This window comes from Sus scrofa, chromosome 17, assembly GCF_000003025.6.
Source record: "Sus scrofa isolate TJ Tabasco breed Duroc chromosome 17, Sscrofa11.1, whole genome shotgun sequence".
Taxonomy (NCBI): domain Eukaryota; kingdom Metazoa; phylum Chordata; class Mammalia; order Artiodactyla; family Suidae; genus Sus; species Sus scrofa.
The window spans coordinates 30,602,713-30,745,445 of NC_010459.5; the positions used below are offsets into that span (position 1 = coordinate 30,602,713).

The 142,733-nt window shown below is 52.0% G+C and overlaps 1 protein-coding gene and 1 long non-coding RNA gene across 7 annotated transcripts; one reads left to right on the plus strand and one right to left on the minus strand.

The window, feature by feature from the left end:
- SYNDIG1 (synapse differentiation inducing 1) lies at positions 18,910–106,675 on the plus strand. Of its 6 annotated transcripts, none has more exons than XM_005672760.3 (5): positions 18,910–19,125; positions 53,497–54,056; positions 71,460–71,540; positions 79,847–79,984; positions 105,451–106,675. In XM_005672760.3, the coding sequence occupies exons 2-5, from the start codon at positions 53,577–53,579 to the stop codon at positions 105,607–105,609; spliced, it is 858 nt and encodes a 285-aa protein (XP_005672817.2). In that variant the 5' UTR covers positions 18,910–19,125; positions 53,497–53,576; the 3' UTR covers positions 105,610–106,675. The 6 variants fall into 6 exon arrangements, with proteins under 6 accessions (XP_005672817.2, XP_020933339.1, XP_013840587.2 ...); XM_013985133.2 differs by lacking the exon at positions 18,910–19,125 and adding an exon at positions 19,330–19,584; XM_013985137.2 differs by lacking the exon at positions 18,910–19,125 and adding an exon at positions 19,761–19,874.
- LOC106506630 lies at positions 83,976–91,843 on the minus strand. Its single transcript, XR_001302063.2, has 2 exons — positions 88,942–91,843; positions 83,976–88,652 (listed from the first exon to the last, which is right to left on the minus strand). It is a non-coding gene; the product is annotated as an uncharacterized LOC106506630 (long non-coding RNA).

Below are 142,733 nucleotides of genomic sequence, written 5' to 3' on the forward strand. Positions count from 1 at the left end.
CTGGGAACCTCCATATGCTGCTGCCCTAAAAAGAAAAAAAAAAAAAAGAAAGGGAAGCTTGGGTGATATTGACCAAGAGGCAGAGAGGTCCGTGAGAGCTCATTCTGTGCTCATCATCTCCTTTAATCCCAGAAACACAGTGACTGTCACGTCCATTTGACTGCCCACAGAGCAGGGACACAGAGGGTTCAGTCTCTCTCCCTGTCCCATGGAGTCAATAACAGTCATGGGTTTTCTCTATCTGGTGAGCAAGTCAACCACTAGAAAGTCCAGTCTCCCAGCGATGGCGCACTGGTCTAGATTTGGTCTCAAGAGAAAAATGGTAAAGTCAACAAGATGAAATACAAACAAACGCCAATACATCAATGAAAAGCAAGGCCAGAGGATCCAGCCCTTGCTGCCTCCTCCTCCATGGGGCATGTCTGCTCACATGACAGCTCACGTGACAGGATCGGCCACAAGGAGGAGGCCGATGCTGGAGGCACAAACATAGCTTCGCAGAGAAGGGCAGGCAGATGGTGGGGGTCACTTAGTGTTGCTGATGGAAAAGCTTAACGTTAATGCCTTCCGTGTTTATATACCAGCAGTTATATGCCAGAAACGTTTCTGTGTGTCTTCATTGAAATTGCCTTTACTATTTTTTTATTTTTTGGTTGCCCCTAGAGCACATGAAATTTCCTGAGCCAGGGATCAGACACAAGCCACAGCAGCAACCCGAGGGGCTGCAGTGACAATGCCCGATTCTTAACCCGCTAAGGAAGGACGAAGACCCCCTAAGGAAATGAGGAAACTCCACATTAATTTTTTGTTGGACAGATGTTCTATCCTTAGCAGCTGTGAGCCTGCCCTGGTGATGCAGGACCAGGGGTGTGGTCCTCGAGGGGCTCCAGATGCCCCTGACCTCACAGCCTCCTTCCAGCTGTTGGAGGGTCACGATGGAGGGTCCCCATGGATAGGCCAGACCCGACAGAAGGTTGGCTGTAGCACTGTGGTGGCAGGAACGAGGGGACTTAGAGCTGACATCTTGAGAGTCAGGGAGAGTCCGCTTCTGTTACCTGACTCTCAGCCAACCCAGGGCCTGAGTGTCCGTCCTAGGAGACAGAATCATGAGGGGTTGGGCTGGATCCCCGGATCCTCTCCTCCCTGCTCGCATCTGCTTCTTTGATCCTGTGGAACCACAGGGGACCCCAGGAGGAGGGGTGGAAGGTCATGACCTTGCTGCATAAACACTTATTTTTTTGCTTTATTCTTAACCCTCCCTTTTTTAGGGTCTCATCTAGGTGCAGCATATGGAAGTTCCCAGGGCTAGGGGTCGACTCGGAGCTACAGCTGCCCGCCTACACCACAGCCACAGCAACGCGAGATCCGAGCTAAGTCTGCAACCTACACCAGAGCTCACAGCAACGCCAGATCCTTGACCCACTGAGCGAGGCCAGGAATCGAACCCAAGTCCTCATGGATACTAGTTGGGTTCATACTGCTGAGCCACCACAGGAATTCCTTATCTTTTTTTTTCTTGCTAAATGTATGAATTAAACAAATCAGTGGAGTTCCTGTCATGGCTCAGTGGAAACAAATCTGACTAGTATCCATAAGGATGTAGGTTGATCCCTGGCCTCGCTCAGTGGGTTAAGGATCCAGCGTTGCTGAGAGCTGTGGTGTAGGCTGGCAGCTGTAACTCTGATTTGACACCTAGCCTGGGAACTTCCACATGCCACAAGTGGGGCCCTAAAAAAAAAAAAAAAAAAAAAAAAAAAAATTCGGCAAAAAGCCATGACCTGTCCCCTTTACCATCCCTCCATCCTGAAGTGACTCTGACTTCCATCCACGTGACTGGTGTCTAGGAACCTAATATAAATTGAGTTATTGACTGTCCTTTTTTTCACTCAGTCTGTCTCTCCTATTAATGCTGCCATCACAGGGCGGGTAGTTTACTTTGTTGTTGTTGTTGTGTAGGAGTCTGTGCAGGCTGCACCCTGGATCTTTCCCGTTTTACCTGTGATCACCGGGCTGTGACCCCAGAGGCCTCCCTGGGGAGTGTGTCTGGAAGCTGCCCCAGCGGGCGGCGGCGGGGGGTGCAGTGCTTTGCCAAGGGAGCTCTGACAAGCTACAGCCCAGCGGAAATCTCTGAAAAGCAGAGTGTGCCCGTGAGCCTCTCTCAGTGGGGGATCTTCTGACCGCCTCCATCTGGTCACTGCAGAAGGGCCTCAGTCCTCTGGAGCCATTCCTCCAGCAGACCCTCTGCAGCCACCATCCCAGCAGGGACAGGGAGCTGAGCTGCAGCACTCTGGACGGTCCCTGCCAGCAGGTGGCGCTGCCCAGGAGGTAAGAAGTGCAGAGGGTCACATTCCCTCCCCACATCCCTCCCTCTGGGAGAGCACCTTGGGAGTGTGATAGGGATGCAGTAAGCAAAGGTAATTGTAAAAGTCCCAACAAGGGACCACAGATAAAGAGGGAAACCTAGGGGACTTTGGAGATCACCGTAGGTTAATAATTGCTCAAGAAAGCCTTCAGCACGAGGCAGGCTTGCTGGACTAGAGAAGCAGAGATGTTGGGTGGGGGATAGGATGAGGCCTGCATTCAGATTCCAATCAAGAGCAGGAGTTTGAGGACCACCCTCTTGCTGATTTGAATACACACCTTACTGGATACCAAGGAGGAGCTATTGCTCCCAGAAAGGAAGAGGTCGGCTTTTCCAACCCCAACTCCCCTTGGATGATAAAAGTGTAGCCCACTGATCCTGGGGGCAGAGCCTCCTTACCTGCCCACTTGCATCTCTCCCAAGCGTCCTATCCTAATAAGTCTATTTCTTGCCTATCACTTTGTCTCTCGCTGAATTCCTTCTGTGCAGAGACATGAAGACCCTGAACCTCAGTGAGACCAGACACAGGGTGAGTGATTCTAATTGAAAACCGTGGGTTCAAGTCCCAGTCGGGGTTTAGGCTGGGTTTGAGTCCCAGCACGTGCGTTCACGACCCAGTTTGTGTTCTAGGCTCAGGCCATTAGTGCTGTCAGTTTCAGGTGGACGCCCCAGAGCAGATGACCCTGAGATGTGTGCTCCACACGGACTCCCGTGTCCCCAAAGAAAGCAGCTCCAGCTGCCCATCCACCTTTCTGGGTAACACTTCTATCTGCCAGGTCCCCCACCATCTCACGTCCACTCTACCCCAGGGGGCTTCTTGGGACCCTCGACCAACGGATCTGTTTGCAACTAAACCTTGCCTTGAGGTCTACAGTAGATGAAGCCAAGGAAAGGGCTTCAGACATGGGTGTGGGTGTGGGAGGGGACAGCAGTCAGGGACAGGAACTCTTGGGCCACCTCCCTCCTTTGTGTTATAACAAGGACAGAAAATCTTAGTAGAAACTCTGATAATAGACCGAAGTGTGTGTGTGTATCTGTGTGTGTCTCTGTGTCTCTGTGCAAGTGTGTGCTGAAAACCATTTTTTCCCACGTGTGCCAGACCCACTTGTCATCTGCTCAATTTCAGATAAGCAAGGCTCTTGCCTTTTCCAAGGTGAGGCAGCTTTAGGTTGACTCGAGTTTGGTTGCCTAGAGATTATCGTGCTGATACACTGACTGGTTTTCTTATTCCTAAAGGAACTTGTTCTGCGGCTCTTTTTGTAAAGCACCCCGAGCATCTACCTCTTCCAGTGTTTCCACTTTGCTTTTCAAGGGAGCCTAAGCCTTCGCCCTATGGTAGCTGTGGTCTTTGCTGTCTGTGTCCAATGCATGTGAAGCACAGACTTTTCTTGCTCCTACCTTCTGTTGCAACATGTATATAACATTTACAGAAAGGGGGAAAAAAGTAATATTCCCGCTCCTTAAAACAAGGAAGTCCGAAAGCTGCTGGAAAATAATGCAGATGAGCATTTCAATCACTTTCCAGTGGGAAAGGATTTCTTGCGTGTCAACAAGAACAGATGACAATATACAAAATAGATAAGTAACAAGGACCCACAGTACAGCACAGGGAGCTCTACTCAATATGCTGCAATAATCTCTGTGGGAAAAGAATCTGAAAAGGAACAGATATATGTTTATGTAGAACTGATTCACTTTGCCCTACACCTGAAACACAGCCTTGTGAGTCAACTATGCTCCAATAAAATCATTACCAATAAAAACAGCAGTAAAGGAGGAGTGCCGAGTCAGACAATTCCATTAGAAGTCTGTTCATCAAAAACCAGCATTAGAAGTTCCCTTGTGGCTTAGCCATAACGAGCCTGACTAGGATCCATGAGGTTGTGGGTTCAATTCCTGGCCTTGCTCAGGGGTTAAGGATCTGCTTAATCTCATCTGCCATGAGCTCATAGATGCCACTCGGATCCTGAATTGCTGTGGCTGTAGTATAGGCTGGCAGCTGCAGCTCTGATTCGACCCCTAGCCTGGGAACTTCCGTATGTGCCCTCGGTGTGGCCCTAAGAAGAAAAACCAGCATTAAGTGGGGCCACCCAGCTTGTCAGCTGCTGACAAATGTCACCCCTGAGCTCCGGGTGCCACAAAGCTTCATGGCTCCCCCTGCAGCAAAGTTGTCATGAGATTCCTCGTGGAACGTGCCGGAAGGTCCCTGAGAGGCTGGCTTATAAGCATCAATCACCGTAAGTGACCCAAGTGTCCAAAAAGAAGGAGCACAGTGCATGGAGTGTATGTGTAATAATTAGACAACACAATGAAACATGCACGCAGGGAAAGGCAGTGTGGCTGAACAGGGTTAATGTGATGTTCTGGGGAAAATAAAACTACGAGTATCAACCCAATTTAATTCAAAGGTACAAAGACAAAAGAACTGTAAACGTGTTAAATGTGGCTCTACCTGGTTATTGGAATTTTATTTATTTATTTATTTTGCCTTTTTGCCTTTTCTAGGGCCGCTCCCTCGGCATATGGAGGTTCCCAGGCTAGGGGTCCAATTGGAGCTGTAGCTGCCAGCGTACGCCAGAGCCACAGCAACTCGGGATCCAAGCCATGTGTGCAACCTACACCACAGCTCACGGTGATGCTAGATCCTTAACCCACTGAACGAGGCCAGGGATCGAACTCGCAACCTCATCCTTCTTTTGGATTCATTAACCACTGAGCCACGAGGGGAACTCCTGGTTATTGGAATTCTCAGTGAACTTATGTCCTCATAATTTTCCATGTTTCTAGACAAAATTTAAGTGAATATGCATTGTTTTTATATCAGAAAGAGAAAAACATTGTTATAAGATCATAGGTCTCCTCCCCCTCCCTCTTCTCTCCTCCTCCCCCTCCCCCCCTTCCCCTCCTTCTCCTTACAGGCCCAGACCTCAGCATAGGACCTCCAGGCCTTGGTGGCCACTCCATAAGGAAGAGACACAGGACCCCTTCATGCAGCACTAGAAGCAGGTGCTGACAGCTTGGCAGAAACACAGGAACTGCAGGGACACACCTGCACATTCACACACACTCACACTTACATACCACTCCAATGCCCTGCCCTGGCCGCTACCCCCACCACCTGCCTGCTCCTGGATCCTCTCAGCCACTGTTCTGTCTGCTGTTCCAGATCCTCTGCCAGCCTCATTCAGATTTACCTTGAAAAAAGTCCAACGTGTAACCCACTTTCCAAGGGCAGGTCTAGGAGGGAACAGTTGCTGTTATGTAGGGCGAGCCCAGGGGCTCTCGGGAGATGCCCTGGTTTCCGGGTCTCTGCTTACCCTGCAGGAGGCTCCAGCCCACCCCCACCCCCAGAACAACACCCTCACCCCCTGCAAGGCACTCCAGCCCCGCTCCTGCCTGGCACCACGGCCCATGTAGGCCACAGGGACCCAGCGAGGCCCTCAGAGCCCACCTCACACATCTTGGCTGTGAGGATGGCACAGCCCCAGCTCCGCCACGGCCACCGCCTTCCAACCTCCTGTGCAGCCCCCCTCACCTCCATCTAGGACCTCATCTGTGCTCTGTCTTCATTCTTAACTGAGAGGACAACGGGTGCCAATGCATCTACGCCCATCAGGACCCCAGGCTCCAATCTGGTTCCGAACTCTGCCTGCCTTCTCAGATGAGTGGCTGCCTCCCTGACGTCACACCTGGATGGGGCCAGGCCCCTGGGACTCGACGGGGGTCTGTGCTCACGCAGTCCACACAGCCCAGAGAGAAAGGAAGCATGGGGTGGCCACCATGAACCAAGGAGTCCTTCCCGATGGACCTTGTGTCCTCCCACCTCCAGTTCCCCCACCCCCTCCTTCTGTCTTAGTCACCGTCACCACCAGTAGCATCCCTTTTCCTACAATCTGTTCTCAGAGCAGCAGCCCGTGCCGTCGTCTTAGAGCGATCAGACAAGGGACAGTCCGGTGGATCCCCACCTACCCACGCCCTGCCGAGGTCACCACTGGACATGGAGTGGCAGACTCCTCTGCATGGCTGGCGGGGCTCCAGGGGCGGCCTCACTCCCTTCCCAGGTGTGTCCTGGGCCCTGTCCTGCTGGCCCAACACCGTCCAGCTGCCCTGACCTGCTTTCTGTCCTTCAAATAGTCGGAGCTCATGGCTGACCTAGAGTCTGCCCTCAAGCCCTTTCTTCCATCTGCCTTCTCACGGCTGCTCCTTTTTTCTTTTTCTTTTTTTCCCAGTCTATTTTTTTAGGGCCACACTCGTGGCATATAGAAGTTCCCAGGCTAGGAGTTGAATTGGAGCTGCAGCTGCTGGCCTATGCCACAGCCGTGGCAATGCTGGATCTGAGCTGCATCTCGAACTACACCAAGCTCATGGCAACACCAGATCCTTAATCCACTGAGTGAGGCCAGGGATCAAACCCAAATCCTCATGTATACTAATCGGGTTCGTTCCTGCTGAGCCACGATGGGAACTCCATGGTTGCTCCTTCGAAAAAGGGTCTCAGCCCTTAGGTCACCTCCTCGAGTCTCTGATGGCCATTCAGCATAAGGTGGGTGCTGTCCCAGGCCAACTTCAGACATCTCCCTGTCATTACCTTCATCGTGGGGTTCCTCTCTGCCCCCAGTGGGATATAAGAACCTTGAGAACAGGGATCAAGCCAATTTTGTTTACCCTTTATCCCTGGTGCCCAGAAAGTCACCTGGCATAAGGCAGTCAATAAGTCCTTGCTAGATGAATGATTAAATAATTGAGTGACAACTGCTGACCTTATGTATCCATACTTCTGAACCCCGAGGCATACACAAATCAAATGTGAGCTTTAAAAATTGTGACCACTCAGGCCCCAGACCCAGAATTGCTGATTTCACTGTTCTGGGGAGGATTCACACATCAGCATTTGTGAAAACTACTGACGTGAATCAAATGTGGGCCCATCTGAGATCACTTTGCACTCAGGTTTCAGCCCTGGGTCCTGATGCTGTCGGCTCCTCAAATGACTCCTGGTAAGACCCCTGTGGGCAGGGTCCCAGAGGGAAGGTCAGCAGACTGGGCTCATGGTGGTGGGCCTGAGCTCAGGATGGCCAGCAGGTCTCAGAAAAGTGAAGAATTGTTGGAACTGGACAAAGTGGGTGACCAAGTCACCTTGGGGTTGGGGGGTGAAGCCAAGGGAGGGTCTCCAAGGAGCCCTGAGAGTAGAGTCTCTGTTGGGGCTGATCTTCAGTGACCAGGACCCCTGGGAACCAGCCACCTGGCTGTCATTTCATCTGCTGGTTTGTGTGCTTGGTCCCAGCACGGTGGAACATGGAAACAGGAACTCTTGCTGGTTGCAGTTCTCAAGGTTAATCAGAAGGAAGGCAAGTTTGAATCCACGCCAAAGGAACTCTCTTTGGGAAAGGATTGATGAAAATCCATGTTCATGAGGAAAGAAGGGATCAGAAGGAGGAAACACAGCAGCCTCACCGTCACCAGGGGAGCGGATCTGAAAGCTTCTTTGCCCCCCCTGAGTTAGCTACCAAATTTTTTTGTAACGTTAAATCATTGCGTGATGTATAATACAACTCAATCTATTAGGCACAGTTTAGTGAATCGATCCAATATTTTTGCAACAAGTGAGACATATTAAGAATATGAATGTATTAGTGAACCAAATGATGTAGTCTAAACAATGCAACATGCTGATGCTGCATGTCATTAGAAATTAAAATCAAGAGAGTTCCCGTCGTGGCTCAGTGGTTAACGAATCCGACTAGGAACCATGAGGTTGCAGGTTCGATCCCTGGCCTTGCTCAGTGGGTTAAGGATCCAGCGTTGCCGTGAGCTGTGGTGTAGGTTGCAGAGGTGGCTCAGATCCCAAGTTGCTGTGGCTCTGGCGTAGGCCGGTGGCTACAGCTCTGATTAGACCCCTATCCTGGGAACCTCCATATGCTGTGGGTGCAGCCCTAGAAAAGGCAAAAAAAAAAAAAAAAAAGAAAAAAGAAAAAAAAGTTAAAATCAGGAACCTGATTAGAAACCATCAGAAAAGTATGTTGATTTGGTTAAATATGCAGAAGGTGATGGCCAAGGAATACGGACACGCTGACATGTTTAGAACAGGGTTTCCCCAATGCAGAGCCAAAGCAGAGGGGAACCTGAGGCAGTGGCATCGCCGTGGGCATCACATGTGAGCATCAACACGGGCATTGCAATGGGTGTCACCGTGCCCATCACTGTGGGTATTGACTGTGAGCACTACTGTGGGTGTCACCTGTGGGCATCACCGTAAGCATCACTGCAGGTGTCATCTGTGGGCATCACCTGTGCTGTAGCCAGAGACATCAGCATGTGATGTCACCATTCAGAGGCTGGCTGGGAAGATTTGGGTAAATAACTTTTCCAAATCCAGCCACAACAATAGCTGACTAACTCCTCATGGAGTCTGGGCATCAAATCAAGCATCTTGATTACTCTCCATATTCATTCGTGATGTAACAAAACGGAATCTTCTTTCTGGGAAGAACTTTTGTATCATGAAAATATTTACATTGGTCACAGAGCTGGAAATAAAACGAAACGCTTTGGCAAGTATGCTTAATTCTCAAGTATTTTACACCAAATGTTTAATAAAATTGTTCTTGTGGGGAGACCATCCGTCTGACCTCAGGGTCCTAGAACAGCTGGCTGGGCCAGACACCACCCCATTCGTGGGTGAGGCTGTATGTAGTGGGGCTGTGCAGGGTGGAGACGTGGAGGGTGGGAACATGCATGGTGGGCATATGCATGGCAGGGACGTGCAGGGTGGGCATGTGCAGGGTGGGGTCGTGCATGGTGGGGCTGTGCAGGGTGGGGCTATGCACCAGAGCATCAAACAGTGTCCCTTCCTTGGACCCCAGTTCTCTCACTCTGCAGTATCTTCACAGCACATCCTCTTTTTGCTCTGGATGTTCTTGGTTCTGTCTCCCCACCCCCAGGCTTCTAGATTACGAGCCCGTGCCAGGCAGAAGCTGTGTTGGAACCATATCCTTTGCGGCATCTAAGGAAATACCTCACACTCCTTAAGTGGGTGAGGGAACTGCGTCTCCTGTTGCCCACTGACCTGGAGGAAGGATGGTTTCTGGGATTCAGAACCCACCTCCTCCAGTCAGAGTTCCATGACCGCTCAGGAGCTCCTGCTGGTCAAGGCCAAGGACTCAACCATCCCTTCAGAAGGATGGCCTGACTGGGGGCAAAGAAAGGAGACAGGGAAATATTGCAGAAAATAGCAGTGGTCCCGGCCAATTGAAATTCAACATATCCCCTGGGGATTCATTTTCTAAATGGCTTCTAATTTCCCTAAGTGTTTTGTCCTTTTCTCTCTTATATTCGGGCATCCAGTGAGCAGGCACTGGTGCCATAAATTCCTGACATTCCCTCTCTGGCAAAATCCACTAATTATAAAGCACTGCTTACTGCTGAGAACCAAGGGAAGAGTAAATTACTTCCTTGTGTTTTTACCATTGACCCCAGAGATGGCCGTCTCCTGTCCCTGCCGGGCCCAGGTCGTCCTCTTCCTGCCCTTTGCAGGCTGGTGCCAGACGCCACGCTCATCCCACAGCCCGTGAGGTGGGGGTCTGCCTCCTTTGCCCCAGGAATGGGCCTCCATCTCCCACTCCCGTGCCCCTTTGCAGAACACCAGCGTCCTCCTGATGTGGTCCCTCCCCTGTTCCCAGCCCCCGGCCACAGAAGGGGGTGTGTGCCAGACACGTTCCCAGGTGCCCTCAGGGCTGTGACCTGACAGGGCAGATACAAAGGACAGAAGGTTAAAGTGCATTGAATGCCAGCGGAAGGCTCCAGACCAAGCACCTTACATGAGTGATGCCATTTAATCCTCCCAACACGATGGGGAGACACTGTTCCTGCCCATTTTACAGTTCAGACCTGAGGCCTGGGGCGACTAAGTGCTGGCCAGGGCTTGTCTTTCTCTCTTTCACAGACACAGATGCAGGCACACAACCACACACACACATGCACACATGTGTACACACATGCACACACGGGCTTCTCAGGAAAAGCATTGCAGGTGTGGCTCTTTGCTCCCCACGTGCTTGGCGTGGAGGTGAGAATGCCTCCCTCACCATGGACACGGGAGGCACTGGACCGAACCTGAATCCTGCCCTTTCCCCTTCAGCAGCTCAGAAGGGAAGGGGCTGAGCTGAAGGGACCTGAGGTGACAACAGAGCAGAAATAGCCAGAGAGGAGACCCCAGGGGGAGACACACGAGAATGCACAGCCTCAGCACAAATGGCTGCTAGTTGGGGAGCACGGGCAGGCCGGCCACCCTGAGACCTGGGGACCCTCTCTGTGCTTTGCCATCCCTGCCTTGGGCTACGACTGGTGCAAGGATGTCCATCCATGAGACCACCCTGGGCACCGACCTGCAGCCTTCACCTGCACACTGTCCTGAGGCCAGCCCAGAAGGCGAGGGATACGCTCACAGCGGCCAGGCATCCTGGTTGCTTCTCCAGAATTCGCCTCTGTCTTTTGATTCTTAGGGGCAGGTGGTTTGCAAGAAAAAGACATGTTTCTGTTGAAAATTGTGTTTTCAGTGTCTTCAGTGAAGCAATAAAATGTATTTTTCTACCCGTTGACTCTTCTGGTGAACAAACGGAGTTTCTTGACCGGGCAAAACCCGTTATTGTTGGGTGCAGCCAATTTGAGTGCTGGATGGGAAGTGATGGGTGGCCTTCTGTGTCTGTTCAGAAGTGTTTCCAGACCAGCTCAGGGCCCGGTCAGTGGCCGCCACACCACCCAGGAGCTCCCGACCAAAGCCCCCAGCAATGAAAACACTCTATAAAAAGTTTTGAAATTATTGTTAAGGGTAATTTAAGTTTTTAAAATGCATTTGTGTAAGAAGGAAAAAAGCCATATAATGTAAATAATTCTAGGAAATAAGTAATTTTGCAGTGAGAACATCCCGCAGTTACCAAATTGTGTGCACTCTGTGCTCTGGTCTTTTCAGCTCTGACCATGGACAGCGCTTGGGAAGCTGCTGCTGAGACCATGCGCACACAGCTCGGAAAGTCAGAATAATTGCCCTTCCCCAGTGCACACAGCCCTTGCCTGCACAAGACTGCTGGGCCAGCAGGTGCAACAAGTAAGATGGATAAGGACAGGGCTCCAATAGGAAGCAGTGCGGCTCACGGAGACACAGGAGGGTGACTCCCTCCTTGAAGGGAGGACATGCCCCCATGCTGTGTCCTGGGTATGGGGACATCAGAGAGATGGGCCTGCCTGTGGGCAGATGTGGCTCAGCCCGTGTTGGCCAGACGAGGGGCAGGTGGAGACGCACGCCTGACCCAGAGCACAGAAAAAGCAATGGACACTTGAGGTGCTGCCCTGAACCATGGCACTGGGTCCAGAGAGGACGCTTTGTTTTGTGCTGCCAGCACAAAAGGTAGACATACCCTGGCGGCCTTGCTCAGCCTCTGCTGTGGGAGAAGACCCCCACCCTCCACCCTGGCTTCTGACATCTAGCAAATCACGTTTCAGGGACTCGGAGAAGGACCGGCTGCTGGGATGATGGCGAGCTGTGCTGATGTGTGTGTCAGTTGTCCAGAGAACACAGCCGGACACAGAGGACAGGTCCTGGCACCTGTCTGAGTGAGCTCCATTGCTTAAGAGGGAGGCATTCTTTTCTCAAAATATGAGTGGTAAACTGGGAATCACAAAAGTGAACTTGCTTACCTTTGTGTTTCTTTCCTCCAGTTCCACATGCTGCAAAATCACAGAAGTGCTTATTTTTGCTACAGAATTTTCTTCTTTTGCAGAAAAGAAGCACATGCAGCAAAAAAATATATTTTCTTGAGCCAAAACAAGTTTGTAGGCCTTTTAGAAAATGCCAGGAATCGTGCTAATAATTAATGACATGTTCAAATGCTTAGTTCTGCACTAGCAACGTTTTTCAAGGGTCCCAGGGCACCTCGGCTTCTCATTCTGCTAGAACCACACCAGCACAGGCAGTTCTTCTGTACAGGAAGTAAAACACCACCTTCTTCCATTTCAGTGAAGGAGGTGCCTTATTCACCTGTCTGGTTCGAAGGGGAGGTAAGAATCCATCTTTTGGGGCTAGTGTTTCGGAACACATACTCCAAATTCTAGCCTCACAATCCATCCTGATAGCAAGGTTTTTGTAAAGCAAAGTTTTTCCTAAGCATTTTTCTCCCCAGTAGTCCTGGAAACAATCATATTTTCCAACTTCCAGCCTAAATACATTTTCTTTTCTTTTCTGTTTTTTTGTTTATTTGTTTTTGTTTTTGTTTTGTCTTTTTGCTATTTCTTGGGCCACTCCCGCGGCATATGGAGGTTCCCAGGCTAGGGGTTGAATCAGAGCTGTAGCCACTGGCCTACGCCACAGCCAGAGCAACATGGGATCCGAGCCGCATCTGCAACCTACACCACAGCTCACAGCAACGCCGGATCCTTTAACCCACTGAGCAAGGCCAGGGATCAAACCAGCCACCTCATGGTTCCTAGTCGGATTCATTAACCACTGAGCCATGACGGGAACTCCCATTTTCTTCAATGATACTGCTTATTCTGATACTGTACTCCATCATGATAACAGATATGTGTCATGGATCATTAACTGGATGTTGGAAACTAGATAAAGTCAGGGGGACCACGGTGGGCCGGCCCCACCAGCGACACAGGAGGCCAGTGCTGGAGGCTCTGGTGCAAGAAGGTCGGGGTGTCACCTGACATCACCAGCAGCGACCAGGAGAATGTGAAGCCAAATCTGTGTTCAGGTCAAGTGAGGGTCCATGACAAAGAAATAAATTGTCAAAATCAGGAGAGGAAATCGGTGCAGGGTGGGAGACCCCCTGTGGAAAGGGTCCATGATATCTGCATGGAGATGGAAGGGGGGGGCTTAAACTTGATCTCTTTCTAGGTTGGTCTCTGGCTGCCTGGTGTGTGGGGGCTGTTTCCTGGAAAAGGTGCAGTACCTACTATGGCTGGACAGTTAACCAACCTGCCCCCTTCACTGACTCACGTGTGCCCTGCACCTGCCCCATATGTGTCCTGCGTGTGTCCCATGTGTGCCCCATGGTCTGAGACTCCCTGGGGTGTTTCTTGAGCTCTGGCTTTCAAGGCCGGGCCTGAGGGGAGCCAGAGCCCAGGGTTCCTGCTGTCCTAAGAGAAAAGAGGGCTGTCCCAGGACCAGTGAGATGAGGGAACATGCAGTGTGAATGTCGCAGCAAGGCCCACACATGTGGGGGGTGGCACAGGGAACCAGAGGGATAGAGGTGTCTGACACGGCCTGGCACGGCCTCTGCCTCCTTGCACTCAGACGAGAGAACACATCAGTCGCCCACTCCTGCAGCATCTGAAGGCCTCCCAGTGCCAGCTTTGTGTCAAGAATCTAGACTTTGCCACGCCTCTCGACTCCCTTGAACAAAGTACCCAGCAGCCCTGGCCGTCCTGCCTACTGTCTTAAAGAACAGTAACCTGCCGTCTCTGCGGTGACATGGAGCATGTCCTTGCCTGACACCACCAGGCAGCAGACAGTATAATCCTGCCATTAGACACGGGACAGTGGGCTCCCTAAGGGGGCACAGGGGACAGGAGGTATCCCAGCTTGCTGGGCCCTCCCCACGAGAGCAGGCAGCCCACCCCAATGCACCCCCCCATGAATGCTGGCTGCTCGCAGAGCTGGAGACCGGACGGATCAGAGCCCCACTCCTCGCTCAACCCCATGAGAACCCTGTGCCCAGCCCTCTGTCTCTTCATCCCTGGGGGTCACGCCTGCCCACCCCACCGAGCTCAGACCAAGATTCAGTGAGGCCCTGGATAAGAAGAGATCTTATCATCAGGAGCCACTGACTGCAAACAAGGCCCCGATCGCCTCCCACCCATGCATCCTGTCTCCATGCAGGCCATGGCCCCACAGGTCAGCAGGTGGAGGCTGTCCCCCACCTCCTGATCCTGGGCCCCTCAGGCTTTGGTCAAGGAGACCCCTGTTATGTGATGGGGCTTGGAAAGCCGCATGCACTGGGTCCACGGTGCTGGGCCCGGCGAAGAGCCCTGGGCCGGCCAGAGCCAAGGAAGGAAGACTTTGGTGAGCAGCTGCCAAGGATGCCTGAGGGAACCCACAGTGTTTAGAGGCTGCTTCCAATGTGCTAGCTTCCTGTCTTCCTTAATTTATTCCAAAGTGAGGTGAGGGATGCAAAGGCCAGACTCAGATTTGGAAGTCGGGAGCCCAGACTGGGCTTGACTCTCACTCAGCTGCCTGGGACCCTTCTTACCTGAGAATACAAGGGTGGCACCAGGCGGGCACCAGCAAACCCTTGGTGTGCCGGCGTTCTGCTGTGTCTTTCCGTGTTCTAAACTCACTGCAACACAGGGATCTCTCTCCCTTTACTTCTTTTTTTTTTTTTTCTTTTCCTTTTTAGGGCTGCACCTGCAGCATAGGGAAGCTCCCAGGCTTCAAATCAGAGCTGCAGCTGCTGGCCTACGCCACAGCCACAGCAATGCTGGATCTGAGCCGCATCTCTGACCCACACCACATCTCATGGCAACACCAGATCCTGGCCAGTCAGCCAGCCAGCCATCATCCATCCATCCTTCTATCCATCTACCCATCAATACACCCATCCATCCTCCTATCCCACTCACCCATCCATCTATCCACCCACCCACCTGCCCATCCATCAGTCCACCCAACCACCCACTCACCCATCCATCCATCCATCTTGACATCCAGCCATCCAACCAATGCTGATTAAGGATTCTTGATGTGTTGGGCTCAGCACTAGGATTCTTTCTTTTTTCTTTTTTTTTTTTTTTTTTGTCTTTTGCTATTTCTTGGGCCGCTCCCGCAGCATATGGAGATTCCCAGGCTAGGGGTCCAATTGGAGCTGTAGCCACCGGCCTACACCAGAGCCACAGCAACGTGGGATCTGAGCCACATCTGTGACCTACACCACAGCTCACGGCACTGCTGGATCCTTAACCCACTGAGCCAGGCCAGGGATCGAACCTGCATCCTCGTGGATACTAGTCAGGTTCTTAACCCGCTGAGCCATAATAGGAACTCCCTCTCTCTCTTTGCTTCTGATACCAACCCACATTTTCCCTAGAGCCTCACTAACCATGTCTGCATTGACCATCTGGGGGTCAAAGTCCACAAGATTCTACTCTGACAAAGCGTTACAGCTTTTCAATTCCTGGATGTCATCAACCAAGGCAAACAATTCAATAACAGACTTTGGGTGGGGGAGGGGGGGTGAGAAAAACCCTGGATTAATTACATGACTTTAAAATTGGGTATGTCACTCTCCATCACCACATCATCATGTAACAAGACTGAGCACCACATGCGTTTGAGCTAAAAGTGGTTTTGGAATGAGTCATGCATGGCCCCACAGGGCATGACACAAGCTCTGTCCAGGGTCTGGAGCCTTTCCGTTCAAGATGTGCTGAGGAATATTTCCCATCTGAAGACCTCCAATCTGTGCTTCCTCCTATCCGGTCACCCACCTCTGGGCACTAACAGCTTCTCCTGAAAGTGGTCCAGAAGCCTGACAGCTGGCTGTTGGCTGGGTGACAGTTCACAGCCCAGGAACTGGCTCCAGCAGCCTCTCTTAGCTCTCAAGTTCTGTTACCTCTCCTGAGGGAGAAGCACTGCCAAGGAGGTTACCTGATTCCCAGGAGGTTTCAGTGATGTCTACTGTGTCCCGCTGCTCAGGACACGACAGTCCCTCCTTTGCTTTCTTATTTTGATGCTACATTCCAGCATAATAGTTACGATGACATTCCAAGCAATAACCTGGGACCACACTTAAGAGGAAGCGCCCACACAGGCAGCTATAGACCAGCCAGCTGCCCTCACCCCAGGAGCCCAGGACAGCCTCCCAAAGCGTCCCCTCTTCTGGGGCAGGAGACACCACTCTTCTCTGATCCATGGCCCTGCAGGTTTCTTACACAATGAACAGTAACCCCCACTGGGACTGCAGAAACACTAAAAGATATGTGTGCATGTGTAGGGGTCAAGAAAAGACAGCATACATCTGGAAACCTCAAAGCTATGTGAGTAACATGGGAGAAATTAACAATAATAACAGTGCCACCACATCGTGCATGTTCCCCTTTTCTTTCAAAGTGCCCTCTATCTTCAGAGACATCTAATTTTACACACACACACACACCGAAACTCCTGTGGTCAATCACTGAGTATTTGTTCAGTACCTGGGATGTGCCCCAAAGCTGTATAAGAATAAAACATAGTCACCCAAGGCGCCACCATATTCGTTCCATGACAGAAGACCGGGTGAATGTTTAAATGCTGAATTGAGTGAGGCATGTAATGCAAACAAAGCCTTGGAAAACGTTAGGAGATGCGCGCGCACACACACCCCAATGCATCCAGGGTCCACATACATGTCTTCTGGGAGAGCCAGGGTATCGAGTTCCAAAGCATCAGCCTGGAACATTCAGCGCCGAGGACACGCCCCAGAGCCAGGGCACAGCAAAGGTACCTCCTCCCTTGTATTTCTGCAGCCCTCACCTTCGGAGGGAGTACTGCGCAGACCAAGTATTATGCTGCACCCACAGGTACCCGCCCACCATGTCAGGAAAGGTACAATTTAAAATGCAGGCTGGGGAGTTCCCACTGTGGCTCAGTGGTAACAAACCCGACTAGTATCCATGAAGTTGCGGGTGGATCCCTGGTCCCTGCTCCTCAGTGGGTTAAGGATCTGCATGGTCCTGAGCTGCCGTGTAGGTCCCAGACATGGCTCGGATCCCGCGTTGCTTTGGCTGTGGCTTAAGCCAGCAGCTGTAGCTCCAATTGGACCCCTAGCCTGGGAACTTCCATTAAAAAAATTTTTTTTTAAATAATAAAATGAAAGCTGGGCCCTGGGTGGGCAGAAAGTCCAGCCGTAGCCTAGGCTGGAGTTCTCCCTCTCAGAAAACAAAACTGGCCCCTAAGCCAAGACCTAGACAAGCACAACTGCACGGACAGGCTAGACCAGAGGCAGGCTGCTCCTGTCCTTTGGGGGCTGGGGAAACCGCAAGTGACCTTTTTCAGATATCCTCAGCTTCTTCATCTGATAAATGGAAAGACCCATTCTCTACCTCAAATGAGTTCATCTGCTCAGCGGAGTGGTTCAGATGAGAGCATGCTCTGAGCAGGAGAGGATCCAGGAACAGTGGCAAGTTTATGTTCTCAGCTGACATATCTTTCCATCTGAGCAGGCCCAGGAGGGCACAGCCTTAGCTCTGGGATCTGGAGGGAGAAACTGCCTGCGCTTTGCCCTGCTGCTAAGAGGGAGATGGGACCGTGCTCAGGTGGGTAAAGACAGAGCACAGGAGGTGCTCCTTCCAAGCCTCCACCCCCATGCCCCCTTCCAGGTGCACTGGGACCTGAGCTTCTCTCTGGGCTGCTGCCCACCCACAGGAGCCAGGACCACAGAGGGAACTTCAGGGAGCGCCTGCTGCTCTGGCACCACCTCCAACTCCAGCCTTCAGCAAACTCCACCCCGGGGCCTAGCAGAGGAAGAGGTGCCTCCTCAGGGGCCAGGGATGGGTGTGCAAGGGTGGGGGAGGGGGAGGGTCTGCACCAAGTAGGGTTATAACCGACCTTGACCCCTCGCCCCCGCCCCCGCCCCCCAGGTGCAGCCAGTGCCGGCCTGGCCGGGGCGCCTGGCACCTCTCTGCCTGGGACAGAAGTGGACTCACAGATTCTTTTCCTAAATTACTTTTGACTCCCTTTCTGGTACTTGTTTCTTAGTCAGTTCTTTATGAAATCCAAACTGAAAACACCCCTTCCCCAGCAGCCCTCAAGGTCTGAAATTTTAAAAAATAATAAATCTGGGAGGCGCCCTGCCTCGCTCCGCCCCGCTCCCCATTCTCCTCACCAGGATAATGCCCGCCCCCACCGCCCGCCGCCCACGTTTCCTCTTCATTCCGGCTGCCCAGGGCCAGCCCTGCGAGCAAAGCAGACCTGTTTGACGCTGGGCGGGGTCCAGCGTCTGGGCCCCCGCGCCTGGTTTCTCCTGGATGGTTGGCTGGTTAAGACTCAGGCCTATAAAGTAGGACCTTAGGAACCTCAAAAAACAAAACCAAAAAGAAAGAAAGAAAAAATAAAAATCCAAGAATTGGCGCCTGGGGAGGCCTTTAGGACCGAGGGAAGCCATCTCTTCTCCGATCCGGGAGGCAAATCCGCCCTCCTAGTCCCCAGCGGACGCCCCTTCCCCCAGCCTCTGTCACCCACATTCCCAAACACCAGCCCCGGGCCACCTGCCAGACGCGATCCCCAGCGGGGCCCGGCGGCCTGGGGCAAAGTTGGCGCCGCCTCAGCGCGGGGACGTTCCCTCCTCCTCCTCCTCGCTGCCATCCCAGAGCCCTCGGCCGCCGCCTCCCGCACGCGTGTCTCCAGGCTCGAGAGCCAAGCGGCGCGCCTGGGCGCCCCTCGCCCACCCGCCGGCCGGGCGCGCGCCGAGGAGCCTTCCCGCACCCTCCTCGCCCGAGAGCCCAGGGGGCCAGGCTCCACCCCGTCGCCGCTGCAAGGGAGCCCCAGCCGCCCCGGCCGGCGCCGCTGCCCCGCGCCCAGCGCTCCAGTAAGCGCGGGGCAGCCGCGGGCGCGGGCGGCCAGCGTAGGGCCGAGCGGCGCGGAGGTAGCAGAGGGGAGGGCCGGGCGGCGGGGGAGGGAGCCGGGAGCAGAGGCGGGCGCCGCACCTCCCCGCGCCCGCGCTCGCTCCCTCCAGAGACGAGCCGGCAGCCGCCTGGGCGCACCAGCGGGTCACCTTGTCCGGGAGGTAAGTCCCTGCCGCCCCGGCAGCGCGGGCAGCAGAGGGGCCGGCGGGGCGGGTGGCGAGCGGGCGGCGGCTCCCGCGCGGAGAAGCGTCCTGGCTCCGCCTCGGAGCGCGAAGACCGGCGGCGGCGCGGCGCCTGAGTGAGTCGGGGTGGCCCGGGCGGCGGGACCCGAGAGGCGTGGGGTCGCCAAGCGCCGGGGAGAGCGGAGCGGGCGGGTAAGATGCGGAGGAAGGGACCGGGTGCTGGCAGCCTGGGCTGCAGCTTGGCGCCTCGCCACTCCGGGCGCCCCGGACGCGCGGAGGGACGGCTTGGAGAAGTCGGAGGGAGCTGCTAAGACCGAGACCCGGGAGCGCGGCGGTGCGGCGCTGCCCGAGGGGCGGGGGTGGAGGAGCGCGGCAGGCATTGGCTCCGCGGGCCCGGGAGACCCCCTCGAGCGACCCAGAGGAGACCGGCTGGGGCTGGTAAGCAGAGCCACCGCGGAGCTGGGGACCGAGATGGACGGGAAAGGAAGCGGGCTTCTATTCGCCGTGCAGAGGGGGAAAAGGAAGGCGATGTTGAGAGCGCGCTGGGCATGGGGACTCCCTACCAGCGACCCGGCGGGGGCGGGGACTCCGGGAGCCCCTCGCGTCGGCGGGCTGTCTGGTCCCTGGCAGCTGAGACAGCCAGCCGCCCTGGGAGCCGCCAGCCACTGCGCGGAGAGGGACCGAGTGGATGCGCTTTCGGGTTCAAGTTCTGGTCTCGATTTCCCTCGGTGAGATCTCTGCCTCTTCTTGTGCCCTCTCCAAGGTGCGGGGAGAGGATTACGGGCAGAACTGGGCACTTTTCCTGGGGAAGGGCTTTGATCGCGATGCGTTTTCCGAAAGACTCCAGTGGAGTGGGCGCTTACAGCCTTGCTTTGAGGAGGCTGCCAGTGGGATCACTTGGCTTTTTTGAAGCAAGGCAGGAAGGGGTCCTCTGGTCGCCTTCCTTTCTTTGGGGGTCCCCTTGCACGCCCTGGCTTGGGCATCTAGCTCCCAGACTTCAGGTGCGCACAGCCCTTCTGCGGTGTCAGATGCCCTGGCGCCAGGCTCCTGGCTGGACTCATGTCTGCGCCTTCCCTGGCCACTTCCCGGTTCAGTGCAGCAGACACTGGCTGGGGGCTTGGCTGATTTAGGGGCTGGGGTAGGTGGCTCCGTTTTTCAATTCGAATCAGGCTCAGGCGGTGGGGTGAGCATGGGGTCGGTGTATCTGTGGCCCCCCTCCTACCAGCCAGCATGTTTGGTCAGAGCCCAAAGGGAGCGGCTGCTGCGCAGACCTGCAGCCTGTGGGGTGAGCCCATAACAAACCCTGGAGCCAGCCAACTTTCCTTGCTGAGGGGAGACTGCCAGGCCCCGGGGTATTGGTGCTGGCATGTGGGTCCCCTGGGCCTCAGGGGCCCATTCCCTAAATGCTCACCGCAGCCAGAGTGGGAAGTGGTGGTCTGATGCCCAGTCTGGCTAGGACAGGAAGTGGCTGGAACACATTTTCAGATGAATTATTGCCTTATTGCTGTGTGCCGGGTGGTTGTGGAGAATGTCTTTTTGGTGATCGGACCACAGGTACGGGCCTCTGAGACCTCTGAGGGTGAGCCCTCCGCAAACCCCCAACCCCAGGGGCAAATGTTGACTTGTCGCTGATCTGGTGCCCTCTCCCACCCTGCCCCCACCTACTGCATGAAAATGGAATTGTCATAAGCAAGAGGGCCTTGTTAAGTAAAAGGGAACCTGGGGGGATCTGTCTCTAAGTTTTTTATAGAGGAAAATGTCCGTGGTGCACCAAGGAGGGGAGAGCAATGCACTAACCCTGCAGTGTCCCCTCACCCGCCCTTCGCTCCCGTCCCAACCCCGCCCCGCAGTTTAGGGGACCGTGTCTGAGGAAGGACCTGGAAACCCTTCCCACTTCACTGCACCTCCACATGCAGCCCCTTGAATCTCCAGCTGATGACACTTCATTTCATCTTCATCTAACCAGCATCAGAAACAACTTTGAATGTTTGCCGTAGAAATAGGTGATATTAAAATAGAAATGAAGGTGCCCCTTGTCCGTTTGGGCGTAGAAAAGAAAACTACCAACGTTCCTTAAGGCATGAAGAAGGGAGTTCGAGCAGGAGAAATTCAGATCCTGAGAAGAGAGACATTTGAAACAATTACATTTGGCTAGTGCAGGGGATAAACGGATTCCACTTGAACCACAATGAGCAGAATATTTTTTTTCTGGTTTAAAAAAAAAAAGGAAAAAAACTTTTAAAACTCTATTCATCAATCCTAAGCAATTTATTTCTACCACACTTCGCATCAGCAGAAATTAAAAGCACTGCTCTGAATTGACTGCCCTTTCTCGTTAGCTCTAACGCATGTCTTCTCAAGATTATTACTGTTATTAGAGAATACAAAGCTATTTTCTTATGTAAGTTTTCTATGGGAGACGCTAGTGGGTGCTGTTCTGAGGTTCAAGCGAGGGCTGAATAGTTTATCTCTCAACTAGAGACGTTTGCCTGTCACCTGCCCCATGGAGACGCCCCCTGGAGACTGGGCTCACTCAGGTGGATTCCGAATGTGGGGATCGGTTGGCTGGAAAAGGTAGCCAGGGGCCGGCTTCCAGAGACCATGGAAGGGGGTCCCTGCCTCCCCATACCTCCCCACCTTCCCTAACAGAAAAGCCGTTCCTAAAAATTGTCCTCCACATGCTTGCAGGCTGCAGCCAAGCTTGTGAACCCCTTTGTAAGGTGCCTTTACAGAGGAACGTAGCTGACCTTTTGGGATGCGAGTAACCATCCTGCTGGCCAGCATCTTTATGTAAACCCAGCATAACCCTAGGCCCTCCTGTTGGCCTCTGAGGGCCCGGCGTGTTGGGGTTCCTCGTGGCCCAGTGGGCTGACACAGTGCTTTGACCTGGGCTTTGAACAGACTCGCATCAAGAGCAATATCCCTGGACTGAGTGGGTGAAGGTGCAAAGATGGATGGTGGGGTGTTGCTGTGTCAGCATCAGCACAGCCCTGGGCTAACGGGAGGCAGAGCGGCCTTGTCCTCTCGTGGGAAGTCACACAGGACTGGGGGAACAGGTGACATCAGAGCCCCAGCTTGGACACAGGATCACTGCACTGGAGGCCTTGTGCCAACATGACATAAACCAAAACACCGAAGGTGTTCAGGTATTACATAGGCAGAGCTTTGACGGTAGACTGACCCGGTTCCTGCCTGTGTCCCCAGAGCTGGAGTAACAGAGGTGGCAGTCAGTGGTTTAAACAAATGCGTTTTTTCCTTGCATTCTCCGTGCAAAGTACTCAGACATTTCAAATTACTCCTGAGAGTTTTTAAACGTGTCTTAAGGAGGAGCTGCTTTAATTCAGGCCCCAGGCTACTATTCAGTGCCCTCAGCGTGGCTTTGCTGGGGCTGAGGAGGGAGCAGGGAGTTGGAGGCACAGGTGGACTTTCCATGTGTCTGTAGCTGCCCCCACCCCCATGACACCTTCTGGAATTCTCCTGCAAAGACCAGCTCCCATCCCTGGACTCTGCTGCTCGCCTGGTAAATGGTCTAAGACCACTTAGCTCTTCTGAGATTCTGTTTCTTTTCCTCTATATTCTTTTTTTTTTTTTCTTTTTCCCGCCTTTTTAGGGCTGCACCTGCGGCATATGGAAGTTCCCAGGCTAGGGGTCACGTCGTGGCTACAGGTGCCGGCCTATACCACAGCCACAGCAACATGGGCTCCGAGCCACATCTACGACCTACACCACAGCTCATGGCAACACCAGATCCTTAACCCACTGATCGAGGCCGGGGCTCAAACCCACATCCTCTTGGATCCTAGTCGGGTTCATTAACCACTGAACCACGAAGGGAACGCCCTTCTCTGTATTCTTTCCTGGATTTGAAAAACAAAGTGTCATGGTTGTCACAGTTTTTTAAATGTGGATAGCTCTGGTTTAGGAGGACTTGGGCTCCGAGGCTCTCAGAGAACACAGAACAAGTCTGGGCCCTTCCTTGCACCCACATCCCACAGCTTCTCATTGGCAAGAGTCAGAATAAGGACGGTGTGTACACATCCACAGGGGTATGTCTTTATGTAGGGGCTGCTTGAGAGGTGTAGACACCCCTGCCAGGTGGGCTCAGAGGACACGCGTGGGAAAGGCTTAAGAAAGACATCTTGGACGAAACTAGATGGAGAGTCACGTCACGTCACTACAAAAGTTATGTGATGTGTGTTCTCAGGAAAAAACGTTTTAAAGCAGATTGTCAACAAAGCACCATTTATAACACATGGTGACTTAAGTTCGTTTCCATCAAAAGTGCAAATCATCGTAAACCATTTTATGGTGAAGAGCCTGTTAAATTGCATAAAATGAAATAAAAGCCTAAAGAAAAATAACAGCAAATAAGCACGAGGACCAAAGATAACTGCTAGAACTAAGAATAACAGAACCAAAGAACAATCTACGTGTGCCGAAAATAATAAAAATAAAAGCTGCTTCTGAAAGCATAGAGAAACCTGGGGGACGGCTCTGAGTCAAAAGAATTTATCCCGGAGTTCAGTGAACATTATTCTAGAGAGATAGGGGCTCTTGAGGTTCAAATCAGCATTCAGTGTAAAACATTTTGAGTTTTTAGTTTGCTTTTTAGGGCTGCATCCGAGACATACGGAAGTTCCCAGGCTAGAGGTCGAAACGGAGCTGTAGCTGCCGACCTACCCACAGCCACGCAACACAGGATCTGAACCTCATCTGCAACATACCCCACAGCTCATGGCAACACCGGATCCTTAACCCACTGAGCGAGGCCAGGGATCAAACCAGCATCCTCATGGATACGAATCGGATTCATTTTCACTGTGCCACAACGGGAACTCCCCATCATTGTCATTTTTAAACATAGGTCCTGATAATGCTGTAGTAACATTTAGGGGCTGTGACCCCGAGGGAGAGAGAATGTAGGTATTTAGTGATGGCAAGTTGCATCTTTCATGAAGGACCTGCTTAGGTCAAACTCATATTTTTTTGGTTGCACCCATGGCCTGTGGAAGTTTCCCAGGCCAGGGATCAAACCCATGCTACAGCAGTGTCCAGACTGCTGCAGTGACAACGCCAGATCCTTAACCCACTGAGCCACCAGGGAACTCCTAAATTCATATTTTTAAAAAGTGTTTCTTCTCAAACATGTGACCTCACTGGGTAACCTCCCTTCACCCATACCTCCCACCTGTTCCCTCCTTCCTTAAGCTTTTTTTCTGTTGGCAAACATTCATGTCCAAACAAAGCCAAAAAGCAGACATTCCAAACAATTAGAACTGCAGAAGTTTTATTCCATTACCTTAACTTTAAATCAAAGATACTCCTGAAGGAGAAAAATATCTGAACTCACATATGCCCAGGTTTCACCCCTGCTCAGGGAACCAAAGACTCGAACTTGTTACATAAGCGTACCTTTCTGCCACACGTACAATATACAGTTATATATATATATATAACTTATTCTCATAATCCTGGTCTTCAAACCTCGGTGCCAAGAGCTCTCGGCTGGTGCAAGGTGTTGAAATAAGAATGGTTTCCTTCTGCGACCCCAGGGGGGTTGAATCCTGGGACAGCACGGGGGTGGGCTGAGCTTTAGCATCAGAGGCCCCGGGGTGCCCAGCTCATCCTCCCAGGGATGGCTGCCAAGTCTTCTGTTGTTTGCAGGGTCTCTTGGTGCCTTTCAACAGAGGATAGGCATTTCTGTAGCCAACCTGAGCATGTAACATTTCAGCCTTGGTCTTTTCCAAGGGTTTCCAGGGGGGTGAGGGTGCTGTGTCCTGAGGAGCAGCAGGAAGAGTAAACCACCTGCTCTGGGTCTGAGACACCACTGAGCACAGGGGCCGGCCCACGCCCACGGCTCAGACAGTCGTGGATGTATTTGAAGAGCCGGGCGTCTGCTCTGGACAGTACTGTGTGCACAGAGGGTGGGGAGGCCTCTGCCCCGGGCACGTCCTCCTCCCCTGCCCAGCCTCGGACCATCCCGCCTCCACCTCTGCCTCCCACTCTTTCCCCTTCCCTAGTGCCCTCGGTACAAGCAGCTTCGAGCAGAGTCTCTGGGCAGATGGACGCACACGCACCCTGCCTCCCAGCTCTTCTTTCTACGCAGCACATCCGGCCGGAACACGCAGGCCCGTTCTCCCCGCTCCCTCACCGAGATGGATTTCTGTTAAAAGCCAGTCTTAAGTAAAGGGAAATAATCCTTTTTGTTATTGCTAAGCTCATCCTCTGCCTTTCACTCTAATCTTGGTATTTTTAAAGCCGTGGATCTAAGGGTCCCACCCAGCATGCAGGCGCCCGCTTCGCTGTTCCTTTTGCTCAGAATGAGGTCTCAGGGCGAGTCCCAGCTGCCTGTGGACTCGACGCCGCATCCTCCTGAGTGACTCAGGACGAGAGGGTCACTGATCTAACTGCGTCCCTGACTCTGTCCTCCCCACTGGTGCTGCTTGCTGGGTCCCCTGCACTGTTTTCCCGGCAGGGTTGCTAATCGGATGCCCTGGGTGCAGGTGCATTAGCTGTGAACAGGGACGCTGAGTGGCTTTGGGGACATCACGGTCTGTACTAAAATGTAGAGGAAAACGTGCTGCAGACTCAAATTGTGCAGGAAAGTGCACTTTCCTGAGGCTGAGCCTGAGCACTGATTGGCCACATCCCTTTCTAGGAAGAGCAGGTACAGACAGGGGCTTGGGTGCCAGACATGGGCTGCTTCCCAGATTCCCATCCCCTTTGTGCAACTGGGCATATGCAAGCACCCGGCTCCAGCATTCTGTCAGGAGTGGAAGCTTTCGAGGCTGCTCTGACCCCCTTTTTGTGCACCCCTTTGCCCCCCTACTCATATTTGTCCTCCAACCTGGAAGCCCCTCAGTGGGCACACGCTGCATCCCACTAGGGAGCTACTCTGCCTGGCTGCTCTGTGCGCCCAGGACTGTAGCCGCCCAGCTCCCAATGGTGCAAGCAGAGGGCTTCCTGGTGACATTGATGGGTGGCCCCTGGCCAACAGCCCATCTGGAGCTCTGGTGCTTGTGCTCCAGCTGTTCCAGGCCTCTGGGCTCCTGCTCAGGTGTCCAGTGGCCTTAAGCTAGTCCTTACCTCGTCTGACTTAGAGCCGCAGCTGCCTCCCACTGTAGGCTGGAGAATCACTTCCCCTTGGGAGGACCTGGTCTGTCTGCCATCGGCTCTACTGTTCTGCTCAGTGGGAGGGGCAGGAGGAAAGAGTACCTGAAAAGGTGCTCGAGTCATTGCTCATCAGGGAGGCTCAAACCAGAACCATAGTGAGACATCGCCTCACACCTGTCTGAATGGCCATCATCCAAGAGACAGCATATAGCAGGTGTCGGTGAGGGTGTGGAGTGAAGGGAACTTTCTTGCACCGCTTGCTGGTGGGAATGTAAATCGGTGCAGCCACTGTGGAGAAGAGTGTGGAGGTCCCTGAAAACATAAAAAATAGAACTGCCGTATGAGTTTATCCAAAGATGAAACTGAACTCAAAATATGCACCCCTGTATTCATTGCAGCATTATTTGCTATAGCCAAGACATGTGAGCAATGGATACATGGATAAAGAAGATGTGAGATATATATATATATATATATATATATACATATACACGATGGAATGCTATTCAGCCATAGAAAGAAGGAAATCCCAGAGTTCCCAGGTGGCACAGTGGGTTAAGGACCCACCATTGTCACTGCTGTGGCTTGGGTTGTTGCTATGGTGCAAGTTCCATCCCTGGCCCAGGAACTTCCCATGCCACAGGCACAGCCAAAAAAAAAAAAAGAAGAAGAAAATCCTGCCATTTGCAGCAACATGGATGGAACTTGAGGGCACTATACTAAGTGAAATACGTCAGAGAAAGATAAACACCACAGGATCTCGCTTATATGTAGAATCTGAAAAAACAAAAACAAAAACTCTGAGCTCAGAGATGCAGGGAAGAGGTGGGTGGTTGCCACAAGCCGGTGGGGAAATGGATGAAGGGGCTCCAAAGGTATAAATTCCCGTTACAAAATGAATGGCCTGGGGATGGATGTTCTGCCTATCAACACTGTCGTATGTGTTTGCAGGTTGTTACGAGAGCCCGTCTTTAACATTCTCGTCACAAGATAGATGGTGACACACGTGGGCCTCATTGTGGTGACCATTTCCCGGTATATACAAGCATTGAACCGTGTGTTGCTCACCTGAAAGTCATCTAATGTTATATGTCCGTTCTCCCTCAATAAAACAGAGACACAACCGTGGGGAGGGCTGTATGGCTGCCTCTTGTGCTCAGGAGAAGCCCGCCTCTGCACACGAGCTGTGGGTTGGGTACCAGATGGTCCAGAAGCCCGGAGCCCAGGGGACGAGGGGGAGGCCACCAGCTCTGGCATTCTCCCATCTGTAAAGGAAAGAAGCCTCCCGACCTCCTTCCTGGAGTTTCGAACATGCAAAGAAAGGATGAAGGAGGGAGAGAACCTGAGGAGGGAAGAGGGGAGGTTTGGTCATAAAAAACCACGAAGTCCCAGAGATCCGTTTCTCAGCAGTGTGAATACGCTTAACATTCCTGAACCGTTCACTTGAAAATAGTCCAGATGGTAAATTTTATGTTGTGTGTTTTTACCACAATTTTTTTTTTTTAAAAAAACCCTATATTGGAACTCTGAGGTTCTCATTATTAGCAAGTAATTGACAGAGACCTTTCTGATGTAGCCTCAGGAGTAAGGGCTCTGCTGACACATGCCATCCCATGTGTGAGTCATAGTCAAATTATTTCTCCAAAGTATATTCTAGAATGTGATGCTATCTTGGGCCCATAGTCAGAAACTGGGGCATAGATTATCAGCACCAATTTCGCACATTATGTGGGTGCCTTAGTTATTACATGAGTGAATTCTAGGTCTCGGGAATTTTGTTCAGTTCCATCATTCTCCCGTGTTCTCACTGAAGAGATAAAAGGGAAGGTGAGAAAAAAAATGGAGATGTTTCATGTCTTTGCGTGTCTAATAACGTCTCCAGATTTACAAGAGATCAGTGGCAAAGCTGATTTGGATCTAGCTTTCTTGCTTTTTCACGTCTTATCTTTTTCTTTGTGCATAAAGACCTCTTTAAACAACTGCGTGAGCACGTGGGTTAGGAATGGAAAACAGCAGCAACACATGACAGAGAACCAGGGGCACTGGAGCTGGACCCTGGGGTTGGCTTTCCTGTTGTGACACAAGCCTAGAGGCGGGAGGTGCTGACCTGGCAGCTCAGCGGAGTCTGGCCCGCATCTCTACCCCCTCCTGGCTCCCAGATGGCTGCTGCAGCCCCAGATATCACGTCTGAGACCAAGGCAAGATGTAGGGGTGGTGGACAGAGCCCCCGGGAGACTTTGCTCACAGCCATTTGGCCAGAACTGTGTCTGTGACCACTCTCTGTTATAAGACTGCCTGGGGAAAAGAGGGGGATTGAATTTCTCCAGTCTCAGGGGGAAGGTGGGCAGAGGTGATACCCTGGGGTGGGCTCCCCCCTCAGCCAGTGACTGCCTCCCACCTGCCAGTGAGAGGAGTGTCAGGTGGCCAGGTGTGGGGTGGGAAGACCAGGCCTGTGTACTTGTGAGCGCAAGAGGACACGGTGGCTTGCTGGTGACAAAGTGTGTAGTGTCTATGGGAGGATGGCAGGCAGGTGGGTATAAGAAGGTGGCGAAACCGTGGGCTTGAGCCGGGCGGCCAGGAGGAGGACACAGACTGAGGCTGAGCGGGGACGCTCAGCCTAAGTGACCACACGCCTCTCCTGGGGGCTGCTCAGTGCAGGCTCTGGTGCATCAGATCAGAGCAGGAGGCCCCGCCCCCCCGGACACTAGCTGCTGCTGTTTCTCCCTCTGTGTAGCCCAGGTCCAGGTGGTTCTCAAAGTCACTGCACAGGAGGTTCCCTGGGGGGCGTTGAAAATGGGTTTACACAGAGATAACGTGAAGAATACTAATGGAGTTTCAATAATATTAAAGGAGCAGCTGAATCAGTTTTGCTTTTTGAAACATCTTTTATAGCCACGTTCACCAAACTCTAATGCACGCAGAACACCTGGGGATTTGCAGCGGTGCGGATCCGGGCTCAGCAGGTCTGGGTGGGAGCCTGAGATCTGCATTTCTAACAGGTGACTGGTGGTGACGATGCCAAGGGTGCCATGTCACATGTTGAGCAGCCAGGTCGTAAAGAGCTAAGGTGATGATAGAGGCGCAGGAAAAAGGGGGATGGCACCCCTGGTCCCCGGAGCCCAGGGCAGAGCCCAGCTGCTGAGCAGGAGATGCGCATGTGGGCCTGGACGTAATTTAGAATGGGCTCATTCACCTGTGTAAACATGCACAGCCTGCATTTGCTTAAATGCATATGCATATGCCTAAAGTTTGTCTCATATAATTTTTTTTTTTGTCTTTTTAGGGCCACAGCCACGGCCTATGCAGGTTCCCAGGCTAGGGGTCTAATCAGAGCTGTGGCCTCCAGCCCACACCATAGCCACAGCAACGCCAGATCCACGGCGTGTCTAGGATCTACACCATAGTTCCTTGCAACACTGGATCCTTAACCCACTGCACAAGGCCAGGGATCAAACCTGCAACCCCATGGCTCCTAGTTGGATTTGCTTCCACTGTGCCACCATAGGAACTCCTTATGTAATATTTTTTTTAAAAAACAAATTCATAGTGTCCCTTTTATTTAAATATGTAGAGGCAAAAAAACAAGTGCTAGAGTAGGCGACTGCTATGCCTCTGGGTGTTTAGGGTGAGTGTTGCAAGGAGCTGTGTGTGGCCCAGGCTCTGAGGGCCGTCACGCTGTCCTGTGGTGTCCTGTGCTGCGCTCTCCCCACTTTGAGTCTGAGACCAATGCTATTATCGCAAAGAAAGTGATGGTACATCTTGCAAAGGGTCCAGCACACTTCTTGGTCTGCAGGGGAACTCAATGAACACATGAACACAGGCACACATATATAAACACACACAGTGTGCGTATGTACATGTGTGCCTGTGTGCACACGCATAAACCCACACGTGCTACCATCTCCTTCCTTCCTATTATCTTGCCCTGTGGGAGGTGCCGTAGTTTGTTTGCAAACATGGGCCACAGGTTCCTCTCATCTCCCCACAACCGCCCTTTGCATGGTGACACCCACCCCTCCTGTCAAGAGGACGAATCCATTTCTCTGCCCTTGGATGTGGCCTGGCCACCTGCCTGCCTTTGACCAACACAGTGAAGGCAAGGGATGTGCTAGTTCTGAGAAGCCCAGGATCCTTCTGGACCTTGCCCAGCAGCTGGTGAAGGAGCACAGGCGAGCACGTGGTGGCTGTCCACCAGCTGCCCATGAGGCTGTCCTGGGCTCTTCAGCCCCAGTGGAGCCCCAGTGACTGTGGCCTCATAAGTAATCCAGGAGAGACCAGCCAAGAACCCAGTAGCCCAGCTAAGCCCACCTGCTGACCCAGAGGATTGTGAGCACACAAAATAGTTGCTGTTTTAAGCTGTTAACTTTTGGGATGTCTGTTACGCAGCAAGTGATAACTGATACACGTGGCTAGAAAAAGCAGACTGGAGATATCCCTGAGTAAAAATATATGTTTGTACTAAATTCAGTACTGCAGCCCTTGAGCAAATGCCCGATGGACATTCAGCAGGCCATTGGCTCCCCTGCAGAGAGAAAGTGTAGGAGGTGACTTGTCCAGGCCCTTCAAGGGGACTGGACCGCATGGGAGCTGCTGTGTTCTCAGGGAAGCAGAACCTGGCATCCAGGCAGACAGCTCCTTCCCACTTACTCAAAGTGCCTTGGGGATTGACCTTCCTGTGTTCAGGTCAGCTCCGCATGTTCCTTTGTGACCTCATTGTGGCTCCACTGCCTGGGTTTTTTTGGGACAGGTGGATCAGACCGAGGAGCACTAGAGGAGCTGGTGATAATCTTCCAGGCTCCAGACCAGCCTTGGGGCTCCAGGACCAGCTGGGGAGGGACAGGCCAGGCATGTTCTGTGCTGGGACACATGGACGTGAGTGCAGGGAGCCTGCCCGGTGTGTGCACTGGCTCTGCTTATAGGGATAGATGCCACGCAGTGGGCCTTTGCTGAGAGCCTTGTATTCTGGGCTCGGGTCCTTATGGATGGACGGGCTGAGTGGGACCAGCTGAGTGTTATGCAGAACAGGCGTTAAATACAGAGGAAGACTCACCACCAGGATTCCCAAGTAGAAGCACTGCTCCTGGATGGGCTGGGGATGCGCAGACCCCGCCGGCTCTGGGATGCTGATCCCATGTAACAGGTGCAAAGCCTTTCTGTGTTAGTCACCGTCTCTCCTGCAGCGACTCAGCCCAAGTGGTCCTGGCAAGTCTGAGCTGCCTGTGGAGGCCAGGTCTCCTGTCCATGCCCTGACCTAGAACTGGATGTCCACCCTCTTAGAAGATGGTACTGTGGGCAGACAAGGTCATGTTGCTGCCCTGTTCCATCACATGTACACATGCACGTGCGAGCAGACATACACGCGCACAGGCACACACACACATATCAACATACACAGGTATGTCCACTCGCAGAGACAAGTCACCGATCAGAGTTGACTGCACTCTGAACAGTCAGCTCTGCTGCCATGAATGTCACTTCCAGATGCAGTTGCTCCTGGGGGCCAGGGGGTCATTGAGCAGAGAGCAGCCCTGGGGACACAGACACCCTCTCCCAGACTGTGTGAAGGAGATCTATCAGGTGTTTTTCTCCTCTCCAGGCAGCCAGTCTCTGATGTGTCTGAGCCCCTGGCTTGTCCAGCGGGATCTGAACTTGGCCCCTGGGTTTAGTCCAAGGCCCCTGTGCCCACAAATATGAGCAGAGGGTGGGAGTGCAGCCCAGAGCCTAGGAGCTCATGTCAGGCGAGGTCAGGATGAATCTGGAGCCCAGGCTTCGTGTAAGTGGATTCTTTTCCTTCTGCCCCTTTCATGGCCAGCACCCTGGGCCTCTCGCAGGCACATCCGCAGCCCGTGCAGATCATGCATCCCCCGGGCATCCTCCGCTTTCTTTCTTTCTTTCTTGGCCACCTTGTAGCACATGGAGTTCCAAGGCCAGGGATCAGATCCAAGTCACAGCTGCAACCTACACCATAGCTGTGACAACACCAGATCCTCCTCTGCTTTATTTCTGTTCCACTAGTCACCACTTGTCCCGTGGCTGCACGGAGAGGGACTCCCTGGCCATCTGGCCACCTACATGCCCCCAAGCAGCCCCGCTCTGCGGCACCTGCCCCTCTCCCACCATCAACCATCCAGAGACACCTCCATCCTGTGGGGACCTCCCTCCGCCCCCAGATCCTCTCAGCAAAGGGAAACCACACATCTTGCCAAGTGGGAGAAATTCCAGGTATTGATGCAGGCGAGGCTGGGCGTGGCTTCGAGTGGGATGGAGCCAGGGCGGAGATGGTCCTGCCAGGCTTACCACTGATACTGGGAGAAAAAACCTGCAGGTTTCCAGGAGGTGAAGTGCTTGGTCACATGACCAAGAAGCACCAAGTTGTCTTCACAAAAGTTAGGGAAATGCTCAATACTTTGCAGAAGTCATTCACTTTCCCATTGCTGTGAAGTCAGTTTTGTTGGAAGAATTAATTACACCGGCAAACCTGACCACACTTGATCATCTTAGCTCCGAGAGTCACACATTCATAATTATCTGTAAATCTCGTTCAAGGTTAAATGCACTCACTTCCTATTTCGGGTTCCTCTGGGGCATGAAGCCCACATGGGCATGTGCTACTGTGGAGGTTGGTTCCTGGCTTAAGTGGTTCTTTTGACTGGATTTTCCCCAAAATCAAATGTCACCTAGAAACAGTAATCTCTTATGTTAAAATAAGTTCCTATTTGGGGTTAGTAGATGCAAACTATTATACATAGGATGAATAAACAATAAGATCCTACTGTATAGCACAGCAAACCATATCTGATCTCCTAGATAGACCATGATGGAAAATAATATTAGCAAAAAAAGTCAAAAAAGTAATAAATGCCAACTTTGTTTTTTTTTAAATAAAATAAGCAGAAATGAATCCAACTAGGAATCATGAGGTTGCGGGTTTGGTCCCTAGTCTTGCTCAGTGGGTTAAGCATCCAGCGTTGCCATGAGCTGTGGTTTAAGGTCTCAGATGCGGCTTGGATCTGCTGTTGCTATGCCTCTGGTGTAGGCTGGCAGTACATCTCCGATGGGACCCCTAGCCCGGGAACCTCCATATGCCGCAGGTGCAGCCCTAAAAAGACAAAAGACAAAAATAAATAAAATAGAATAAAATAAAATAGAATAGAATAGATAGAATAAAATAAAATAAAATAAAATAAAATAAAATAAAATAAAATAAAATAAAATAAAATAAAATAAAATAAAAAGTTCTGGAGGTTTTCAGGCAGCCTTCACTAGCGTCCCCACTCACGGCTGCTGTTCTGACTTCCTCTGGTGCCTCTGCTGACCAGGACCAGGGCTGGCACTCCTTTCTGGTCCCCGCTGAGTCTGAGGTCCTGAATGAGGTGGAGCCAGGGCTGCATGGCTAAGGTGCCATGTCCACTCACTACCGGACCAGGTAGGAGCAGGCTGAGCAGGTGATGCGGCCCTTCTCACCCCTACAGTGGCTGGTCTGAAGTGAATCCTTAACAAGCAGGTTCAGGCAAATGCTCAGGTGTGAAGTGAACGTGGACTTGAATCCAGTGTCTGGAAAAGCGTGGGCTGCAGCCTCCCAGAAAGACCGTTTCTCCATCCAGGGAAGGCTGAGCGTTTTGATGGGCCAGGCAGGCAGTTTAGACAGTGGAGGAAGTAGGCTTTTGAGATAGGCGGCCAGGCCGCTGGAACAATCTGCGTGGCCACCCCGGATGTCTTCGGGAGGGAGACGACTTCCGGGCTGAGATCCGGAGGAAGGAAGGGTCCGTGGTGCTGAGACTGGGCAGAGGGTGCAGGCACAGCGGCGGAGGCTGGAGGGACGCCCACAGCAGGCGGTGCCCGGCAGGACGCGGGCCTGGGCCGGGCTCTGTGCTTTCCGCCCCTGTCTGGAGTCAAGCGCTGTGTACACCCATCATTTACAGGACGTCACGTCCAGGGCAGCGTCCAAGCCCAGGCCCTTCAAGGTGTCCTGCTTCAGACCCTGCATCCTCCTCTGGCTTCCTGAGGCCAGTTGAGCACAGCTTTGAAAATGCTGATGGGATCAGCATGACTCCCCAGGAAGCACACAGGACACAGGATGTGGGGTTCCACCCCAAGGGAAGATCCATTCCCACAAAGCAGAACAAATCTCAATAGCGATCTGTGCTACTGACCACAGGGACCTGGACTCTGGACCCTGGGGGGCGTTTTCTAATTAGCGAGGGAAATTGAAAGAGGAAGCAGATGGCTTACCAACTCTACCATAAACACTAAAAAAATGAAAAGAATGAGGCTTCCTCAAGCTAGAAAGCATCTGGAATAATTTGACGCTTTTAGAAAAAGAAATATATTTATTTGTCTACTGATCTAGGTACATAATACATTTGCATATTTCATGTATTTAAGTAGATTATGCATTTTATTTTATACTTTATCTTGTAGTATATATGCTTTGCTTTCCATATACTTTTATAGATAGTTTATTAAAACTCTTGAAAAGTATTATTTTTTTGGTTACACCTGCAACATGCAGAAGGTCAGGGCCAGGGATCAAACCCTTGCCACAGCAGTGACAATGCCAGATCTTTAACCCACTGAGCCACCAGGGAACTCTGAAAATTGTTCTTTAACTGTGCCATGGGGTGAGTGTTTGTGTCCCCCTAAATTCCTGTGGCGAAGCTCCAACCTGGAAAATGACAGTATTTGGTGGCGGGGGGACTTTGGGAGAGTGAGTGTTTGAGGGTGGCTTTGGGAGGGTTAGGGTTAGATGAGGTTGAGGGTGGGGCCAGGAGGGTGCCTTCCTCTCTCCTCTGCCAGCACCGGGGTAGAGGGGCCATTGCAAACAAGGGTGAGACCCTCACCAGAAACCCACCACACTTTACCTCCATCTCAGAGTCCAGCCTCCGAACTGCAAGGGGATAAATGCCTTTTGTTCCAGCTGCCCTGTCTGTGGTGCTTTGAGCAGCTCAGTGCACTTTGCATCACCCTGGGCACCAGCCCTCGGTGACAGCTAAAAAGTCATTGACACCATTGAACACCAGCTGGTGAAGATCCCCTCCCATTGGCCAGATTCCATTTGCCAGCCTTCAGTTTGTTTCAGACCCTGAGCCAGGCTGTGCTCAGCCAGGCCGGGTCTGTTTCTGACGGGAAGCTGCACAGAACAGAGGTTGGGCTTTGCACCGACTGGCTGTCGGACCATCAGACTCTACCCCTGTGCCTCAGTCCCCTCTCCTGAAAAGGACAGTAACAACGATCGCTTTACAGGATGGTTGGGACGGATCACCTCATCTCTGTGCTGTCACCCATCGCTCTGGCTGCACCCATGGAGGTAAACAAGACATCCACTCATGGGCTCCTCCAGGAGTCCAGGGTGCAGGTGCCTCTGCGCCCTGACCTCTGTGAGCCCAGCTCCTTCAGCGAACACCTGCAACCCCTTACTTGCTGCTCTTGTCCGGCAGCAGAGGCCCCCTCAGCCCACAGCAGGGCCACCTCCGAGGGCCAGCGGGGGATGGGGTTAGTATCCGAGGCCCCTCGGGTAAGACAACTCTGCCTGCAGGTTCCACACGGGACAGGGCTCAGCCCCTGTAGCAGGTGATACAAGTGAGGTGACGGGAGAAGATTAGGGATAAAAGAACCAGGAGAGGGGTCAGGGCCCCCAGTCCAGTCTTGGTGTCCAGAGCTGGCTGTGAGCTCACAGCGGCAGCGCAGAGGGAGTCACCGGCAGCACGGTGACTCACGCTGGCCAGATGCTAAAAATAGCTCAGGAGAGGCATCTATTTCTGCTCCTGAGATGAGAAGTTCTCCTGGAAGCAACACTTCATGGCGAGGCCCAGCGCCTCCCAAACACCCTGGAGAAGAGGCTTCGGGCGCTGTCTCTGCAAGTGGGGGTGGTGAGGTGTGAAGGCTTCCTCTTGGTCCTGCACCTCCGCCGCCCCCCACCTGCCTCACATGACCTCTCACCCGAATCTGGGTGGCATTCAGGGGGCCAGATGTCACACCTTGGGGTTTGTTTTCTGGTGGCTCTGCAGTATCATTACCAAAATTTGAGTCCAGTGGTCCTGGGTGACTCCACCTGTATTGCTGTGTCACCACTGGCCTCTCTGGCTGGCAGCACTCGGCACCTTCTGGCACCTTCCTAAGGAGACCGGATCTGGACCTCAGAGTGAGGCAGACTGGGCCTCCTAGGAGGGGGCGAGGCAGGCCAACCCTGCACACTCACAGGAGCTTGTCAGGCATCTGTGGATGGTGACTTGTCAGTAGAGCTTCTGGGTTTCTCACCCTCCTCCTCCTCCAAATAGCCTTGGGACAACGTGGCTGAAAGAAGTGGCTCCAGAATCTATCCAGGACGGCAGCAGCTAGAGAGACTGTGGGAAGATGGAAAGTTAGAATTAAGGGGATGATGTTTAACTGTCAGATAACTTAAAGCCCGAAGGAAGAACAAGGTAGATGAGATGGAAAAGCCTGAAAGTAAATGTTAAAACAAAACATAGAACCAACAAAATAAAAGGAAAGCCTAGAAATTAAAGATTGTAATTTAAAATTTAAAAAAAAATGAGCAAGCAGAAGTTAAAACAAGACTAGGAATTGGAAGCTGAAGAGATAGAGTTGCTTGAAATGATAAAAAATGAGAAGTCAGGAGTTCCCATTGTGGCTCAGTGGTTAACGAATCCAACTAGGAACCATGAGGTTGCAGGTTCGATCCCTGGCCTCGTTCAGTGGGTTGAGGATCCGGCGTTGCTGTGAGCTATGGTGTAGGTCGCAGACGCGGCTCAGATCCTGAGTTGCTGTGGCTCTGGCATAGGCTGGCGGCTACAGCTCCAATGGGACCCCTAGCCTGGGAACCTCCATATGCCGCAGTTGCAGCCCTAAAAAGACAAAAAAAAAAAAATGAGAAGTCATTGTTCCAACTCCAGCCCCCTCTCCACAGGCACACTCTAGAATGCTTGTGAGAATGGAAGGCGAAGGAAATAAGCGGAGGTAGAGGTCAGGCACCTGAAGATTAACTGAAGAGTGTGCTACCAGGCCAGTAAGAAATAAAACCACAACTGCCTGGATGTCAAGTCCTACAACAGATGCATTCATGGTGATTTAAGGGAGTGACGTGGCATAAAAAGACCATAAATAAAATGTATGAAGGATTCCACAGGCTTGAGGTGTAAATCTCTCTCTGGAGTGAGTATCAGTTTGCTGTATGATGTCCCCGCGTCGCTGTAAATTTGCAGAAACCCCTGGCACAGACACCAGTCACTCGGAATTTGTGACCAGATGGGCTACATGTTTCATTCAGCCTCAGAGGGGTTCACAGACTCCTTGCACACACACACACACCATTTCGTTTGGTTGTCATTTTAAAATTTGGACTTCTGGTTTCTCCTGAACTGTTTATTCTCCTTCAAACTTATTTAAAAGATATACTTTTCATTCCTATCACTAGCTACGACTCTTAGAATTTTAATACGCTTTCCGGAATGGACAGATCAGAATGAAGGCTGTGACTCTCTTTCTCCTTAATGATGTAAGGGTCTTGGAAGCCTCCCATCTTCATTACTGTTGAGGGTTCTGTCCCTTCCTTTTGACACCAGAGCCCATCACTATCGCAGCCATGCATGCTCTCTTTTGATACTGATGCTCACGAACCACTGACCACATTCCTCCCCCCCTTGCATCTTCATCTCAGTTCTGCCTTCTGCGAGCAGTTTCTGTTGGTCTGGAGGACATGCTGCAGTAGCCCTCTCAGTGAAGCTCTGTTGGTGGTTTATTCTCGGTCTTTGGCCAAGTGCAGTTTTTTCTCATTTGTAAAGAATAGGATGAGTATCGAACTCCAGGTTCCGAGGGTTTTCTCATTTTCTCCGGAGTCTCTTTGATTTGCTTATGGTTCCTCTGACTGTGGTTGCGAAATCAACTCTTGGTTTGCCTTTTTCCTCCGAAAAGGAGTACATGTTTGTGTGGTTTTCCTCTCAGATCTGTACATGTGGAATCACCTGCCTTGTGTGCCTCTGAATCTGTGAATGAATTTACATCTTAGTTCTGATAAAGCCTCCGATCTCTTTAGACTTTGTTGCTTCTCCCTTCTCAGCATCCTCTCCTCCTGGAATCCCCGGTCTCTTCCTCCAGCTTTTCTATCAGTTGATTAAGGGACATTCCTATTGCTTCCCCTGCCTCCTCACGGGTCTCCCGTATTTCCCACCAAACGCGGATTCCAGGCAGGGTCACACTCGCCCCTGAGATACGCCAGGTTTGCTCATTAACGCACCCATTATGGTTTAAATTCATTACATATTTTTGCTTTAGGAAATCCCAGTTTGCCTGGAGTCTTTCCCTGTGTGGATTAAGCGCCTCCTCGTGCACCTTGAACTTTTAGAAAGAGACTGACTTCACCACCTCCCTCGGACGCCACCTTCCCCGAAGCCTGGGAGGCTGATCTCTGCTGGGGGCGGTGGTGGGGAGGGGGGGTGCACGGTGGGTTGCTTCTCAGTAGTTTTTAGGTTTTTACATTGTGATCCTTCTCACCGGCCCTCTAATGGAAATTCTGGCTGAGGCTTCCTGAGCGGGGAGGTGTGTGTGGCAGGTGTATGCCTGACTTGAGGTTTGAATGTGACTGTCTCAGCTTGGGGTTTCCTGACGGAGCAGATAATAGCATTTCAAACCTCGGTTGTGCAGGATGTGGCCTTTCCAGCAGAGGCCATTCCCCAGTCTCAGACCCAGAGGACCTCCCTGAGCTGATGGCCAGGGGCTGATGGGCAGCACTGTCACTGGAGGCGTCCTTTGAGATTCCCAGCTTGGTGTAACTGCTGCCGCCCGAGCCTTGTTTACCGAGACGGGCCTCTCCCGGGGAGGCAGTGCCTCTGCTTGGGTTTCAGGCTCCATATTTCACTTCTCTCTGTGACACTTGTCCCTGAATGTTTCCCTTGCCTTCTTATGCACCTAGTCTGCCTACAGAGGCATCAGAGGCTGTGTTGCACCTGCATGCAGAGCCTGCCTCTGTGGTTAAAGCAGGTTTCTCCCCAGAGACGTGATGACCGGGTGATGCCAGGACTGAACAGGCTAGAAACGTGGGTGGGGCAGGTGCTCTGGGTTCAGCCTCTGATTCTCCTCTTGGAATGCGATCCTCGTCTCTGCGCTGGTCTTTGGGATCCAGTCGCACACAGTGTTCTTTCTGCAGCTTTGAGGCCCACTCTGGGGAGCCCACCGGCTCAGACCTACAGGAGCACAGCCTGGAGTCCAATGTGATCAATCAGCCACCCTCGGCCGCTGCCTCAGGTCCAGGGGCTGCGCAGATCCGTGGGCACGCCCTCAGGAGGGGGCCGTTATGAGGACTGGGCTTGGCTGGATGGTCCTCAGGAGCATTTTGGGAGGGGGCTGAGACGATGGGAAACTGGGGAGAGCTTAGCAGGTCGTCTGTCTCCCAGGCAGGGCTGGGACCCCTGTGGGTAAGAGACCATCGCTCAGAAGCTAAACCTGGGGGCAGTGTGGTAGCCACGCTGGGTTTCCTGTGCAGAAGTAAGAATTTTTTTTAACAGGAATTCTCCACGTCCTGGTGGAAACACAGTCTCACCAGCTCAGTGTCCTTTGCTCACTTCTTGGGACTTAACTAACCTTTCCGCAAAGTGTTTTTGTAAAAAGAGAAGCCTTGGTTCCAAGAGACAGCTCCGCTTTTCCGCAGCTCTGGCCCTGCTGCACCCCAGCCTCTGGGTGGGTCTGCCTCCAAAGGGCCACGGGGCCGTCCTGAATGTGACCCCACGTGCCCTGCCCCGGAGTCCCTGAGCTCTGGCCTCACTGTGAGGATGCAGAACATTGAGGGTTCGCCTGAGAAGCCAGTTCCGGCGGTGGTGGCGGTGGTGTGGAAAGGAAAGTCCCAGGTGACCTGCCAGGAGGATGTCCCCGCCCTGTCCTCCGTGGTCGCTGGGCCAGATCCACCCAAAGGGAGCCCAGGCTGGCCCCGCAGGCTCCATACCCCAGCTGCATTCCTCCACCTTACAGGGGCCAAGGGGGCCACAGGGGGGGTCAGCCCAGGATGCCACATGGGGGCGCTGGATGGGCGCGTGACTTGTCCTCTGAGGTGGATGCTGAGGGATTATGTTCCCCAGGCCAAGCCAGGCCTCTGCTTCCCCCTGAAGTTCCAGGAAGCAGCCCCAGCATTTACTGAACTCATTGATTAGAAGCTGAGCTGCGGATGCCAGCCTGAGATGGTGCATCCGTTTCCTAATCTTTGTAATAACTCAAGTGCGTTTCTGTGTTGAAGAAGCACCTCGTTGTGGGGAAAATGTGAGCAGATATCGCTTTAGTAATTTTCGCAAATTGGAGGTTTTGTTAAAAAACACCATTGCCTGGGAAAAAGCAGATCGCTCTCCCACTTTGCATTTGTGGGCACCTGAGACCTCGTGCTGCTGCCCGGGCATCTTTAGTAGCTGATTCATGATGTGAATGAGGAGCTGGCCGTGTTCTCACTTCTGGGTCCATTTCTGTGAACTTGGGAAGGTAAGAAGCATGTTATTCTTGCCGTTTTCTTTTCCCCCTTTCCATGAAACGGATCCTAGCAACAGCCAATCCGCATCCCACTTCTGTGCTGTCTTTTCTGTGGTTACAGAGGGGTGGCTTTGATCCTCTGGTAATTGTATTCGTCGTGAGACCCTGGCCTGCTGGAGACCCTTGTGTTCTGTCGATTTCTCTCTCCCTCTGTCTTTTTCCCCTGCACACGCTTGCTTGCACACACACACACACACACACACACACACACACCCCTACCACTGCACAAAACACAGGCTGTAACTACTGCAGGTGAAGCCCGTGCTGCGGGTTTCAGGGTACATGTTGCAGTCTGAGGGTCTCCGTAATATTGTATTTCTCCAGTCCTCACATGCAGTCTTTTCACATTTGAACGTGCCTGAAATTCTGAAATGGGGTGCATCTCATAATCCATGGCTATTGAGACATTGAAATATGACAAAGTTTTTTTCCTGAGCAGATCTTTATTATGTGGACGAATCTAAATGAATATTGACTGCACAAGATGATAGTAAAGTATTATAGGGTTTAAATACAATCATAATTAATGTGACTATGTGTTTTTTAAATAATATGTTTTATATATCATCTATATATGATTTTTTTTTGTCTTCTTGCCTTTATAGGGCTGCACCTGTGGCATATGGAGGTTCCCAGGCTAGGAGTCCAATCGGAGCTGCAGCTGCTGGCCTACGCCACAGCCACAGCATGGCAGGATCCCCAACCCACTGAGTGAGGCCAGGGATCGAACCCATATCCTCATAGATAGTAGTCAGATTTGTTTCCACTGCTCCACATCGGGAACTGCTGAAAGAACTAATTTATATGCAACTTAAATATCTTCAAATGTACCTTATCTTATTTTATCTTAATGACTTGGACACCAAAGTTGTTGCTTCTTTTTTTTAATTTTTTATTTATTTATTTTATTTTTATTTTTTGTCTTTTTAGGGCTGCGCCCGCAGCATATAGAAATTCCCAGGCTAGGGATCCTGTCGGAGCTGTAGATGCCCGCCTACACCACAGCCACAGCAATGTGGGATCTGAGCCACATCTGTGACCTACACCACAGCTCACGGCAACGCTGGATCCATAACCTACTGAGCGAGGCCAGGGATCAAACCTGCGTACTCATGGATAGTAGTCAGATTCGTTTCTGCTGAGCCACGACGGGAACTCCGTTGCTTCCTTTTTTGAAGAAAGTCAATTTTTTTTTCACATGGTAAATGCACAAACACATGACATAAAATTTACAATTTTCACCATTTTTAAATGTGCAGTTCAGTAATATTAAGCATATTGACATGATTGTGCAAACATCCCCCACATCCATCTCCAGAAGTTTTCATCATCCTACATTGACACCGATATCTAGTAAACAACAATTTCCCATCTCCCTCCCCAAGTCCCTGGTAACTACCACCTACTTTCTGTCTCTGTGAATTTGATTACATGGTACCTCAGAGAAATGGATCAGACGGGACTTGCGTTTGTGCATCTGGCTTATTTCACACAGCATCATGTTTTCAAGGTTCATCCATGTTGCAGCCTGTGTCAGAATTTCCTTCCTTTTTAAGGCTGAGTAATATTCCATTGTGTGAACAGATCACATTTTGCTTGTCTGCTGATGGACACGTGGGCTCCCTCCATCTTGCGGCTACTGTGAGTAGTGCTGTTATGAACATGATGCACACATTTCTCCTTGAGACCCCGGCTTTCAGTTCTTTTGGATAAATACCAAGAAGTGGAAGTGCTGGATCATGGGGTAGCTCCATGTTTAATTGTTGACAAACCACCAAGCTGTTTTCCGTGGTGGCTCCACCATCTTACACTCTCGCCAGCAATGCACAAGGCTTCTGATTTCTCCATAGGTGATTTTCAAAATATTTTGTGGGATAATTTTGGCCGGGATAGCAGAGACATGGTAAAATATTAAGCAGCAGATGAAATAGCAGTGAAAACTCCAGACCTCTTCCCCAGGTCCTGACACACCCGCTGTATCCCCAACCTGCTCCCCAGAGGCAGCCCCACCCTGTGCCCCCTCCTGGCAGCCTCCAGGACACCTTGACTGCTGGGCATTGGTCCCTGCTTGCTCTATGGGCTTTAGATTCTGTCCGATGGAGTCTTCTGTGAAAGAGGAGAATTGAACTTACTTGAGCCTAGACCTCTCGGTCACTGACACCACGCCCACCTCCTTCCCCTCCCCCAGCCTCTCAGGTTGTGCAATTTTGAGTTCTTCCATCGGTCTGTCACTATTGTGTCTGTAAATTGGTATCATTAAACCCATCTCCTGTCTTCATCCTTCGTACCACATCCTTCCCCAGGGGTGGGCTGCGTCCTCAACTCTCCATTAGAATGAGTAGGTCTCGGAGTTCCTGACGTGGCACAGCAGAAACAATCCGACTGGGAACCATGAAGTTGCGTGTTTGATCCCTGGCCTTGCTCAGTGGGTTAAAGATCCAGCGTTGCCATGAGCTGTGGCGGAGGTCACAGATGTGGCTTGGATCTGGCGTTGCTATGGTTCTGCTGTAGGCCAGCAGCTGTAGTTCTGATTCGACCCCTAGCCTGGAAACCTCTATATGCCACGAGTGCAGCCCTAAAAAGCAAAAAAAAAAAAAAAAAAAAAAAAAAAAAAAAGAATGAGTGGGTCTCGCTTAGTGGCTGAGAGCCAGCACCCAAAACAGGGTCACCTGCCTCCAGGTGACAGGCAAGGCACAGGTGACCTAGCCTTGGGGACCTTAGTTTCCGCATCAATGGAATGAGAGTCAGGGTAACACCCCCTTCGAGGGGTTACTTGGAAAATCAAACCAGAAAATCCTTCAGAGGATTTTAGGGCAGTGCCGCGTGTTTAGAGAGGCCCTGAGCTGCTTGGCCAAATGATGAGGATAATGATGGCCACGCTGTCAGGACTGGTAACCTTATAAATCTGTTTTTTAACTGTGTTGATTCCAAATGTTAAATCAGGAAATAGTCATCCCTGTGATCCCGTAAGCATTCCTGACTGTAAAGCCACGTGGCAGTGATGCCTACAGTTTCCCCTACACGAGTTTCCAGAGTCAGCTCCTGGGCACCAGGAGTGTTCCCAGTGCCCAGGGTCAGTGGGTTCTCTTGTTACCTTTCACAGCCGCCCCAGGTACCAGCAATTTATTTTCTTTGTATTCAAACCATGGAACCCTTGCAGTCTTTCTGGTTGAGTTTGTTAGGTGTCCTTCTTGGGACACCGAGGGAGAGGAGCTGTGCCTCCCCCCACCCCCGCCCCGCATCCCCAGCACCTCCCTGTTCCAAGGCTGTCCTCTCCTGTTCTTGAACGTGGCCTTTGTGGAGCCCACAGATGTCCAGGATAAATTGGACCGATTGCTGCAGGACAGCTGCTAGACAGGGTTTCTTTTTATTCATTTCTGGATATTCACTCTTCCTTTTATTCCTGATTACCCACTTCCTTGCTTTCCCGTATCATTTCTTCTGGAGTAAATGTGCGAGCTACTTGTTTAGAGAGAGGGTGTGTGAGATGAATTGTCTGGGTACTGGAAATATTTAACATTTTGTTTCCTTTTTGGTTTTGCTCCCCCTCGAATGATTGCTTCCTTGGGTGCATAGCTCAGCGTGGTCCCCCCGATGTGAAAGTAGGACCCCCAGTCTCTCCCGCTGGTGCCTTTCTGCTGGACACCCTGCTGTCAGCCTGGGCGCCCGTCCCCTCAGCTGCCGCCCTCCTCCCCTCCGGCTCCAGGCTGCCGGGGTTCCTTCTGCAGCTCAGCTGTGGCTTTGCAACATTCTTTATTTTGTTAAGTACGTGTTACTACTTTCTCTTAAGAACCTTTCTTATTCTTTTAGTCATATTTTAAAGAGGTGTTCAAGAGAGCAGAGGAAACCAGTGAGCTGAGTCCCTCGTCCGGGGTCCCCTCTTTAGGGCCAGAGGCTTGTTTTTCAAAGAACGGACTTTGGCTTGGCTGGTTCCCTGTGTGGTGCTCTGCCTTCAGTTTCAATGTTTCTGCTCTTAGCTTTATTGCCACCTGTCACATGTGTTTTTTCTCTTTATTGTCCTTACTTTGGCTAATGTGTTGATTTGCATGTCGACGCTTATGTTTTGGCTCCTATTGTCCTTAATATGTGCACTTTATCTACTTCCCTCTGAGTATCTTTTCACCTGCACTCCTAGGTTTTCATACGTAATTTGTTTTCATATGTAGTTTTCTCCATATGATTCAGTTCTAAATCATTTTATATTTGGTTATGATTCTTCTATAGTCCAATGGTCATTAAGAAAGTATTTCTTTTTTCTTCACTTCCAGATGACAGTGGTTTTTGCTAAATATATTGACTTTTATATCAGCTGCGTTGTGGTTCCAGAACGCGGGCTATAAGATACTAATTATTTGAAATTGTTGGTCCTTGATCCATTTCTGGAAGGGAGAGAAAGAAGGAGAGAGAAGGAGAAATAGAGAAAAAGGAAATACGCGAGTGCCTGGAAGAATCTTTTCTCTAACTGTTGGATGCAGAGCTTTATATATGCTCATTGATTAAATTGCTAGTGTTTTTGTTTTGTTTTGTTTTTTAATATTCCATGTCTTTCTTATTGTGGTCTATTTATTTCTTGACATAATTTAGAGAGTGTGTTTTTGTTTTGTTTTGTTTTTGCATTTGGGGGCCACACCTGCGGCATATGGAGGTTCCCAGGCTAGTGGTCAAATCGGAGCTACAGCTGCCAGCCTATGCCACAGCCACAGCAACTCAAGATCCGAGCCGCGTCTGCGACCTACGCCACAGCTCACGGCAACACCGGATCCCCAACCCACTGAGCAAGGCCAGGGATCGAACCCGAGTCCTCATGGATACTAGTTGGATTCGTTTCTGCTATGCCACAACGGGAACTCCTATAGTGTTTTGAAGTCTCTTTTTTGGTGGTGAAGATATGACCTAATCCCTGAACTTCTATCAGTTTTGCTCTATTGCCTGCGACATGAGTTGAATGCACGGGAACTGAGCATCCGGGCTCGTGGATTGAACCTCTCACTGTGTGGTATCCATGTTACTATGTATCGACATTTATTACTTCGTGGTGTTGACTTTGTTTTAGATTCACTAAACTGCGCCAGGTTTATTTTCTGCTCAAGATTTTTCTTGTATACATATTTCCCATCCTTTTGCTTTCAGTATTTCCTTGTCCTTATGCTTTAGGTGTGTCTCTAATAAAAAACATATGTCTGGATAGTGCTTTCAATCCAGAGTAAAAATTTATTTTAACTGGCAATTCTAATTAATGGCTGTTGCGAATACTGGTGTATTTTCCTTTGTTACTTCAACTTTTATTTTTATTTTTGTCCTGCTCTATTTTGTTCAGTCTTACGCACATTTTTCTCTCTCCTACTGTGAACTGTGTATACTATTCTTATTCATCTGGTAATTAGCTTTCAAATTTACCCAGGCATATTTAACCTAAGTCTAAAACCGAAGAATTTAACACATTTCTGGAACATTGAAAGGATCTTAGTATCACCCACCTCCTGATTTACATACTATTGTTTTCCAGTGTTTAAATTTTTTAAACAAACCTTACAATTTAGAGGTGAGGGTTGTGTATTCTCTTATTTGTTTGAATCTACGAACATGGGTTAGTTTTCCTCATCATCAGTCCTGCCCACCAAAGTTGTTTCTCTTCTTTCTGAAGCACATCCTTTAGAATTCCTTTCAGCTTAAGTCTCCATTTCTTAATCTGTAAATGTCTTATTTGGCTTCGTCCTTGAAAGATAGTGGTATTATATCGGAATTTCCCATCTTGGTGCAGTGGAAAGGAATCCAGCTAGGAACGATGAGGTTGTAGGTTCGATTCCTGGCCTCGATCACCTGGTCGAGGATCCAGTGTTGCCATGAGCTGTGGTGTAGGTCGCAGACACGGCTGAGATCTGGCGTTGCTGTGGCTGTGGCATAGGCTGGCAGCTGTAGCTCCAACTGGACCCCTAGCCTGGGAACCTCCATATGCCGATAACAGTATTTTTTACAGTTAAAATGGCTGCTTTCTCTCAACATGTCGAAGGCAACATCTCCTGGCTTCCTTCTGTGTTTGTTGCTGAATAAATTATCTACCCTTTTCCTCTGACTGGTTTTTGGTTTTGTTTTTTTTTCTTTGTCTTTTTGAAATTTCTTGGGCCACTCCCGCAGCATATGGAGGTTCCCAGGCTAGGGGTCTAATCAGAGCTGTAGCCGCCCGCCTACGCCAGAGCCACAGCAACGCTGGATCCGAGCCGCATCTGCGACCCACACCACAGCTCACGGAAACACTGGATCATTAACCCACTGAGCAAGGCCAGGGATGGAACCCGCAACCTCATGGTTCCTAGTCGGATTCGTTAACCACTGCACCACAATAGGAACTCCCCTCCGACTGGTTTTGAAGTCTCCTTGAAGTCGGGAGTTCCCTTCGTGGCTCAGCGGTTAACGAACCCAACTAGGATCCATGACGATGCAGGCTCAATCCCTGGCCTTGCTCAGTGAGTTAAGGATCCGGTGTTGCCGTGAGCTGTGGTTGTAGGCACAGTGGCTGTAGCTCTGATTCAACCCCTAGCCTGGGAACTTCCGTGTGCCGCAGGTGTGGCCCTGAAAAAGCAAATAAATTAAATAAATAAATAAATAAATAAAGTCTCCTTGAAATTCGTTTTCATCAGTTTGACTAAGCATGTCTATGTGGCATTTCCTGAGTTTATCAGTGATTTTGTGTTTGTTTCTCTTCATTCCTGAAAAACCTCACAGATAATGCCCCTTTGAGAATTCCTTGTCTTCTCGCCACTGTCCATTCTTCTTTTCTGGGGCTCCTACTCAGGGTGGGTCGAACCTTCTTTCTTATTCTATGTTCCACACTCTTAACCAACCAGTTATATTTTCTCTCTCTTGTTCTTTTAGTAATGCATTCTGGGTATTTTTCTCAAATCTATCTTCCAGTTTATTTTTTTCTTCAGTTGTGTCTATTTTGCTATTTTAATTCTTCCGCTATGTTTTTACTCCAGCTCAATATTTTCACTTGCTAAAATTCAAACCATTTTGATTTTTTCTATTTAACTGATAATCTCGTGTTACTTACTCATCTTTAAATATTTGTATTTTTGTAAATATTTTACAAAGTATTTCTATGATTTTGTAACTCTGTATCTTGACCAATATTTCCATAAATATTTTTCTTAACGATTGTCCTATATTCCAATATCTGAAGTCCTTGATTGTTCATGCCTTTTTTTTTTTTCCCCTGCTCATTCTTCCTCACGGGGGATGTGCAGTCTTTGTTGGGGGTGGGGGGGCTTTAACTGTTAGCTCATTGCTTGATCTCTATTATGTGCTCCAGTTTGGAGGGCTTTCCACCCTAGAGCTCTGACTCTGTTTCTGCCTGTGGCCAGAGGTCATCACTTACTTGTCACAAGGTCAGAACCTGCACAACAGTGGTTCTCGAAGTGTGGTCCATGGATCAGCTTCTGTGTCACCTGGAATTTCTTAGAAACACAGGCATTCAGATCCCACTCCACGTGGAATGAGAAACTCTACTGGGGGTGTGGGAATCTATGCCTTGATGAGCTCTCACAGTGATCCTAACGCAGCTTACACTGAGACCACGTCCATCAAGAGTCTTCGCTGAGAATAGGGGTCCAGGGTCAACTCCTCATCTTGTGTCTCTATCAGGGCTGGTCACCCACTGTCATTGTTACTGTTATCACCCTACACGCCTCCCCTTCCTGTGGTTCTTTATGGAAAGCAATGATCTTTGGTGATTTTCCTTCACAACCAGTGGTGTCTCCAAGTGTGTTCTAATCCTGATCTAATCCCTCAGAGCCTCTTGTCCATTTTAATGCCAGAAGGGGCAGTCTATCCATGGAGGTTTTCATGTCACAATTTTTTTTTTTACTTTGGAAGTTTTAAGTCTTTCATTTTTAACACAGTAATCACATGTATTCCATACCCTGCATCTGATGCCAGTACCTGCAGCCAATGTGATCCTGATCGTGGAGCATTTGCTTGTCCTTGTTGACTCTGGGTTATTTCCTTGAGTGCTTAATCCCAGACTCAGGTTCCTCATAGCATGATCTGTGGACATTTTCTGAGACCCATCTTTAGCATATTCTTCCAGAAGGAGTTTGCATTAGCTTCTGCCAAGAATCAGGGCAGGGATCCCCAGCCCCAAACACTCCAAACTGAGTGGAAGACTCAGGGCCTGAGGCTTGTGGCTGCAGGTTCTCAGATGAGGTCACCCCAGCCCCTGCCCAAGGCAGCAGGTCCCCCACAAAATCTAGGGGACAAGAATACTTACCTGCAAAGCTTCTGTCTCTCTCACTCACCGGTGGTGAGTCTCTGTCCTCGTTCACAGCCTTCTCACTGAATTCTTTGAGCATATAAGTGACCTCCCTATCTCTCAACTATAGAGTTGGGGGTGGGGTGAGGTGGGGTGTCATTACTGTTGATGGTGATGGTGGTGGTGATATTAGCGGTGGTGGTGATGTTAGTGGTGGTTGTGGTGGAGGTGATGGTGGTGGTGGTGGTGATGGTGGTGGTGGAGGTGGTTAAGGTGATGGTAGTAGTGGTGGTGGTGGAAGTGGTGAAGGTGATAGTTGGTGGTGGAGGTGGTGGAGGTGAAGGTGATGGTGGTGGTGGAGGTGATGATGGTGGTGGTAGAGGTGAAGGTGATGGTGGTGGTGGTGGTGGTGATGATGTTGGTGGTGGTGGAGGTGGTTAAGGTGATGGTGGTGGTGATGATGGTGGTGATGGTGTTGGTGGTGTTGGTGGTGGAAGTGGAGGTGGTGGTGGTGGTGGTAGTGGAGTGAAGGTGATGAAATGGTGGAGGTGATGAAGATAAACATGGAGGGGCTAATGGAGAAGAAGGCTCTTCCCGAAACATCTTCCTTAAGTCTGAGATGGAGACTCACAAAGTTAAAGGAAGTTGGCACAACCTTCACAGACAGCGGTGGTGCTAATGTGGAGGTTTTTTCACTTCCAACATCACAGCAATCCCTCTGCATTTCTCTGATGTTAACGAATCAGTCTTGATTGCTGCACTCTTCCCAGAGGTGCTGTGACAAAGCCTGGCTCCCGACAGGAGCCTGGAGATCAGCTGTGGGAGCTGGAAGTCCCAGGCCACCAGAAGCGATGAGTTGGGTGACGCAGCATTTTGCAATTATAATGAGCCATTTATACGTTAAATAACAATAACTGATCTGCTTCTGAATGCTTCATTAACTATCTCCACTGCCAAATCCCAGGCTTTTCTGTGTGTTTGTGCTAAAGGCAAATTTTAATTGTTTTAATGAGGATTCGCAAGCAGCATTTTTCTCTCAACACTTGGGCGTTGGTGGAGAGGCATGTATTATTTGCTTAGCAGGAGGGAAGTTTTGCTGTTGACACAAAAGGCTCCTGACAGTGTCGGCGTTTAGGGAAGACCCCACACCTGGCACCCTCCTAATGCTTTGCTAATTGAGCTGCAGGAGGAGAATCGTACTAGGAGCAGTCCAGGCCTGTCACCCATCCCAAGTGTCCTGCTAAACTGATCTGCTAATTAGTTTAATTTTCTCATCAACTGCCAAGCTAGTTTGCTCTATTCTCTTTTGACTCGGAGCTGCTGCTCTCAAGGTGGTTCTGTGTGTTAAATGTGACTGTCACTGCACAAAAATCTGTGGCTCATAAGGATCTTAATCAGCCACAGAGGCACAGACATCAGCGGCTACTTTGTGAAGCCCCCCCGCCCCCCATCACTAAACAAGGCCCCAGCCCGGCAGGGTAGATTTTCAGGTCTCCCCATGGAAGGTGCGGGGAGGAGAGAGTAGGAGGTGGGTTGGGAGAGACACAGATTTCTTTAAAATCTAGACCTGTTCGCAGGCTCAGAGAAAAGGACAACTAATCGGAGGAGGTATAATTCTTCATTCGTCTTTACTTCATTGTTCTTGCCTTTGTTGATTGGGAAATAAATACATTTACAACTCGGATTCCCAAAACATTCTTTTAATTTTCTCCTAGCTATTTCCTCAGAGCAGAGCATCTCTTAAACATTAGAAACAAGTTGGAGGGAAGTACAAGCTGGAGTATCTCACCCCAGCTTCTGCACAGACAGAGGGCTGCACCCGGCATATGGGGGTTCCCAGGCTTGGGGTCGAATCGGAGCTCCAGCTGTCGGCCTACGCCACAGCCATAGCCATGCAGAATCCGAGCCACCTCTTCGACCTACACCACAGCTCATGGCAATGCCAGATCCTTAACCCACTGAGCAAGGCCAGGGATGGAACCTGCAACCTCATGGTTCCTAGTCCGACTCGTTTCCGCTGCACCACAACGGGAACTCCCACTAGGATTCTTTCAAAGGACGTGTGTGGTGGGGCCAGAGGCAAATAGAGCATCACCTCGCTCAGAACCCATTTCCGATGAGCAAGGCGGAGGCTATGGCTGCAGCCTGGGTGCCTTGTTCTGGGTGAAACTCAGAAGTACCAAAGTGCCCACTGCATTGAGGTCGGACTTTTTGTCCAGGCTCAGCCCACAGTGCCCCTTTGTCAGGGGGTCACGTGGCCCATGGGCATCTCTGGTCTGGCTGGTGTTGGGAAACCCCGCCTCTGCTCACCACATGTCTATGGCATCTGTCACTGTGTGTCCGGGGCCTTCCTCGAAGTGTCTTTCCCACGCTCCAGAGGTGCAGACTAGGCATTTGTTTTGCTTTGTTCTGTTTTGAAGACATTTTCATTCTGACTATGTATTTGTCAGAAAAATAATGCATCATTTTACCATCTATTCCACAAGAGAGATGCAGCCGGAGTCAGTCCAGTATTACACAGAATCTCAATGAAAACAACCTCCCCCCGAACACAAAATTCAGGGCAGCCCCCCAGGAGGCCGACTCAGGCACGGAAGGAATGCAGCACCAACACGTTCACACGTGATGCACCCTGACCACATGACACTCCGTGAGAGGAGCACACCACAGATGCCACATGGATGATTCCGTTTACATGAAATGTCCAGCATGATCAAGTCCATAGAGATAGTACGTAGACTGGTGGGTGCTGGGGTGTGGGGGGAGATGGGGTGCGTGGCTGCTTACTGCGTCTGAAGTAAGGACAATATTCTGGAATTAGGGGTGAGGGTTGCACAACTCTGTAAATATACTGCAACCCATGCAATTGTACAGTTTAAAAGTCAGGTGAATTTGGAGTTCCCGTCGTGGCGCAGTGGTTAACAAATCCGACTAGGAACCAGGAGGTTGCAGGTTCGATCCCTGCCCTTGCTCAGTGGGTTAATGATCCTGCGTTGCCGTGAGCTGTGGTGTAGGTTGCAGACTCGGCTCGGATCCCGTGTTGCTGTGGCTCTGGCGTAGGCCGGCGGCTACAGCTCCAATTCGACCCCTAGCCTGGGAACCTCCATATGCCACGGGAGTGGCCCGAGAAATAGCAAAAAGACAAAAAAAAAAAAAAAAAAGTCAGGTGAATTTTATGCTGGTGACTTATATCTCAATAACGCTGTGATTTTTAAAAGAACAGCCTTCCCACCAGAAATGTGGGGGACACTTTTCCCCACAGGACACGGAACTTCCAGCTGGAATGGCTTCTTCCTAAGTAAGGTGTTTATAAATAAGAAAAGTGCCTCAGATTCCGTCACAAGGTCTAAGGTTAGAGAGTTTTCAGGTTACCCGCGTCTCCAGGGTAACGACCAAGCAATTTCTCCTGATTGAGAAAGAAGGAGGATTCCGCCTTCGTGGGTGAGGTTCTGGTCACTTCTTTGAGGATCAGGCTGTAGCCCACGTTCACAAACCTCTGTAATTACTCATCAGGGGCTCGTGGGCGTGATGCAGGACCCAGGACTCCGGGAAGAACTGCAGCCTGGAGCCTGTCTTTGACCTAGAGGAGCTCCAAGCCAGTTTGAGTCGATATAAAATCTTTGATGGCGTTCCTGTCGTGGCGCAGTGGTTAACGAATCCGACTAGGAACCAGGAGGTTGCGGGTTCGATCCCTGCCCTTGCTCAGTGGGTTAACGATCCGGCATTGCCATGAGCTGTGGTGTAGGTCGCAGACTCGGCTTGGATCCCACGTTGCTGTGGCTCTGGCATAGGCCAGGGGCTACAGCTCCAATTCGACCCCTAGCCTGGGAACCTCCATATGCCACGGGAGCGGCCCAAGAAATGGCAAAAAGAAAAAATAAATAAATTAAATAATAAAATAAAATAAAATAAAATCTTTGACTCCCATCTTCCTCCCTCTGAATCTTCTGTGTTCCTCCACTGGCTTTGTTCTAAAGCATTTCATCAACATCTGATGACCAATCTGATTTTGTTATTCTTCTGAATGACACGGTTTGTTTGTTTTTTTCCCCAGGTTATCCACCTTTGGATAACCAAAGTTGCTCAGATGAAAAGCCACTGACCTGAGAAAGTTGTTCCCCATCAGGGATGAACAGCCACCTGCCCCCTGTGGTCCAGGCTAATGCGGGTGGGTTTGCCCTCAGGTTTCGGGGGTTGGCTGAAATCATGGGTTTCTCTAGAGCGGCAGTAGTTCCAGTTCCTGCTGCATCTCCTTCATCTGAAAGCACAGGATTTAGAGAGATGTGAGAAGTTCATTTCTGGCTCACTCCGACTGCTGCCGTGGGTGGGGGAGCCTTTCTGAAATTGGCAGAATAGGTAGGACTGGATCAGCTGCTCTGCCCACTGGCGACCAGGATGGGACATGCTGAAACAACCAGGGTCTGGCTGATGCAGTTTTGCAGGTGTGATTTTCTTGTCTCATCTCTGGTTTGTTCCTCCTCCAGGAGAAATGGGCCCTGTGAGGCAAGCGTGACCCTCCAGTCCAGCCCACCAGCCTGCCGCCTGGTCAGGGAGGGACAGCACCATGGCCGGAGTCGTGGAGCAGAAGAGCGGGCTGGTACACAGCAAGCTCAGCGAGGCCAGCAAGAGGAACGGCCTGATCAACACCAGGAGCTTCATGGCTGAGAGCAGGGATGGCCTGGTGTCCGTGTACCCAGCGCCCCAGTACCAGAGCTGCCGGGTGGTGGGCAGCATGGCGCCAGCTGCCCTGGACAGCAGCAGGAATGAGACGGTCCAGCAGCTGCTGGACCCCAACGCCCTCCAGCAGTCGGTGGAGTCCCACTATCGACCCAACATCATCCTCTACTCGGAGGGTGTGCTGCGCTCCTGGGGGGATGGCATGGCTGCTGACTGCTGTGAGACCACCTTCATTGAGGAGCGGTCACCCACCAAGGAGAGCCTGGAGTACCCCGACGGCAAGTTCATCGACCTTTCAGCTGAAGACATCAAAATCCACACACTTTCCTATGACGTGGAGGAGGAGGAGGAGTTCCAAGAGTTGGAGGTCAGAGCGTGTGTTTGTCATGGGTCTTTGACAGTGGGGTGCAGGGCTCCCGGGGGCATAAAGCCAAATGAAGGTCAGGGTGCAAAGCCAGGACGAGAATATGCAGAGAGCCTGAAGCCCTCCAGGCACCTTTCATTCAGAATTTGTGGAAGAAGCAAGGCTGAGAAAGAAGAAGGGGTTTCAGCAGGGATTCTGGTCAAAGGACCCAAGGTCCCTGCCATCAGGAAGGGGCTAAGATGGATCAAGAATTGACAGTGCTGGCAGGTCCAGGGGATTCCGCTAATATCCCAGATACAGGGGAGAGTGGTCACTGGCGAAAGTGAGTAGGGCAAGGGGGCAGGTGGTCCTAAGGCCACATGAGGCTGGAAGTGCACATGTGGGGACAGTTTGGGGTGCTTCTGCTGCCCAGTGTGGTTTCCTCAACTTGACATTGCAGGGTGTCTACTGAGGATCATTGGAGTAGCTACGACCTGCTGAAGAAATAAATAGTAGAAATTCACAGCATGAGGGGCCGACACATTGAATCAGAGCAGCGTCCCGCCCTCAGTGGGCTAGAGAACAGGCACGGGCGTCGGGTCACAGGCTCAGAAACAAGCTTATTAGCTGAGGTGTGATGCACAGCCGCGCACGTGGCCGGGTGGGAGGGCCAGAGTGATGCTGCAGGGGTCTGAGCCCAGAGGCCAGCGCCCAAGCTGGGAAGGTCATTTCACAGCCGCAGGGGGTGGGGGTTCCTCCAGGGCATGGGTGTAGGGAGAGAAGGGCTGTTCCCTGTCAGTGGGAGGGAAAGACCCTCAGGAGGAAGTCCGTGGTCAGAGGGTAAGGACATGTCTTTGTGGCTTCGATGGGTGAGAACGCTTCTCAGGTAGAGGGAAGCGGCTGGGGCGGAGAAGGAGGCGGTGGGGCGGGGGCAGGGGTAACGTCCAGGCAGGTGTGCAGGTCTGGCCGTCTACGAGGCCCACGCACTGCTTGTCTGAGAAGGTTAACCAGCTGCAGTGCTCTGGGTAGAGGCAGAAGGAAGGAGGGCCTTGTGGGGGAGGGTCACTGGAGCTGGGGGGAGGGGCTCTCAGGCCGGTGACTGGAGGGGAGTGGCCATTCTAGAAAAGCCTCCCAAGCAGAAGAGGAGGCTCCTTGTGCAGGTTTGTCCTGCCCAGAGTCCATGACCTTCCCCATCATGAGTGGCCATCCTTCAGCAGGTGAAGCTCATGGCAGAACAAGCTCTGAGCATCCTGCCTGCCAGATGGAGGAGGCAGGAGGGAGTAAGAGGGAGGAGGTCTAGAGGGGGCTCAGCGCCCCCATGCAGAACTCCAGGCTGGGTAGAAGGCTGGGGAAGTCCCTGGGCCTCGATGGGCCCAAGAGACCAGAAGCGTCAGGACCAGAGGTAAATGAGAACCAGCAGCAGCCGGAGCGATGGTGTTGGTCCACATAGATATTCGCAAATGGGAGACAGAACGTGCTTTTGTAGCACACCCTGTGAATGCGGCGCCCCAAAGCCACGGATAAGGGTGGGGAGGAACTGTCCGAGGCCGTCGAGGAGACCCCCACACCCCTTGACCTTGTCAAAGGGCAGAGCAGGGTTGAGCTTGGGCTGTGCGGACTTTGGGGAAGGTGGGCAAGTGCTTCAGCTTCTGTTCAGGAGCCTTGGTTAGGTGTCCACTTTTTCTAAGGCCTGGGGTTTCGCCTGAAGCAAAAGCGTAAATACCGTATGGTGTGTAGGAAGCAGATGCACAGAGACGCAATTTCGGCATAAAGCAGGAGTTGCGGGGACCAAATCCCTGCAGCTCCAAGAGCCTCCGAAGGAATGGCTGGGCTCCACCGGGGGTCAGGGGTCGCTGCCGGGGAGGCCCCGGGCTGCACCTGGACGAGGGGGGACTGTCTGGCAAGAGACAGGTGGGGGTGGCGGGGAGTCCAAGGGACGTCATGAGCAGATAATACACAGCGGCATCCAGCAGAGATGTGCAGGGTGATGACAGGCCCCTCCATCAAGGACCCCACAGCCACCTCAGGGAGGTGGGTTCCAGGCGGGGTCACAGACCCAGATGCCTCGAGACAAGAGGGGTGGGCCTGAGAAATTCCTGAGTCTGCACCTTGTCACTTGTGTGGCTTCGCCTTCTCTGCCCTGTGGTCACATCCACACACGTCATATCCGTGTCTGAAAGTAGGTTACGCTGCCAGGGCGGGGATGTTGGGGTGAGCGTATCATCCCAGGCCTCCTTAGCTTTGTCCTGTGGCTTCACAAAGAATGAAACACAAAGGATCTTCATCCTTCTCCTTTAAGACTCCAGCCAGCTTCTGATCAAGTTCGCAAATAAGTAAACCATATTTAAACTAGTATACTTTTCCATAGTATGTCTTTTTTAAAATTCTTATTAGAGTATAGTTGATTTACAAGCCCATTTCTGCTGTACAGCAGTGACCCAGTCACACATATATATACGTTCCCTTTCTTATATTACTTTCTATTATGGGCTATCCCAAGAGACTGGATATAGTCCCCTGTGCTGTGTAGCAGGACCTCATTGCTTATCCATTCTAAATGTAATAGTTTGCATCTACTAACCGCATAGTATGTCTTAACTCATGTTTTTGGCGATGGTTCCTGTATCCATTTTATTGCAACCCCTTCCCCTCAATGACCTCAGCCCGTGGGTGTGGGTTTGGAGCTCTGCCAGGGTCCAAACGCCTTGGAGAAATCTTTTAAATGAAATCCCAGGGGTGCATGGCTGGGGCCACCGGCTTTGACAGGAAGGAGGCTTCTGGGGAGTGAGATCTGCCACCCCTTGTGTCCCTCTGTCCGGGGGACAGCCCACCAAGTGGTCGCATTGACACAGCTGGAATTTCTGTTGCAATAATGGCGTTTGCAGAGTGACCACTGACTGTAGTAAGGTGGGGCCAGGGGCATTTATCCCTCAGCCAGGCACCTCCCGGTGCATCAGAGATGCTGTTAAAAGTGGGCAGCTTCTGGAGTTCCCTTTGTGGCACAGCGGAAATGAATCCAACTAGTATCCATGAAGATGCAGGTTTGATCCCTGGCCTTGCTCAGTGGGTCGGAGATCCAGCATTGCCGTGAGCTGTGGTGTAGGTCACAGACACGGCTCAGATCCTGAGTTGTTGTGGCTGTGGCTTTAGCTCCGATTCGACCCCTGGGAATTTCCATATGCCACAGGTGTGGCCGTAAAAAGAAAAAAAAAAGTGGTGCCTTCTTTGGCATTTAGGGGGACTTTTCCGGCTGTCATCCAAGGAGCAAACCAGACAAAACATGGCTCTGAGAGGAGGAAACTGAGGCACAGGCGCAGCCGCAGCTCCCTCGGAGCCATGTGGTGCCCGGGGGAGGGGCCAGGGCCACCCAGGGGTTCACCTGGTCCTTCAGGATTTCTGTAAAAACAAGATGTTTTCTCAGCAACATTCTTGTGGTACAGCTTGGCTCTCCTTACTCCATTTTTCTGGGTCCTAGCATCATCCTGGGTGCAGTAAGCATCTACTTTCCCACCCACGAGTCACAGATGAGCATGTGTCTGTCAGCAAACCGGGTGGCTTCTAACCCCCTGGGGCTTGAGATTCTCAGGTCAGCAGTTGGACAGAGGCTGCTCCATGGACTTGTCCGGCTCCCTCACTGGCCCGAGCCTGAGAATGCAGGCTTGGCCATTGGCCGGGTGACAGATGTGACAGCCCACAGGCCCTCATCGCATGGCAGCCACAATGGGGATACCAGGAGCAGGCACAGGGTGAGTCCATTGAGCAGGGCTTTTTAGGCCTCTTCATCCCAAGCAAGTCTCGGGGCCAAAGCCAGGGCAGGGGAGACAGCTCCAGGTGATATACGGGAACCCAGGACCGCAGTAGCCCCCACATAGCAAGTGGGGACCACGGGGCATCGCTTTTCAAGATCATGGGATTGAAAAGAGTGAGAGCAGCTATGGTCTTCTTGTGACGGAACCAAAACACCGTCCCTGTGGAGCTGGGCCCCTCCCAGGAGGCAGCTCTACCTCAGGCAGGAGGGAAGACGTGACTCTGACCTCTTGGGATTCCAGAGCCTCACTCGCTCTTTAGCAAATCAGTTCAGTTTTCAGAAATCTGTGCCCTGCTTAGGAGCAGGGCCCTCTTTCCAGGGCACCAGTCTCTCCTGCCCGCTCGCCTGGCCCTCCCAGGGGAGACACCCCGCCCCGGAGAGCTCCACGCTCAGACACGCTCTGAGGGTGCAGCTGCCCGTCGGCCTCCCGATGGCTGTGTGCACAGGGCGGTTCTGCAGCTGGTTTCAAGAATCTTGGAGAAAGGCCTTGGTCATCGTGCTTCCCACGCCACCCGGAGAGTGGGTGATATCACAGCCCCTAGGGGCAAGGGTGACCAGGCAGGCACCTTGGGACCCTAGGGATGCTCTGGGGCCTGATGCCTGATCGGTGCCCCAGAGCCCCAGGCCTCCTCCTGGTCCCCAGACCGCAACTCAGGCTACAGCTCATGGGACACCAACCCCAGGAACTCGCATCCCCTTTTCACACCAATAAACTCAAGCAGAGAGATTCGGGCACGGGTAAGAAAGCAGTGCCACAGAATATAAAACTCGGTTTAAAGCTATGAAGTGAGGCAGCTGAGGGAACTTACCATGCTGAAAGGCTGATTGCCACCCCTTGGTGACAAAGCCAAGCCCCCGGGTGCCACCCGAGAGCATGTGGCAGGTCATCGCTCAGAAGCAGCCACGCGGGAGGAAAGGCGAAGGGGATTGTGTTCTGGAGCCTCTCCCCAGCAGCCCCCCGCCCCTTATCCTACCGTCCAGGCTGGGCTGCAATTCGGGGTGGTGGGTTCCATCACCACCACACGCAAGGCGGATGCTTGAGGGGCGCCAAGGTGCTTTGCTGGCTTCAGACTCAGTCCCGATGGTCATGTTGTGTGTTCCCTGAAGGGCGATTCAGACGCGGCCACATCTCAGGTCTGAGCTGGGCCGTCCAAGCTCCAAATCTACCTGCCCTTAAAAACCAGAACCTGGAGTTCCCATTTTGGCTCAGCAGCAATGAGCCCAACTGGTATCCTTGAGGACACAGGTTCGATCCCTGGCCCCGTTCAGTGGGCTAAGGATCTGGCATTGCCGTGAGCTGTGACGTAGGTCGAAGATGCGGCTCGGATCTGGCATGGCTGTGGCTGTCATGTAGGCTGGGAGCTGTAGTTCCAATTCAACCCCTAGCCTGGAACTTCCATATGCCACGGGTGGGGCCCTAAAAATAAAATAAAATAAAAGAACCTTTAGGAAGAGGCGGGTTTCACACCTGCAGATGCCACTTCACAGCAGAGTAAGGAGGGAGGACTTGCAGACATTTGAAGAAAACCCCAAAGCATGAGTGAGACAGAACAGCAGCAAAGCAGAAGAGTGGACCCAGAGGAAATAGAAATAATTCAGGAAATAACAGACAGTGCCTTAAACACGATCTAGAGTCTTGTGAGCATGTGAGAGGCTGACCTGGGGCCAAGTGGAGGCGGGCGGGATGTGGGGTCTGGGCCTGTCTGCCTCATGCCACCTGGGCCCTCACTGTGATGCTAACAGACAGCAGGGGGCGGGGGTGGGGAGGTGTCCTCACCCCGCTCCTAGTTTGGGGCAGCATTTCCTTGAGGCTCTTAATCAGGTCCAGGGAGTACCCTTGTCAAAACTTGGTTGAACAGGGTTTTTGGTTTGTTTTTTTTTTTTTTTAATTAAAAATGTGTGTTTGGAGTTCCCGTCGTGGCTCAGTGGTTAATTAATCCAACTAGGAACCATGAGGTTGCGGTTTGATCCCTGGCCTTGGTCAGTGGGTTAAGGATCCAGCGTTGCCGTGAGCTGTGGTGTAGGTCGCAGATGTGGCTCAGATCTGGCGTTGCTGTGGCTGTGGTATAGACCAGCAGCTGCAGCTTCAATTTGACCCCTAGCCTGGGAACCTCCATGTGCCGCAGGTGCAGCCCTAGAAAAGACAAAAAGCCAAAAAGCCAAAAAAAAAAAATATGTGTTTAATTTTGTCAAGTGCTTTTTCTGTATCTGTTTAGATAGTCCTGTGGGGGTTTTGTCCTTTATTGTATTAATATGTCCTGATATATTAACTGATATTCAGATGCGTATGGTCATGATGTGGTCATGGCATTTGCTCCTCTTTAAATATTGCTGGATTTACTGTCTAACAGCTTGGTAAAGATTCTTACTTCTGCAGCCAGAAGGGCTCTGGTCTGTAGTTTTCTTGCACTGTCTTTTTCTGGCTTTGGTGTCAGGCTGACACTGGCCTCGTAGGATGAGCTGGGGAGTGTTCTGTCCTCGTCTCTCTGAAAGACTCTGCCCAGCATTGGCATTTTTTCTTTCCAAATGTTCATTCAGAGTCTCAGTGAAGTCTGAGGCTGAACTCCTCTTTTTTAGGAAGATTTTTGATACTGAGTGGACCTGATTTCTTTATCATGTTAAAGAAAATCTTCAGATTTTCCTTTCTTTTTGGCTCCGCTTTAGTAGTTTGTGTCATACTAAGAATTTGCCCATTTTATAGTTACCTAATTTGTCACCGTAACACTGTTCATAACGCTCCATTTAAATCCTCTTATTTTCGACAATTATAGCTTTAAATACATGTATTATAAATACATATATTATAAATATATATATTATTTTTGGAGTTCCCGTTGTGGCTCAGCAGTAACAAACCTGGCTAGTGTCCATGACGACGCAGGTTTGATCCCTGGTCTCGCTCAGCGGTTAAAACAGTCTGGTGTTGCCATGAGCTGTGGTGTAGGTCGCAGATGCAGCTCGGATCTGGCGTTGCTGTGGCTGTGGTGTAGGCCAGTGGCTATGGTTCCAATTCAACCCCTGGCCTGGGAACTGCCATAGGGCGCACATGAGGCCCTAAAAAGACAAAAAATAAAAGTAAATAAAATAAAATAAATAAATCTTCTTACTTTTTATATAGTTGGTAGTGTCTCCTTTTTCATCCCTAATTTTGGTGACTTGAGGTTTTCCGTTTCTTCCTTTGTCGGTCTAGCCAAAGGTTTATAAATTTGTTGATCTTTTCAAATATCTGACCTTGTTTTTGGCTTTTCCATCTCAATGATTTTCACTCAGATATTTATGAAATTTTCCTCTCCACTTCCTATGGTCTCAATTTGTTCTTTTTTTTTTTTTTTTTTTTCAGGTGGGAGCTTAGTTACCTATTTGAGATTTTTCTTCCTTTATTATATATGTATTTAAAGCTATAATTGTCAAACACTATTTTAGTTGCCTCTAAATTTTGATATATTACATTTTCATTTTCTATTCAGTTCAAAATATTTTCTCTTTTTCTTTTTCTTTTTTTTCTTTTTTGTCCTGTCTTTTTAGGGCTGCACCTGCAGCATATGGAAGTTCCCAGACTAGGGGTCAAATCAGAGCTATAGCTGCCGACCTACAGCCACAGCCACAGCAACGCCAGATCTCAGCCGCGTCTTTGACCTACACCACAGCTCCCGGCAATGCCAGATCCTTAGCCCACTGAGCGAGGCCAGGGATCGAACCTGCGTCCTCCTGGATGCCAGTCAGATTTATTTCCACTGAGCCACAACGGAAACTCCCTCAAAATATTTTCTAATATGCATTGTGATTTCTTATTTTACTAATAGGTTATTTGTAAAAAGTGTTGTTTAATGCCAGGTATTCAGGGATTTCTCACATTTTTCCTATTTTAATTCATGTGGTTGAAGAACCCGGTTTGTATTATTTCTTTCCTAAGTTTATTGAAACGGTGATGTGTGGTCTAAGGTAGAGTGTGTTCTGAGGAACGTGCCTTGTCCCCTCATGAAGGAGTGTGTATTGTTGTGTGAAGAATCCCATGAATGTTGGTTGGGTTGAGTTCACCATGCCGTTCACATTTTCTGTCTTTGCTGTGTACCTGTCTAGTATTCTATCACTTTTGTCCGTTTTTGCTTTGTGTATTTTGGCCGCCACTGGTTAATACATGTATCTTTATCACTTTTATACCTTGCTGAAGTATTGACTATTTTTATCATTCTGAAACACCCATCTTTGTGTCTAATGTTTCTTGTCTTCAGGTCTATTCTGAGTGACATTAGCATAGCTGCGGCAGCTTTCGTATTATTATAGTTTGCATGAGGTATCTTTTTTCAGCTTTTTGTTTAGAGTGTATTTTTGTCTCAGAATTTAAAGTGTGTCTCTTCTGGAAAGCACATAGTTGGATCTTTTGTGGGCGGGGGGGGCTGCCCACGCATGTGGAAGTTCCTGGGCCAGGGATCAAACCTAAGCCATAGCAGGGACCTGAGCCACTGCAGAGACAATGCTGGATCCTTAACCCCCTGAGCCACAAGATAACTCCTGGATCTTGTTTTTGTTAGTTGTTGTATAATCTTTGTCTTTTGATTGGAGTATTTAGTCATTTGCATTAAACGTAATTTTTGATATGCCTAGCTTTAGATCTGCAGCTTTGATTTTTGTTTTCTACATGTTTCTCAGTTGCGTGGTTGTTTCTCTTTTTCTTCTCACTGTCTTTTTGTGGTAAATATGCATGTGCACAGCCTCACGTCAGCCTGGATATAAGGAGAGCTTCCCAGGCCCCGTGGTCCTCGCCTTCCCAGGAGCATCTCCTTAAATTCCCTAAGTTGTCCTGCTCTCTGCCACTTGGTCCAACCAGGACTGGAGCTGGAGGTTGGGAGAGTTTCAGGCTCCCCCCATTTCTACCTGGAATGGGTTTTCCACCCTGTGCTCCCCGATTAGTTCAGCTCTTTCTAGCAGTGAAGCATCTGTTCTCCAAAGGTAGCCCCCCACCTCGCAGAAGTACTTCAGGCTGAGCTGGTGGTGGGTTTGGGGCAGCCCAGGGTGATAGAAGCTCAGACTTGCACTGTTCTTACTCAGAATTCAGCCATGGTTGATGAACAAACACCCCTCCGATTATTCTTGGCCCTGGGTCCGTGTTGAGAACTCCGAGGAGGCTATTTTGACCATCCTGTCCATTTGTTTCTTACGGAGGGGTTTGCTTGCCCCCTGGGTCTGCTGGACCGGAAGCCTTACAGGATGTCATTCGAACGCTGGGTCCATTCTCCAGCAGGCACTGGATGTAGACAAAGTATATATTCAAATGCCCACCAGTGGCCTGTGGTTAGTTAAGAATTTTAATCAAATTAGTTATCTTCAATAATATGACATCTATCCACTTATAGCATTAGAAAGTTAAATTACTCATTTTCCTCCCTGGGACAGTCTGTAAATAAAGAAATACATTTAAGTATTCCAGTTTCTTTTGGATCTACTCCTGAGGCTCATTCACACAGGAAATCCACCTTATCCCCTCATAACACCTCGTGTTGCCCAAACTGCAGTGACCTTTTTTTTTTTTTTTTTTTTGGCTTTTTTAGGGCTGCAGGTGCAGCATATGGACTTTCCCTGGCTAGGGGTGGAATCAGAGCTACACCTGTTGGCTACCGCCACAGCAATGCAGGATGTGAGCTGCATCCGCAACCTACACCACAGCTCACAGCAATGCCAGATCGTTTAACCCCTGAGCGAGGCCAGGGATCGAACCCACAACCTCTTGGATACTAGTCGGGTTCATTTCTGCTGAGCCACGTTGGGCATCCCCAGTGGCTACCTTATTCTGAAAAGAGGCCTGTGTCAATAACTTCTGCACATCTGGAAATTAAATTTACCTTTACAAAATAAATATTTCAAGGACATCCTAAACCCTGAACATTTCTAAAGACAGATTCAAAACTATTGTGTGAAATAGAAGCATGATGGGCATAGCAGTGTGCTACTTACCGTTTTCATTTTCTGTGTCAAGGAAAATTCTCATTTAAATGTGGGACCCATAGCATGTTTCTTACAAAATAAAATCAGTATCTTTATAGCCTCATCTTACATACGCCAGTAAAAGGCACCAGGGTGTGTAATTATAGCCACTTGATGGGGAGAGGATCTCTGAGGTAATAAATCCACCTGTCATCACAACACAAGGGCATCCTCTGTCATATTCCCTGAAATACCTTCCGATAAACAAAGGGGATGGGGCATCGGACCCCACTGGTGTGCCAAGGAGGTGAAAACTCACAGGACCCGACCTCTTGGCTGTGGCTTCGGAGCCCCTGCTCAGAATCGCGGGTGGGGGAACTGGTGTCTGTGGCCATCTGGACAAAGGGAACTGTGAGACCACTGTCGCTGTCATGCAGTCGGCCCTCAGGGATTTACAGGCAGCGGAGAGCTGAGTAACCGTGAAAGGAGGGCCCTTGGTTTGGTGAACATCATTCAATCCGGTGAACACCCACCTTTTGAACAAACACCAGTAAAATTTGATTCTAAACCAAATTGTGGTTTCGTAAATTTTCCCCAAGCTTAGCCAAAGGCCCACCTACTTCCAGCAACTCTCATTTGAACAAAACCCAGTACCAGAGGGATCCTTGGGAGTCCCCAAGACGCAGATTTCCTTGATGGCTCGTGAAAGTGTCTCCTTCCAGGCCCGCCACTAACTCCCACACTGTGTGACCTCCACGTGTGCACATGTGCACAGAGCACCCTTCATGGCCTGGCGCCCTGGAACCTTGGCCATTGTTGACAAAAGCCACAGCATAACGTTGTGACAAACAGAAAGTGACCGTAAGCCTTCAAGTCTGTTAGAAGCACATCCTCTGGATTTAGCAAATTGGGGGTGACAGCGCCCTGTTTCAGGGGCTGGGAGAAGCATCGCCCTCACATGGTGGTCCATTCAGTCTGTCATCCTGCTGGGAAACAGTGACAGAAAAACGACCCAGAAATCCAGAAGGAGCCCACCTTTATGAGAGCCAATATTTTCTGTTGTTTCCTCAGCAAACCATTTCCCAGCACTTCCTGAAAGCAGCAGGGGAAGCTCACCTGGGAGAAAGGGCTGGCTGGCGCAGGTAGCTTGGGTACACAGTGCGCCCTGCCAGGCAAAAGGCAACGCAGGGGAGAGGCTGGCCCTCGTGAGCTGGGGTTAAGCTGGATTTCTGCAGAGGCATTTGGCTCGTGCGAGACTTGGCAAATGCTTCAGGCTGCACAGGGGGTGAGAGGGACCCTATCCTTCCACACACGGTCCCAGGGGCCAGGCGGAGGGTGTGGCCCGTCCTCATGCTTCTGGGATCCGGCTAGGGTGCCGGAAGGAAGGCTGTTTCCTCCTGATGATGGAACCCACCCTGCACACCAAGAACCAGAGACGCGCAAGGCTGAGCGAGCAAATCAGCAGCAGTGCTGGTGCAGAAGTGGCCGTGCTGTTACTCAGAAGCAGCCCCTTTGTCCCTTAACCTGAGGCGCACCTAAAGGTGTCCGTCTGCAGAAAGTTCATGGCTTGAGTGATGGGTGCGCTGGGGGAGATGCCGCCAGTGACCTCTGGTGAGGCAGGGAGGACCCTGGGGCCTGGGGAAGCTGTAATTAATCAATGTCAGGACCGTGAAGTCGGGGGCCCTTCCTCGGAGCTGAGAGAAGTATATTTAGAAACAGCACGTTTTGCCTGGAGTCAACCTGATGTAAGACCTTACCTGTCGAGGTCTACACTGTGAAATACAGGTTCCGGGATGACTTTGCAGAGAAAGCAGGGGTGTTTTGGGCAGGCTTGGGGCTGGAGGGTCCGGGCTGGAGGGGGCAGCTGAAACTTGAAGTCAAAGCCCAGAGGATGGCATCCTTCCAGCACACTGTCCAGTGCTCTGCTGGCCCAGAAGCCTGGACAGGTTTCAATGTGGGGGATTGTATGGGGTTTTCCCCTCGTGCTTCTTCTAGAAAAGTAGGGGACGATCAGTTGGTCAATTAGTCAATCACTGAGTCTCCTTTTCTAGTGTGCCTGCTTTCATCCCCTTTGGAACATCGTCAGGTAGCAGATCACCCAAACGGTGAAGGAAAGTGCCCCCATCCCGCCCCTTGATCCATCTCCACCCCCTCTGGGTCCCTTCGACTTCCCAGCCACCCTGCAGCTTTGCAGCCCTCCTGGGCCTGGAGGGTCCCTCCCCCTTCACCTGGTCAGTACCCAGGTCACAGCATGGATCCGTGGCTTACGTGTTTGTGTGTTTACTTGTGTATATGCTACTGTGCTGGACATGGCCGAGCCCTTGGAGACCGAGTTCCCCAGAAGGGACAGGGATGCGAGGATCCACAGCACGTGATATACTGGGAAGTGTCACCTGGGACGCCAGCCAGTCAGCGGGGGTGGAAGACAGGAGGGCATCCGGGAGGGCGGGGGCTTCAGGCACAGCACAGGGGGGGCCAGCCTGGACTGGGGACATGGAATGAGGACAGTGCCCCCCCATGGCCTGCAGGGGCTATGGATGAGAAGCTCCTGCCATGTCCCCACGTTCAGCATTGAGCAGCCACCTAATGATCTTCGGGCTGCTAGTCAACGAGCAAATGACAGTCAGAGGGGCCCAGTAGGCCGACATCATCCTTTTCAGTAGAAGTGAAGCCAAGCCCTACCTGTGTGAGCACCTGCATTCCTTGAGCTCTTCCCAGTGAGCATTTGATGTGACCTTGACTTTGGTTAATGAGGTGCTTTAAAAAGTCACCCCCGTCAAAGGCATGAGGCAGTCGTGGACTCGGGCCTCCTGGTACTTGGCAGCCTGCGGGCCCTGCAGTGGCCCCAGGCCTTCCAGTGGGGCCTCCCAGCAGCGGCTCATGTCAGGTTGCTCCCAAGTAACGGTCCGCTCAGTGTTAAAACTGTGTTTTCTACAAAAACAAGGAATAAGGAGAAAGCATGACATGCAAGCATCATGAACACAGCGTCCTTGGCATTTCCTTAGAAAAGAGAGGAATTTCAGGGTTGTTTCAGGCGGTTGATCAGCCCCCTGACTACAGAGGGGCAAGCAGAGAGGAGGGGACCCCGCAGCCCTGCCCAGTCCGGCCTCTGCATCCTCTGGCTCCTCCATAAACGCATAGACACAGAGGCTGTGTGCAGAACCAGCCTAAGGCACTCATGTGTGCCATGGTCGGAACCAAAACCAACTTTTATTTATTTATTTTTGTCTTTTGTCTTTTTAGGGCCGTACCTGCGGCATATGGAGGTTCCCAGGCTCGGGGTCAAATCAGAGCTGGAGCCACTGGTCTACCCCCCAGCCACAGCCACATCAGATCTGCGCCGCGTCTGCGACCTCCACCACAGCTCACGGCAACACTGGATCCTTAACCTACTGAATGAGGCCAGGGATCGAACCTGCAACCTCACGGTTCCTCGTCGGATTCGTTTCCCCTGCGCCACAACAGGAACTGCCTCCCTTTTCTTTTTTAAATTGAAGTACAGTTGACTTACAACATCATATTAGCTTCAGGCACACAATGTAATGATTTGCTATTTCTATACGTTAGAAAATGACCACAGTAAGCTGTTATCATCTGTCACCACACAGTTATTACAACATTACTGACTGCATCCCAGGTGCTGGACATTGATTGCATCCCTGTGACTTATTGATTTTGTAACTGGAAGTTTGTACACCCCTAATCTTCCTCCTCTATTTCCCTCATCCTCTTCCCACCACAAGTTTGTTCTCTGTATCGACGAATCTCTTCCTGTTTTGTTATAGTCATTTGTTCATTTTTACATTCCACATGTAAGTGATAACAAACTGTATTTGCCTTTCTCCTTCGGACTTACTTCATTCAGCATAGTACCTTCTAGGCCCGTCCGTGTTGCTGCAAATAGCATTATTTCATTCTTTTCATGGCTGAATAGTATTCCATTGTCTCTCTTTCTCTCTCTCTCTCTCTATATATATGTATATATATGGTCACATCCTCTTTACCCAGTCCTTTGTTGATGGACACTCAGGTTGCTTCTGTGCCTTGGCGATTGTGAATAGTGCCGCTGTGAACATTGGGGTGCATATATCTTCCCAATTAGTGTTTTTGTTTTCTTTGGGAAAATATCGAAGTGGAATATCTGGGTCATGTAGGAGGTCTGTTCTTTTTCTGAGGAATCTTTCCCCGGAACATCACAGCCCACAAGCCACGACATTCAAGTGAAGGCCAACCCAAAACCCTCCTGGGTGACCTTTGCTCAGTCATTCCTGGATTCCTCTGACCCTGAGTCTCTATCTCCTTGCTGTCCTGCACCTGCATCACAGCAGACACTGGCCCAGCTCATCTGCAGCAGCTCAATGCCCTGAAGCCAGGTGACAAAGTACCCAGGGACAGCTGTGCCCTCCCTCAGCATCCTGGTCACACTGGATCCCTCTTGAAATGAGCTGAGAAATGGATACACCCAAGGCGATCTACCCTGCCTGAGGCAGCCAGGAGCTCCCTGCCTCCTTTCTGGAACCTCCCTCCCCGAGGCTCTGCCCGGCCTGACCGGCACCTGCCTCTCTTGCAGCCTCTCTCTAGCCACCCTCCCCACCCCCGGCTCTTTCTCTTGCCTCAGGCTTAACCTTGGGGGAGGTGTTGATGGCTTGAGAGCTTCTAAACGGATCTTCTGAAAACCACTGGTCCAGCTTCACGGAGGAGGGAAGGGACCTCCCTGCTCTGTGGCTGCTGGAGGCTGGGGCTGTGTCCCGGCTTCGGTCAGTGATCAGCAGGAAGCCAGGCTACTCCTGAAAGGGGCTCACAGCTCTGTCCTTTGCTCCAGCTGAACTGTCCCCTGTAACGGCCCCATCTGCCGTCCTGAGACTGGGTAGGGGGCAGGTGTGAGAACATCAGAACGTCAGACTCCTGGGCTGCGTGCCCACGGAGGCCAGGCTGATTCCCTTCTCAGACCCCGGAGTGCACCCGGCCAGCAGGACGTCAGCTTCGGGAGGCTGGAAGCCAAGGTCAGGATGACGTGGACTTGGAGGAGCCGTGAAGGAGCCAGCTGCCAAGTGGTGGCGAGAACAGACGCCTCACCAGATAGGAGCTGCAAATGGCAAGTAAGCGCATCGAGACGTTCGGCGGTGCAGATAAAGCCAGAGTGAGACAGCACCGCACAGCCCTCGAGGTGGTGGAAACCCCGACACGGACACCACCAGGTGCAGGTGAGGATGCAGAAGCGGGGCGGCCCCTCTGAAGACAGCTTGTCATTTGCCTAGAAAGTCGAACACCACGCAGTCCAGCAGCGCCACTCCTAAGCACTTACTCCAAAGAAACACAGCAACCTGCACGCATGTCACAGCCTTTGTTGGTAACAACCAAAACCTGGACACGCAGCTGTCAGTGGATGGACACGTAGACACACTGTGGGTGCCTCCTTGTCATGGAAACTCGCTGGGGAATAAAACAAAACCCTGCTGACACAGCCACAGCCTGGGTGACCCTCGGGGCCTCGTGCTGAGGGGCAGGGCAGGGTCCCCCACCCGAGTCCATGTCCTGGTTTAGGCACTGGCTGTGCTTATATAAGAAGTGCGGCCGGGGACGTGGGACTCTGTTCTATCTTTGCAGTTCCTGCAGGAGCTCTGTTCTATTTTTGAAACTTTTATGTGAGTCTAAAATTGTTTCAAAGGGTGTGTGTGTGTGTGTGTGTGTGTGTGTGTGTGTGTGTGTGTATACATCTCTGTGACCTGGAGTTAGTTGGAGAGTTTTTAGCTGTAACATCTCATCTCACACACACACCGAAATAATTTATACGTATACATTCCTATACATATTGTGTAATGCCATCCGTAATGAATTTTAATACTCTATAATCTTCCAACTGACTGAAATTCAACTTAAATATATGCCTTCCTTTCAAAAAGCAGACTATTTGAGAACAGTAAAGAAAACGGGAAATTTTTTAAATTTAAAAATCAGTGATTTTTGAAAGAGGGAGTTCCTGTTGTGGCTCAGTGGTAACGAACCTGACTAGTATCCATGAGGACACAGGTTCCATCCCTGGCCTCACTCAGTGGGTTAAGGATCCGGTGTGGCTGTGAGCTGTGGTGTAGGTCACGGCTCAGATCAGGTGTTGCTGTGGCTGTGGGGTAGGCCAGCAGCTACATCTCCTATTCGACCCCTAGCCTAAGAACTTCCATATGCCGAGGGTGCAGCCCTAAAAAGACTAATAAATAAATAAATAAATAAATAAAAATGAGTGATTTTAAATGCCTGGTATCTGATGACCAAGAACAGCCCAGCCAGTCCCTTGATAAACAACCAAAGGTTTACAGTGATGAGATCTTGCACAGAGGCAGCCCTTGGTTTAGAAAATTTTTTCTTTTTTCCTTTTTTTTTTTAATTATTCTTCTTTTCTTTTCTTTTTTTTTTTTTTTTTTTTTTTGTCTTTTCTAGGGCCGCACCCGAGGCATATGGAGGTTCCCAGGCTAGGGGTCTAATCGGAGCTGTAGCCACTGGTCTACACCACAGCCACAGCAACGTGGGATCTGAGCCGCATCTGCGACCTACACCACAGCTCACGGCAACGCCGGATCCTTAACCCAGGAGCAAGGCCAGGGGTCAAACCCACAACCTCATGGTTCCTAGTTGGATTTGTTAACCACTGAGCCACAACGGGAACTCCAGAAAATATTTTCTTTCTTACAAACTAGGGAGCCCACCTGGGCCACAGGTGTACTCAGACATGCGGGGCAGTGGCCTGTGGTCAGCAGCGAGGAGCTGAGGGTCCCTGGGCAGGCGGGTCTAGGGTCCAGCTTCCAAGCTTCAGGCAGACAGCTTTCTCTCTGCTACAGAGACAGGAGGTGTAGCCTCGAGGACCTCGAGTGGCACAGGGGCTGGCATCTTTGGCCAATACCTGGAACTTTGAGAAGACGAGGGAGACATCAGACAGACCAGGAGGGATGTGCAGTCTGCTGGCTCCAGAGCAGGACAGACGTGGCTCCCCCTCAAGCCAGAGGGGCTTCTGGAGCTGGGGGGGAGGCAGGCGGGGGCTGTGGAGAGGGGGTGGCTGCCAGTCTCTGTGAGGAAGGCTCTGGGGTCTCCCCACACCTCCTGCAGACCGAGAGGTGCGTGCACATCCTCACTTGGTCTCTCTGCTGGGTGGACAGACAGATAGGTGAGGACCACGACTGGATGTCACGTCCTGGGAGCCTATTCTCAGCAGGTACGCGCCCACCGGGTCCGGCAGCCAACCCACCTCCCTCGCCCTCTCACCAAGGGCAGCACCTGTGGGCACGAGTGAGCCAGGAGCCCTCTGCACACGGGCCTGGCTGTGAGCACACAGTTGCCTATCCTTTGAGAGCCGCAGCTGGCGGGGCTCTGGCAGGTCACTGAGCCCCTGAGGGCAGCTGGGTGACACCAAATGCCACTAAGTGGATTCTCCATGAAAACATGAAAAGGACAAACTTGATGAAATACCAAATTGCAGTGGCAAATGAATTATTCATGTCATGAAAAGAGTGAATTTGATATTTTTTTTTCATTTTTTTCCCGTAACGCTCGCAGTGTTTCCATTAAAGCCTGATTGAAAAAGGAGAAAAGCGTGTATGGGATGCTTAATCCCCAGAAGAAAAAATTCAATTTAAAGTATAATTTGTCCTCCTAAAATGGCACATGTGAGGGATTTTTTTGACTTTCTGTTTTCGAAATAATTTCAGGCAGAAGACTTGCAAGAACTGTTCAAAGAATCCCCACATGCTTGTCACCCGGTTTCCTTCCATCTTAATAGCTCCCCACAGGTGCGTTCCCATTCTCTCAATGGACGTGTGTTTCCCTGAGCTCTTTGCAAGTAAGTTACAGACAAGATGTTCTTCGACCCCTAAACGAGCCAGGTGTATTTTCTTAAAACAAGTTCAGTTCTAAAAGTCGGGAAATTAAAATCCTTTCAACACTGTCATCTAACCTGTAGATCGTATCCATGTTTTCCCAGTCCTTCCAATAAATGCTGTCCTTTGGAGCAAAAGGACAAGAAGCAGGCCTGGGGTCCATTCAGGACCCCATCTTGCATTTTCTCACATCTCCATCATGTGGAACCTTCTCTGTCTTCACCTCCTTGGCCTGGATGTGTTGGCAGAGTCTGGGGCGACTGTTTCTTAGGCCCTTCCCTGGGTTATCTGGAGGCTCGTGCTGATCGAATTCAGGTGTGTGGCCAGTGTGGCCATGGTGCGCATGCCGGGTCCGGATGGCGTGACTCCATCCGCGCTGCAGGTGGCGCCTTCTGGTGTCTCACAGCGAGTGCCATCTATGTCCTCAGTGTCTTGTAGGCGCGGGGAGAGGATGGCCGCCTGCTTCTCAATGTCTTCACCTCCTGGTTGGTTTTGGCCATGCCCACAGCACGCGGAAGTTCCTGGGCCGGGGATCAAACCCGCACCACAGCAGAGACAATGCTGGAGCCTTAACTGCCAGGCCACCAGGGATGTCCTCAGCTCCTGGCTTAAGGCCCCACAGCCCCTCCTGTATTTATTAGTTGGCACTCAGCTGTAAGGAAGTTTTCCCTTCCTTTGTATTTGTCTCACGCGTGTGTGACTTCCTTCCCGGCTGGGCCGTGGAGTCTTACTTGACTCAGTGGGCTCCTGTCCCATCCATCACAGTATTTATTGTTCACTCTCGCTTTGTTAACAGATGTGACAGCAGGCACCCCTTCTGTCTGGCTCTGCTTCCTTTTGACAGAGCTCGTCATTCTTTAATCATTTTTTCAACATTTCCTGGTACGGAGAGCTGGCCCCAGTGTGCCTTGTACGTGGCAGCCCTGACCCTGCCGTCATCCATCTCGCTGAAGCACCGTGGCTCCCGTGTTGCAGAACCGCGTGTGGAAACCAGGGCCCAGGCACTGGGTCTGCTCATCTCACGGAGGTGGGGGTGTGGTTTCCTAGATGGTCTCAGCAGACAGAGCAGGGAAAATGTGTGTCACATGTGCACATAAACACATTCATGCAACCATGTGTGTGTGTACACGTACTTAGATGGATAGATGATAGATAGATTATAGATAGACAATAGGTTGCCAGATAGATAGTAGATAAATAATAGATAGAGATAATAAGTAGATAGATGTTAGATAGATGATGGTAAATAGATGATAGATAGATAATAGATGATAGATAGATAATAGGTTGCTAGAGAGATACATAAATAATAGAGATAATAAGTAGATGTTAGGTAGATAATGGATGATAGATAAATAGATATAGATAATAAGTAGATAGATGTTAGGTAGGTAGATAGATGATAAATAGATGATAGATAAATAATAGATGATAGATAATAGGGTGCTAGATAGATAATAGATGATAGATAAATAGGCAGATAGACAGATGTAGATAATAAGTAGATAGATAGATGATAAATAGATAAATAATAGATGATGGGGTGCTAGACAGACAAATAGAACAAATATCCTCAGTCCAATCCAGCCAGTTCACACCGACATCCCACGTTCCTCTGTAAGCTGCACTTTATCCCCTGCTGCGGAGGCCTCACACTTTGGTGACTGCTGTCCTTTGCGTGAGCTTTTAGGTCACTCCCAATGCTCTGTGGTCACATACAAGCCTGCGGGGCATAAGCGCGAGCACATGCACCTTTCTGTCATTGAGGTGAGTCTTCAGGACGAATACCTAGAAGTGAGGTTACTGAGCCAAAAAATCAACGTGCATTTAATTGTGTTACATGTTGACAGATTTGCTCCTAAGGTTGCCCCAGTGTGCACCCCAACCAGCCTGTGTCCCCAGCCCAACCGTACAGCTGGTTGTGCTTTTCCATCGTTGATGGCTCGATAGGTGGAACATGGCGTCTTGGTGTGGTTTTCATTCTTCCTCTAAAGGAGGATAGATATCATTCCTGGACTGAGTGAGGCCAGCAGAGCAACCAGGCCACGAAATTTCAGAAGCCAGCTCTGCAGTCACGTGACTCTGAGAGTTAAATCCTAGTTCAAACCAATCCAAACCCATGGTGCCAAACTGTCTCGGACTTTCCATCTGCAAACAGTAGGGAACTTGGCGAATTACGTGTTGAGTTACTCTGGCCAATGTAACCTAAAGGGATGGTTGTATGCGTAGCTCTTACGTACAGAAAATCACGCGTGGAAACAATGCAGGTTTGAAGCAGGCATCCACATGTAGAAGCTGGGCCCACAGAGGACGATGACAAGGTGCTAGGGTGGGTCAGAGGTGACACCCACCTCTGTGGTTGGGCCTGGAAGGCTGTGTCTGGGTGTGTTTCCAGGTGGCTTGGCCGATGTAGGACGAGCCCTGCTCCCCAGCAGTAGGATCTATGTGGGCCGCCTGGGGCCCCTGTTCCACACCAGGCCCCCCCACTCTGCAGCCCCGTGTGTGCACAGGGATCACTCCTGGCCCAGGGCCTTTACACCTGCTGCTCCCAGGTCCTTATTGAGAAGGGGCCTTTGGTGGAACCACAGTATCTTAGACAAAATCAGAAGCCTAGTGGACAGCTCCAATTAGATCCACACTATGAAAACAAACACATATGAGTGAAAAAGTAACATAATTTCCAGCACAGACTGCAGGCCTGCTAGGCCCAGGTCAGTCTTAGCTGATTTGTGTAGTGTTATTTGATACTGGCTCTTCCGTCTTTGAAAACACAGGATGTATGTATTTACTCTTTGTGCCTTTTATTTGGAGATAGGCAGGGTTTGCCAACCTGGACGCCCACATTCCTCTGTGGCCCCATTTTCTCAGCCCTCGGTATTCACTGAGTGTGGGTCTTGCCCTGATCAAAGCGTTCAGGGTGTCTTACCCCCCAGCCCTGGAGCAGATGCTCTCAGCCACCCCCACCCCCAGGGAGATGCCCCTGGCCTCTGGGCCCTGAGTCTACCCTACAAAGTACAAGAGTCCCTGCCTGCCCAGTGCTCGCTGTAGCTGCCACACAGCCCCAAGGTCCCACAGGACCAGTCCTGGTGCCCACGGAGGACCTGCCTCACTAACACCCCCTGTATGGTCTGTGTTCCTGCCATGGTGCCCTCCCCGCTTCCCCACCCACATTTCCCAAGGTCTCCCCCCAGGAAAACACATGCATCCAGTCTTGACTCCAGATTTGCTTCTGGGAAACCTAACCTAAGGTGGGTCCTCAGAGTGTTTGCAGGGTTTTTTCCCTGGACCCCCAAGCACTTCGGTCACCAGAAGGCCAAGTCTTAGACGGAGCGGTCACCCCAACCCATGCATTGGATTGGAAACCGACCGCAGCTGGTGAGGCAAGTGTTTGAATTAATGCAGGAAAGCGGAGTAACAGCCCTCGGTGTTACTGTCTCTTCACACCCACCCTCACAAGCAGACACACCAGGCTCCTCACCCAAGTGAATCCCCAACAATCTGGCTCCAACTGGCACCTGCGTCCAGAATGTTAAGGCCCTAAGACCACAAGCATCCTTAGGCAGTAATCAGGCACTTCTCAGATAAGTGAGGAGTTTGCGCTTTGTCCGGGCACTGAGCATCAGCAGGTTCTCTCTTGATGCCTGCTCCATGGAGGCACTGGTCTCCCAGGCTGTGCTGGGTCCCAGCCTCACCCTGGGGCCTGTGCTGGGTTTGCTCTATGATGGTGGGTGTGAAGGGCAGCCCTGGGGTGTGTTCCCTGGGGGGCGTTTCCTGGGGGCTTTCCCTGGGGTCGCCCCCAGGAACCTGATTCCCCCCAAAAGGCCGATTGTTTTAAAAGGGAGACCAGGCTCCAAGTCTGTTGGTCATGGGAATCCAGAGGAGCTGAGTCTGAATCCCCCACTGCAGAGGAGGAAACAAGCTGGGAAAGACAGCGACCCCAGAGCAGAGGCTACAGCAGGTAATCCAGCTGTGCGCATCGGCCACTCTCACCCTGGAATCAAATGGGGAGCTTCCAGGAGAGAAGGCGGGGAGGGGGTCAGGGGACCATGAGAGTGGCTCATGTGGGCGGCATGGCCTTGTTTCCCCAGACGGGCAACCAAGACTGGGAGCCGAGTCTGGGGAAGGAGAGGAGCCATGTGGTGGGGCTGACAGCAGCAATTCGCAGGTACCCACAGCCACACCAAGAGAGTGCTCTCCCTCCCATGCCTCTGGGCAAATGCCAGGGCTTTGCTGCCCCATAGGCCCCCCTGCGGGCTACAGGCACCCGGGGATTCCTCGAGCATTCGGTACAAGGCACTTGTATACATACAAGGGCTGAAGGCACTTGCCATGTGAAGTCTGTGCTCTGCCCATGTGTGGGCACTGGCCGCCTATGCCCACTAAGCCCTCGGCAGGTGGTAGGTTGGCGGAGGAACCGTGTCAGGCGTCTTTGATTTGGGTGATTTAATTAACTCTGCTCTGGTTGGACATGGGCACTGTGGGAGGAGGTCTCTGGCCTTGGCCCTCAGGGGCCTGGTGGGTCTGATCTGGGAGCTCGGGGCTATGTTGAGTTCTGATTCCATTCTGCCAGCTGCTCCTTATGCCCCTGATGCAACGTCTGCAAGCCCGTTTCAGGGGAGCCTGGTCTCAGGGGAACAGAGTCTTGGGGGAGCCTGGTCTCAGAGGATCCTCGTTCAGTGGAGCTGCATCTGGGGAGAGCTGCTTATTGTAGAAAATACTAAAACCCAGAAATGCAAAAACAAAACAAAACAACAACAACAAAACACTGATACACCCACCATCCAAAGGCATCTTAATATCTGACATTCTGAAGAAACGTGAGTTATTCTACGCTCTGTGCTGGTTTTTACCTCTGTTCAGCCAGGTGTCTTTCCAGAGTAATAAATAAGCATTTCCATCACTGTTGTCCACGACCGTTTAGAATTCCATGGAGAGGCCTCTTGTGGTTTCACAGTTTTAAAGAGGTGCATTGGGGGTCCTTTGTGGGCTGTGCCCCAACAAGTTGACCCAATTCCAAGTCCATCCTGGTTCCCCCCCCCCCACCTTGGGACCATGTGGAGATGGTCCCCAGAATTGGCCAGCAGAGGGGGCCAGGGCACAAGGAGACAGAAGGGCCAGGGGGTGCGTGAGGCCTTGAGAGATGGGGCCAGGCCCCCGCACCCCCTGCGCCCTGACCCCGAGTCGTGCTTCGGGGCTCATGTGCATCCCGCCTGGTGCTGTGATTATCCTAGTAAGTCTTCCTGAGGAAGAAATCCCGGGAGTGGAAGAGCCAGCTCTCTGCGTGGAGGTCACGGGGCGCAGTGGACTGCAGGCTGGGGTGGAGGGATGAGGCAGCTGCCCCTTCCCTGCTCCACCCCCTCCAACCATGTGAATTGTAAACACCTTGTAGAGACTCTAATCTAATGTCCCATGAGGAGGATTCTAGAAACAGGTGCTGTGTGTGATGCCTGCCTTGGTGGTGCAGTTGGGTGTCTTCTCTGCCTGGTTCGTTGCTGTCTCTGCCACCCCTAGGCTACCCACTCATCTGGTGGCTGGATGCCCACAGCACATAGACCCACAGTACTCCCTTGCCTTCATGGTAGGGAGAACAATGAGAACTGGGCTGGTTTTGTCTGTCCTATAAATTGTCTGAATTTTTGTTTTGCTCTTTAGGGCCACACCTGCAGCATATGGCGATTTGGAACTGCAGCTGCTGGCCTACACCAGAGCGATAGCAACACAGGATCCAAGCTGTGTCTGTGACCTACGCCACAGCTCATGGCAACGCCAGATACTTAACCCACTGAGTGAGGCCAGGGATCGAACCCGCAACCTCATGGTCCGTAGTTGGATTCGTTTCCACTGCACCACAGCAGGAACTCCTGTGAATTCTTTTTAAATCTGTGTTAATCAAAATTGACCATTTTGGTGCTAAGTGCTTGGCACTTGACAATTTACAGATGTGGTTCCTTTATGCTTCTAAGTGAAAACCTGTGAAGACCTAAGGGGCAATCCTTTGCCTCATGGCCGTGGTGGTATAAATTCAAAGCTGTTTCCAGACATGGGGGGAGAGGGTGCTGTCGCTGCCTGGGTGGCCCTGTATGCTCTGTGGCTGTACCTCACACCACACTGCTCTTTGATTGGGGAACTTCCCACTGGCCACTCTGGCCACTGGCCTCCCTTTGGCATCATGAGACAGGCCAGTCAAGAAGCGGTCATCACAGAGTTCCCGTCATGGCTCAGTGGTTAACGAATCCTACTAGGAACCATGAGGTTGCAGGTTTGATCCCTGGCCTTGCTCAGTGGGTTAAGGATCTGGCATTGCTGTGAGCTGAGGTGTAGGTCACAGACGCAGCTCGGATCCCGTGTTGCTGTGGTATAGGCCAGTGGCTACAGCTCCGATTAGACCCCTAGCCTGGGAACCTCCATGTGCCACGGATGTGGCCCTAGAAAAGACCAAAAAAAAAGTGGTCATCAGAATCCCAGAGTTGGGGGTGCTGAGAAGACGCCCCATCTTCGGTCAAGATCTGTAGCTAAACGTTGGTGTCCAGGCACAGCAGGCAGCACAGAGGACTGGAGTAGCAGCCGCTGACCATGTGCTCTGAGGTTCAAGGAGACTAACCCTGGGCCCAGCCTTGTCTGTGAAAGAGATGACAGCAGAAATAGCAACAGCGTTTCTATTTCCAGAGCTGAGAACCCAGCCAGGCCAGGTGTTTTAACTCAATAAATTAAAATAAAACCAAAAGCCCACAAAAGCCAAAAACCTGAACAAGTATCCACAGCGACAGTCACTCCTTGGGTTTGAGATTCCCTTGCCAGCCTGACCCACCAGCTCAGGCCTGTCCTGCAGCCCCACGCTCCGAGTCCCAGCCCTCAGGTCCTGTCCCCCGCCACCAGCCATGACTGCGGGCCCCTCCCAGACCATGCCAGCACCCCAGAGAGGCTGTGGGATGGGGGGCACCTTGCTGCTCCAGCTCAGCCGGGGGCGCTGGGGGCTGTGTTTCTGAGTGGACGCTGTGGGGCTGACAGGCTGTGTGTCCAGCTCCGCTCGGCCCCTCCTTCGCTCGATGGAAGGTTCTGGCTCCCTGCAGGCTGGGCCCAGATCCCACTAGCACGATGCTACCCAGGGACTGCTCACTCTTGTCTCTGCCATTTGGGAACCGATGCTGCAGAGGAAAAGGACAAGAATTCACAGACCTGGCCCTGTCGGGGGGAAGGCTGCAGGCCCAGGGCTCCTGGAGGGGTGGCCCTGGGGGATGTGACCACCCAGGGTGACCACCTGCCTGGTGGGAAGGAGCTGGACCTCGCTGAGAAGGGAGGCCTGGGAGCCCGGGACCTGTGGGGTGTGTACATGTGTGTGTCTGTGACTATGTGTGTATCTGTGTCTCTGGCTGTGTGTATATATCTGTGTCTGTGTGTGTCTGCATGTGTATCTGTGAGTGTATCTGTGTATATCTGTGTGTTTGTGGGTATCTGGGTGTGTGAGTGTGTTTGTGTCTGCGGGTGTGTATCTGTGTATGTGTTCGCATGTGTGTCTGTGTTTCTGTATGTGTGTGTATATTTGTGTTTGTGCCTATGTGCGTCTGCATATGTTTCCGTGTGTGTATATGTGTGTGTATGTGTGTGTTTGTGCCTGTGCGTATCTGTGTTTGGGCCTATGTGGTGTGTGTCTGTGTGTAGCTGCCGGAGGTGGGAGGCAGCCAGGTGTGTGGACCGTGTATTACCCGCTTCCGTCCTAGAAAAGGTCGCGGTGTGTGACTCCAGTGAGTGCCTCTGAATTTGCCTGTTTGCTCACAGACAACCAGATGGAATCCACCTAGCAGGAAGCTTCTAGTGCAGGCTGAGTAGAGGCCCTGATGGGCAGTTTTATGTGTGTTTGAATAACCAGGGCAGGAGGGACACCCAGGCTTGAGACCAAACCCAGCAAGTCCTTACTTAGCTCAGAGTCTGAGGGAGGAAGGGTCTCAGGTGTCCCCTCCCCCACAGGGACCCCAACCTGTCCTGAAACCAGCTGAAGTGTCAGAACACAGGACGGGCTCCACTTGTCACGTGTGCCCCGCCAGCCCTGACCTCTGATGGGTCATACCTGCAGCTGCTGCCCCACCTTCACCCCAGATCTGTGTCTGTGCGTTACCGTCCCGCAGAACAGCCCAGAGCCCTTCCGTGCCTGTGGGGAGGGCTTGCCAGGCTGGCCCCCTGACCCCCACTAACCCTCGTTCTCCATCCATCTCCCTGGGCAGAGCGACTACTCCAGCGACACGGAGAGCGAGGACAACTTCCTCACGATGCCCCCGCGGGACCATCTGGGCCTCAGCGTCTTCTCCATGCTCTGCTGCTTCTGGCCTCTGGGCATCGCGGCTTTCTACCTGTCCCACGAGGTAAGGCGTCCGTCCGTCCTGCACGCAGCCGGCTCACCCAGGCTGTGGGGAGCATTCATGGGAGGGGCCGCCTTGGGTGGGGGTGCTCTCCCAAGGGGTTGGGAGCCTCCAAGCAGACACAGGAGTGGCCCAGTGCTGGGCGTGGACGTGGGACATACCGGGAATGAAGCCCAAGTGGGTTCTGTGTTCTTGGAGATAGGCTCCCACGTAGAATAAGTCCCAGTCTTACAGCACCTATGTGCTCGTCCCACACTTGTGTTCGCTGGAGGAGCCGCTGGTCCGGCCCCAGTGCAGACCTGCCCCATCAGAGCTGCTGGCGTGGGGCCCAGAGCCTGCTGGGAACGAGCCCTCCCACAGTCCTGATGCTGTTGCAGTCTGAGCTGTTGCACACGCATGATCTCCTGCAACGTCTGGGACAGGGCACTGCCATCACGGCACTTTGCGGCCCCGGGATCCCGGTCAGAGGGCAGTGGCATCTAGGGACCCCTGGCTATTGGAGGGCCTGGCCTGGAGCTGCCTCTGGAGGAGGCAGCTGTTGGGACTCGGCGTGGAGGCCCAAGCGCAGCATTCAACCACAACCTTATTTTACTCCAGCGCTAATCATTTGGTGCAGCTCCCAGTGCAGGTGAGAGCTTCATACGCCAATTACGGGAGGCGCTTGTGTGATTTTGGTGGACCCACCAAGGGACCAAGGCGTGAACGATGGTGAGGATAGAAAGGAACCCAAATTTACTGAGCAACAGCCGTGAGCTAGTTTGTGTGCCCACTTTATCTTATTTAATCTTTGCAGTAAGTCTGAGAGGTAGGAATTGATGATTACCATTTTACGGATGAGAAAACTGAGGTTTCAGGGATTAAATAACTTACAGAAATCAGAGAGAGCGAGCCTGTATGGGTACCTGACACAAATATCGATGTTTCTAACCCTTAAAATCAAATTGCAGTCACTATGACTTTTTTCTGCAAACCAAATAGAAGCTCAGTACTCACTTCTAAATCCACTGGCCACCCCTACCCCCCAACCTTGGAGCATATTACAGTGAGGAACAGGAGCCTTCTAGATAGGATTTGGCACCCGTGGCAGGTGCGAGCTTGAGATGGGAGCCACGGGACCCCCACCCCGGGCCCTGGGTTTGGAGCCGGCGCCGGAGGCCTGAGGGCTCCTGTGCTGTGTCTGCCTTAGGCTCTTCGCATTTGAGCATCTATTATGTCTTGATTTCATTTCATTTCATAAAATGTTTCTTTCCTTTACTAACTGCACTATTATAACAATAATTAAATGAGAAAAGGGAATTAAGAGTCAGATTATGAATTTTATGAATAGCACAAGCATTTCAAAGTATTCGTTACTATTTCCTAGAGGACTAATGCTATCTTCTGCCAAAGGGTTACTAGCAGCATCACCAGGAGCAGAAATCTCCATTTCTCTCTTTCCTCAATTATTTATACAGAGAATATATTCCTGCTATAGCAGGATTATTATTATTATTATTTTGCCTTTTTTTTTTTTTTTTTTTAGGGCTGCACCTGCGGCACATGGAGGTTCCCAGGCTAGGGGTCACGTCAGAGCTACAGATGCTGGCCTACACCACAGCCACAGCAACTCGGGATCCGAGCCATGTCTGCGACCTACACCACCACTCATGGCAACATTGGATCCTTAAGCCACTGAACGAGGCCAGGGATCGAACCCACATCATCATGGATACCAGTCAGATTCATTTCCGCTGTGCCACAACGGGAACTCCCATCGGGAATATTTTTTAATTAGAAAAGTGAAGGCTTGAATGAGGAACTGAGATTATCTGTTGCTTGAATTTCCATCCCTTCTGGCGCTGATGGAATCCAGCACCGACTCTTTGCTCTGCGTGAGTGACCAGGTGCAATGGGACAAACAGCCCATCCCTGCTTTATTCCAACCCAGAGGAAGTTGCATCATAGTGTAAATAGATGAAGGGATGCACAGGGTTGGCACGTCTCTGGGCTCGATAGCTTCTGGCTGCATCTGTGTCTGATGACAACCTGCACCCACGGTCTGCACAGTCATTTCGTAATGATGAACCATGTGGCTTATAGATGTGCTGTCACCTAAGGGTGTCCAGACAGAGATGGGAGTAGTCACCATGATTAAGATCAAATCAAGCCAGAGTTCCCGCCGTGGCTCAGTGGTTAATGAATCCAACTAGGAACCATGAGGTTGCAGGTTCGATCCCTGGCCTCGCTCAGTGGGTTAAGGATCTGGCGTTGCCGTGAGCTGTAGTGTAGGTCTCAGATGCGGCTCGGATCTGGCATTGCTGTGGCTCTGGCATAGACCAGCAGCAACAGCTCCTATTCGACCCCTAGCCTGGAAACCCCCGTATGCCGTGGGTGCGGCCCTAGAAAAGACAAAAGACCAAAAAAAAGATCAAATCAAGCCACCAAAGACTCTGGACCCACCCTATGCGGGGCTGAGGGTGCCAGCATGAACCCCCAGGCCCCTGGAGACAGGGCGCACTCACGCCTTCCCACTGCCACAAGGACGGGGGCTGCCGCCAATCCTGGCTGAGGGCTCCTCTGTGGTGGAAACAGCAGAGACAGAGGTGACCTGAGGGGCCTGGGAGGGCAGGGCAGGGCCTGAGAGCCTTGAACCCAAACTAGAGTCGGTTTAGTAACAGCGTTTTAAGCAGAGTAACAGCGGGAAGCAGGGCAGCATGAAAGGCGGTCAGAAGGCACCGCGTGGGAACTGTCTACTCTAAAATAGAGTCAACTCGGAGCAGAGAACCTCACCAGGAAGGAGGCAGACACGCATGTCAGCACTGGGGCCTCTGGAGGTTTCTGCTGACCCCCTTGGGGTCGCCCGAGACAGATGGAGGAAGACAGGCGGGTCCCCTCCCTCCGCCCTCCCCGCAGTCAGGAGCTGTCACAGCAAACCCTTGACTGGCAGGTGCCTCAGGTGTTTTCGGAAGCTGTCGCCTGTCACCTGTCCGTCTTTCCAACCAGTCGACTCACCAGAGAAACCAGCATTTCCACATTCTCCTCTCTAAACCTTGTCACAGAGAGATTTTTGAAATGTTCTTTTTTCCCAAAGTTGTGTGCTCAGAACAGGTGCATGACAAAAGCTGGACCCTTGTGTGACCCTCACACTGAACCGTATGGTCTGTAATCGTCCGCAGGTCTTGGAGTTCATGTTTTATGTACACAGCACCCCCGTTTTTTTCCTCAAGGTCAGTATTCTCAAATGTGCCCTGATTTATAGTAAGTTGAACACCAAGGGTGACTGGATCTGTGACCGCTAGCAGATTCAGAATCAGTACCAGACCCAGCTTCATACTTGAGAGTCACGTGTAGCCATCTAAAGGCAGAAGTGATCTGGTTCGGCAGGGTAACTCAGTCCTAAAGCCGTGAACTCTGCTGGAGTCACAGAGAAGGACCTGGCAAAGCCCATCCCAGTCCCAGGAGATGTGAAGCAGGGGCGGTGGGGCCACCTGGGGAGGAAGATGCCACCACAGGGCGGGGGGGGGTAGGAAGGACTTGGACCAGGCCCACCTCGCCTCCCAAGGTTATGGTGAGGAAACAGCTGGGGCTGCAAGAGCCCCGCCAGGCACAGGAATGGCCTTGGCTTTGCAGAAATACAGTGAAAAACAAGGCTATATGGATGGCCCAATATATCAGATGGATATATTTTAACCTGTAGCAGGAAAACGTGTGACAGCTTGATGATCACGGAGTCATCACCCTCCCCTCCCCAAACCCCGCTTCCCCCTCCCCGCTTCTCTCTCTTCCTCCCTCTCTCTCCACGTGTATATTTAAGATGGTGATTGTAGCTCTTAGAGCTTGTTTTGCCACTTCTGGATCTAAATAATTCTGTATAAATATTAATGATCTGGTGCAGCCAAGACAAATCAGATTTCTGATCTATTTTTCTTCCTCTGGAACGTATGCTGGAGTTGAGTCACTGATCTTAGCTGGTTTGGGTGGATAAATGAACAAATGCATCATATCTGTTCTGTTCCCTGGAGTGTGCTGGAGGGATTTTTTTTTTTTTTCAGTTATAGGTTATGCGTTGTCTCAGTAATTAGTATCTTGATTTGGGGATTCTTTGTCTGGAGCAGAGAAGCCCACATGTTGATTGTCCAGGGGCAGAGCCCACGCAGTGCCTGGGTATCTAGGGCTAAAATCTCAGTGTGTGTTACAGTCTTCCCTCTGGCTTCATGCTTACCTCAAATTATATTTGCAAATGCCTGATCTTTTTGCTTTTGGGTGACGTGTCTAAAGCTCTGAGGACACAGGCTCTAGAAGCACGTTGTTCTTTTCTTTCGCATCTCTGCTGAGATGGAGGCTCTCTGTGCGGGTCCTACAACATCCTGAGAAGCAAATAGAAGGTGCAACACCAGGCCCTCCTGCTTCAGCGAGGTGGCCCATGGCATCCTTGGCGTGCCTGAGAATGCAGATTCCAGTCTGGCCAGAGTCTGGACACATGCAGCTGGGTGTGCCCTGGTCCATGACACCACCGCAGGCGTGTCTGGGTGCAGCCACAGGGACGCCCAGGCCACTGATCCCTCTCACTGTCCACAGCATGAAGGGAAGCACCACCCCACAGGCAGGACAGCGCCTCCTGTGTCTGGACTCCCAGCAGAAGGTACAGATTCAGGATCAGCTGTGATTAGTCACTGGTCGATGAGTACATCATAGATTGTCATGGGAATGGAGCTGTTTTTGGTGCATGATTGACATTCTGATGTGACATCAGTGGAATTTAGTCTCTCACTGACGGAGAGCCCTCTCCGGGCTACCTCACCCATGGGGCCAGCTGCAGGTGGGCGTTAAAGGTACTGATAACGATACACTTGAACCCCTGCCACAGAGCCTGGCGCAGCAAGAGGACAGGACCAGGCTCAGGACTCCAGTGCGGGCTGCTCTCGGTGGGGCCCCACTTTTCCTGCTTCCTTGAGGAGCTTAGACATTTTCTGACTCTTGAGGGTTGCATGAATCCCAGAGGGAGAGCTAGAAGATGCTGAATCTAGAGCTGGAAAAATTACCTTGAGCACAGCATGTGCTGTGACCTGCAGAGCATGTGTAATGCTCCTCATTCTTATTGTACCGTCTGTCCTTTCAGATGGGGATTGTTTATGCCTAACCTTTAATTTTATTTAAATTACATATAAATAGGAAGGAGTCCTTGAAACACCACTGCAGTGCGTGCTCATACAGATCTGCTCTACACCCCTGACTGTGTTGCAGCGATGTCCACGCACACACATGGTCAGGGTCAAAGGAGCCTCATGCTCAGCATGAGCTTATCAGGAACTGTGGGGCCGGCTGCCTCACAAGTAATTCCGATGTAAATGATGAAGCCACAAGTTCTTGGATGACATGACTGCAGATTGCTTAGGGATCCAGGAAACAGCAAGATATGTGGACTTAGAGGTGTCTTAGAACTGATCCTGTGCTGGGGGACAGCAAAATGCAGGTGGCAAATTTGGCCTGGACCCTACCCATCCTCCACCCCCCATCCTGGCACAGCCCTGATGCCCGAGGAAGCTATATCGTTTGGGACCACATTGGCCCATCCTAGTCCCACTCGAACAGAATCACCCCTGGAGATCCAGGCGCTGCCACCCCATCCAAACTGAGTAAGGGGTTCAAAGCCAGCCTGAACCCCAAAGCTGCGCCATCACCCCCTTCTGCTATTACTCCAGCTGCCCTCCAAGACCACCTGCCTCCATCCCAGGCCCACAATGCCCACCACCATCAGACCAGTCTCTGGTGGTCTCTTCTTGGTCACCAAGAGCCACAGGAGCTTCAGGGCTGTCTGGGATGGTTTCCATGCCAGGAATCTAAACACAACGCAGGCGGAAGGTCCACCTTAAGATGGCAGGTCCCTAGAGCTCAATTCTGAGTGATTCTGTGCATTCCTGAGAGGATTCTGAACAATTCTTTCAAGTCTTTAGAGGTATATAAAGTGCATTGTGTTCCTATGGAAATGACATGTGGAGTCTGAAAACCAAAATGGATGAAAATCTTCCTCCAGAGCCATCTGTGTCCATGGAAGGATCCTGGGCAGGCTAGTCAGGGGCCCTGGGAAAGTGTTCGTGCAGCGAGGCACAGGGGGAGGGCTGATGAGCCAGACCTGGGCCAGGTTCCCACGCAGCAGGGAGCCCGAGTCACGCTCGCCCACCAAGGACGCTCAGAGTCAGGCAGCCTGATTGCTTTGGCCCTTAAGCTAGTTTTTAGGTAATTGGCGGGGTATCTGGCAGGGACCGCTCACAGCGTGGCTTGATTTATGATGCATGAGCGTCGAATCAGGAGAGCCGGGCAGGGGAGTTCAGCAGCCGCGCTGGAGTCTGAAGGAGGCCTCTCCCTGTGGGGGCTGCCCATCTGCTCAGGACATGCGGGGTGTGCTTCCCAAAGCTGTGCTTGGCTTCCTGGGGAGGCCGGTCCCTCGCAGCAGGAGGTGAGGACGCGCCCTCTGTAGCCTTGCCTCCGGGGTGCATCTGTGTGGACCCTGCAGTTGCAGCAGATGCAGGAGCTGGGAGCTCAGTGCTTTGGGCAAAGGGCTGCTTCTGCCGTGGGCTGGCCCTCCAGGCACAATTCCGGGGAAGCATCTGGAATCTGCTCCCACGTGTGGACCTGGAGATGCTCAGGGTGTTCTGGGCACCAACAGAGGGTGCTTTTTTCCAGGGATGGAACCAGTGTTAGCTCATGTTCAAGACTCCAATAGCACAGCCGCCAGGGCCTCCGCCCCACCCACCGCCCCTCGGTCCACCAGGCCCTCTGGGCTGAGTCCTCCTGTTCTCCGCTGCAAGGCTCATCCTCACCACTCCTCCCTCAGCTCCTTCATTGGTCTCCTGGGCTCAGAACCTCTTGTCTGAGGCTTTAGCTGTTTCAGCTCAGGACCCTGTTCCCAGCAGCATCTCCCCTTTGAATACAGGCCCCCAGGCCCTGCAGGCAGATGGGCCCGTGCAGGTCCCCAGCTCGCAGGACTCTGTGGCTCTCGTTTGGTCTGCCAAAGAGCCCAGAGCCCCTCTGGTCCAGACTCAAGTCTCTGCCCCTCACTGCCCCAAGACCCACCCCTACAGCGGGCCCCCCACACTGCCTCGCTGGACCCTCCCTTGGCCCGCCTGACCCTCGGTCCCCCTGGGGGAGCTCTGTGACCCTGATACTTAGCATTGGGGCCTTCGGGAAATGCTCCGGGCATTTCTGGCTGTTTCCTTCTGTGGCGCCCACCGCACACGTGCAAGGACTGGCTCTGGGTTCAGGGGAGGACCCTGTAATTTGGGAGTTATGAGCTAAATGCAGGGATGCAGGAGCCCTGTCCTGCAATCACAGGTCCACATGAGGGCACATGCTTTTCCAAATTCTTGGCATCTGTGCTGACAGCCGAGTGACCACCTGATGACAATAACAAGGACATGTTGCCCCAAGGACATTGCACCCACTCATCTATCAAGCTTTGTACACACCTGAGTGGCCAAAGGCAGATGCATTCTACTCACCTCCATTCTTGGCATAAGAGCCTTTCATGAGAAAGGCCAATTCTGTCTGAAAATTCCTCGTTGCTTCTGTCCCCCCCGCCCCAGGACCAGGGAGGCCGGAGTGACTGGGCTCATTTCACCAGAGGGCGGCCCTTCCTCAGCAGACAGGAGCATCGCCTCCAGCTGGGCCTTAGGGAGAGGCTGCCCTGACTTAGGACAGAATACAGTCGCTTAATGTTAGGCGAGCCCCCAACACCCTGCTGCTCTAGTGCGGAAGATTGTGGCCCCTGGCAGATCCGCCTGCTGCCCTTGTCCCCCAAGCAGGAGCGCGAGCAGAAGGGATGTCCCGGGCCCCACGCAGGCACTGGACAAGCAGTAAAACCGAAGCATGGCCTGGGCAGCAGGACATTAAAGTGGTCTTGGCACAACCTTTGACTAACCCGCAAGGCAATCAATTTCATTTCCCAGAAACTTAACGGAATTCAAAAGCCAAAAGGAAGGCTTAAAGCAGAATCAACCTGAGGTATATTTCTAAATATATCTAAACTCAGAGCTCTTCCCCCTCAGCTCCGAGCATAGAATTATAATAATCATTTGTTATCGTCAAAGAGCATGACTTAAGGGCTTCAGCTCCTGTGGTCTGTGGTCTCCCGAGCTTGGGGCAGGGGGCTGCCTCGCTTTCCAGCCTGGCAGTGTCACCAGAGGATGAGGTGCTCGTGTAAAAGAGTCCAGTAAACACACTTTGGTTGGTGTAAAAACGGAAACAGAGAAGCAGGTCCAGGAACAGGGGCTGGTGAAACCTCCAACCCTGCAAAGAGCCCCTCTGAGGGCAGCTAACAAAAGTTCCTGAGCTGAGACCCTGCAGTGATCAGGGCAGCAGAATCGCTGAGACTTCAGGAAGCAACTAGGAAATAACCAGCCCTCCACGGTCCTTCTCAAAAGTGCTCGGGGAGTAAATAAGACAGAAAGATGGTTTCGGTACCAACTGACAAGCTGTTGTCAAGGAGGAGCCCTGCTTCATTCATTTAAGTTCTCAGAATAGAGTTAGAGTTTTTCTTACACGAAGATTCATGTAACCCAGCAGGCATGTCAGGGAAAGAAGTAAACAGAAGGTAACAATACCTTAGCGTGTGAGGTGTCCGGGAAAGTCCTAGGAAGTATGGATGCTCAGACGTTTCCATGGCAACGTTATTGCTTCTGAGGGCGGCTGTTCCCTAGAAAGTAGTGGGTTACTTGGGGAAGATTTCTTCCAAGCCTCCCTTAATAAATAAAAGCTAATAGTCAAAATTAGCAATTTGTACACATTTATCAAACTCTTAATGGCATTAGTGTCTCAAGTAGGTGAGGCACTTCCTTGCTAGTATTTTAATATCCCTTTAATCGGCTGCACAGCTCTGTCCATCCTGACCGGGATGCTCCCGACACCCCAATGCCAAGGGACAGGAATGGGGGAGGGAGACATCTCTGTGGGGGACAGAGCACCGGGAATCCTGCTATGCCCACCTGTCCTGCTCCGGGACACGCTGAGTGGCTTCTCCCCTCCAGGCGGCCTCTCCTCATAGGCAGCTTTGTCTGGAACACAGGGCACAGGGTACAGTCACCCCCGCACCGTCCCTAAAATAAGCATTAGCTTTCACCCACTTTCACCCCTACCTCCTGCTCTCCCGAGTCCTAAACACCCTTCCTTTGGCTCAGGGACCATGCACACACGGATTGTCCTCCAGAGGGCAGGGCCCAACCCCTACAAGGTCAGGCTGACCCTCTGGAAATGATGAGTGGGAATGAGTGACTTTCATCAACTTCTAACTGAAATTTGGCATCTCTCCCAATTGTGAACAGGGGCCACAGCTCCAGGGGAAGGCGTTTGCCTCAGGGAGCCAGGGGGTGGTCCTGGGGACATGGGAGGGGTGATCCTGGGAGACCCTGAGGGGTGGCCCAGGGGTGGTCCTGCATCGTCTCTTCAGATCAGAATTCAGCCTTGCTGGCCCCAAGGGCTCAGCTGCTGTCCTTCTCTCTCTTGAGTCATTTCTGACCCACAAATTATGCCCCTACCAGCCTGTTACTCTGCCAGCCCACAAAGCCTAGAGGAGAAAAAGACATCATCCCAACAGCGCGTTCATTACCTTCATATCTTACTCTCATCTCTGGAAACTGGAAAAAGGATGCCCTTTGTGAAAATGCCCTTCCCCGCCGTGCATAATGCTAATGTCCTCCATGTAATAAAGCTAATGGGAGGTTTTACAGTCGGAAAATAGCTGCAGTGACCTTTCTTCTTTCGGGAGGAGTCTCTTCTTTCCTTCTTACTTCCTTCCCTCCTCCTTTGCCTTTCTATCCTTTGCACGTGCCCTACAGCCAAGTGAGCGGGCATCTTCCAGCATCGGCAGCAACGACTCACCCATAAAGGAAGAGCAGAGAGAAAGTTCAAGGACCCAAGACACCTCCCAGCCTCCCTTCTCTGCCTGCGCTCCGAGCTCCCATGCACAGACCATCTCCTGGGAGCTGCTCTTTACATAACATAAACAGAGCCAGGCAAGTGCAGGTGTGCCCACAGACATACATGCACACGTGCACCCACAACTGAAGGACCCTACCCACACACTGTCCTTATTTTAATGTTTGTACATCAGATACATAGTGGATTGTCACTGTGTAATAGAATAGCCCTCACCTGCTGCTGCGGCAGCATTGGCTTCTCAGGCTGCAGAGTTCCAGGGATCAAAGCGAAGTCGCCTCCTAGACCATGAGCAGGACACGCTTTGCTCTGACCCCCGTGCAAGGTGACCCAGCCTCACTTTCTTGTCTAAGCTCCCAGAATGTCGTTCGCAGTTGGGAGCGCCCAGGTGGAGGAAGCGGGAACCCAGACCTGCGTTCACACCCCGCAGGGGCCAAGGAAAGTCAAGGTCTGCACGTGCCGAAGTCGAGGCCCTGAGGTTGAAGTGGGGACTCGTCAGAAGGGCACCTGTGATAAAAGCTATGAACCCTGAGCCCCCCAAGAAACACCCTCGGGCTTTGACCGAAGGGAAAGCCGGCCACCTCAGGAGGCTTCTGCGATTTCCTCAAACTCAGCCATCTCCAGGGAAGTCCTATACACACCACACCTGCTCCCGGGTTTCTGATAAACCTCTGTCTCCGATGTAGGATGCTGATCCAGATATTTCTGCAGAGCAAACCACCCTGCACCTGGTGACATGAAATGACCTTTTCATCCTGCTCATGGACTCAGGTTGGGGTCCGGGAGGCACCATGAGGACCACCTGTCTCTGCCTCTCAATGTCCAGGTGACCCGAAGCTGGAATGCTCGTGGCATCTTCACACCCTGTCTGGTAATGGATGCTGGCGGTAGGCTGGGACTTTACCCTGAGTCCGCAAGAGCACCAGTATGGCCTTCGCACATGGGCCGATTTGGGCGTCCCCACAGCATTGACGGCTGTGTTCCCAAAGCGAGTGAAGACCGTGAAACCTTGTTCTGACCCAACCCCCAAAGCCACGCAGCTTCATTTCCATCACACTCTGCTGGCCGAGATCCTTGTAAAGGTCCACCCAGACTCACAGGGGGGACATAGAGGTCAAGGCTCTAGGAGAGTAGAAGGGACAGCAGCCATTGTGGGGAACGTAGAATCTGTCACAGCTGCATTTACAGGGACCAAAGAAAAGTCTACACACAGCGTTTTCATGTTATTAGGTTTATAGGAAAATGAATAACGACAAAACAACCTTCTTTCCTAAATGCCATATTCAGAAAGAAGGCGTCAAATTTACAAAAGCTCTGAGACCTAAAAGGCCTTGTAGTGTATGAGGCGGTGGCATTAGTATAGTGAAAAGGAAAGGGTATTTTTACTCCAAATGCCCACTGGCACACATGGCAGTGATGATGAAGATGTTGCCTGGTGAAGACAGAGGGCTTGTGAACCTTCAATTAGCAAAGCAAACAGCTCAATGACAGCACTAAATATTTCAAACGGTTTTTAAAATAAGCTAAGTTAATGTATGTCTTCAAACATCTATGGCCTTATGCTATGTGTGTGGACAGCAGAGGCACAGAAACCATTTCAGCAAAAGAGGCCCACCATAAAGTGTCTGATAATTTCCAACATGTGTCTCACTTGTTATTCTAACAGCAGAGTGCTGAGAAAGCCTATCATATTTACTTTTGCACTTAAGTCAGTAATTTATTGCATCATAAGTGCCTCGTGCTTCAAAGGCTTGAGCTTGGCTGAGCACACAGCTAACACCAGTTTGGCACCCTTGTGCTGTTAAGTGGCTATTTATAAGATGTATACTCTCTGGGAGATCCCTTCGTGGCTCAGTGGTTAACAAATCCGACAAGTATCTGTGAGGATGCGGGTTAGATCCCTGGCCTTGCTCAGTGGGTTAAGGATCCAGTGTTGCCATGAGCTATGGTGTAGGTCACAGACATGGCTCGGATCCCGAGTTGCTGTGGCTGTGGTGTAGGCCAGCAGCTACTGCTCTGATTCAACCCCTAGCCTGGGAACCTCCATATGCCTCAGGTGCGGCCCCCAAAAGACAAAAATTGCATCCTCTCAGATTTGCCGTAATACTACATTTCTAAGTCAGAACCCTGCTTATGCCTATTTTTAAATAACTCTTTTGTGATTTGGTTTCGAACCCCTTTGTTGGTTCTGCTGGAAGGGCATTACTTCCTCTGTAGTCCCATCGCATGGAGGGTGGCCTCTGGCAGACTTTGGATGCGGGGGAGCAACTGTGCCCTGGAGGAGGAACAGAGACCGTGGAGTTCACAGCTCGTTGGCTCCCCAGGCCCGCTGTGCACTCCAGTTAGGAGACTCAGAAGCTTGGGGCATCTCCCACTCCACATCCTCCACTATGTGAGTCTAAGCCTCCAGTACATACCCGTGGGTGTGAGCTGGGGAGATGAGACATACACTCTGCTTGAGGAGCAGGGCACAGTGAAGCCCCAAAGCTAAGCGGGAAGACAAAAATAAGGACATTAGAAGGCATCAGGGTTTTGGTACCTGAAGCTACAACAAACATCAAACATGCTCCACTTCTGGCCAGATTAACATCAACTCTTTCACTAAAGGCCTATTTACTTTCGTTCACATCTACTGCCCTAGAAAGATGTCTTTCAACAAAATATTGCCAGGCACGCCCGAAGTCGAGAAAAGTCTGAAGAGACCAAGCAATCATTAGAACCAAACTTGATGATGACTAAGATGTTGGAATTATCAAACAGAGAATTTAAAACACTGGCAAATACATTAAAGGCTCTAAAGGAAAAGGGAGACAACATGCAGGAATAGCTGGGTGACATCAGCAGAGAGATAAATACTATAAAGAGAAATGCTAGAAGTAAACAGCAGTAATAGAAATAAAGAGTATTTTGTTGGTAAACTTGACTTAGCCGAGGAAAGAATCATTGAACTTGAAGATGGGCCAAAATAAATTACCCAAACTGACACACAAATTGAAAAAAAGAATAGGCGTTCCCATCATGGCACAGCGGAAACGAATCTGACTAGGAATCATGAGGTTGGGGGTTCGATCCCTGGCCTCGCTCAATGGGTTAAGGATCTGGTGTTGCCCTGAGCTGTGGTGTAGGTTGCAGACACGGCTCAGATATGGCGTGGCTGTGGCTGTGGCCGGCGGCTGTGGCTCCGATTGGACCCCTAGCCTGGGAACCTCCTATGCCATGGGTGCGGCCCTAAAAATGCAAAAGACAAAAAAAAAAAAAAAAAAAGAGAGAGAGAGAGAGAGAATAGAACATCCCAGAGCTATGTACTTTGGGACCATAGGAAATGGTGTAACGTGTAATTGGAATATCAGAAGAAGAAGAAATAGTTGAAGGAATAATAGCCAAGAGTTTTCCAATATTAGTGACAGACACAAAATCACTGTTCCAAGAAGCAGAGATCAGGAAGCAGAATTAAAAACCAAAAATAAATAACAACCAGAACAAAGCCTAGATGTATTATATATAAACTGTAGGACACTGAAAACAAAGAAAAAATTTTGAAAATTCCTCAAAGGAGGAAAAAAACACCTTAACCAAAAGAGAAACAAGGATAAAAATTGTGGCAGACTTCTCATCAGAAACTACACAAGTAAAAGGCAGCTGAACGCAATCTTGAAAGTGTTGAAAGAATAAAACAAACAAGAACCTGCCAATCAGAGCGTATATCCAAGGAGGAGAATATCCCTCAAAAGTCAAGGATAAATAAAGATGATCTCAAACAAACAACTGGGGGAATTTACTTCCAGCAGACCTGAGACTTAGAAAAATATTCAAGTTCTTCGGGCAGCAGGAAAATGATATGGGTGAGAAACTGGATCTACATTGATTTGAAAAAGAAGAGCAGCAAAAAAATAATAATAATAAATAAAAGTGAAATATAATCTTTTATCTTTCTTAGTCTTAATTTATCTAAAAGATTGCTGTCTTTTAGACACAAAGAAAATTGTGTTTATCATATCATTTAATCTGGAATTTATACTTCAGTTAACAAAATCTAAGATCATTCATTTATTAACTTTCTCTGAAATTGTTACAGTTCATTTGTTTTATTTTTCTGGTAGCTATAGCAAGAATAGTAACACTGCACTGGGTGATTAGGGAATATGTAAAAGTGAAAAGGGAGAGAAGTGTTGAAGGCTGAGAAGAAGGATTCAGGAATATTCTAGCACAAGGTACCTACGGTGTGGTGCTACATGCAAGTAGACGTAGCAACTGAGATGTATATTTTCAAAGGAGGTATAAACAGAAAGGCAAGAGAGGAGATAAAATGGAATCCCACAAAAATGCTCAGTTAAAACCAGAGAAGGCTGAAAAGAATGATAAAAAAGAAATGACACATGCAACGCTATACAAAGATGGTAGATATTAATCCAGTTATATCAGTGATCACTTATACGTCAGTGGTCTAAACACAACAGTTAAAAACACAGAGATTACCGGAGTGGCTTTTGAAAAAAATGAGACCCAACTATATGCTGTCTACAGATAAACTATATACTGTGTGGCCACAAAAGGAAAAAAAAAGAAAAGGAGAAAGATCTAAAATCCTTAATCTAAGCAGCCGCCTTAAGAAACTAGAGAAATAAGAATAAAGCAAACAGATAAATGGAATAGTTTCAAATTAGGGAAGAAACCAATTAACAGTGAAAATAGAAAAACAGTGGAGGAGTTCCCGTTGTGGCGCAGTGGAAACAAACCTGACTAGTATCCATGAGGACATGGGTTCAATCCCTGGCCTCAATCAGTGGGTTAAGGATCCGACATTATGAGATGTGGTGTAGGTCATAGACGCGGCTTGGATCGCATGTTGCTGTGGCAGTGGTGTAGGCTGGCAGCTGCAGCTCTGATTCAATTTCTAGCCTGAGAACTTCCATATGCCACTGGTGCAACCCTAAAAAGCAAAGGAAGGAAGGAGGGAGGGGAGGGGTGGGAAGGAAGGAAGGAAAACAGTAGAGAAAATCCACACAATCAAAAGTCAGCTCTTTGAAAAGATTTGAAAATTAAACATCAATAAAATTCGAAAAGGTCAATAAAATTAACCTCTAGGCAAGCTAACCAATAAAGAGAGAGAGAGAAAATACCTGTACCTGGAAAGAAAGGACCATCCTGCTGATGCTCTGGATGTCAAGAGGGGAGTGAGGGAACCTGCAGAGTGAAGAGTTCTCTGCCCGCAGAGTCAGCGCCTCAGATGAGATGGACCCACTAGCACAAGGAGCCTGGCTCCCCTGAGCTGCCGTCTCTCTGTGCCAACGAACATGGTTCTCTCCTTGGCTGCATGTTGGAATCACCTGGAAACCCTGAATAGCTGCTGATCCCCAGGCCCCTTCCTAGGCATCGTTATGTGATGGGGTGGGGTCTGCACAGGCCCAGGCACTCAGGGGTCCCCCGTTCTGAAGTCCTTTGAGCAAATGGTATCTCCCTGCTCTCGTGAAGCCTTGCCCGTGGTGGCTCTTTCAGCAATTAAAAGCGTGACGTCTCCCTGTCGCAGTGTGTGGAGCTGGCATAGGTTTTTTTCCTCCATCCTTAGAAGTAGAAAACCAGGAGTTCCCGTTGTGGCTCAGCAGGTTAAGAATATGACTCATATCCATGAGGATGCAGGTTCGACCCCTGGCCTCACTCAGTGGGTTAAGGATCCGGCATTGCCATGAGCTGTGGGGTAGGTCGCAGATGTGGTTCGGATCTGGTAGTGTTATGGCTGTGGTGTGAGCTGGCGGCTGCAGCTCCAATTCACCCTCTAGCCTGGGAACTTCCATAAACCACTGGTAATGTTTTTTAAAAAGAAAAGCGATGGAAAACCATCCACTCTCTACAGCAAGATGCTTTGCTCCCAAAGTGGTGGCAGTGGTGGCGGGGGGCAGGAGGGGGGTGCTTTGTAAACCTGCTGGGTGCATGGAGGAGGAGCCTAAGGAAGGGCCTCAGGTCTGCAGGCTGCCCTGGGGCAGCACCCTTTTGGACAGTGTCAACGCTGTAGAGAGTGGAGCATCTCAGCACTGGTGCAGAGATGCTGGGGCCGCGTGCAGAGGCAGGGAGAAGAGGCAGAAGGATGGCGCTCAGCTACAGTGTATCTTCAGATCTTTTATTCCTGTCATGGGTGTGCAGCGTGGATGCTAAGCTGTCTTCCATCGTTTGTACCTGTGGCACTCAGGTGGGAGGGGAGCAGTCCCTGCTGGGCACGGGGAGCTGAGCAAGGCCAGCAGACCCCAGCTCCCAGGGGCAGTGACGCATCCTCCTTGGGGGGCTCTGCCCCAGGCACGTGTGACCATGGGGGCTGTCAGTGGGGGTCACCTCCTCAAGGCCATCTGTTTTCAGCAGAGGGAAGGGAAGGTGTCCACGTGAAGGGCGCATTCAGTGCCCTCAGAGCCCAGGAGACTCGTGGACCTGCTTCAGGAAAGGCCTTGGAAATGCACAGCGCTTTCCTCCAAGTGCTGGTGTATGGGGCCCCAGGTTCCAGAGCTTTCAGATGGTCTTCCCCAACCAAAGGGGTACACAGGGTGCTCGGCAGGGATGGGAAGCCTGGGCATGGCCAGGTTTGCCATCCCCAGGGGGACATGCCAGCACCCGCTCTCATTCTGCCTGATGCACCCCTGTGTGGCCTTGGCCCCCGTCGGAAGTTGAATCTGAGTGACAGCCAGGCTCAAATCAGTAGGCTTCAAGCCCCTAGAGCCTGGGCAGGAGGACCCAGTCCATCCCCAGGGACTCTCAGATCTGGTCCCTAAAGGACAATGCCGTGGGCACCCTGAAAGACTGGCTGCTGCCCCACACATCGGGGAGCCCGGGCCCAGTGCTCACATGGTGGGAAAGCACCTGAGATGGGTGGAGGGCCCAGCGGGTGACAGTGACTGCCCAAGGCCCCGTGACAGAGACCTTGCTCCGTGTGCCCCGCCTGCTCATCCCAGGACAGCCAAAGACATCAGGGCTTTTCAAAGAGGGATGGCACCTTTGCAACAAAAATTACCCAAGAGAGACAGAGGCAGGAGGAAGAGGGGAGGAGATCACTGTCACTCGCCCGGCTCTGCAGAGTCCTTGCCGGGCACACAGGCCACGGAGTGGGTTCCCCCGTTGGCCAGGCTGGGCATCAGGCCCTTGCAGGCACTTACAAAGACCTGAAGCCCCAAACTGAATGTTGTTTACAAAGCCCAGCGCAGTTCCAGCAAAGAGAAGCGAATGTAACGTGTTTGGCAAAACCACTTCAAAGCCCCATTTCCAGGGAAGGAGGAACAGACAGCTTCCAGGAGCTGACTCGGTCAAGTTGCTGCATCCCCGCCGTCCACACCATCCACACTGTCCACGCCAGAACCTGCTGAGCAGTCAGGACGTCCACCGTCAGGGCTGCGAAGCCTCCCGGAGACGGAAGTTGAGCCCCCAGACCAGACCCACGAGGACAGCTGCCCAGACACCTCTCGGGCCCCATTTCACTCCCCCGGCAGTGAGAACACTATAGAAACAGTGACACAGAGACCACATAAAGAACGGAATCTCTCAGTCGTGAAGACAGAGACCCTGCAGTTCACGCACAGGAAGGTACAGGAAGGACCAATGTGTGATCATCTGTCCTCAGGGGGCATATGTGAAAATCAGTGGGTTCAAGGCACCCACAGCCATAGCCCACGTGGGAGACGGCCAAGTCCACGGGCTGGGGCCCTCACGGCTCCTGGGAGCAGCAAATGCGTGACATTTTCTAATAAATTTCAACATCCATCTCCCTATTTCACACCCAGACATCTGCCCAAGGGAAAGGAACCCACGTGGAGAAACGTCTACAAGCTCATTCACAGATGAGTCATTTGTCACAGCCCCAAAGAAAACAGCCCAGGGGAGCCGGCAAACAGCCAGAGTGGATCTCGGCGCTCCGGCAGGTGGAGGGTGGTTTATCAGGCAGGTGGCAGGGGCAGTCTGAGCCCCTCAGTGGCCCCTGGAAGCCCTCGTGTGACTTGCCCTTCGTGCACTTTGGCCACAGAGGCTGCAAGCCCATCTCCCTTGCGTTGCTCTAGATCCCTGAGTCGTGGGAGCGCCTGGCCAGCAGGCAGGTGGTGCAGAAGCAACCAGACGCAGTGATATTAATACCAGAGACACAGCATCCAAGAGAAAAGCCAGGAAGACGACAAGGAATGATGCTCTCCAAAGAGAAGAGGAGGCGAGATCAAGCAGTGATTAAGGTCTGGATAATCTGCTGCTATGAAGGGAGAAGCCTGTCGCTGTGGGAGAGCCCGGATCCCTGTGTCATCTGCAGGTATTTTGCTACCCAGGGTGGTGTCAAAAGTTACATATGCCCCCTAAAGGCCCCCCTGGGGAGCTCCGCCTGTAAAGTCAAGGCAGGCCTTGGTAACCCAGCAAAGCCTGTGGGTAGGAGGGTCACAGAGCACAGACCCAGAATTCCCAGGCTGTGGCCCAGGTCAGGTTGCAACCAAACTCAGCCTCAAGGTGAAGTTAAACAGTGGGTGGGTCTAGAGCTGAAACCTCCCTGGGGAGGGTGGGGGCAGATGGGGGTGGAGGTTCCCCAGGGGGCCCCAGGGCCTCACAGCTGCCTGCACCTGCAGACACAGCCTCACCGTCTCTTCCAGAAAGCAGCCCCATCAGCCACAGGTCCTCATGACTCTCAGCCTCAAATTCAGCATTCTTTGTTCTTGAACCAATTTACCAAAACTGTTATTTCCAAACTGCATTGCAGACAAGGTGCATGGTTCGTTGGTTAGGAGTGCGTGGGACAGCCCTCAGAGCGCCACTCACGGTGAAGGTCTCCTGGGTCTGGGTGTTGGGGCTCCCACCTGCCAACGAGCAAGTTGTGAAAAAGGGCTTCCTGGGCCCCAGCACCTCCCTGGGTAGAAAACATGCAGACAATGAGATCCTGCCGTGTAGCACTGGGAGCTATACGCAGTCACTTATGACGGAGCAGGATAATGTGAGAAAAAAAAATGTATACATGTATGTGCAACTGGGTCGCCTTGCCGTATGGTAGAAAATTAACAGGACACTGTAAACCAGCTATAATGGAAAAAAATAAAAATCTTTATTTAAAAAAAGGAATTAAAAAAAAAAAGAAAACATGCAGAGGCCTGAGAGTTAGGGATATGAGCCTAAGCCCCACTACCACCTGACCTTCTAAGAGCGCTTCTGGTTCTGATGGAATCTGAAACCCAGAACCCAGCATTCTGAAACGAGCTGAGGTTTCTAGTCGCTTCACCCACCAGGACCCTGTCCGCCTCACAGTCCCCGGGTTCTTATCCTGTGCTCAGATGAGACCAGAAAAGCCCTTCTTCGTTTCCCCAGGTGTGTTGGGGGCTGTTGACCTGCGGTGGGGGTGGGGGCATGAAGAGGTCACTGGACATCAGGTCATTTTAAACCCTTCCGGTCAGTGGAGCCCGGTTGCCTGGACAGAGCACCTGATTCAACCACGACAGGACATCACCAGCGAAAATGCACATCAGCCAGCATCACCGCAGTGTGATCCTAGCAGAACCACCCCAAGGACTCAGTCCTCTGTGTTCTTTGTGAGAGTGGGGCATCGAGATTGTGCTTTGGCCACTGGTGGGCTGAGCTGGGCAGAGAAGCGGGACACTGCCCTCCTTTGGGACATTTCGTGAGAGCTGGGGGAAGAGCCAGTGACAGCTGGGCCTCCAGGAGCAAGTGGGTCTCTTGAAGCCAAGAGGGGCCGGGGCTGCGGAAGAGATGCCCGGGCTCCTGGAGGCGAGCCTCACAACCACCTCCCCTTCTGGAGTAAGTTTGTGAGAGGCAGAAACAACGTAAGTGGAGGCTTGGCAGGTGAGAAGGCCCTGGGCGTCAGCCGTGGTGCTTGTGAACTTCCTGGCTTTCTCCTTGGGCAGCAAAGTTGCCTGCAGCATCGGAAGCCCAGAATATCTTTCCCATCATTTCCAGTGGTTCTTGGTGTTCTGCTCTGGTCCTCATCCGCCGAGGACATCAGGAGCGAGGGGCGGGTGCCTCTACTATGAACACGGTGTGCTTGGTGGCGGCAGCAAACTGGCACCAGGCGGTGGTCAGGCCTGGAAATCTCACCTGCATCCCCAACCCTCTGCCTCGTGTTCCCTTAACTGTCAGTGGAGCCTTCAGACACATCCCTATGCATTCACTGGCCTTTTTCACTTACACGAGCAGCACACCTCCCTAGTAAACAGGAGGAGGCAGAGGAGAGAGGCTAGAAAGGGAACCTCCCTGTGAAAGCCCCTTCCTCAGAGCCACCCCCAGGGACCACCTCTTACTGCACATTGATAAATCTCTGCATTTGTAAATCACATCCTCTTGCAAATAAAAGAGGATTGATGTACATTGCAACTTGCTTTTTCAGTCATTAAATATTTTGGGTGTCGGTACATAAAGCTCTGCGTCGATATTTTGAATGATTTTGCAGTTTTCTAATACACAAATGTGCACTAATCTTTTCCCTAAAAATATACATAGAAATTGTTTTCTGTTTCTCCCTTTGCAAGCACATCCACAAGTGCGGTCCCACTGACGCAAAGACTCTGGGAATCTAAGTTTAGGAGATGTTGTAAGCTGTCCTGAAATCTGAACCAGTCTCCCCTCCCACCAACACATGAATGCTGGCCCCTCCACAGGGCTCAGCATTCAGTGTTCACTCATCTGTGGATAAAAACAAGAGATCTTGCTTTCAGTTCGTATTTCATCAATTACTATGCATCTTTCATATATTAGACTGGTTTTACTCTTTCTGTTATTTCCTCTATAGATTTCTAGCTCACACCCTTTCCTATTTTTCCTGGGCTTTTACATCTTATTGATTTGCAGTTGCTCTTTCTATATTATAGCTATTAGCCCATTCATCATCTATTGGCTTTTCACAAACATCCCCTCAGTGGGTTTGTCTGTGGAGGTGCCCTTGCCGTACAGGGGAGTGGGGTGGTCCTGGAACCTCTGTGGTTGTTGGAAGGAAACTCAATCTTTATGGCTGATGTGGGTGGTGGTTCAGGCCTGTGGGTCACAGGGCAGGAACCAGAAGGTGGTGCTGGGGTCCCACAGACCCATCTCCCAAGGGCACCTGGCTGCACCAGAGGGGAGGAAGACCCCTCCATCTTACCCCTCCCTCAGCAGGAAGCCCCCAGGCCTGGGGAGAAAGGCAGCAAAGCCCCCTTGGTTAGCACGGGTGGTGCACCATGCTGGCTCCTCATTTGCTTGGTGAGCTCGTGTGGACTCAGGGGCATCGTCTCTCTGCCATCCACCCCCCACCCTCCACTCATCACCTCCTGGGCTTCTCTTCCTTGGGTTTCTCTTACTCTCCCCGAGCTCTCCGCTCACAGCAAACAAAACCCAGGTGTCGGGGAAGCTGAGGCCCATATGGGCAAGGGCAGGGGAGCCCTGAGCTGTGACAGGGGGAGTACTGGGGAGCCTCTCAGGAGCCCCGAGTTCTGGGGCCTAGGGCTCCTCTGGCCTCCGTGGGAGGATGGAGGCCACGGCCCCGCCAGTATCCTGCATGCAACAGCACAGGGGCTGTGGCTCCATTGATGTTTGCATCGTGATCTCCGCAAAATGACCTTGACAGGGGCCCTCAGACCCTCCAAGGAAGCATGCCCTGCAGTGACCCAGACCACAGCCCAGTGGGGGGCCCAGTGCCAGGGAAGCCCATGTCCATTGGGCCTCACCCAAGCACAGAGGTTTGTTTCCTAGCTGATCTGTCTGCCATTCAAACCCAACATGATGTATTTTTTTTACTTAAAATAGAAAAATTGCTTTAAAGGCGGAGGGAGGGGGAGATAAAAATGCACCTGGAGGAGTTCCCGTCGTGGTGCAGCAGAAATGAATCCAATAGGAACCATGAGGTTGTGGGTTCAATCCCTGGTCTCACTCAGTGGGTTAAGAATCCATTGTTGCCGTGAGCTGTGGTGTAGGTCACAGACGTGGCTCAGATCTGGCATTGCTGTGGCTGTGACGTAGGCCAGCAGCTACAGCTCCAATTCAACCCCTAGCCTGGGAACCTCCATATGCCACAGGTACGGCCCTAAAAAGACAAAAAAAAAAAAAAATGCACCTGGAACTAAACCCAGGTAAGCAAAGAAATGTGCACGTGGGTGTGCATGTGAGTGGAGGCCTGGAGGCTCTCCTGTGCCCGCGGAGCCCATTAAATCATCTCAAGCGGCCTCCTCTTCGGGCCCACCCTGAGCCCCTGCCAGCACACGGCTGGCAGTAGACAATTGTGAATAAGGGAAATAAGCTTTGCAATAATGCCAAGAAATGTAATCCAGCCCAACAGATATTGGGGCAGGAGGGAAAATGAGCCGTAAATTAGCCGGGGTGCTGTCAGTTCCCGGAGAGACGCTGAGGCAGCGGTGCATCCAGGAGCCGCACATGCCTGCACTCTGCCCAGGCCGCACCGCCGTGCCTGGACCCCTCCTCAGCCAGGGCAGAGCATGTGTCTGTGGACGTGGCCATGGGGTCACCAGACCTTAGCCATTCCTGCCCCTAAAGTGGTGACCACAGGAAAAACAAAGCGGGGACATATCGCAGGGGAATATGATTTTTTCTGAGCCTCAAACAGGGTATTTTGCAGCCAAAGGAAATGAGAGCTTTGTAAGAACTGGTGGGAAACTCCCTCTAGGACCAGAGCCCAGACCCCAGGTGGTCATTCCAAGGGGGAGCCAGCAGGGGTGGAGCTGGGGCTCCCCAGTGTCATGAGGCCTGAGGCCCAGAAGGTCCCCTGGAAAGGAGGCCCATGGACCTGACACGGTTCACTCAGGCCAGGCCCCGGGTCCAAAGCTCCTTCATCTGCAGATTTCAGGGGACCGTCCCTCCTCACACAGGGTCACCCTAGCTCCTTCGACTTGCCAAGGTTTCATTCTCTCTGCCTGACACTGGACCACGTTGACCCAAAACAAATTCACAGGTAAAGCCGCACAGGGCAGGTGTGTGTGGAGCAGCTTTCCGGGCCCAGGGGCCTCCACCTGCTCTGGGGTTCATCCTGCCAGGTTCCCCTGCAACACCCCCAAGGGACCCCCTGCCCGTTTCTCCAGGGTCTGTGATGTCCCATTAGGTGGCCCTAATATTTGGCTATTTACATTGAAATTAATTAAAGTGAAAATGACATTAAAATTCAGGCACACTTGCCACATCCCACATGCTCCTTGCCCCAGGTGGCTTGTGGCCACCAGGCCTCCATGGTCACTGAGCTCCCCTGGTGGCCTTGCCTGCACAGCCCCCTTCTCCAGCTCTTCTCTGCCCTCCCGCCTGGATTCCCCAGGATGGCGACGCCTCCCCCATCATGCAGGGCCTGTGTCCTGCCCACACTGACCACGAGTCCTTCTGGGCAGAGCCACCCCAGCCAGAGCCATGGTTGTAAACACCTCCTTCTTGGCTACACGGGACTTGCAGCCTCCTACAGACTCTGTGTAAGATGCGTGATGACGCCAAGGGCGTCCTTCCATGTGGGGAGATCTTTGACCAAAGCATGTTGCAGGGGGAGCTGGAGGAAGAGCTGCCGGGCCTCTGCTGTCCCCTCACCAGGTGGTCCTGCTGGGACCGCAGTGGGAGACGCCGCTCATGCCCTTGATGGAGAGAACCCGGACCCCATTCGGGCCCTCAGACCCCTTCCTGGCCTCTGGACACCCAGCCCCTTGTCCCCTCCCATTGGAGGGAGGTCGGTTCAGACTTCTAATTCGGTTCTGCTGTCATTTTGAAAATTGTCAAATGGTGCCACGTGGCCAGTGTCACCATCCTAATGTGAAACCTATAGCTGTCACCGAAGGAGGAAGGAAGGGCTGGGGGAGCAGGGATGTGAGCCCCACGAGCCGAGTGCCTGATGACCCTCTGAAGTGGATGTGGGGTGGGTACACGCTGGGAAGAGGGTGAGGACAGGGAGGTCCCCGAGGGCCAGACTGGACACCAGAAAGCAGCAAAAGAAAGCAGGGCCTGGCATCTCTCAGACCAGGAGACAGAGCCCGTCCTGCAGTGAACCGTCCCCTAAAAGCTCCCAACCACAGTTCTGTGGCCACCAAGGGGCAGACACGTTGGGGGTAAGTGCAGCTGGGATGTACATTGGCCTCCATCCCCTACAAACCGGTCGCCTTTCATCCTGGACACCTGAGCAAATGCTCATGAAATGTGTCTAAGGACCTTTCCGCCTTTGGTGGCCTGTGCCTCCCAGTGGGGCTTGAACTAGTAGCCATCCTGGCCTCAGAGGCTGATGGGGGGGGGGGGCTGGAACCGACCTCACGCTTTATCCAGATTATGGCTCTGATGTGAGTTCTGACCTAAGCACGTTAGTCCTGCCTGCATGTTCTCTGCTTATATGATTTTTATTTCCTCCATTTAAATAGCACCTGACTCAAGGGAAGAAGTCAGTGTTTTCATGAATTTTAGCACCAGTGTTTCACTTTTGCTCTTTATTTTAAAATTGGGTTTCTACGTAGATTTAAAACCGGGTAAGTTACCTAAAGAACCAGAGTGCGTGTTTTCAACGTGGAATGTGCCAGTGGGCTGTGCGTGACCTCAGTGTGTCCTGGGTGGGGTAGAGGGCATTTGCCTGGCCAGGGCTGTGCTGATGCCCCATCCCCAGCGAGCTCTCTGCCCCCTGACCTCAGGCTCTGGGCCCTGAGTCAGAGTTTTCCCTCGCCTGTGACTTGTGCTCCAAGCAGTGTCCACGAGAGTGGACGCCTCGGCTCTCTGGACCCTGAGCCCCTGGCGCACAGAGGACACCGCTCAGAACCAGGCTTGCCCCTGCACTGTTTGCTGAGCAAAAGGCCCCAAAAGAAAGGAACGATCTTCACTTGTGACCTGTGGCTCCTCCTCAGGGTCACATGATGTTCCCAAGGGGTCCTGGCCCCTGCCCATCAGCCTCCACCCTCATCTGCCACATGCGCTGTCTCACTCAGATGGTCCTAGGTGACGTTGTGGCAGGATCGCCTCACATCCCCAGGGCCCAGTGCCCCCTTGTCAAGGAGGATGGGGGGGTGCTGGCAGGGGATGTGGGCTCCCCCGCGAAATGCCAGATCAGACACAGCCCCAACCTACATGTTCCCATTTGCCTTGAGGCTGAGGAGCCGGAATCTTCATTATGCAGTTGAGTGACCAGACGTTAGCTCCCTGGTCCAGGTGGATTTACTGGCTCCACCAGGCAGGAGGGGACATCAGGCCCCCGAGGCCCTCAGGACCCCAAGACTGATCTCAGGCGTGGGCTCTGTCTGGCGTGAGAGCTGTGCACTCCTTCCCACCTCCACACTGCCAGGGTCGGAGAAGGGCCATGCCACACACTTGTCACTCGTGTCTCCACTCGGGAGGAGGCCCTGAGCCGTCATACGCCCTCCCTCGCATCCTGGTTCCTAAGCCCCAGGACCCCGGGATGGTGCTCCACCTGGACATCCCGGGGCTTTGTCTTTTAAGCTCTGACTGCCTTGCAGGGCGGGGCCAGCAGTGGCGCAACAGCCCCGCTGCCATCCCAGCCACCAACCAGGAGCACCCCCCTCCTCGCGTCCCCTCTCTGGAATTAGCTAAGGCCAAGGCCCAGCTCCTCACTCGCCCTGCCCATCCTGACCCCCTTTCTCTGCCCCTCCCATTTGCAGACCAACAAAGCCGTGGCCAAGGGCGACTTCCACCAGGCCAGCACCAGCTCCCGGCGGGCCCTGTTCCTGGCCGTGCTCTCCATCACCATCGGGACGGGCATCTACGTGGGCGTGGCCGTGGCCCTCATCGCCTACCTCTCCAAGAACAACCACCTATGAGCCTCCCAGGCGCATGGAAGAGCCTGGGCCAGTCGTGTGCGGGCGCAGAGGAGTGGGGCTGGCAAGGGTGGACGCACAGGGGGACACGCCTGTGTGATGCTGTCGTCGCCGACGAGGCCACAAAGCCCTGGGACTTTCTGCCTGTGGTTCCCTTTGTTTTCACCCTTCATGCCGTTTTCACGGCGCTGTGTAGAGCGCGGGATGGGTGGGCACTGCTAACCCTTCCACACGGAAACTCCAAAGATCCCGACCCACGAGGCTGTCTCCAGACAGATTCCGGTGGACGAGTGACAGCGCCCGTGCCTGGAATGCCATAGCGTTAGCAATACACCAACAGGAACATGTTTTATTTTGTACATATTCCGATGCAGTAGGCATAGGGCTGGGGACACGTACTCCTGTCTGTGGCTCCACATCCCCGCTCTGGCACCCCGAGTCCAGGCGCCTCCCCACAGGAAGGAAAGGTGCCGGGCAGCAAGAGAGCAAAGCACTGCTGGCGGGACCCCCAGCTGTCGAGGGTCTTCAGGCTGGTCCAGCCCTGAGAATGCAAAGCCAGAAGAGCAGGCACCTGTCCCAGGCCCAGAGAGTCACGCCCTCCATGCTGTCCCCAGCCTAGGGACTTGGGGCCTCCTCTGGAACATGTCCAAACTCAGCAGCCACCACGCAGCAATATGCAGTCCTGGGGCCTGGCTGACCTGGGGGCGGGGGGCAGGCCAGCACCTCCCAGTCGCCTCCCGGAGAGACCCAGGTTTGCTCCAGGAACTCCAGGCAAAGGAGCCATGGGCGGCCCCTCGGCGTAAGGACCGGGGTGCTTCTGACAGCCCTCGCTGACACTCACCTTGGTGACGACAGTGACACTAGTGATCTCACAGAGGACACGAACCTTCTCTGTCAACTAAATGAATAGCTATTTTCTTGTCATTTTTTTAAGCGCAACTATGCTTCATGCTGCTTCAGTTATGGGATGAATGCTGAGAAATACGTAATCACAGACGTTTTAATACCATTTCATTGCTGTTTCACGAATGATCATTATTTCACAAGAATTATCTTTTGCTTTTTTGCTTAAGACTTTTCTTTCTGCTTAACATCAATCCCTGACTTTCACTTAACATGTTTTCCTGTTGTTGAAGTAGCTGCAAAGCTGCCAGAATCCAACAGCTAAAGCTGGGCAGGGTCTCTCTGGGGCGGAGTCACGCCCCCCACCCCCCACCCCCAGCGCCTTAGTAAGGTTATTACCCTGAGCGCCTGTCCCCTGGCTCCTGAGCCCAGTCTCTTGGGTTTATTCATCATGAGCCATTGTGAGATGGTCTTCTTGTCCTAAATGTCCATTTTTAGTTCAAGAAGTGCATTTGACCACCACGGGCTCCATTCCAGGCCCTCTGGGCTCCTACTGGACCCCTTCCCACCCTCCCTCAGCCCGTCTTTCCAGATGGAAAAACTCTAATGAAAACACTCAGCCATCCCTATTCCCTCTCAGGCCCCCAAGCCTAGCACCACCTCACATGGAGCCTCGTGGCTATGTGTGCACAGTCGGGGTCAAGCCTGTCAGGGGGCAGCTGTCAGAGCACAGCTCACTTGGCGGTGGACGCAGTGCAGCCAGCCCTGCAGCCAGCTGAGCCATGGAGCAGGTGGGGCTCTGTCGGTGGCTGCTGCCCACATAGCACCTTCCAAGTGCACTGAGGCCACCCTCCTCCCTAGATCCACGTTGTCCCAGCTGTCACCGCAGCACCACAGACGAGGCATAAAGTCCTGAGAGCCCCAGGGGGTGGGCGTCAGAGCTGAGGTTCAGAGAAGGTAACTCGCCTGCCCCCCAGGTGCTGCGTAGAGCGAGAACAGACCCAGCCCCGCACCCCTCCAGACCACAAAGCCCGGCCCCACTGCGGGCAGAGCCTCCCCCCACACCAGCACCCTGCACTCTTGGAAAAACACCCTGCAACGAAGACCCAGTGCGTGTAGTCTCCCCAGAGTTGTGCTTCCAGGAAACAGCAAAGTCAGCATCCCAGACAGTTAGACCTGACCATCCCTCTCCCAGCACATGGCCTCAGCCGAGGCTCACGTAGTGAGGATTCGTACCTGGGCCCAGAGTTAGTAGGTCAGGATTCTTAGGGACCTGGAAGGGCTTCGGTTTATGTTCGCAGCACATCTTTGCCAGCAGGTGATGGGGCGAGTGGGGAGGGATGGGGGCCTGAGGCCTCCTCCAAGGAGGTGATCTCAGCCAAGGTGGGTGTCTGGCTCCTTGCACAGTGCACGCCCTCCCGCGTCCGTGCAGGTGCCCTGGCCCACTGGCTCCTACTGCCCCCAAGGTCCCCTCTGCCCCTGCTGCCCTGAGAATCCTGCTTCACCAGGGGGCCCCCAGGTGTCCCTCTACCAGGTATCCCTCCCACAAGGTATGCCTCCACCTGCCCAGCTATTTCAACTTTCCCAGGGAACTAGCCCAGGTCCCTAGGAGAACCCATTGTGGAGGCCACATCCCTCAGTTGCTGTGCCGTCAGGACCTGCCAGAGATGCCACAGACAGTGGAGCCACGCGGCTGCCTGGGAACAGGGCCCACTGATACCCAAAGCCACAGGGCACCCTCACCCAGCTGGCCACCTTGGGCCTCTCGGATGCTGGAGTTGCCTCCCATTCACGGCAGCCACTGGGTTTAAAATGCACCCTGGAGCCACCTTCCTGTCTGCTGACAGCTGCCACCACTTCAGACACAAATGCCCAGGGGTCAGCTCAGGGCCCCTGGGGACGGGCTTCAGCACCAGCCCTTACGGGACATTTTGTTTCATCCCCCCAAGGCTGCCCGCCTTTGTGGCCACAGGTGTTGACATCTGTTGACCCAATTTGCCAGCAAATTGCTAAGTGTAGATTCACACCCTGAACTGAGGCTGGCCTCTCAGACACCCAGCCGTCCCGTCTCTACCCAGCTAGAGGCCATGGCCGTGTCTGCGCCCTGCTGTCACTGACCTTGGGAGCACCAGGTGAGCTGAAGCGGAGTGAGGCTGTGGCTGTGCTTCCCCTCTCCGCGACCTCCTGGAAGCCCTCCCCGGTGTGCAGGATGAGTTGAGCTGCCTGGGGATGGGTTTCTCACCTGAAGATGCTGCTCCTGTGAGCAAAGCAGTGGTGGACACCAAACCCACAGACACCCAGGGTCCACAGACGGTTGGCTCCCGCCCTATAAGCATGCAGATCAAGTAACGAATTTGTCATCTCACTGACCATGGGGTGAGATGAGAGCCCCTGGGGTGAGGACGGACAGCAGCTGGCACTGTAGGAATGATAGGTGGGCCCACCTGCTGCACCTCCGAGCAGCTCCAGGGTCAATGACAAGGGCAAGCACAACTGCCCCACACAGCAGGGCATGGGGAGCCTGAGTGGGGCTCCCGAGGGCCTTGAAGCAAAGAGGCTGCCTGAGTGAGTCAAGGGCAGGGAAGGGCCTCAAGCTCTAATGATTTGCCCAAATCTGCCAGGAGGAAAAGACAGCAGGCAAGATGGAAAAGGGTGGCTGAGGTGATGGCCAGAATGTGGGGGCCTCCAGGGAGAAGCCCCGGGTGGACAAGGCCCAGGGGCAGGCCTGGGTTCTGCAGGACACAGTGGACCCACCCAGGAGCCACTCAGGCTCCCCGCAGGATTCCCTGCCTTGGCCACCGTTCCTCACTGCTGCTGCCCCAGGCCCTGCCCACTGTGCAGATGCCACTGTGGGGGATTTGAGCCCTGGGCAGCAAGATGGCAATCCCTTTAGCTGAGCACTGCCGTCAGTGTCCCTGTCACCCAGAAGCCTTTCCCTCCAACAACCAGTCAGCTGGGGGAGGAGGGCACTCACCCACAGGAGAGTCAAGGTCACGTGTCTGATTTCAGCCTCCACTGGGCGCTTGACTGAACAGCAGAGACTGATTGAATTCATGGCTCTCTGCAAGGGCCAGATAAGTACCAGAGAGTATCCACTGTCTCTATGGTCTCCAGGGACCTGGGCTTGGGCTTTCACTGGAATCAGGTCACTGGGGGCCAGTTTGAAGATGATAGGAGGGTAGATGGATGGATGGATGGATGGATAGATAGATAGATAGATAGATAGATAGATAGATAGATAGATAGATAGATAGATAGATAGATAGGTAACAGAAAGATAATAGATAATAGATGAGTAGATGATGGATAGATAGATAATATGTAGATAGAGTGACAAAAGATAATAAGTAGATAGGGAGATAATAGGTAGATAATAGACATATAGGTAATAGAGAAATAGATACAGATGCAAAGATAACAGATCATAGATAGAAAGATAACAGATAGATAACAGGTAGAAGATAGATAATAGAGAAATAGGTAAGAGATAGGTAGATAAAGATGGATAGATAATAGTAGATAGACAAAGATGATAGAGGATAGAGAGATAGTACAGACAGATGGACAGATAGTTAATAGACAAGCAGACATAATATATATAGTGAGAGATGGACAGATAGGTAGACAGATGATAGATAAATAGATACAGATAGAAAGACAGATGATAGTAGATAGATAGATAAAAGATAGTAGGTAGATGGAGAGTAGATAGTAGGTAGATAATAGACAGACAAATAGATAACAGAGAGTAGAAAGATGGATAATAGTAGGTAGATAAGACAGATGGTAGGTAGGTAGATAAATAATAGAAAAATAGGTAGATCATAGATAAGAGAAAGAAAGAAAAATAGATATTAGATAGATAGATAGATAGGGAGATAATAGGTGGATAGTAGACAGTAGATAGATAGTTAGAGATGATATGCATTGGTAGACACATAGATGATACTCAGGTAGGTAGATATTAGAAATCTATAGAAAACAGATAATAGATAAATCGATAGATCGATGGATCCTAGATAGATCATAGATAGGTGATAGATGGAGAGTAGATAGAAAGATAATGGTCAGATGGTAGATAGTAGATAGATCACAGATAGATAGATAGTAGATGTTAATAGACCTGTTTTCTATTTTTCTACCTATTATCTATTATCTCTCTACTGTTATCTATATCATCTGCCTACTACCTATGTACATTCTACCTATTATCTATTTATCATCCATCAACCTATCTACTATCTAACAATATCTATTTTATCTATTATCTATACATCTATTGTCTACCTTTGTATCATCTACCTATTATCTGATCTTACATTTATCTATTATCTACCTATCTAATATCTATCTATTGATCTACCTGCCTTTATTTCTATTATCTACCTGTCAATTATCTATCTGTTTATTATGTGTTACCTGTCTATTATCTATTATCTACATGTTATCTACCTATTATCTATTATCTACCTATTGATCTCTATCTTTCTGTTATCTACCTATTTACCTATTTATCTACCTATCTATAATCTATCTATATAATCTATCTACCTATCTATCCATATATCTATTATCTATCTTTATATTATCTACCCTTCTACTCTTATCTATCATCTATCTATATCTATCTTCATATCTCTCTACCTATCTACATATCTATTATCTACCTATTATCCACCTATCTACTATCTATCTTTCTATTATGTATAAATTATCTTCCTAGTACCTATTTATCTTTATATCTGCTATCTATTATCTACCTTCCCATCTACCTATTAACTATTATCTTTTTATCTATCTTCCTATCTACCTATCTATATATCTGTGTATTATCTCTTTGTCTGGATAGATAAATCATTGATAGATATGTAGACAGATAATAAATAGATGATAGAGAGATGACACACAGATGGATGACGGATAAAATATCTGCACATCAGGGGGAGGGGTTTTCACAAAACCCCAGTATGACATGCAGCTGTCCATTCCCTCAGGCCTCTGGCTATGACACTCAGGTCACCAGAGTCCAGCTGGAGACTCAGCTGAAGAATAAACAGTGATTTGGTCTTCTGTCTGTCTACACCAGAGAATCCATACTTGGATTGAAACTATCTGGTTGAGACTTGCAGGTGGGGCAGACTGGAGAGAGCATGTCTTCCCTCCCTGGATGTGGTCCCAGAAGGTTCTGCAGGCACAAGCTTTCGTCTGACTTGGGGAGCAGATTTCCCGGCCATGGGGCTGAGCCGGTTAAGGGCTGTGAAATTTCCCAGATGAGCCCTTGTTCTCTCTCAAGAGGGCCTGTGAATTAGGAGCTAAAAACAGCCAGTGTCCAGTGACAGCGTCCGATTTAGAATCAGACTCAGGCCATTTCGGCCCCCTTCAGCCCTCACTGTGTCCCATCCTGCAGAAATGTGGGACCCAATGGATGGCACACCCCCTCCCCAAAGAGAAACCCAGCTGTTCCAGTTCCCAAACCTCCACCTGGCGTTTTGTGGGCCCTCAGACTGCAGGTCTTTTAAAAATAACATGTTCAAGTTCCTGTCGTGGCTGAGTGGAAACAAATCTGACTAGCATCCATGAGGACGTAGGTTTGATCCCTGGCCTCGATCAGTGGGTTAAGGATCCAGTGTTGCCATGAGATGTGGTGTAGGTCGCAGACTCAGCCTGGGCCAGTGGCTATAGCTCTGATTCGCCCCCTAGCCTGGGACCCTCCATATGATTCAGGTGAAGCCCCCCCAAAAAAATTAAAAAATAAAAATAATAAAAATAAAATAAAATGTGCCTTAAATCTGAAAAGCTTGTAGCCAGTAGACTCAGGTCCGTACCTGCAGTGGTCCTGTACAAGGCCCGTCAGAGCCTCAGTTGCAGAAGGACTCCCAGCTTGGAAGGCTGTTTCTACAACATCCCAGCAAGGAGGTGATGGCCCGGGCCTTGCTCAGCCTGGCCTGAGTCTCTTCAGTCTGGGCCATGAGGCACTGACTGGGAAGATGGGGGCAGGTGGCGGGGGGGACCTGGGAGGGGTTGTGTGGTTGCCTGGAGCCGGAGAGTCTTAGCCCTGACTCCAGCCCCTGGGCTGTCAGAGGCCAGGTCATAGGAAGTGGGTACAAAGTGGGTGAGGCCGGTGTGCAGCCTGGAGGGGGTGAAGACAGGGCCCTGGACCACACTCCACGGGCTCCGAGCTGACCAAGACTGACAGGACGTAAACGTGCACACCAGGGACAGTTCCCTCTCCGCACCATCCCCCCGATCCCCCGGTCCCGGGGACACTTGTCAGGACCTGGGGGCTCTGTGAATGGTCACTGCGTCCTGCAGTGCACAGCCCCGGATGTTGGTGATGCTGGAAATCCACCCATTGTCCGTCCTTCTCAACAAAGGCAGAGAAAACTGATGCCAAATTAGGCACCAGGCAGCCCCGAAGCTTGGAATCCACTCAGACCCACCACCCTTAACGGCAGTCTAACGAAGGCAGGGGGGAAGGAGGAGAGACAGAGGACCCCCCACCCGCACTGCTTCCCAGAAGGAGCCCGCGGCGCAAGACACACTGTCCCCCTCCATGCCCCACCACGGAAACCCTCACCCTGGACATGACTCAGGCTTAACGTCCACCCAGGTGCTGGGGCCCCAGAAATCTGGTTCCTCTGGGCTCCCCGGGCATAGGCTGCACTCCCCAGGACCCTCGTCTCCTCAACTGTGGCCACGCTGCACTGCGCCCCCCGCCCCAAGCCACTCTGCCAGGGCCCAACCAGGGGTGGTCACACTCTGTCATTTCCAGGACACTGGCCATACACCTCCACCCGCAGCTTGTGGTCAGGACATCATGTCCCATGGCCAGAATTGGTCCCGCAGAGGGTGCTGTCCTTCTGCTCCCCCCACCTCAGAAGAAGGGAGTGGGGCTTGAAAACACGGCTGGATAAGGTTCAGCAAGGCCAGGGCCATGGAACTTAACCGAGTCCTCCTGTGTTGCCTGGGGACAGAACCAGAGGTGTGATGCCTTGGGCTGCCTGCTGAGAACCTACTGTGTACAAGGGCTGCCCAAAGAGCATCTGATAAGCACCTACTGAGTACAAGGGCTGCAAGGGGCCCTTGGGTGACCAAGGCAGGCACGGGTGGGATGTGAGGAGCACCCAGGTCTGTGGGAGTCAGTGGAGAAGTAGAAGCCAGGCTGCAGGTACCAGCACCTGTGGAGGGGGTGGCTCCACCCTTATGCTCCTGGGGGCAGCCACACAGGGGACGGACTCCTGCTGCATCCATGGCTTGCTCCATCCTACGCTTTCACTGATGCTGTCCACAAGGCAGCGTTTCCCTGAGAGCTTGTACCTGTGCCTGTGATGGGAGTGGAGGGGGGCACTGCTCCCACCAAGCCAGCTTCAGGGAAGAGAGAGAGTCCTCCAGTCTGCCCAGACCCACGTGGTCAGTAAGTGGCCACATCTCACCCATAAGTCAGGCAGTCATCATGACCACCAGCCAAGGCCTCACTCCCGGGCATCAAGGGCCACATTAAAGTAATAATCTAGTGGCTGAAGATGCCACCTGGGTACTCACAGAGTCAGTGTGGCACGCTAGGATGAAGGGTCTGTGACAAAGGATAACAGGGGGCACCTGCCTGTCTCCGAGAGCTGTGGGTGTGTCACCTCCGTGCTCCGTGGGGGCTAAGGTGTTGCAGACCACTGGGACCCCTACACCCCAGTACGATAAGGTCACAGCTGATAAGAATCAGGTGACAGCAGCTCCCTGGCCTTGGCATGCGCCCTGTGGCTTAATCAGGGTTTTCTGTCACTAGCGCTCAGAGGATGTGGAGGGTGGCCATTCTCGTTTTCCCAGTTGCGAGGTCCCAGGACCACAGAGGCCCCCCGGCTCCCTCCACTGCCCTCGACCGAGATGTCTGATCCCTTCCCCTTCTTGGATGGAGTGGACCGGATTCCATTTTGGGCCGAGAGAATCAGAGCCACATCCCCACATCTCTGGGGTGATGGGGTGACCCTAGAGAGGGAGGAGGGTGTCCTCAGGGCCAGCACACCCCCAGTAGGGGGTGGCCATCCCACCCTGCTGTGTGGTAGTTTCTGTCACTCCCATCTTACAGATGGGAAGCGAGGCTGAGGAGCAAGGCCCTGGCTGGACAGAGCTGGTCCACAAAGGCCAGAGCGAGAATCCAGAGGGCCTGTCCTCTCCCCACTGCAGCTCTGCTTGTGACTCCATCAAAGAACAAATCTGCCGGTGGGGGGACGTGGGGGCACAGAAGACAAGCACACAGTGGAGGATCAAGACACCCTGAAAACGGGCTGCACCGCATGCGTGTCCTGAAGGAGCGCATTCACATCCGCCAGCCGGGGCGGCGGAGACAACAGCTGTGCTTCCATCTGCTTCACCTCACACGTTGTTGGGGTGGGGACGTCACACAGATGTGCCCCAGGCTGGCGTCCTCCTGTCCTGACAAAGCCCTGCACAGCACTCACTGCCCATGGCCATCGCAAAGGACGAGGGGTGACAAGTGCCTGCTCTGATGACCCAGATGATGAAGGTGACTATGTCGCAGGATCTCCAGTGACATCCTGAGACCCATCTGGAAATCGTTTCTAAAAGAGTGTTCAGCCAAAACCTCAGCTGGTCAAAATTACCCTCGAGATGGTGTGATATAAAGTGTGAAAAGGCCGTAAAGAAGAGCACGCTGTAAAAGAACTACCTTTTCTTTGTTGTTGTTGTCTTTTTTCTAGGGCCGCCAGCCTAGGCCAGAGCCACAGCAACGCGGGATCCGAGCCGCGTCTGCAACCTACACCACAGCTCACGACAGTGCCGGATCCTTAACCCACTGAGCAAGGGCAGGGACTGAACCCGCAACCTCATGGTTCCTAGTAGGATTCGTTAACCACAGCGCCACTCTGAGAACTACCTTCTTTTCATGGGTGTCAAACACCCGTGTGCACAACTGGGTCTACAGCCTGCGCAGTAACCGCCTCCCCATCCAGGCACAATGTAGCCACCTGACCCACTGCACATGAGAGCACCGCAGACACAACCCAGTGTCACTGCAGGAATGCACAGCAGGGCGTGAGGATCCCCGCTGGCCAGCCCGACCTTGGAGTCTGCTCTGGTGTCTTCTTCTGGAGACACTAAATCAGGGCTTCTAATGTCCCAGCCCATCCGTCAGGCCACCATTGCCTCTTTGCTTCTTCCTTGAGAATATTCACAGAACCATCGCCTCACACCACTGCCCACCCCCAGGGACCCCTGTCACCCCGCTAGTCGGTGGCAGGAAAACCCTAAAGCCAGTGGTGCATCATCCCCTGAGTTTGCTTAAAGGCATTGATTTTTTTTCAGGCCTGACTACCCAATTGCCTCTGGAAAAAGCTCATTGATTTGCACCTATTAAGCAGGTCCAACCCACCCGCCCCCAAAGCTCTCTGATCCACGGTGTTCATCAAGTGCAGGTCAATTAAATCCCCTTAAGAGGGAACTCAGCCATGATGTCCACAAGGATGTGGCGCAAAGACCTCCCTTAAGTGTCTGTTAAATTTAATTAAGCTGGATTTGCTGTTCTGGGCACAGCCATCCACCCCAGGTGGGTGATGGCTGAGCTGTGGGAAGAGGGAGGAGAGGCCATGGGCAGGAAAGGGCTGAGAGGATGGACAGGACATGGCCCAGGGACAGAGCTGGACAAGCCCCAGACCTTACGACCACATTCAGGGTCCCTAGAAATGCCGGGTCCTGGCGACTTGGAGTCACAGGGGCTGGGTGTGGGCGGCTCAGCTGGGCTCTGGGGAGGGGCCTCCTGGGAGAAAGGGGCAGTGTCTGCAGGACTGAAGTCCTTCTTCAGCCCCAGGTGGCCCATACCCCTCCCTGCCCCGGCTGACCACCCCCCCAGCATCACGCACCCCATCTGGTGGCGTCCCTGGCTGCCTGTTCCCCACCTTCTCACACATACAGACACCGGGCAGGTCCCTGAAGGTTCAGGTAGCATAGCCAGCGCCAAGCCTACCTTAAGGTTCCTGGGAGCTCTGCCCTCTCCTCCCTGCCAGGCACCTGGTGTCTTCAGCCCCCGACCCCTGCCTTCACTCAGCAGCACTCCCCCAACCCACTGCTTTCAGTCCTGCCCTGGAGGGAAGTCAACCACGAACTGGCAGGAGCAGAAGGCACAGACTCAGAAGATGCGGGTCCTGGTCCATTTGGATCTGGTTCAGGGAGGAAAAGCTGGACTAGTGATACTTCCTCAGGGGAAGCAAGACGATGAGCAGGAAGGGACGAAGTCATGGGGGGATTGGGCTGGGGGCTGCGAGGACTGACTGCTCTCACACTGCCCAACATGTCACTGTAGCGGCTATATTTCATGGTTAAAAACCCGACTGAGGTTGTGCCAGGCCCTCTGCTGAGCTTCAGGCATAAGGAGGATCAGGCACAGCCCTGTGGCCAAGTCACTGTCTCCACTCCCCACAGGATGGCTGGGTCCTGCCACTCTCACGGCGTGTGGGATGGACCCTCCTTGTTAAAGTGGAGCCAGCAGGGCATGGCCTGCCATGGAGATGCAGTCCCCAGGCCTGGTGGCCTCATAACCACGAATGCAGCCCTGTGTCCCGGTCGGTAACATGACTGTAACTTCCTCTGTACTTTACATTTTTTCCAAGAACTGACGTCCTATTTTACGCATTTGTTTATCCTCTCAGCATCAGTCATTTGGGAAACAGTGAGTGCTGTGCATACATTTTTTAATCTGATTAAATGTGAGCTTCTCCAGAAACGCCCTATGATGGAGGCAGTGGGGGCGGGGGAGGGGGGATCTATCCTCTGACTCACAAATAGGGAAACCGAGGCTCAGAGACCAAACAGGCTCCTCTCAGCAGATAAGGAGGCTCCTCCTCCTAAAAGGAAACTGTGGATGCAGGACAATTACTGAACAGGGCGTGGACTTTCTCTGCATCTGAGAATCCACCCGCCAGCTTAGAAGGAAGGGTTCAAAGCGCTCTGGGGAGGGGGTCCTGCCCATCCTCCACCGTGAGAGCTGACCCTCCAGCATCATCCGAGAGCCCAAAGCTGCCCTCGAGCAGCTGCAGATACCAGCCCTGCTTGGAAACAGTGCCTGGAAGTCCCATTAGAGGTGCTGGCTTGTGAACTGGGACAGCAGATTCCCCTCGAATCTCCTGGAAGAACATGCTTCTGGCACCACAGCAGGAACAAGTGAATCTCTGCAGAGCCACTCTGGGGAGCATCGGGGGCTGGACTGTCCGTGTGGGTGAGGATGGCGGAGTCGGATGGGGTCCTCAGCTCCAGGAGGCCTGGATGCCAGAAGGTGATCACATGACAACAGGAGGGAGTGGCACCACCTCCTCCTTTAGGATGCAAAGGACATGGGACACAAAGCAACAATAAGCAGCTCTCACCTCCTGACAGCACCTGCCTGTCTCCTTGTCTCCCTAATATGGTGCGTCCCCGACCCTGCCTGGGGCTCTCATGGCCCCTGCAGAACAAGAGGCAGGAACCCGCTACAGCTGGGCCAGAAGTGACCTACGCTGCCCTTCCCCTCAAAGGGTCCTGCCCCCTTGGACCTGGGGTAGGAGGGGGTCCCAAGCATTGGGGCTGGGCCAGTGGACAGGCAGTGTTACAAATGCAGAGGCCCAGGTCCCGCCTTGGGCCTGTGAATGGCATTCGGGGTCTGGGGCCCAGGCATCTGTGTTTCCAGAGCCCTGTAGTGATTCTGACGCACAAGCAGGTTGGAGATGGCCAAGCCCAGGACAGTCTCCTACCTAGCGGGTCATGAAGGAGGACACACAAGAAAAGTGCTGAGGGCAGGCCTGTCCTGCAGCCTGATGACCCACCCTCTTCATATACACCTGTCCAAGACCCCTTCACCTGCGGGGCCTCCCGCTTCCTCCTGTGCCCAGCCCACTGAGTGCCCTGCAGGCAGCGTGACCACTGAGCTCACCACCGGGACCTGGGCAAGCGAGGCCAGCGGGCATCTGGTCCAGGATGTGGGGCGTGGCTGTGCCTTCCCCACGCTCCTCCCCCTGTGCCCCTGGATCCAGGTAAGGATGGAGGCCCTAGGAACAGAGGACATGGTAGATGCACCCCCGAGTGAGCCTTCAAATGGGGGAGACATGTGCCCCCCGGACACATGGGGTGTCTCTGCTGCAGCTGCCATAGCCCCCATGGAGACAGACCTGGGGTGTCTCTACCACAGCCCTTCTCACGGGAGAGGCTGTGCATGAACAAGCTGGACACAGCTGGACGCATGAACACAGCTGGACGTTCAGAAGAGGCAAGACCCAGTCAAGTCCGGGATAAGCCTGAGTCTGAGGCGGGTTGCGGGGCCAGGGTAGGGGGTATGGGGGGCTCCCAGCCTTACCCCCCGAGTCGCACAGATTCAGCGCAGAACATGAGGAAGGTGAGGCCTCAGCTCCACACTGAGACCTACTTCCTGGAATCGAGTCTGACCACGTGTGACATGAAATCATTTAATGTGATTACAACCAATAGCTCAATGCAGCCGAGGAAAGGAAATCTGGAGAAACTGCCAGGGACACAGGTGACCACGTCCACCTCTCACTAGGGGACTGGGAACAGCAGGCAAGCGACATTCCCAACATTCCTTCCCTGCCCCTGCCCCTCAGGACCTCACCGCAGGGCGAGGGTGGGAGGGGGTGAGCATCCCTTCTAAGGCCACTTAACACCCCAAAGAGACAAGAGCCATTGCAAACCCCGGGCCTGTCTCTACCCCCAGGTGTGGCCACTGGCAGTGCTGGAAGCCCGGCACAGCCTCTCACTTGCTCTGTGACCAGAGGCAAGTCACATGCCCTCTCTGAGCCTCTCACTTCACCTGAAAAGTGGGATGGTTACCTGTGCTTATTGCAAGTGCTGCTGGGGTACCACGTGGGACCACAGGAGTCCAGGGCCTGACGCAGCAGAAGCGCCCAGTGTCATCACAACCTCATCAGGCACAAGGCCTGAACAGTCATAACGGCTTGTGGGAGTCACTGGTCCTCTGTGAACCTCCGTTTCCTCTTCTGCCTCCCTGGAGGAAACGCAGCAGGACGGCCCATCACCAGGGTTCCCACGAGGGAACAGCGGGGATCCTCATGTGTCATAGGAGGAAGGGCTGCCTGGTGCTCGGAGCAAAGCCGCTGGGCTCCACGTGGGCGTCATGACTGATGTGGAGGCACGGGGCCCTGGGCTTACCAGAGCCCTGTGGCCATGGCAACCCTCCTCAGGGCGCCTTTGAGGATGATTAAGGAATATTTAAATTAATTAAGAGCCCAAACCTCCCATGTCCAGGCAGGGTTGAGGCTCACACATCCCCTGGGGCTCAGCAGAGGTCTGGCTCTTCTCCCAGCCTCCCTCCTGCGTGAACAGCCCCCTCTCCTTTCCACCAGCATCTCTGCACCCACCTCACTCTCTAAGCTGACGCTGGGAAGTCCTGCTGGCACCCCCTCCCTTCCCATGGTGAACAATAGGCAGGTTCCACTTGAACCAAAGTTGTGCAGACAGAGTCCCTTGCAGTGACACGAGGATGTATCACAAGTGGAAACAAGCCACGCCCCAAAAACGAGGACAGTGAGCTTGGATGTGTGGGGCCCCAGGGGAGCCCAGGGACTGTGTGGCGGCACGGGGAAGGGGGCTCCATATGGCTTTGGTTCTGCCACGGGGTCACCTGGACTCCAGACTACACTGAGGAAGCCACACCTGTGACCCCAGCAGGGCCACTCTGTGTGGAGACAGTGGGTGCAAGGGCAGCTCGGCGTTTCCCATCCCAGCACCCACACTCCTGACCTCGCCTTCCCTTGGGGTGTTCAGGGATCAACCTCCTTCACACCTAGCACCCCATTGGAACTGTGTCCTGTGCCCTCCACCCAGCAAGGCCTGTGACAGGGTCTGGCCTCTGCTGTGGACTGGACAGTACTTTGTGCCTGGAGGACTCAGCCAGCCCCCTCATTCATTTTGGAACAGATGGACGCCCAAACCCTGCGTGCAGGAAGTCACGGAGAGCTTCCCGAAAGAAGGAGAAAATGGAAGGGAAGAATCCTGGGGTGTTTGCCAACCCAGCTCAGGGAGCACCCAGAACCCAGCTTCCAGAGCCTCACCTGAGCCAGGGTGGGGGTTTCACAGTCACAGGGGTCCCTCCACCCATGAGTTTCACCTGAGAAATGGCTGGCTCCTAGGATGCGGGAAGAACAGGCAGCCCCAGCCCTCCCCACCTACCAGGGCTGCTGGAGGCCCGGCCTGTACCCACTTCAACCAAGGCAGAAAGGCCTCCTAAGGGACGGGGTTGAAGGGAACCTCGCCCCTGCCAGTGTCCAGCTGCACAGCAGAGGCTAAGACAAGACCCCTGGCTGTGATCCTGAGGGGGCCACTCCCTTGGCGCCACTGGCTGGGCTCCTGGTCAGAGAGCTGACGGCCACCAGCAACACAGTGCCCTCCATCACCAATGCCACCTCCTGGGGATGGCCAGGGCCTGGGTGCCAGACCTGCATGCATCCTCCCTGGCACAGGCCCAGCTCCAGACTGTTCAATCCAGCCCACTCTCCAGCCCAGCGCCCTGGTCCTGAGTGTCCAGCTTGTGTGCCTGCCGAGGTCACCACTATGGAAGGGTGGCCTGGGTGGTGAGTTTCCAAAGGTGGCTGCACTGAGGTGTTTCCGTCCCCCATGCCCTTCACTCCATGTGAGGCTAATCCGCCTCGCTCCTGGGCGTGGCCTCCATGTGGGGGGCAGGCCACCTGACTCTGTCACACTGGAGGCCACGTGCCCATGGCATCCACTGAGCCCAGCTGGCCAGGCTGGTCCAGCAGAGCCTTGGAGCGCTGTGCCCGTCCAAACTCCTGACCTACAGGCAATGTCAATAAACACTGTTGTTTAAAGCTGTGAGGCCTGGGCTGGCTTATTGTGAAGCCATAGTAACAGAAACAATAAGAGTCTCCATGGGTGGTTCGGCTTGGGCTGGCGCCTGTGGGCACGCACCAGGTGCGGATGGGATGACAGGCTGGGCACTGGCATCTCATCCTTCAGACTCTGCTGGGCCCTTTATGTCGCCTCTCTTGATCCAACTCAACTGGGGCTTTTCTCAGGTGGCTGTAGAGTCCCTGATGGTCAATAAGAGCAGCCCAGCCAAGGTGCAAAACTGAGCAGAGGGCAGGATGAATGCCCTGTCCTGGCAAGTGCTGGGCACAGAGCACTGTCCCCTGGTCTGCAGGCAGCTGTGCCCGGGGGACAGAGATGCCAGCCTGGGACCCGACACCTCCCACCCACTCCCCAAGAGGCCCTCGGGGTGAACTCAGCCAGCAACGGAGCATGTGCGAGGGAGATGGGAGATGCAGGACATCTCCCAGGCAACCGTGAACAATTGCGCAGCATCCTCCGATGGCGCTGTCGGCCCTGGAAAGCCCGAAGTGCTCTGAGGCTGCAAAGGTCCTGCCACCTTATGGGACATAGTTACAGGTACGTCATTAAGGAGAGAACAGCTGGAGAGGTGGGTACTGCACCACTAACGTGACCCTCTCCGGCAGAATCAGGAGGATGGACTCCGTTGGGAACTTTCTCCCCAAGCAGAGGAGTCTTTGCTCCTAAAAGCCTGAGTTTCTCAAGATCCCAGCTCCCCAAGTACATGTGAGTAATAAATGTAATATGTTAATATAATAACATGTATTATCATCAGTATATATTTGGGAAGCTGGGACTATATATTACATATTACTTTATATTACATGAATATATATTGTATGTTATTATATTACCTATTATTTACATATTTGGGAAGCTGGGATTGTGAGACGATATCAAAGGCTTTTAGAAAGAAAGACCCCATTTTGGCCATTTTCCAGCCCCAGACTCTGGGGGTGGGATGGGGCAGGACTGTTACTGCCCAGTTCGAGGAGCTTGTCCCGCCCATGGCAGTCAGGCTGCTGGATGGGGAGCCCAGATCTCAGCCCTGATGCCCAGCCAGAGCAGGGGCACTTAGCCCCAAGATGTCCTATGTCACCCCCAGGGAGAGGGCTCATAGGGGCCCCAGTGGGAATTGGGATAGGTCCCAATTTTGGTCCCCATAAAGCAAAGGCCTAGACAATACTGCCCCTCTGACACTTTCCCAGAAATAGGCCTGAAGGAAGCAGCAGTGAGGCAGGGAGGCTGGAGCTCAGAATAGGGGCCCACGCTGGGCACAGGGCACAGGTCTCCTGGGACTTCTTCAGGGCCTCAAGGCTCCCCTCCCTCCCCTGGTCCCTACTCTGCATACACAGGGACCCAGCCACAAGGTGGCGACAGAGCTCCAGGGAGACACCTGCTCTGTCTTGGGGTCCTGGGGGACAGCCGCTCCACGGAGCAGATCCAGGCCCTGGGCTCCGTCCTGACACAGGACCCATCCTGGGCCTGGCAGGGTTTGGCCCCAGCTTCCTTCATCCCACCTGCCAGGAGGTGCCGCATCACCACCAGCCACAGAGGCCCCATAGGAGAACACTGCTCTCATGCAGCTTCCGGGTTCATCCTGCTCAGTTAGGGGAGCTGGTTGTTAAACTGCTGGTGGTTTGGAGCCTGTGGTGGTCAGAGTGTCTATATCACAGACATCAGGAGTCACTGGAAATCAGGGGGGTTGTGGGCTATTTCCATTCCACATTGCTGGTTCACAGCACACTGCAGCTTGGTACAAAGGTATTTACTTTTCAGATTAATTTAGGAAAGGTGGTCCTGGAACCACTGCCAAGACTGAAGATGCTTTGGTGTCCTGTGATGTGCAGATTCCCAGGCCTCCCCCGCCCACGTAGGGGCCCAGCAGAGGGTCTGCAGGGCAGGGCTGGCCTCTGGGTTCTGACCAGTGACGGGATCAGCTCTGTGTGCTACATGCATAGGAGCCACCAGGCCAGCCTTTTGGTTGCTCGGAGACCACAGAGGCCTCACCACTGTCCCCCCTCAAGGCCCCTCTCAGGAAGTGACTCTCCTGGTCAATATGGTGTCTCTGCATCGACAGTGAACACAGACCCCTTTTACCAACTCTCCTGAGGACGGCTGCCTGGTACCGTCTGCTCACAGTCAGGAACAAGGCCTGACCATTCTGGGATGGCAGGGAGCAGTGAGCCTGTCAGTGGATAAGCCCCTGTCCCAAAGGTCTCCAGGGAGACAGACGTCTCAAATACACATGTGTACAGTCAAGACCTGCACACTGCCCAGAGTATGTCCACCCCGGGATCACAGCCCAGAACCCAGGACCAATGCTTCTGAGAGGTGAACATGCACAGATTCTGATCTGGCTGGGCTGGGGCAGGACCTGAGGTCTGAAGGAATGCACACGCCCCAGGCACACTGATGCTGTTGCAAGGACCACACGAGTCGTCAGGATCTTTGCCACACCATCACCCACAGGGTCCATGTGAGATGGCTGGAGCTCTGGCTGCGTTAATGGTGATGGTACCATCTCTGTATTTACCTCCGGCACCTGCTCCCTTTCCTCAAGGTGCATCTCCACCTGGACCCCCAGCCCTTGGCAATTGCTGCACAAGACTCTTCAAAACCTAGCAGCTTAAGAAACAAGACAGGACTTGAGCTGGGGCCGTTCTGCCCTCCGGGGAGTGCATTCAGGGGCTGGGGGGCCAGGGGGCTTTGCCAGGACTGAGGACATGGCTGGGAGTTAACAACACAGAGTTCTCTCTCCCTGTGGCCTTGCGCTGGTCTGCTTGGGCTTCCTGACAGCAGGTGGCCTTGGGCCATCGGCCCTGGCCCTCGTATGTGGCAGCTGGCCCCCACAAAGCAGCATTCCAGATAAACAAACCCCAACGTTCTGGCTCCTCCCAGACTCACGGGTGCTAACAAGCCCAGGCCAATGGGGGGGTGGGGTGGCAAGGGGATGTCACCGTGGGGGAACACGGACACAACGGTCTGCCACAGCCTCTGACTCTGACACCCTTATTCATTAGTCTCAAGATCAATCCCCTTGGAGATGTGGAGAGTATTTCACCAAATAGTTCCTTCAGGGTGTTCTTAGATCTCAACAGTTATTTCAGAGAACTGAGTTTAACTTCACTCAAATGCTTTAAACAGTTCATTAGAAGTTCAGGAACTCTCGTTGTCATGCAAGATCTGCTTGCTTAAGCCATTACATTGAAAATTAATTATTCTTTTATTCATGTTTTTAATGGAGGATGGATTTAATTCTTTGTATAATATGACAAATTTCTGCTAAAGACTGACAGCTGTGGGCCTTCAGCATTGTTCTCACTTCAGAAACCACTCTGCCAACCCAAATGGTATTATTTCATGGTGAAAGAAGGGTTAGAATTGCCACTGGTGAGAAGGGAACTTGGCCAGGAGCCCAGGCTGTCATTGCCAAAGGACAGGCAGGGTCACTACGGAGGCCCACACTACACACAGGACATAGGGCACTGCCGGCTGACAGCGCAAAATCCTGAGGCTTGTTTCCGGGGGAGTTTCTCAGAAGTAGGCACTGGGATGTCTCATTGGCATCTCTGAAAGTCTCTTCCCCATTTTTTTTCATTAGAAAAATGACAGGAGCATGGAAAAACCAGTCGGGTGGATCAGAAGGATGTGCAGTGGGAAATTAGCCATGTCCCAGCGGGGACTTTCCTGCCACGGTCAGTGGTGGCTCCCACAGGCGATGCTGCAGGCAGGTCATCTGACCACTCACTCACTGACCTGGCTAGTTTCCGGGGTCTTCTGGAATCAATCATCCAGTCCACAAGATTTACCTACATAGAACTAAGCAAAGTATTTTTTCCAATTTGAATTTGCTTGTTTTTTCTGTACCTGTGGTTTCCTCCACTTTTCTCATTTTGAGTTGTCCTCTCTTGAACTGAGTTCATTGTGTCTGTGCATGTGCGTGTGTGTGTGTGTGTCAGGCACATGCATAGGGCTTATGAGTGTTCACACACGTGCGTCTCAAGTCCACTTGAGATTACTTTTTATGTCTCATTTTCTGTTTTCAAATTCACTAGTTCCTGCTTTTATTGTACTTAATTACCTGTCTCACCTTTTCCAAGGCTAACTTTGTTGGGATTTTTAGTTTGTCCAAACTGAATGCTCACTTTATTTATTTTTCATCACACTTGTCAACAAGTAACCAAGGAAGCCATCTGTTCTGGGCTTTTCTTTGTGAGAAGCTTTTTATGACCAAAGCAACCTCTTGTTGTTATTCAGATTTTCTATTTCTTCGTGAGTCAGATTTAGCAGTTTGTGTCTTTCTAGGAGTGTGTCTATTCCCTATAGATTACCCAAAGTGTTGTCACACAATTATTCCCCCTCGTGCCCCTTATAATCAGCCCTGAATAATGTCTCCTGCTCACCCCAATTAGAGTCACTCTTCCTCTCTTGATCAGTCTTCCTGCAGTTTGCCAACTGTGTTCGTCTTTTCAAAGAACTGACTTTGGGTTTTGTGAATTTTCACTGTTGTTTTCTGCCTATTTCATGTACTTCCACCCTATCTTTATTATTTACTTGCTGATGCTATGTTGAGTTTAGTGCTCTGCTTTTCTAGTTTCTCAAGTGGTTAGGTTCCTGACTTTAGGTATTTCTTCTTTAATATAGGCATTTCTGGATGGAAATTTCCCTCTGACACTGCTTTCACTGGTCCATAAATTCTGCTACTGTGTCTTCATTTTCATTCATCTCAAAGTATTTTCCAATCTCCATGATTCTTTTTGACCTATTGGTCCTTTAGGAATGTATTGTTTCATTTCCACGCTTTTGTGAAATTTTCAAATTTCCATCAGAGCTGATTCCTAATGTCATTCCGTCGTGGAGAGCATCCTCTGTACGATTTAAATCCTTTGAAAGGCACTTGCTTTGCAGCCTCACATGCTGTCTGCTCTGCAGGTTCCCAGTGTGTCTCCAGCTACCGTTGGGTGGACTTGTGCAGACAACTGTGAGGCATCCCTGTTTCAGGTGCTGGGTTCCATTTGCTGTTCTAGACATTGCTGCAAATGAGATGCTGAGTCCCCAACTTTTATTTTGAATTGCCTTATTCCCCTCTTTCAATCTGCCTGTTTTGCTTCCTATATCTTGGAACTCTTATCACGGTTATGCCGTTTTGGTGGATTTTCTGTTTCATCATGGTAAAACATACTTAACTTTCTTGAGTGACGGCTTTTGCCTTAAACCCTATTTTTTCTGATATTAGTACAGCTCCTCCCATTCTCTTTGGGGGGCTGTTTGCAGGGAACAGCTCATTTCTTCCTTTCATTTTCAATTGATGTGCATCGTTAAGTCTCAAGTGTGACTTTTTCAGTCATTATACCATTGGATCATGGTTTTTGATCTGCTCTTCCATTCTCTGCTTTTTCTTTGCAAAGTCTGACCCATTTACAAACCTGCCTTCACCACTGGAGACCACAGCAGAGACTCATCTGACCTCCTACCCACAAAGCATAAACAATTACTCATTCCACTCCTTACCAAGGCATCCTCAAGAAAACTGTGACCTGCCCATGACCTCTCCTCACTGGGCTCAGCTTCCTCCTCTGCAGGAGAAGTTGGGGCAGATGCTGAGTCTTTTTTTTTTTTTCCTTTGCTATTTTAGACCCACACCCATGGCATACAAATGTTCCCAGGCTAGGGGTTGAATCAGAGCTGTAGCCACCAGTCTACACCAGAGCCACAGCAACATGGGATCCAAGCCACGTCTGCGACCTACACCACAGGTCACGGCCACACTGGATCCTTAACCCACTGAGTGAGGCCAGGGATCGAACCCGCATCCTCATGGATCCTAGTTAGGTTTGTTAACCGCTGAGCCATGAAGGGAACTCCGACACTGACTCTTCTTTTGACCGTCCACCTGTCCAGGGAGAGGCCTGCTCCCGGACCTCCCTCCTGCCTCCATCACTCAGGGCACAGGGGGGAGACTGGAAGGACCATGCTTCACAAACAACAAAATTACAGTGATGGTGATGAGACCTCGTTTTCCCTCTAAGCTCCAGATACCTGGAGGTGTCACCCAACAGCCTAACAGCCCCCCAGTATCTGTGCCCAGAGCTGAGTCAGGAGCTGACATTGGACCCCTACCTCCCTGTGAGTCATAAGCACCTGCCACTTCCACCCACCAAACCTGAGTCCTGCCACCCCCTCCCCCTGCTGCCTGTCCTCTGCCCTCTCCACGTGCCACAGGACACCTGCCTGCCACCCAAAAGCTCCTGTGACCTCCTCACTGAGGCCTTGCTGGCTCACCACCTCCCCTCCTCCTACCCAGACGCCCCTCGACGCACAGACCGTCCTGCAGTTTCCCTGAGACGGTGCCACCCAAGCCTGCACCCCAGCAGCTCCCCCACCTGCACTGGGTCCTGGACAGCGTTTTAACAAAACTGACCTCACATATTTTTCAGATTACATTTACCTTTTTCACCGTAATATATAACTTCATATATATTGTAAATATTGGCATTTTAAAAAAACCTCTTAGATCTCTTTAGAATGTATGCCATAGAAAACAAATTTCATACCAGTTTAAGACCCACCATTATCCATTAAAAAATACATGAGCAATAATAATAATATATAAGGAAGTTCCACACCAGTAGTCAGAAATTTTACGCCTTCTTTTCTCCTTAACCAGAGTTCCACTCCACTTCCCTCACAGAATTTTATACTCATGTCACAGAATTTCATGCTCAAGGTGCTTTATTATCATCCTCATAAAATTCTGTAGCAGAAACATGTATATACATCAAAATTATTTTATTTCCTATGACTAAAAGGTCTAGGTATTTTAGGGTTTTTTTATTTATTGATTTAATCTTTTGTCCTTTTAAGACTGAACCGGCGACATGTGGAGATTCCCAGGCTAGGGGTCTAATCTGAGCTGTTGCTGCTGGCCTACACCAGAGCCACAGCAATGCCACACCAAGCTACGTCTGTGACCTACACCACAGCTCACGGCAACACCAGAGCCTCAACCCACTAAGCGAGGCCAGGGATCAAACCCACAACCTCACGGTTCCTAGTCAGATTCGTTTCCGCTGCACCACGATGGGAATGCCTATTTTTATTTTTTTAATTTTATTTTTATTTATTTATTTATTTTGTCTTTTTGTCTTTTCTAGGGCTGCTCCCATGGCATATAGAGGTTCCCAGGCTAGGGGTCTAATCAGAGCTATAGCCACCAGCCTATGCCAAAGCCACAGCAACATGGGATCCGAGCTGCGTCTGCGACTCACACCACAGCTCACGGCAACACCAGGTCCTTAATCCACTGAGCAAGGCCAGGGATCAAACCCACAACCTCATGGTTCCTAGTTGGATTTGTTAACCACGGAGCCACGACGGGAACTCCTATTTCTTTAATTTTATGGCCATACCCACCAGCATATGGAAGTTCCTGGGCCGGGGATCAAATCTGAGCCAGAACTGCGACCTACGCCACAGCTGCAGCAACACCGGATTCTTATCCCACTGCCGGGGCCAGGGATCAAACCCACCCTCTACAGCAACATAAGCCGCTGCAGTCCAGCTCTTAACCCACTACACCAGAGCAGGAACTCCATAAAATTTGATTTTCATTATAATTATTGATATTACTGAGCAAGTCAAGATAATAGAGTAGAAATTTTGATTAGTTACTACATAGAACAAGTGAGGCTGAATGCGAGAGCATCTCCTAAGGAGATGGCGGTTCTGCAGTTGTTGCCGTTTCCTGAGGGGCTGCCCCCTAATCAAGAAGGGACAGGAGGGCTGGTCCAGAGGGCCTCTGAGCCCCTTCTCCGGTCTTTCACATCAATGCAAACCTGCTGTGTAATCTTCTTTCCCACGGGAGCCTCGCTCTGGGTGGACGTTGCCGCTGCCTAGAATCAGCAGGGCTGATGTGGCACCCCTTCTATCTTCACCTTTGTTTTCGGAGCTCTGCTCTGCACCCGCAGCCACCAAGGGGCTGCGTTCACTTCTGAGAGAGAAGGGCCTTCCTCCCCAGCATCACCAGGCTTGGGACGCCTCCTAAGCTACAGCAGCTGCATCCCCTTTGGCTTAGTCGGAAGCCAAGAATTGGAACCAGCTGCCTAACAGAGGCTCTGCCACCCAGACATGAAAACCATCCTTACGCTGGTTCTGGGAAGTCTACCCAGAGACCCCATTGCCAGCCTCCCAGGGGGTCATCAGGCCTGCCCACTGGTCCAGCCACTAAGGGAGAGTTAGACTTCATTTTATGAGAGGCTTAATCCACCTTCATCAGGACCTTGAGGCTGAGGCCCCGCCAACGCAAACAATGGCACCACTGCCCGTGGGTGCTTAGAAAGCCAGGCGCTGTGGCTTCAATCCGCTCAAGGAACTGCCAGATAGGATGTCCTCCCTGGGGACAGCGCAGGATGTTTCAATGTGTGAATACAGGTTTCAAGAAACAGTGTAAAAATCACTGAGAAACATATGAAAAGTGTCTTATAAGAAAGATTATTAGCAGTAGTCAGGATTAAAAATGATAATATCTGATAAGGGATTAATACCTAAAATATAGAAAGTACTAAAACTCAGCGACAAAAGAAAAAAAAAAAAAACCTGATTCAAAAATGGGCAATGGGCTTGAATAGACATTTCTCCAAAGAAGATTATTTCTTCTGAAGAACACATATTAATAGCCAATAAACACACAAAAAAATGCTCAACATCTCTGATCATCAGGAAAATTCAAATCAAAACCACAATAAGATATCACCTCACACCCATTAGGATGGCTACCCATTAAAAATCGCAGAAAACGAGTGTTGACAAGGATGCAGAGAAACTGCAATCTGGGTGCGTGGGTTGGAATGTGAAACGTACAGCTGCTTAGGAAACAGTGTAGAGGTTCCTCAGAAAAATTAAAAATAGAACCATCACGTGATTCAGCAATCCGACTTCTGGGTATACACCCCCAGAGAACTGAAACCTCAGAGTCCCTAGAGATATCTGTGCACTGTGTTCACAAGGGCATCATTCACAAGAGCTAAACCACCCATCGATGGTTGAAAGGATGAGCAAAACATGGTCCAAACACACGACTATGATTCCGCCTTAAAGGAGGACATTCTGCAATATCCTTCTGTGAGTCTTGAGGACACTATGCTCCGTGAAATCTCTGTCACAAAAAGACACACTGTATGATTTCTCCAACGTGAGGTCCCTGAAGTCGTCCAAAATCACAGAAGGAGAAATGGTGGTGGGCAGGGGCTGGGGGGAGGGGCCTGGGGGCAGGGTTTAGGGGCCCCAAGTGCCAGGTTTATGGGGTGAGGAGAGTTCTGGAGATGATGCTACATGGTGGCAACAGCACAACAGTGTGAATGTACTAATGGGCCCGAGCTGTGTGCTGACAATGGCTATGGCAGTAAGTTTTGTGTTACGTGTATTTTACAATAAAAAATAATGCATATCTTGGGTATACTTTATAATATTTTGAAAGTATATTGTAAAACAACGTGAAAAGTAATACAATTAATTCAGACGTATTTTATAATAGATTGTGAAAATAAGTCTAAAGGCTGTTTCTCTTGATTGAATTTACCACAATGCTATGTTATAAATGCCCTATGTAGGAAAAATTATTATTTATGAAATAAAATATGTTGGTAAAAGCCTTGAGAATAGTTAAGAATCATCTACTAAAATCATAAAGGGCCTTATGTACTTTATGAGACATAATGACCAAAGTTGCTTTATATTTAAGAAAAAGCAAAGGTGGAGTTCGTGTTGTAACTCGGGGTAATGAGTCCATGGGTTCCATCCCTGGCCTCGATCAGTGGGTTAAGGATCCTGAGTTGCTGTGGCTGTGGTATAGGCTGGTAGCTGCAGCTCCAGGTTCACCCCTAGCCTGGAAACTTCCATGTGCCATGGATGCAGCCATTAAAAAAAGGCAAAAAAAGGAGATAGAGAAGGTAAAATTGTTAAAAATATAAAGGTGTGGTACTTGCATATAATTTTATTTTTTGTTAATAGGAATAGGAATTAGTACCATTAGTGAATATTTGTTTTGATAAAAGTAAGAACAGACTAAAATTTGAGTATAAATATTTCACTCTGAAAAGACAAAAAAAAAAAAAAAAAGGGGGGCGTTCCTGTAGTGGCTCAGTGGTTAACGAATCCGACTAGGAACCATGAGGTCTCGGGTTCGATCCCTCCCTTGCTCAGTGGGTTGAGGCTCTGGCATTGCCACGAGCTGTGGTGTAGGTTGCAGACGCAGCTCGGATCCCGAATTGCTGTGGCTCTGGTGTAGGCCGATGGCTACCGCTCTGATTAGACCCCTAGCCTGGGAACCTCCATATGCCACAGGAGCAGCCCAAGAAATGGCAAAAAGACAAAAAAAAAAAAATTTTTTTCACTCTGATTTGAAAAAATGGGGTTTAGCTTCCTTTAGATTCATGCACACAAAATTTTAATCAAATTTTTCAACATAAACACAAGCAAATTTTAGCTTGTGTTTATATTGAAAAAAAATGGTTCTCTCTCCCCAAATTCAAAATACAAAATTTAAGCCATAATCTTATTAAGCTTATTAAGCATTTACAATATACTTTCAAAATATTATAAAGTATACCCAAGATATGCATTACAAAAGACACTTTTCTTTCCGGCCAAATGACAACCAGATGACAAGCACTGCCAAAACCAGGGGGAAAGCTGATGCTTTTAAATTCATGAAAGAAACAGATTTCAGTGTCTCTCACCAACATTCTCTCGGCTTCACTACCACGGAACTGTCCCCAGGCAGAATGCCACCTTCGGCTGTAGTCTGCACAGCCCACCACCCCGCTACGTGGACACAGACCCTCCTGGACTTGTACGTTTAAGGAGGGAAGCCCCACTGGGCTCGTGTCCCTGCGTTCACCTTCTGGCTTCCAACAGCCCTAACTTCCAGAAGAGGAGAGATGAGGGGTCCACAGGCACACTAGGGGGGCACAGGGCCAGGGTCCTGCGTGCCCCTGACAGCTAGGAGGCCAGCACAGGACGCTGAGGACCTGCAAGTCTCTCCCATGTCTGGGTAGCTTGGGGCACAAGCGCCCAGGTGACAATGCACTTCTGTCACTTGTCCCCAAATTAACACTGTCTCCACGTTTCCCTCAGTCTTCAGCTGAGGGCCTGCCGGCACCAAGGTCTGTGTAGTAATCAAGCCCCCACTTGCTTAGAGGCCAGGACAGCCCCACCAGCCATTGTCAGGTCTGGCTTAGGACCCGAGGACGAGAGGCAGGGCCCCCTCACCCAGCAGGGCAAGCCCTGAGCCTACGGGCAGCCTCCATCTCCAGCCTCCTCCAGCCTCAAGTCCCCAGGGGAGGCCAGCTGAGCACCCCACACCTGAAAGCCACCCCTGCCCCAGACATCCTCTCTCTTGCCACTGAGCAGCTCTAAGCTTGTCAAACTTGGATCTTCTCATGAATCATTCACAAACTTCATCTCCATTTTCTATTCGTTAATTGAATAATTAGATGCAATTAATAACCTTAAGCATTAGCATCACAGCAACCTTACAGGTGTCAGGAGGATACAAGTTAATTAGAGGTTAATGTTTTTTGGCTGCAAATCAGATGCTTGAGTTGCGTGTTGGGCTCCTGCCAGCTGGGGAAGCATGAACTGTGCCCCTTTAATTAATTTTGCAGGGTTTCTGGGGGTTGGAAAAGCAGATTTAAGAAGCTACTGATGCCTTGGGATTTGGTGGTTTAAGAGACATTCCTGGAAAACCACACTGATGTTGTGTATCAACACTTATCTGAAAACCTGCCTTATATGGGCTGCGTGCACCACCTTGGGGACAAGGAAATTAGTTGGTTACAGACCCTGACTTTCTGCCCGCAGCCAGGAGGGTAGAATGGGCCTTGGAAAGGATGTGGCCACAGCCGGGGCTGAGCAGCTCCAGATCCACGGAGTCAGCAACCAGGAACAGCTGCTGTTTTATAAAGGTGACCCTTAACAAACCACTAATTTTCTATAATGAAACTTTTGGTTCAGGAAAAGAAATTCTTTGTCAAGGCCCTAATCATGATTTAAGACCTAGAAAATCTGGCTCCCAAGGGGTAAGACAGGTGCTGTGGGAACTGAAGGGAAGATGAGATTGTCTCTGCTTGAACGTGTTAAAGCCCCTTTGATTGCAAGCAAGGGAAACCCAATTTGAGTTGGCTTCAACAAAAAGAAATCAAAGGTCCTACTGGCACACAGCTCTGAAAACTCCAAGAGTGGATATCAGGCATGGCTGCTTCCAGGAACTCAGTGTCATCAGAAAGCCCTTTTTGTCTTTTCCTTTTTTTGGATGAGGAAGGGTTATGATTCCCTCTGGGTTGGCATTTTTATAGCCAGGCTCTCCCCATGTATGGCAAAAAAAAACCAAGTTTAACTCTCTGCCCCTCAGCTACTCCAGGAACAACTACGGTGACAGTGATGCTTAAACAGCTGGCATTTATTCAGTGGTCACTGTGTGCTGGGCAGCAGGCTAGGTGCTTCGTGTGCACTGACTACCCTAACATGTGCACTGACTACCCTAATCTTCAACCCCTGGAAGGGAAGGGAGGCCTACAATGGGGTAATTAAGAATCTGGGTGTAGAGTCAGATGCTTGGGCTAAATTCCAGGTCTTTTCCCACACCTGGTTGAACTTGAACCATGGCTTGACATCCAACCCTCAGCTTCATCATCTGTGCAATAATGTATCTCACTCAGATAGCTGTCTGGCCAGGCCAGAGGAGGTCACCTCAGCCAGTTCTGTGACCCAGCCTGGCCCATGTGTACTTAATAAGGATAGGCTATTTGCTTTACCAATTATTGGTAGCAATGATGACAGGGGTCATGAGCCATCAGCTCAAATTTTTAAAAACAGACCCCCCTGTCAAATCTTCCACTTGGCTGTCTCAGAAATTTTAACCCAATACTTTGAAATCTAAAAAGCATCCTTCAGACAGACTTCTGAACTGGGGAACCACCAAAATCCTTTGTAAGGCGTGTACCTGGGCTGGGGTCAAGACTTTGGCAGGAGAGCCGCAGCCCTCAGGGGGTGGGGGGTGCCGAAGCTGACTACCTGCTGTTATAGCTGGTGTGAGAATTACGGTGAGGCAACAGCCTCTCTGAGCAGCTGAGGAAGGGGCCCCCAGCTGGGGTCCCTGGTGGGGAAGACGCTGAGCATCGTCCCAAGGCTGCAAAGGCAGTGAACACCTAGCAGCACTACTCCAGGCGCTGCCCAGCTGTGCCACCCCTCCCCTCCCCCCACAGCGAGGACTAGCCGCCCGCTGTCTCTCCTGCCCTTCCACAAAATGGCAATTTAATGGCTGCATCTAAGCAAAGAAACAGCCGTCACAACAGGTGCGGGCGGTCTGGCCTCCTGCAGATGCCACCTTCTTTGGCTGCATCACCTCGCCGTGGGTACAGGCTGGGCACTGGGGTGCGATAAGCCCGGGAACATTCCTACCCCAGGAAAGGGAGACGCTGGCTCCTTGTGGAAGCTTTTTATCCACATTAACGCACTGAAATGCACACCCGCCAGGGCAGTAAGCCCAGCTCTCCCTTGACGGCCGCCCCGTACAGCAGCCAGCAGGCAGACCAGCGCCGACCAGCAGGCAGATGGCGCTAGGGCACCATCTCGGAAGATAATTGGACATTTGCTTAATGGCCTCAGCTTCTATTTCTGGCTCATGGATGCTTTTCCTGGTTTTTCTCTCAGCTGAGAGACAACAAGAGCTCCCTTGAGCGACAGCAGTGCTGGGAAGGGCCCCAAGCCCAGCTGTGCAGCAAGAAAATAGAGTGAAAAATTGGCAACGCCGTGGCGGAGGACTGGCGGTCATGTGAAGTGGGGGTGGGGTGTTCTCCAGCAGCCGGGGTCCAAGGGCCACATCACCATGCCCTGGCCTGGCCTCAGAACCCCCCAGCTCAGCCCCAGAAGTCACCCAGTGTGGCCTCCGCAGGCAGTTCCAGCGGCCACCCTCCAACGTCTGAGGATCACACAGGGTCCCTACAGGTGCCCCAGGGGACTGGTTCCCGAGAGGCACCCCAACCCTTCCTCACCTCAGTCCTGCCCCTGATGAAATGCTGTGCCCCTGGTCGTTTAAAGAAGGAATCCCACCTGTGGCTGGGCGTGAGGTGCAGGGGCGGGTGTGGGAGGGGATGTGAGTGTGCAGTGCACTCCCGGCCCACAATCCACAGCTCAGCGCAAAAGCTGCAGAAGCACCCATGAGGGTCTGCGGCTGAGGCTCAGAGGAGGGACCGAGAGGACCCTTCCATCCCAGGTCAACCACCCTCTCCAACTCCATCCACGAGCCAAGCGTGGACTTCCTTCCGTCCTGAGGGCTGCGTGCTTCCCGACTGTCCCCTTGGAGTCCCTCTAAGGCTGCATGTAAACAACCCTGCGCCAGACTGAGCTCCAACTGTGGAGCTGGGCTCTGATGCCTTGGCTGCAGCAGTGGCCTCTGTCCCTCCTCATCCAGAAGTTCCAGGGCAGCACCCTGCTACCCATCACTGCCGCTGCCCTTCCCACCCCCTGGGGGTTCCCTGCAGCTGATGGGCTGGGGGGCGCCTGATGCCTAGTCTCACATGGCTGTTTGAATACGCAGGATGATCACAGGACCCATGGTGATAGGAGGGGAGGGACAGGTCCTCACTCTGGCCCTGCTTCCCTCCCCACCCCTAGTCCCTCGCTTTCTTGGGATCATACTCCCAGAAACAGGCAGCACGGGCTCTGCATGTCTCAGGCTCTTCTTTCTGGGGAGCCCAAGCCAGGATGGGCCCCACCAAGAAATAAACAGAAGCCACAGCAGAACAGGGAGCAGGAGTGACCTCACAGCAGAGGCCACCATCCCTCTCCCCAGGAGCAGGGGCTGTGACTGCCCAGCAGCCCTGTCCCCAGCCTCCTCTCTTTGCTGGAAATAAAGGACAAGGCTGGACCAATGCAAGCCCCTCCTGTGAGGACAACCCAAGGCCCCTAGACTTACAGAACCCACAGTTCCTCCAGGACTTTCTCCTCACATAGAAGCTGCCAAAAACCTCTGGAAAGAGGGAACAGATTTTAAAAGGATTTGATGAACTGGAATTTAAATCAGTCATTTGAATGTTAAATCATGAAACTGCAAAGAACTCTGGTTATTTTTATCACATACCTTGGGAGCTGAATATTTTGACATATTAATCAGTTTTCCAAAATGGCATTTACATCAAAATTTTGGTTGCTTTTGATGAGTTTCTATCCCAATTGTTACAGTTTACTCTGCTAGGCTGGGTGAAGCAAGGGTGTCGCTGGTGACTTGGGCCCCATCTCCCAGCCCGCTGGGGATGCTCCATCCCGGGAATGGGAACCACCATCCATTCCCTGGAGATGTTTCCAAGAATTCTGGTTATCCACACCTTGGGGCTAATGTTAAGGTCCAGCTCCACCTGCAGCTGTGGAACAGGAGCAACGCTTTCCCAGGCTGACACAGGGCAGCCTGGCCCAGGCTCCACAGGGCTGGAAGGACCTGCCGCCTCAGTTCCCCTATCAGTGCCCGTTGCTGGGAGAAACGAAGGCCACCAGCCAGCTCTGCAGGCTCTCCTGTCACAAGAAGCCAGCCAGGCCACCACCGTGTGCAGAAGCCAAAGGAAAGCTCTGTGGTTAGGTCTGGAGGGTCCCTGGGTCATGCCCATGTTTCCCACTCACATTCAGAACCAACAGAGCCATGTAATTGCCAACTTAAGCATATGAAGACACATCACTGCCCATCCAGTCATCAGAAACCAATGTCAGAAACCAGCACCACTCAAGGTCTGTGGACCAGGCTTCCTGATTCAGGGCTGGAAGAGGCCTGGCCACTGGGGGCCTGGGCACAGAGAACATGGTAAGAGTTCCCGGCACACAAGAGCGACCCAGTATGTACATGAATCAATGGATCAATTAGATATAAATGAAAGGAGGCAGCTTCATTTGCACATAATCGAGGGCCAACGCTTTAGCCCAGAGGAGGCAATTGATCGAAGGGTGTGTTTCAACACCAGCCCCAGACCGGCAAGGGTGTGGAGACCCAGCCTCGGAGCCAGGTGAACCGGTGAGGCTTCCTCCAAGACACATTACCCAGCAGAGGGGGCAGTCCCTCACCTCCGCCCTCCAGTGGCCACCTTTGTACCCAAGGGAGGCAGGAAAGTCTTCTCCAAACTGCTTGCAGGAGCCCAGGTTTACAAGCTGCCTCTGCAGGGAGTGGGGTCTGGACGTCCTGCCCTCAAGGCCCCAAGTCACAGGAGGGGCAGGAACAGAGCCGCTAGTGAGGACCGCAGCCCCGTAAACACCGGGCACTTCAAGGCACTCACACGTCCCACAACAACCATGTGGTTTGGGGCAGTTGCCACCCCCTTGTGTGTGAGAACTGGGGTCTTAGGAGTCCCAAGTGCAGGAGAGCTGGCCCAGCACCCACTCCCACAGGGCCCTCACTGCCCAGGGGGCCTGGAGTTCACCACGGTGCCCGCCCAGCCAGGGACCCCACTTGAAGCCAGTTATCGCCCTGCCTCAAGCGGGCTGCGGTGCCCAGGACCCCTGCCCACCACCTCCCCCTGTGTGACAGCAGGTGCACCACCCACCCAGCACAGAGCACCACACCTGGGGGTGGCCAGGCCCACACCCATGGATTATGGTGGACAGTCCCCCTCTGAGACATGGCAGAGCCCAGGGCCAAGGCACAGCTTCCAGCCCAGGGAAGAGACAGGTGTGGAGAGTAACATGTGTATCTCTCAGACTCCAACCTCAGACAATGAGTTGCCCCAGGATCCAGATCCAGGGGTGAGGGGCTGCTGCTGAGCCCCAGGCCAGCCTGACCACTCCCCACCCTGGGGCATCCGCTCCGGCCCATGTCCTCGTGGCCTGCCGTCCTGAGTCTGCTCACCCTGGGACAAACCCTCCCTCACCCCAGCTCTCATCCTCTCTGTTCCCAGTGCCAACAGCCCTGTGCCCATTGCGAAATTACAGTGGGAAGCGCTGCTTCATTACACTTCAGGCCACTGATCTCGGGCTGGCTGCTATGCTGCGTTAGGAACTGGATTTCAGAAAGGGCAAGCAGGGAGTTAGTTGTCTCTACCCTACAACTTCTGGGGTCCGAGCCCAGGGTCTGAGGAACACAGGTAGTGTCAGGTGGAGTCTGGCTGCATGAGCTGCAGAGGTTAAGACAGGCCCCTGGCAAGGTCTGCACCATGTGAGTCCTCCAAACCACACCAGAGACTGTGTGCCTCGCACCCACGAGACGTGAGAGAGATGAGAGGACGGTCACAGCCACGAGTGATGGAGCAGCTGGGGGAGGGGACGTGTGTCACCCAGAATGCCATGCTCTTAGGAACTTTTCCAGCCCATGCGCTCAGTTGGGAGGCTGGGGACAGACTCCCCAAGGACCAGGAGAGAAGTGAAGAAGACGGGGCCCCTCAGCTGGGCCAGCTCTGAGGTGGCTCCTGGGGGCCCCGTTACCCGATGGTCAGTGTGGGAAGGAGCAAGGCGGGTCAGGTAAGAGGCAGGTGGGATAGCAGGGAGGGCCTCGGCCAAGCAGGGTCCCCGGCAGAGGGGACAGCAGTGCAAAGTTAAAATGGTGAATTTTAGGTTATATGGATTGTACCTTAATGTTTTAAACTGTTTGACTAATAAAAAAAAAAAAATTGGAATTGCCTCTGTGGCTCAGTGGGTTAAGAATCCTACCGTCTCCATGAGGATGTGGGTTTGATCCCCATCCCGGTGCACTGGGTTAAGGATCCAGCGTTGCCATGAGCTGTGGGGTAGGTCGCAGATGCAGCTCGGATCTGGCGTGGCTGTGCCTGTGGTGTAGGCTGGCAGCTGCAGCTCCGATTCAACCCCTAGCCTAGGAACTTCCAGCTGCCGCAGGTGTGGTCCTAAAAAGGAAAAAAGAAAAATCCTGCTGAGCTAGCCTGGGGCGAGGGCTACTGTGTCAGCAGAGGATGAGGCTGGGGAACTGAACAGAAGGCCTGCCTCCAGGAGGAGGGAAATGTCCCACATCAGCTCAGGAAGCCAGGGGTCCAGCGGCAATTAACCTGCCTGTGCGGTGTTTCACAGGGAGACATCAGATCAAAGGACACAGGAGAGGGTGCATGTCTGTCACACATGTCTCCGGGGACGGGGATGGGGAGCGAGGACAGGATGGGCCCCTCGCTGTCCACTGCCCACCAGCCTGGCCGCGCTTCTGGTGGCAGGACCCACCCTCCCTGTTCTAGAGGGAAAAAATAAAAATCTGCTTCATTCACCATAACACGTCCTTGCAGGAGCATAAAAATAAGTGATTGCATATTTGAACTATCCACCGTGGCAGCAACTCAGAAAATCTGATAAGGTGATAATGGAAAACGCATCACGCGTGGCTATCCATTTTAAAAACACACTTATGTCACAATTCACGTAAAGGTCAAAATTAATGTTATGTTGAAAACGTTTTTCAAAGTACAATTATCTTGACTCGTGAAGCGAACCAAATTCCTACTAGGTTTACAGTCTTGGGTCTAAGCCACACACATTTCACCAGAAGGGCCTCACCAATCAGCCCGAAGGCTGAGTTAAAGCGACATTTCGGGACCTTAATGATGCCAGTCCTGGTCTGCCCGAGGCAGCCACCTCATCCTCCAGCAGAAGCCAGCCCCTTCCTGTTGCTCAGCACAGTCATGTCCCCTCCCTGCTGATGTGTCTGCCTCTGGGGCCCCAGCCTAGGGCCGCAGGACCCATATCCTGGCAGCCTCGAGGGCACCCACGGGGGCACAGCCTCCGAGGGGTGTCCAACTGGGGACTATCTTCCAGAGTCAGGCTGGGAGCCACAGGGCGGGGTGTCCCCTGGAACGTGGTTGGCCGGGCTAGTTACCCACTTGCCATCACATGCCTGCAGCCTGGGCGTCCTGGAGGGTGAGGCTGGGCTCTCCACACCGGGCTTATAGAGGCTCAGGGAGGACCCTTCAGACTCATCCCAGCAGGGCTCAGAACCCAGTTCCTTGTGATGTGGGATAAGGCCAAAAAATTTAGTCCAGAGATTTTCCAAACCCACAAGCAGCTACAAATCACAAGCACAGAAAAATCTCAAGCGTGGATGATGCCAACATCTGGAGTTCAGTGACAGAGCTGCTGAGAAGCCATTAGAATAAATTACCAGGAAAACCTGTAATTCCCCATAAAAATTCCAGGAAGCCCAAAGTCTAAACCATCCGGTGAACTGGAGAGGACAGGAGATGGCCCTGCCTGCCTGCCTGCCTGCCTGTCTGATCCCCCCATCACTGCACTCAGAGCCCTGCCCACCACGGAGACCACCTCCTCCTGCTCGGGGGTCTCTGCTGACCAGCCTTGAGGGAACCCCCCCACCCAGAGACTATGCACTTTCAGCTGCGTCTCCAAACCTCCGGCTCGTCAACCTCTTCTCTGGACTGTCGCCCACTTGACGCTTTCCACCCCGAGCACTTGGCCTGCCCTGACTCTGTTCCCAGCAGAGACGATGACTGTGCCATCTCACCAGCGGGAAATCAAGCCACAGAGCGGTCGCATGGCAGGCTGGCCACGGAGACACAAGTATGAGAAATGGGAAGGACTCTGAAACTGACTTTCAACCTCAGGTTGCCCAGAGATGTTCTAGGAAAACACCCTTCGCCCACAGCCCACCTCACACCAGTTACAGTGGAGCCAGCAGGTCCTTAGCTCTGATCAGGAGGGAGAGGAGGGGCAGCTGGCACACACCTCCCCAGCCCCTTTGATGTCCCCCTCAGAGACCCCAGGACACATCTAAAATGCTGGAGCAAGACCACCCCCTGGAGGTGCCTTCCTGCGGCAGAAAATCTGGGCACACGGGACCCCAACTTGCTAGCCGGTCCTCTCCCCCAACACAGTCCTCAGTTTCTCTGGAAATATGGCTTTTACTGTCTCTGTTTGAACGAGCCGGCCTGAATGTATGTACAAAATCAAAGGTTAATGATAAAATCTCTTCAGAAACCACGCCGCCTGAATGGCCATGAACCCAGACTCACATGACTGCGTAGACCATGATTGGGTTTCCCTTCTGGAATCACACATGGTGCAGCCACAGGAGTCCATGGCCAGCCACCTTCAGACTCAGAGACTATTCCAGCCACCTGCTAATGTCACCTGGCCACAGGGGCTTCTGGAAACAGTGCACTGGGTCCTGACCAACGGACAGTAACATACTTCTACTGGGCAAACGCCCAAGGTTCTGTTCAGAGCAGGTGGGTTTGTCGGTTGGGGCACCTTAGGTGAGGTGAATGCTCCCTGCTTTTATTATTATTGTAATTATTAAACTGCACCCACCTAAACCCATGTTCCTGCTACTGGATTATCTTCCCCAAGAACAGAATATGAGCCATCAGTCCACTCAACCATGGGGACTGTCCCCATGGTTGTCCACTAGCCTGAGTCACGGTGAAGCTGAGGGATGGGTGAGAATTGGAAAGGAGATGGCCAGGGTCACCTCTTCACTCTGCCTTCACAGCCGACAGGGGACTTCCTGTGCTGGTGGCCCCTCGGCCCTGCCCGCCGCCCCGGAAGCACTTCCTAGGAATCCCTGGCCCATGAACCATCTCAGGGTCTGGTTCCAGGCATCTCCTCTCCTCCACCACCAGGGGCCCACCTGGGTTGATAGCCTACAAAGAGTTCCAAAGACTGGATCTACTTTAGGGGATTGCACCCCTGGACACACACCAGTTTAAACCCTCTGTCATCCATCTGCTGGCCATGGGGACAAGTTTTTCCATCCAAAGAGCATCAGGAAATGACTTGTCACTCATCAGCCCTGAGAAATGCCGGTGCCACCCCCAACCAGGTCACAGTGCAGACACAGGACAGAGGCAGAGGGTGGACACAGGGCCCAGATCAGCCTGAGGGACATGACTCGCCACCAGCCACCCTAGGAGTAAGGGTGGGAGTCAGGGTGGGCTCAGGCAGGGACACCTGGGTCCTAGGGCAGTGTGCTGCATCATTCTGCCCGCGGGGTCCTGCAGGTCACCAGACACCCCCAGCTGGATAAAACACAGACCAGGGACCCCAGCCCAGAGGCCCTGACCCAGCAAGGCTGCCTTTCTAACAAGTGCCAGTGGCGCTAAAGCTGCTTAGAGACCCAACTTGACAATACTCTTAGACCCCCCAACATGGACTGTTCCACTCAGCCCAGGACTATTGTCTGCCTGACCCTTAGGCTTCCCAAGCAGATGGAAGCCCCGGGTGTTGGCATGGCACAGAAGGACGTGCTCTACTGTGAATGAGCAGCCTCGAGGTCCAGGCCCGGGCGCCTCCAGGAAACACTCCACACACACTCCACACACAGGACAGTGCCCAGCACCCAACACCAGGCAGCCCATCAACCTCACAGCCATCCCATGCAGCCAACATGGCCATAAATGAAGGGCTGTGGCTCAGAGAGGATAAGCGATCTGACCAAGGTCACA

What these genes read in the sequence shown, in the direction of transcription:
- SYNDIG1 (XM_005672760.3), top strand. Translation starts at nt 53,577, where the DNA reads ATGGCCGGAGTCGTGGAGCAGAAGAGCGGGCTGGTACACAGCAAGCTC. An exon ending in AGGAGTTCCAAGAGTTGGAG is followed by an intron (nt 54,057 to 71,459) that starts GTCAGAGCGTGT and finishes AAATAATTTCAG; the next exon opens with GCAGAAGACTTGCAAGAACT. An exon ending in CTTTCTACCTGTCCCACGAG is followed by an intron (nt 79,985 to 105,450) that starts GTAAGGCGTCCG and finishes TCCCATTTGCAG; the next exon opens with ACCAACAAAGCCGTGGCCAA.